Here is a 138,354-nt window from a genome sequence, read left to right on the forward strand (position 1 = left end):
CTTAGTTATAGGACTTCCGTGCAGCTAGTCTGCAGATAGTTCTCTAGATTGGCTGCTCTATAATTTAATTGTAATTTTTATGTGTTCATGACAGGAGGTGAATACAGTATCCATGGACTCAGCCATCTTCACCAGAACTCCCTGAAATAACTTTTTTTGTCTGTAAGAAAAAAAGCCTTCTCAATATAGATGCTGAATTTTCATGTAATTTTAATTATTATTCTGTTTTTAAATTTATTGAGTCTATATTTTTTTCTCATTATTTAACAAATTCTCACCTATTAAAGTCACATTGCATAGAATAGAGAGATGTATAGAAGCACTCCTCCCACATAATATATATTAATATAATGTACAACATATAGACTTATATTTTCAAAGTATGTATTTTATATCTGTGTATATATATGTCTATATTTATTTATTTTAAAATATTTTTTATTGATTTCAGAGAGGGAGAGAGAGATATATATAAAAACATCAATGATGAGAGAGAATCATTGATTGGCTGCCTCTTACATGCCTCACACTGCGGATCAAGCCCACAAACCAGGCATGTGCCCTGACTGGGAATCGAACCGAGAACTCCTGGTTCATAGGTAGACACTCAACGACTGAGCCACGCCAGCCGGGATATGTCTATATTTATATCGATATGTAGAAAACACAAACCCAACACCCACTGGCAGGACTAATCCCAAGCCTCAATGTTTCCTTCATGTAATGGACCTGGTTGGATTTAATTACAGAGCCACCGGCTCAGAGTGCCCGATGGTCATTACCATTGTGGCTACTAAATGCATCACTTACATCTCCTTCTGGTTTTCAATATGGTAAGGTGTTCTTCCCACCTTTTTTTCTTACAGCACTGAGCAGTGCCCCTTCATAACTGTAATTTTGCTACTGTTATGAATCGTAATGTAAATATCTGTGTTTTCCGATGGTCTTAGGAGACCCTGCTAGCGGCCCACAGGTTGAGAACCGCTGCTGTAGAGCCTGAGACCATCAGAAAACACAGATATTTACATTACGATTCATTAACAGTAGCAAAATGACAGTTATGAAGTAGCAACGAAAATAATTTTATGGTTGGGGGTCACCACAACATGAGGAACTGTATTAAAGGGCCGCGGCATTAGGAAGGTTGAGAACCACTGTTCTAGACATTGTAACAGGAATTTTTAAACTGACTTATAACATGTACACACTGCCCTTGGGATAGGCCCCACGCTCCCACCATTTTTCAAACATTAGTTCTTTTACACTCTCCAGGACCTCAGAGAGGGCATGTCTTTATTATTGCCATGTGTCAAACGGGCACACTAAGGCAAAACAACATGCTCTCACACCTGTAAAGTACAATACTAACACCTCACAACTTCTGTGGACCGGGCATCTGGGCACGGTTGGGCTGTGTGTCTCTGCCCCCAAGGTCTCTGTGAAGCAGGAAGTATGTTTTCACTGAGGCCGGACTAGGAACAGATTTCCCCCCAAGGTCACTCCCCTGGTTTGTGTCAGGATGCAGGTTGGACGGAGGAGAGCTCTAGCTCCTGCCTGTTGGCCTGGGCACTCCCTCTCTTCTCTCCAATGAAGTCTCTACATAGGGCAGCTTAAAACATGGGTGCTTGCTCTCCTACTTCCACGGATAAGACAGACAGACAGACAGACAGAGAGACAGACAGGCAGACAAACACAGATATATGTAGAGAAAATGAAGTAGAGGCTTAGAGGAAGGAAGGAAACTCAAGAATGACAGAGGAGTGACAGGACATGACACCCCATCACCTGGGCTGTATTCTCAGCTGTTCAGAAGCCAGTTCCTAAGCACTCAGCGGACACACAGGATGTTCCCACCAGGAGGCAGGAATCACTAGAAGCCACTGTGAAGGCTCCCGCCACATGGACTGACATGAGGTACGGGGTCTGATTCTAAGTTTAACAAGAGACCACTGCGAGGTTTTAGATCAGTAAATGACAATATCTGAATTTCCTATCATTTTAACCCCTTCTAGGTGCAGACATGAGGCCAAGATAGGCAGTGACTTCCCCAAGATCACACACTAGCCCCTCCCCCCCGCCCCCGCCCCGCCTGGCATGTTTAGGTTGATGTTCCATGCTACAACCCACCCCTTCTGGTAATGCTTCCACTTCTATGTTTGTGTACCAGATTCATGGGACACCAGCCCACAGGCTGTGATAGAGGCATTATCTCATCCACACCTGATGAGGCCCTTAGGAAATGGTGTCTAGCATCACTCTCACTGTGCAGGTAGGGAGATTGGGGCGGGCCTGGGAGGCACAAAGGCTTCCCCAGGGCACAGAACTCATAAGAAAAAGGAGGTGTGAACTCAGCTTTCTCCTCCAAGCTGGGGACCTGGGACATGCCCAGGGAACTGTGGGAAGGGCTGTGTTAGGTATTGGTGTACATGTGTGGAGATGACATGGGCCAGGAGGGGTAACAGTCAACAGCCCAGAGGGGGCTTTCGGTCACTCTGATTGGAGGAAGGGTCCCAGGTCATGGAACCTTGAAAGGGTGACCTCACTTCCTCGGTGACAGAATCCCAACAGAAAAGAGAAGTCTAGTTCACTTGACTGCAGGCAGGCAGGAGCGGAGGATGTTTCTCTGTTGCTTCCCGACTTTGTGCCGAGGTTCTGGGCAGAAGAAAGCCCAGAATAAGAGATATTTCTGTTGCTGTAGAATCTGGCGCAAGTGCCACCATGGACACCTCTCGTCCTCTGGCAGGAGGCGACCTCAGGTAACCAAGGGCTGGCCTGTCCAGGCCAGACCCCAACTGGGATCCCACCAGGCCAGCCCCAGCCCCTGACCCCTCATCCTACATACCTGTGTTGGGGCTGGGGAGGGAAAGTGGGGGATGAAGGGCACTCATCCTGGGCAGGAGCTGGTTGTTGGCAGTTGGAAGCCTGGGGGGTCTGTCATGTTCATACCCAACTCATGGCTGGTGGGATGGAAATGTGAGCGCTGTGTACCAAACTCCTCACACACTTGTTAATCTTGAGCCCACAAGGTGTCATATCGTGCCTTCCCTGGCTGGAGGTTTTGCAGATGCCCCTCTGTGCCTGATCTGGGGAACAGAATTTGTGGTGGGCATCTCCCTGAGCTGGCAACGCCCAGGCAGGCCACTGATACCCCCTTGGCCCGGCACTGGGCTCTGTCTTTGTAGAGCTCCAATGAGGATGTCGTAGAGGAGCTGGTTGAGGCATTCACTTATGCCGTCAACCAGTGCAAAGGACAAGAATGCCAGGCCAGGAACACCATCCAGTGCCAGGCTGAGGTGAGAGCTGTCCCACATACAGGACCGGAGATGACTGGGGTGGGACCAAAACCCAGACTCAAATATGGGGCCCACTCCCAAAGACATCTATCCCTCCAATACTCCCATCCAGGTTCCTGGTAGGGTAGGAATAGTCTTCCCGTATTTGTTGAAATGGTAGAGAAAAAAATTCTTGCTGTCTTTGCATTTGGCTCATTATGATTGTCTAACTACCTGCCCCAGGTATCCTGTGGAGCAGTCAGCTCGACTGTCCTTGAACAACTTTTCCAACCCTTACATATCATCACACTTGATAGGGTGGTTTGTACAAAAACACAAGAAAGGAAAAAGAAAAAAGCATGGGGAGGAACGAAGGTATTGGACACATTTCTCTGCAACCTGTCATCTCACAGAGCATGGCAAACCATTGTAGGCCGGCCAGGTCAGGAGCTGTGGCCTTATCCACCAGCATTTTGGTGGTGTTGGACCTTGACATGATTCAATCCTTCTGTCAGTTCAGCAGGGCCGCCGGGAATATCCTCACTGTGTCCTAACAGAATGTACCAGTTTGCTAGGTCTGCCATAACAGGGGACCACAGATGGAAGGTTTTGGATGCCTACTGGCTCAGTACCCAGCTCTGTTTTTGCAGAACTCCAATGAGGACGTCATTGAGGAGGTGGCCCACGGGCCCCACTATACCATCTGCCGGGTCAGGGTGCAGGTGCACCAGGCCAACAACAGCAGCCAGTGCTGGTCTGAGGTGAGAATTGGCCTGGGGGGGGGGGGGTCTCCACACCCAGGAACCCAAGATGACCAGGGAGGGTCAAGAACCCAGACTCAAATCTGGGGACTCCCCCGGGGCCCTCCCAAGGTGTTCCCACTAGTGTCCACAGGTTCATGCATAAAGGATTCTGGACCTCCACTTCTCCTTCCAACTACATGGTAGGCGAGAGAGACTCTCCTCACATAGTTTAGGAATATTAGAGAAGAAAAGTATGTTGTTTCACTTCACGGTAGGACACGAGCACATTTACATGTTGCTCTTTTGGTGGTTTGAATTACCTGACCCTGCTATCCTGGGAGCAGTCAGCATAACTGTCTTTAGAGACCTTCTCAGAGCCTTACACATCACACTTGATTGGGTGGTGTGAACAAAAACTAGACACACTTCTGTGCAATTTGTCATCTCTCAGAGCACAGCAAACCATTGTAGGCTGGCCACGTCAGGAGTCGTGACCTTCTGCATCTTCATATCACCTCAGAAAGGACATAGTTTTCCTCAGTGATTCAACCCTTCAGTGCTGCTGGAACTTACGAACAATTCTGCTGCTAGTTCAGCAGGGCTGCCGGGAACATCCTCATCGAGTCCTAACAGACTGTCTGAGTTGCCAGGGCTGCCGTAAGATAGAAGCGCAGATTGGGTGGAGGGTTCCTAATGCCTACTGGCCCGGGCCGGGCTCTGTCTCTGTAGAAGTCCAAAGAGGACACTGTGGAAGAGCTCATCGGTGGGTTCAACTCTTCTACCTCCCTAGACAAGGGGAAGGTGTGTGAGGCCACGGACACCATCCAGTGCCAGACTGAGGTAAGAGCTGGCCCAGGGGTGGTTGAGGGAAAGGAGTGTGTGTCCTCACCCACCACCCTGAGATGACCTGGCAGGGCTCAGAACCCAGACTCAAATCAGAGGACTCCCCAGGGATCCTCCTAGGGCTTCCCCTAGAGCAGTGGTTCTCAACCTTCCTAATGCCATGACCCTTTAATACAGTTCCTCATGTTGTGGTGACCCCCAACCATAAGATTATTTTTGTTGCTACTTCATAACTGTAATTTTGCTACTGTTATGAATCGTAAATATCTGTGTTTTCCGATGGTCTTAGGTGACCCTGCTAGCGGTTCTCAAGGTTGAGAACCGCTGCTGTAGAGCCTAAAACCATCAGAAAAGACCATCCTGTATTAAAGGGTCGCGGCATTAGGAAGGTTGAGAACCACTGCCCTAGAGTGTCCCACAGTCCCATGCACAAAGGAATCTAGAGCTCCACTTCTCCCTCCAGCTACATGGGAGGACACGTATTTGCAGGAATATTAAAGAGAGAGAAAAATATGTTGTTTCATTTCACAGTAGGCCACGAGCACATTTACATTTTCCTTTTTATGTTGTTTAAACTACCTGCCCCAGGTACCCTGTCCTTGCAGACCTCCAATGAGAGGTCCTCTGCCACTGCCATGCAGACTTTCAGTGCTGTGGGACAGTGGCAAAATTCAATTCAGGCACCACACCAGCAGTGCTGAGAGAAACACTTAAGTTTGTCCAAATGTACTGTATGAGTTTCCTCCTGCTGCTATAACATCAAACCAGACTGGTTGGTATAAACAGCAGACGTTCATTTTCTCACAATTCCAGAGGCTACAGGTTAGAGATGAGGGTGTCACCAGGGCCGGTTCCTCCTGAGGGGGCCTCTTCTGGGCTTGTAGATGGATGTCTTCTATCTCTGTGCCACAAGGAGTCCCCTCTTTGCTTCCGTATATCCTCCCCTTCTCTTCTAAGTGCACTAGTCATATTGGATTAAGACCAAGACCACTGAATTCCCTTTTACCTGAATGGATTGCTTAGAGACTAGAACTCAAGGACAAGCACATTCTCAAGTTCTAGTGGTTCCAAAGTCATGGAATTTGGGTGACACAATTCACACCACAATGGATATACTATTCCCAGCTGGAGACAGATGTCCAGTCCTGATGGGAGGATGTGCACGTGTAACATTTTAAGAGCTGCAGCCTGATTACAAATGGAAAAGACTGGAGCAGGGATGTTGCCAACATCAGTTTTGTGATGATGGCCGCTGACTAGCACCCAATATGGCCCAGGGATCTCTCAATCATTTAAATTTTGACCAATCCAAGACCAGGTTGTTCAGGGCAATCACAGTGTTCCTTGACTAGCAACTGCCTCATGGGTACTTTGACTCACCCGTCAGCTTTCCACTAGCCACATGGATTAGCTACTTCCTGAGTCATGTGCTTGCACTCCAACTTTCTCCAGTCTGGATTCATCAAGCCTTTGCCCCTTCCCTGAATCTGGGATCTCCATAATGAGGGTCCAAAAATGTCCTTTAATGTAAAAGGAAGAAACATAAGTGTCATTTTGGGAGACAATGGTTTTCATAGGCGGGGTCTATCCTGTAACCTGTCCTCCAACTTGGAGGGGATGAGGTTCCCAAGGCCCTTTCCATCCAGGTCAGGAGCAGAGAAGTCTCAGGCAGCTAAGAGGGAATGTCATGCAGTCCTAGCTTGGGACAGTTCTCAGTTCTGACCAGCATGCCCTGGAGCTGCCACTTGACATCCCTAAGCCTCTGGGTTCTCATCTCTACATAATGGAGATGTTTCTAGAGAACTCATTGGAACAATGGTCTTCATTCATAAAGACTATTTATACAAGGAGGTCTGTTGCTCCTTAGCTAAAGCAACATGCCTAGAAGGTAATAATTGTATAAATATCCCCCGTCCACCAAACTTAAGTGGTACCTTTAAAACCTAGAACCTGGTTCAGTGTGGCCACTCCTGTCCTTCCTCTTGCACACGCCCCTAAGGGTCTGAGAGTTCCTGCCTGAGCTCCAGACCTCATCCTCCTCATGATTCACAGGGATGCCACTGACGGATCCCTCCTTGTCCCACCCAGTGTGCAGCTGAATTAGCACGTAACCTGCGTGAGGCTAACAGGATGCGGGCCCTACAGGAAGGCACACTGAGGAAGGTGGCAGCATCGATGGTACCAGCTCTCCCGGGTGGAAACATCTCCCGCACTGCCACATTTATATCCATCCACCCGGCCTTATCCAGAGCCCAAGAATTCCTGGACCTGCTGTTTACTAGGTGAGCACAGTCCCCCTTCTTGGGCATAGTGGTGATTCTGAGCACTGCTAGCTATGTGTCTTGAAAAGGTCACCACATCTCTGTGAGCCTCAGTTTGCTCTTCTGAAAAGTGAGGTAAAGGGTAGAGGATAAACATCATAAGGTTCTTACAGAGACTACTGTAGGGATGAGCCATAGCAGGTGCTAACCTGCTGCCTGGCTCTGCGGAAAGGGCTGCTGGACGGGCTATGGTTGTCCATGCCTATTATTTCTCTGTCCCCCATGAAAAGTCATCTGCCTGACCCATCAGTGGCCTGTGGCATTTCTGTTTTTTCATTTTATTTTATTGTTAGTTTTTATGTTTTCCTTGGCCTGTGGCATTTCTGAGTTTGCAAAAGCACATGGAAAACAACCAGTCAAGGAGTTCAGGACTCCACTTAGCTGATCCCGGTCCTCATCGTTGGTGTTGGCAGACTAGGGAGAGCAGGGGATGGTTTTCGTTGGAGTTCATGTATTCAACAATGTGTACTAAGCACCTACCACAAGTAGGTACTTTCGGAGACACTTAGCATAACTCGGAGAATGAAGGAGACACAATCCCTGGGCCCCAGTTCCACTTAGTGAATCAGACAGTGACACTGTCCATCATGCACAGGTCCTGTCCCCCACCCATCAGATCTGATGCCATCAAGGTCTTCTCCACATCTGGAGGCATACCTCCTCATAATGACCAGGGTGACACAGCACAGGACCAAGTCAAAAAGCGAGTGGTCTTTGGGTCCAGAAGGAGGGCCTCCTGAGTCCACAGGATGAAGGCAATGGGTGGGGAGGGCCTAGCAGAACCACGATCTTACACATCTTCTCCTTCCCAAGGGAGGCCTGAGCCCTGATGGCTTCTATTCTGGGAGGACAGGGGTCAAAGAGGACTGTGCATGGGGCCCCTGGCCTCATGGGACCTAAGAAGAAGGGTGGGCCGAGTTGTCCCCCAGAACCCCAAGCCCACCACAGTCCCATCCTGCTCTGCCTACTCCTCTCCACAGTCCTCTCTCCTAATCACCATCGCCAGGCTCAAAACGGCCTGCTCACACATCTGTCTCAACCCTCAGTGCAGGTGCCCAGGTGTATGGAGGGCTGGGCTGGGCAGGGGACTGGACATTCAGGAGAACTGTCAGAGGGAAGAAAAGACTCACACAGATGCCGTGTGAAAGTTGCTTAATCACCAGGCCTGCTGCTCTCAGAACAGCCACTAAGGGATTGGGGCTGGCATGGGGCTGGCCCCTAGATGGGCGGGGGCAGGCACAAAGGTCTGGTCCCAAACAAGGGTGCCCTGGGAGGGCAGTGTGTAAGCAAAGACCAGGATTCTGACTCCGCTGCCTACCTGCCTCTCCCTAGAGCCATTGCTTCTACGGTGGGAAGCTGGCCCGACCAGGTGCAGGGTTTTGGCCGGGCTCTCCGCTTCCCCTGGTTCCAGCTGAAGCAGGCCTCAGTGCAGGCCAACTTCCCTGCCCCACACCACGCGGACCACAACCATCTCCTTTGGATGGAGCTGGAGCATCTAGAGCCCACCCAGGCCATGCTGGAAGGTGAGGGGAACGCAGTCTGAGAAGATGATCTGGGGAGGGGAGATTCATGGGCCGCAGGGCCCTTATAGGCAGTGCATCTTTCCTGTCTTTGGCAAGGCACGGGAACATCAGGTCTGTGTCTGAATCTGTCCATTTCTCCTGCTCCAGGTCCACCTCCAGGGCTCCAGAGCACTCCAGAGCCGGAGGAAGGGCCTGCTCAAGTGCCAGCGGCTGGTCCAGCCAGAGGCCCCTCCCTGGCCTGGCCAGGCATGAAGCTGCACCCGAAGTCATCATGGAGGCGTCTTTTTGAACCTTATTTTTTTCTGTCTTAAAAATTCTAAGCAATTATCCTAAATATATAGACAAATAAGAGGAATATACCCCAACAGTATATGTATAATAGCCAAAAACAAGTTTCCATTAAGTGAACTATATATCATTAAATGAAATACTTTGGAAACAATAGAAATAAAGTTGTTGATTAAAAATATCTGTAGACGATACCTGCTCATATACATATGCATACTATAATTGTGCACTTATTATGTGTAACCATTATAAATATGGAAGTATACATTTTTAAATCACTTCTAAAACAGATTTAAATTTTGTGATAAGTAAACAAATATAAACTGATAAAATGGAGAAATAAAATTTGGAAATGTATCCAACACAATGTCAACACTTGTGAACTCTTGTAAGAGGGACTACTAGAAATGACTGTCTCTTCCCTTTTTGCTCAGTCTATTTCCTGGTTTTTGTACAAGGATCATATATTCATTACCAGACATTTCAAGACTATTTATATAGACGACACTTTAAGAGTCTTTGAATTATCTCACCAATATCAATAATATCTTTCTAAATTTTCCCAACTGCTGTTTGAGATCTTGAAATGATCTCATCAAAAGCAACACTAACTTGATGAGCTATGTTCTTTTTCCCTCAGTGTTTAGTTTGATTTGCTCTCTGAGCACTGAGAGCCACTAGGCTGGCTAATAATATTTAAAATCACTAGGGATAGAAAGAGCATTGCTTTGGTTGTAACTGAAATAATTCAAAAGAACTCTCTCCACTAAACACTTACTTAATCGTTTTATGTTTCCTTCTTGAGCCCAGAATTGAACATACCGGTCAAATTCAACTGAGGAATAGGCAATGGTTGCCCTGGGACAGGATGGTATGAAAACAAGGAAAACCTTCCCAGTCCTACTTGAAGGGCCACAGTTCACTGACACAACTGAAACAACCTATCATTAAAATTAAACCCAACATGTCAACAATTTTTAAGCCAAAATAAAAAAAATGGGAATGTGATCTGTAGCAATTATTTCACAAAGAAAGCTTGCTGTGTAAGATGAAGCCACATCATGTCAATTCATACAAACATGTGGCTGAATCACCCATAGGCGGTCATTCTCATGTTAATACTCTTGCTTCGAGGGGAGACACATTTTCTAGCTTTTGATTTCTATTTGGTTTGAATGAAAACCAGCTGGTCTGTAAACCAAGCCAACACTCCTCAGGTATGCACCAAGGGAAACCTAAAGGTCGACACTAACTGAATTTTAAGTTTTACTTCATTTTAGTTCATGTAAATTTAATTTTGAAAAGTTTTATGTAGCTAGTGGTAATCATATTGGAGAGAGTAGTTACAGATACTAGCAAATAGATTGAAAACAGGCATCCCTGAATGTCAGGATACCTTTCCTCCACAAGTCCACACAGAAGACATTTACAGGACCATTAGCGCCCATCTTATAAACAGGAAGACCACTTTCTCACGGCCATTCCCTGACTCGTCCGCGTCTTCATCCTCATCCTCGTGGGCAGAGGCAGCCTCCTTCAGCAGCAGTTTGATGCTCAGCTGCCCCATCAACTGCCCCACGTCCCTCACAGTTGGGACACCTGTGGTCACGGGCTCGTGAAAGAAAGTCTCAGAGATGATTTCCAAGACAATATTTTCCTCCCTGAGAAAAAGAATAATAATATAGAGAAGACTTTATTTAAAATCACTAGGGATTTTGATGCTAGGCGCTGTGCCACCTTCCTGTTGCTGGCAGCCATATTGTGAACATGAATGAAGAGTGAAGAGAATGAGCAGCTGAATTCAATCCTAGATCCACCCACCTGTGGGTTTGTTACTTTGGAAGAAAAACAAATCCCTCCTGTGTAAGACACTTTCATCAGGATTCCCTTGTTTAAAATCCTCAGCTTCCACAATGAATGAGATCCTTACAACTCCTGAATAGGGGCAAGGTTGTATCATTTCTTGGTATTGCAAGAAATGGGTAAATGTGGGAGCAGGGAGGACGACAGAGGAAAGATGGGAGATGTTTAAAAGAAGTAGCTACAGTCTTCCAACTATTCCAGAGGGCAACTCTGAGACACAGGCATGACACAGCTCTAAGCTGCGGTAGGAAAGTATGATGCCAATGAGGATCTCAAAGTGTGACCAGAAGAAAGGAGTGAAGGAGGAACGAGACTGGAAAAATAAGCAAAGGTCAGCATATGGAGGGCCTGGAGGGATATGCTAAGGATTTTGGACTTACTTCTACAGGCATAGAAAACCACTGTCAGTTTTAAATAAAACACATGATCATATTTACATTTTCAAATATCTTTGGGCTGCAGGTAGGGTAGAGAACAGTTTGGAAGAGGGCAATATTAGAGGTTGACAGACCAGACAGAACACATCCTATCAAGAGACCATGATGTCAACATGACTTAGGACTCTCAGTGCTAACTTGGACGTGGGGGAAAGAGTGAAATGCACTTTTCCTCAGCACAGAGACACCCTAATCAGAATCAAGTCCACACCTGCGGGAACCAGCCACCTCACATTCACTCCAGGGTCAAACCTGCACTGACCTTGATTTGTTTGCCTGAGAAACCAACAGGCTTCAGAGAGCTTGCCTCGGAGTGCCGGCCACAGTACACACACACACACACACACACACACACACACACACACACACAAATGAGGATTATAATTCTGTAGAGACCTCACTCTAAGTTGGCTCCTCCCTCCCAGATAAGCAGAGTGAAAAAAGCAAGGGTGGCTTAAGAGACTAAAAAATTCCTCTCAGGGAAGAGAAGGAACAAAGATGACCTCAGGCAAGCAGCCCCTCTTCCCAGTTCCATACTGGATGGAGACAAACCTGCCAAGTGCAAAACCTGTGCCCCACCCCCACCCCCTCTCCTACCTACCCACACCCCGTGTACCACACAGAACATCCCGGACACAGCTCAAGATCATACCTGTTCACTGCACAGCACGGACAACTGGAGAACGACTTCCGATTCCCAGCACTTGGTCATTCTGCCTGAAAAGGGGAGGAGACAGAAACAAATTTAATAATACCGTCTTTTATGCCCTCTTCAGCCAGCTTCCTAGAGCAATAGGATTATTATGAACATTAACGCACCAACCAGGGTGCAAGGCAAGTACTGTGCCCCTTTTACAGAAACATAACCACTGAACCTCACAGCTGGCCGTTACTATATCACGTTCTGTCCAGTTTCTGCCAATGGGTCCACATTTTCCATTCTCTGCCTCGGAGAATCTGAAAAAAGGGCGAAGGCTTCATTAGGAACATGAGAAAGTCTTCATCTGCAATAGGAAGGACTTGTAAAGATGTAGAACACTTCCTGAGTGCAAAGGACAAGAAATAGGCATCACACTTCCGAGCCTGCCTTCTTAACAAAGGGGAAGGTGCCTATAGGTAGACCAGGTGCAGAGCAGGGGCCAGCGGAGGTCAGTTAAACCACAAACAGCACAACAAGGTCAGGACACCAACACTCAGGGACTAATGCGGAGCTCGGTTCCTCAGCAATTTCCTGCCAGTCCAAGGCAAAATGGCAAAAAACCAAAGCAGCAGCTACCATTTATGAAGCATCTTCCAAGATTTATAAATGTTATTGTAAGTCACATCTCACAACAACCCCTTGTGATCTCAAGGCCCATTAAACCCATTTTAGAAATCAATTCAACACTCTAAGAAAAACTTAAGACTTAGAAATGAGCAAAAGAGATTAAGGGATGTCCATTCAACGTCATGCTGAAGCCTATAGGTACTGTATTATCTGATCCTCTAGGAGTGTGTGCCTTTGCCTTTGAGAAAGCATAGGGGACTGGGCCCAGGACTCCAAGAGTGCCAGATGACCAAAAGGAATGCTGGACCCCAAAATGTCACCACCCCTCCACTCCACTCCCTACTCAAAAACAGAGGTAGCTGATTTTATCTCCCCTCTGTCTGCTTGAACTACTGACCCACATGCACAATTAATAAAGGTTTGACCACTATTTGTCCTTCTCTTGGCGATAATGAACAGTGGGTCATGTTGCCCCTACAGCTCAGGATCAATGTACTTACCAGGCAACAAAGCTGGAAAAGGAAGTCACCCAAGACTGGAATGGAAAATTCCACAAGCCTGTCTCTTTCAAAAAGCCCACCTTTGCCCAAAAGACCCCCTTTTTAAGAAAGTCCAATTTGTTCCCAGCTTACAAAAGCAGCCAAACAGAATCAGCCCCAGAGGTGGTTCAGAGGAACATCCTTTCCTCTGTGCTGTCTCCTTTGTGCTCAAGCATAAGCTTAATAAAATCTGTCTGGAAATTTCTATGGGGTTTCCCATTGATTCCTATCTTGGGGAACCCAAGAAGTCCAACACAGATCACACCTTGACTAGGCCACTTTACAACTCTTTAGAGATAGACTTTAACTTGTATTAAACTGTTAACAATGCAAATAATCCTTGTCCATAGAAATGCAAATTAATTGTGTTTTGTGAGATCCATTTGATTATTCCCCTAGAGACATAGCTTGTAAGTTTTAACATTTTTGACTGCATATACTTATGGTTCTTTGGTATTTCCTGTGAACAATTATAACATCTTTTCCAGTCCCTAATTAATTTCATGACTTAAAATAAAATCTTTGGTAGAGGTTTATATATTTATAAGCATCATGATTTTCACCTATCAGAACATGTAAAGAACTTCACTAATGAGAAAATAAATACCTTGACTTATTAATGCCTAGGTAGACGCAAACTCACCTGAAGATAAGAGCTCTAGCTATACAGAAATTCAACTGCCAGATTCCTTATTGCAATGCTCAACCATATGCTCATGTTACCCAGCAGGCAGGTGACACAGGGATGAACTAGGGTGAGTCACACAGGCTCTGGGGGCAAGGAATTGCAGGGGCTGCCAGGCCAAAAGCTCTTCCACCATGTGATGTGGTCCTGGAATTAAATGACTGGCCCAGGAATCAGTGAGTAAAGGAATCCAAGTCACAAAGTGCTAGAGGACAACATGGCCTTAGATGGAGCAAGGGATACCCCCTGGAGAGAGCAATTAAGTACATGACAATTAAGTACATAGATATGTTCAATAAATGTGTGGATTTGAATTAGTTATCCCACTTGCAAAGTATCCGGGACCAGACTCTCTTCCTCCCTGCTCTAGCCACATTTCTGGTGACAACACCAACTGTCTGACACTGCTGGGCACTCAATAAATACCTGGCAAACGAATTAAATGAATAAATCAATGCTGAAGAACAGAAAATACAAAATTCAAGTAGTGTTGGCATCTGAGGAAAGAATGTTGGTAGGGAAAATGGGTGCCACTGAGATTGGTAACCCTAAAAAGCCAATGGAGATCTCCATAGGATCACCTGGTATCTTCTTGGAATAATGTAGCTGGAATCATATGTTTTGGGGCTTTAGCCTGAGTGGAGGACTTGCAGATTTTTACTTAAACAAATACATAATTATAAAACAAAGGTCGGGGAGACATGTGCCACCAAATATTAATGTAAACAGGTTAATACGAATACTAAGATATGGTCCTTTTCTAATTGTATCGATTTTATTTACTTGTCCATTAGCTATTCACTGTATCCAGGTATTTTGAAATCTCAGCTTATTGTCCCAATTTTTCAGATGAGGCACTGAATCCCAAAAGTAGAGCCAGATTACACATTTTACATTAACTCTGTGAATTCCCATAGAAAATCCTATTGCTAACCAGACTTGGAATAAGTGACACCAGGACAGGGTAGCCCTGGAACTGGTGGGAGGGTAGGAACAAGGGTCACTTGGCTTCGGTTCCGGAGGATCCTTGGCCGTTCCTTCTACAGGACATGCTGAGCCACTTTAACACACTGGCCCCTCCCACTTATCCAGTCCGTAGGGATCAACATCATCTCTCTATGCAAAATAACTTGGTAAGCTAATGCATTATCAAATACAAAGAACTATCATTAGAGGATACCATTTTTTTTTTTTAAGTAGAAAAGAAAGACAAAAAGCCAATAAAGCCAAAGAAACTCCACCTAAGGGCAGATACCCCACTTGGCTCCCAAAATACTATAATTAAGATAAGTAACTTGATTGGCAACAGCAAATCCACTCAGGTCAAAAGACTCCACTAACAGCATCACACTCTCCGTTTAACAAACAGGTGGGGCCACGATCTCCCCACTAGCAGCTGAACATCTCCGGGTGTCCACGGGGCCATTTAGGGCTCAGGTCTTCCCCGCTGACTCTCTCCCCGGGCCTCTGGCGAGTAGCACCCAGGAGCGGGCGCGCCCAGCTAAAACTACTGGGGGTGAAGTTTCAAAGCCGTTTTCAAGCCACCTCTCCACCGGCTTCACAGGAAAGCGAAGAGAAGACCTCTCTGCAGCCCAGGATTCATCAGTTTCCCTTTGCTGGTCAGGAGACCAGAGGGCACGTCCCTTCCAGCCCCACTCAACTTCAGACACACCACCTGGCTCCACCCACAGTGCAACTATTGTGGCGCACACAAGGGGTCTTTAGAAAGCTGGCCCCAAGGAGATCCCAAATCAAAACGGCCTTTACGGAGCAGAAAAGTAACCCGGGGAAAATGTTCGCCCTCTCCCCTCTCACGCAGCCCACGCCCCTCCAGGAACCAGGGCGCCCCGGCGGAGCCCACCACGAGCCCACCGCCCTGCCCGGAGTTGCGCACCCTCACGTGCATCTCCACCGCCGCGTGGCTGCAGCCTCCTTGGCCTCCTCACCTTGCACATCGCGGAGGGGCCGGGAAGACGCGGTTGGCTCCCACGCCGCTGGTCCTTGTTAGTCTCTCGCGCCGCGGGTCGCGGACTGAGAGCACCCAGAGGCGGCAGGTGAGAACCCAGGACATCCCAGCTGTCCCCGCCTCTTCCAGAGGCCGCGCCCCCACCGCCACGGTAGTGGGGCCAGGACTCGCCCATAGAGGGTGCAGAAAAGCACAGGGCGCTGCTCCCCGATGCTAAGTCCCAGCCTCCGGCGACGGTCCGCCCCCGGTACTTCGAAGAGTTTGGTCAAACACCCCGCTCGCCCCCGCCGCGGTCCTTCCTGGGAAATGTAGTTCTGTGGCTCCCGTAGCCTGACGCCAGCGCCCCGGCCTGGACTACCAGCCCCACCACGCTCCGCGACGGGCGTGCAAATCCCAGCTTTGCAGCCGGGTCCGGTTGTGTGGAGTAACTGCGGTTGGGTGAATCCTTCAGGTTTTTCTCCCTTCCCCTGCTTGGGACGAGAGGGTGTTCGACCTGACCTGTTGTTTTTCCCAGCAGTGACAGTGTGGCCGTGGACGAGACCTTAGGGCAGGGCAGTCGCTCTTCTGGAGACGTCCGCTCGGGAGTGACTTCTCTAGCCTCAGTCCCAAGAGAAACGCACGCGGGACCCCCGCGCCCCGTGGAGTCTCCCTAGACCTGCGGAGGCCCAGGACTAATAAGTTTAGACCCCCCTGCCCTAAACGTTGTCTTGCACTTTGCGGTGCTGGGTGGCCCGCTTCCTCCGGATGGAGCCTGGTCCCACACCTGCCAGTGTGCCCTGCAGAGACCCTACAATTCTTGTCGACTGCAAGAACTTTCACAGAACTTAAAAGCTTTCTCTCTTCTTCTCTATCTGTAAGGTGTCTTACTGTAGGGCAGTGGTTTTCAACGGTGTGCTGCAAGAATTTTAAAACATACAGTACCTGACTATTGAGTCAGGAGTACTGACTACTTACTTTCCCCTTAGATTGTCAAATAAATAAAAAATCACAACAGCTGCCTGGCCTGTGTTGGTCCATGGTTAGAGTGATCATCCTGTGCACCAAAGGGTCCTGGGTTCGATTCCTGCTCAGAGCCCATACAGGAGGCAACCAATTGATGTTCCTCCCTCTCCTTTCCTCTCTATGCCCTCTTCCACCTCTACCCCCCTACCCCATAATCACCACACTGCTGTCCATGTTCATGAGTTCTCTTTTTTTTTTTTAACCCTTTCCCCCCTCCCCGCCTCCACCAGAACTGTCTGCCTGCTTTCTATGAGTCTGTCTCTATTTCACTTGGTAGTTCAGTTTCCTCTCCATCACAACTTATCTCGCTCTATTCACTTGACTGTCTCATTCAAAAGACTACAGCCCTTGATGGCAGAGACCATCTTCTTCTTATAGAACTAGAGGCCTGGTGCATGAAAATCCGTGCACTGGAGAGGGGTCCCTCAGCCTGGCCTGCCCCCTCTCACAGTCCAGGAGCCCTCAGGGGATGTCCTCCTCTGTGGGAGGCAACCAGTCTGATCAGGGGAAGGTGCTGCCCCCATCACCCTGCTGCTGCTGCCACTGCCGGCTGCCACAGCTGCCGGCCCTCAGCCTTCACTTCTTAGTGATGGCCCCGCCCCCCGCCTACTGGTGGGTGGGGGGCAATCTGGGGCAAGGCCAGCTGGGGGAGGGGCTGTGGGAGGTTGAGGCACAGCAGGTTGCACCCCATCCAGCCTCTGTGGAGACATGGCGCCTGGACCGGGCTGTGCTGCTGCCTCTGTAGCTACCTCTGCGGAAGGAGCAGCACTGGGACTGGACCCACCATGGCCTGTCCTGAGCCGCCTCTGCAAAAGGGGCCTCAGCGCTGGACCGGTGGCGCCAGACCAGCCGGCCCCTCCCGCGTGAGCGCCAGACCTGCCCGCCCCTCCCACGTGGTGCCAGCCGTAGGCCTTCATAGCAGCTGTGGCTTTGTCTGGATGGATGTCCAATGGACGTCCAGAAGATGTCTGCCCTAATTAGCATATTACCCTTTTATTTGTGTAGATGCACTAGAGGCCCAGTGCACAAAATTCGTCCACAGGTAGGGTCCCTAGCAGCTGCCGGCTAGGGGCGCCTCACTTTCCCCCGCCACCTGCCGCCACCACCAGCCCTGCCCCCTGGTTGAACTCCTGGTTGAACTCCCAATGGAGGGGGCAATTTGCATATTAGGCTTTTATTATATAGGATAGTACCTGGCTCAATATTTTGGGAGTTAGCACTGTTCTACAGAATTCTACCTGTTTTCTTTTCATTCTACCCATCCTGCAATCATTTCTCATTCCAGCCCCCACTTAACCCTTCTCCTTAGGTCTGCCAATGATGCCCAGTGTCTCTCACGGATGTTCTGAAATCCCACTGGTAACTCTTGGGGCTGAGGACTATGTTGACCCTTGGAATGGTATGAGCATCATGTTCCTATGACACTTTTTATTTGCAAATTTTTTAATAATAGTGCCAAGCACCATGCTAAAGGCTTTGCAGATGCTGTCATACTTAATTCTAACAACTCCAAGAAGTGGATACTTTTATCCCCATTACATAGATGAGGCATGAAAGAAGTCCTCACTTAGCTAAGGTCCCACTGCTCATACATGAAGCTGGGATGCAAACTTTCAGTGACTCCAGGACCAAACTTGGATCTCATAGAATCACCCAGATGGAGATTTATTAACACACCCCACGCTACCACCAAGATAGTCCTAAACTTTGACTTGTATAAATCTTTCTCTTTCAAGTCACAATAGCAATGAACCTTGAGACAAAATGGATAACAAGGTGGGGAAAAAAACCTATAAATGAGGAAGTACTGAATAAAGGGAAATATAGTTTCTTTTAGGTTTTTTAAAAATACGTTTTTTAAATTGATTTTAGAGGGAGAGAGCCGGTTTCAGCCTGATTCCACTCAACGCAGGAACTGCGCCCTGGTGGTCAGTGCGCTCCCACCAGGGGGAGCACTGCTCAGCCAGAAGCCAGGCTCATGGCTGGCAAGCGCAGCAGCGGTGGCGGGAGCCTTTCCCACCTCCATGGCAGCGCTAAGGATGTCCAACTGCTGGCTTAGGCCTGCTCCCCATGCCATCAGTTGGACATCCCCCGGGAGCTCCAGGACTGCTAGAGGATGCAGGCCAGGCTGAGGGACACTCCCCCATCCCCCACCGAGTGCACAAATTTCATGCACCCAGCCTCTATTTTATTGATAATAGTGCCAGGCTCCATGCTAAATGCTCTGCAGATGTTATCACACTTAATCCTAACAAGTGCAAGAAGTGGGTACTATTATTCCCATTATACACCCTTAGAATGGTCTTTGGAGCCTTAACTTGTGGCCTGCATTGCTTCATCCCCTTTCCATGAGGGCAGGTTTATTGTCTACTAATAATTTTGACCGACTGGTAGGGCCTTGGAAGACCTTATTTCTGATACTCTATTAATTAAAGTGAGCCATGGTTAATACATCAGTATTACTAGCCTGCTATACATTTAACACTGGAAGGTGAACCAGCAATCTATTTACCAAAATCAAATCTTTCTGCTGGTTGATTACATGGTTCTGAAAAAAAAAAATGTTTAGAACAATTCCTTACTGCTGTATGAAACCATTTCTTCCATAAGGATCAAGCTGCCTTTTAAAATCAACTTGGAGTGATTTTGCCCCCAAGGGATATTTGGCAATGTCTAGAGACATTGTCATGACTGGGGGATGCTCCTGGCATCTAGTGGGTAGAGGCCAGGGATTCTGCTAAACATCCTATGTGCACAGACAGCCACACACAATTTCCCCACCCAAGGTATCAATAGTGCTAAGATTGAGAAACCAGTCTTAAAGAATCCTCAAGTTGGGATCTGTGGGTAGCTTGTTGGTTTGTTTTTTTTTTTTCCAAAGCTACACAAACCTCACCTTATGATCAATAATCACGCCTCTAATATGAGAAATTCTGAAAAGTCAGTATTAACCCCATGCATTTCTTAATTACTCTTGCACAATTATTAATAGCAGTTTTAGAGACCCTGACTAGAGTACTTTGAGGCAAGGGGCTAGTGAGGCTGAAGGGGATAAAGACTGATAAAAGATTGATAAAGTAACTCCTGTATCTAATAGAACCTTAGTCACCTCATTCCCTCTAGTTAAGTCAATTTTCCCCAAGGTATTCTTTTGGAGAAAAGGAAAGATCTCGATCCCCTTAAATTCTCTCAGCTGCCCCATTGTTAGGTTTGGCCAAAGGAAGCCTTTAGTTGAAATGTTTGGGGAAAAAATTGATTATTGCTGGTTTGGAGTGATTTTTGTAATTTTAGACATTCCTTTTTGAAATGGTCCAGATACTCACAATAGTAGCAGGCCTTTCTATGGGAGGCATGCATTGTTGGGCGGTTAACTGTTGGAGATGAAGTTTCATTATTTGGGTGGCTGGATGGGGTGCTGGGCTCCTGCTGGCTCATAGCTGCTACTCTGAGCCTAGCTCGCTGGCTTCTAGCCCCATCGCTTAGACATCCTGTGGGTAGGCGATGGGAACTAGATTCTCATCACTAGGCTAGGGTGATCATCCCTCTCTCACTGGCTGCTCTTCTTTAGGAAAATATATCATCCATTCATTGTTTCCTTTGCTCAAAATACATTTATTGTAAACATGCCCCAGTCAATAGGTGCTGGGGATTGAGTGAGGGTCTGAGACTGCTCTGGGTGATCTCGTAAAGAATGGATGCACTTTGTCTGGATGCATCAAGTTAATGAGCATGCCCTGACCCTTGTCCTAGTGGCGAATCAGATATCTTTTGGCCTAATTCAGGCAAGTGCTAGCCCTCCCTCCATTCTTTCACACAAAGCCATGTTTCTCCATGTCAGATTCCAGTGGTCTGTGTGGGGTATCAGTCAAAGCCACTGGCCTAAGGGGGATTCAGTCTCCACCAAGTGGGCCTGGGCTCTGGACCAGACAAGCAGTTTGGGGATCATCGCAAGATTTGGACCTTTTTTTTTCATTAGCATTTCAATATGGCTTTCATATGTTTAAAAGAACAATGGCTCTAGAATTGTTTTCTGTAATGTATACTGCAATTTATAAATATTTCAGTTGTATCATGGAGGTCATTGACTCCTAAGGGCTGTTCTGAAAACAAGACCATTATTAGTACCACTATATCTAAGACCAATTTCTTAGAGTTCCAGATATCTAGCTCACTGTTACATATAGACTATAACAAATATATATATATATATATATATATATATCAGGCAGTGTTTGAAGGGTATAGTACTTTGAGGAGCCACGAAGGTATGATTGGTTGCTTGAACAGTAAATTGTCATAGACTGTTCTGCCTTTTGAGTTCTTGTGCCAATGTTTAAAGCAGTTTTATGTCATTCTTCACTTTCAGCTGCCTCCTTCTTACCCCTAAATTCAGAGTTTCTATCTCTGGCAGCATTCTTTCTCTTTTAAATATCCATCCACTCATCCATCCATCCATCCATCCATCCATCCATCCATCCATCCCACAGTTTTTATTTCATACCAGGAAGTCTGCTTTTTGGTTGGAATACAGATGTGGTCCAGTCTCTATTGTCATGTAGTGAATCTTACATTCAGGTGGATAAATTGAACCAGAGAATATAACGTACTCAATAGATAAAGTGATGCCTGAAGACCTCACAGAGGAGTAAAACTGGTCTGACTCAAGCCCAGAAGCCCATGACCATAAGAAGCTAAATATATCTTAGTGTCCCCTGCCCTTGGGTTAGAGCACTTCCTACCCCAGAAGGAAGTCATAGGACCATTTCCTATAGTGAATTCACCAGTACCAGTCAACCTGAACAGCACTAAAGTTATCTTCTTTAAACAAACAGTAGAACTCCTCTGTGCTGCAATCTGGACCATACATGTTTGTAGGGTAGTTCTTTATCAACTTTATTTCTTCTATGAATATCTGCCTATTATTCCATGTATTCAGGAGTCTCTTTCATTAAATTATATTTTCCTGGAAAATTGTCCATTATTCCAGGTTCTCATCAAAACTTGGATTGCATAGGCATCTGAAAGTTAAAATGTTAACAAATTAACTCTAGTTTCTGCTCCACCCACACATTCCTCCCACCCCAAGTCTTCCCTATCTGTCTAACTGGCATCACCACCCATCCAATTGCTAAAAGACAGAAATCTAGGAGTCATCCTTATTTCTCCTTCCTTCACCAATTCCTTCCATCTATCAGTAATTTATTAATTCTAGCTCCAAAATGGATCTGGAATCTCCATTTTTGTCCACCTCCAACACCTTCCTCTTCTATTCTTCCTCTCGCCTTCTATTCTTTACTTCCCCAATCAATTCTCAACACAGTAGCTAGAATGTTTTTTCTTAAAATATAAATCAGATTATATTACCCTCACCCTCAATGCCTTTGCTCCAAACCCATCCAAATTTTCCTTCACCTTTAGTATAAAATTCAAATTCCTTAACAAGGGCAATGAGGCCTTACCTCATTGAGAGTTGACCATGTTCCCAACTTCATTTCAAATAACTGTCCCTTATACCACTGTGAGCCAAGAACTTGAGTTCCTCAAAGATGTCAAGTTCTCCCCCACCCAATTTGGTTGCTTTAAACTGTTCCCAAGTCTATTCACCTTAAATGTCACTTCCTTAGGGAAACCTTTGATATTGATATTTTACATTATTACTCTCTGCCAAAACACCTTGTTAATAACCCTCAAAGCATTTAGTAAACTTGCAATTATTTTTGTTTACTTGTCTTTTTTTCTGTATTCCTTCAGGGAATTTATTTTTAATGGAGTGGGAGCATGTCTGTGTGATAACCATTGTATTCCCACATTTTGCATAGTGCTTGAAGGCAGAGCAAGCACTCAATTGTAAATGTTTAGTGAATGAATGACCCAGATCCAAGAGGATAATAGCTAAGATGGGAGATATTGTGAAAGAGGAGAAAGCTCAGTGAAGAGCTGTAATATGGACAACATATCTTTTAGTGCTTGCTTCCCCCACGCCAGTACACATCATCTGCACAAAGCCAGTCTTGTACCTACCCCAGGAATGCGATAATAAAACTGGACGTTGGCTTTCTTCAGGAAGGCTGAATTGCATTAAGCCTGGAAGAAATTAGTCCATCTCATTATATTCACATTAGGCAATTAAAAATAGGAATATACATATTATGTATATACATAAACATAGAGTTATTTCATAGATTGTTATCTATGTTGGCTGAGAGAGTCAATGGCCAATCTAGGATACTGACATAAGAAATTAATATTTAACTTGATTCTATTTTATGCATCGTCTGCCAATACCACCAACCCACACATATGCAGAGGTATTTCATGACCACAACTCAAATCACTGAATCCAAATCTCTGTGTAGCCCTGTGCTAGGGGCTGAAATAATCTAGTCTGAGAAATGTCCTTATCTCCCTAGAAAATTATATAAGGCCAACACTAATGTGCCAACATGACAAAGGGATAGACACTGGATACTGACCAGATCCAGATACTGGATATCAACCAAGCTAATTGACTTCTCTAAATCTCATGGCACTTCAAGCGCTTAGCCCAGAGCCTGGCACCCAGTCAGCATTCAGTGTGAGCTAAGAGCATCACCATCCTCCCTCACATGCAAGCCATAGGGTGGTTTCCTTGGGTGTTTGGAAGAAAGCAGAGCAAATGCAAAACCCAGAGGGATGTATATTTAGAAGCAGTTTTGTTCTCTGAGGTATTCTAAATTCACACAGGGGCCTATTGGGGAGATGAATGTAAATAGTAATTAGCATCCTACAATGTAATCTGTATGAACTAGAGAGACAGTTATCTAAACCTGGCTTCAGTCAATATAAGTGACTTCTCCAGGTTTCAGAAGACTAGGGGGCATAATCTTCTCTAATGCTTATTATAGTGTTGCTTTATATTAGCATTTCTCAAAGTGTGAATCTTTGGAACTCTAAAGGGACCCACCTCCTTTCCTAAGGAAACTAAGCTTCCAAAGGTTCTGTGAGGTCAAAATGTATTTTGGCAAATGGTAATAATAATAAGACATTATTTGCTTTTCTATTCTTACTCGCTCATGAATATACAGTTGAATTTTCCAAAGGCTGCAGGACATGATATCACAACAGACTGAATTCAGAGCAGACACGAGAATGCAACTGTCTTCTATTAGGCCAGACATTAAAGAAATTTGCAAAAACATAAAAAAGTGCTACTTTTCTCACATTTCCTGCTTTCAAAAATCTGCTTATTTTTCATAAAAATCTGTTACTTATATAAATATGTACAGATTTGTTATTTTAACATGTTTTTTAAATCCCAGTCTCAATTTTTAAAAAATATATTTATTTGATTGATTTCAGAGAGAAAGGGAGAGGGAGAGAGAGAGAGAAATATCAATGATGAGGGAGAATCATTGATTGGCTGCCTCCTGCATGCCCCATGCTGGGGATCAAGCCTGCAACCCTGACATATGGCCCGACCACACCGGGAATCAAACCGTGACCTCCTGATTCATAGGTCAATGCTCAACCACTGAGCCATGCCGGCTGGGCCCAGTTTCAATTTTTAGTATGGAAATTTTTCACAGATATAACCCATAAATCAAAAGCTCTTTGGGGATCCTCCATAAGTTTTAAAAGTTTAAGCCTCTCTTGGGTCCTTGCTTCCAAGAAGACCAAGAAAAGAAGGAACAATGATCATGCCAAAAAAGGCCACGGCCACGTGCAGCCTATTCACTGCACCAACTGTGCCCGATGCGTGCCCAATGACAAGGCCATTAAGACATTCCTCATTCGAAGCCCAGCTAGTATGGCTCAGTGGTTGAACGTTGGCCTATGAACAAGAAGGTCCCAATTGGATTCCTGGTCAGGGACATGCCTGGGTTTCTGGCTTGATCTTCAGTGGGGGGCATGCAAGAGGCAGCTGATCAACGATTCTCTCTCATCATGGATGTTTCTCTCTCTCTCCCCCTCTTTTTCTGAAATCCATTTTTTAAAAAGTTTCCTCATTCAAAACACAGTTGAGGTCTCAGCCACAGCCACATTAAGGAAGCTATTTCCAAAGTGAATGTCCTCACCACCTAAGTGCTTCCCAAGCTGTATGTGGAACTCCATCGCCGTGTGAGCTGTGCCATTCACGGCAAGGTGGTCAGGAGTCCTTCTCCTAAAGCTGGAAAGGCCCGAACACCCTCACCCCAATTTAGACCTATAGGTGCTGCCCCATGACCTCCACCAAAGCCCATGTAAGGAGCTAAGTCCTTAAGGACTAAAGTAAAATTCTCTGGAAAAATAAATAAAATGGAAATTATACTTTAAAATTTTTTTTACGTTTAAGAGGTCCTAATTCCAAGAAGTTTGAGAACCATTCAAAACCTGGGCACTCAGTGAAGAGGTTCTAAAAGCACATGCCCTTTAATCACGTATGAGGATACATGGAGAGCGATGTGCGTGTGAAAGCATTTTGAAAACCCATGGTCTGTACTGTCATTATTATTGTGCTAATTGGAGTAACGGAGGAGGGATAACTCAAATTTCTAAAGTGTTGTTTGAAATGTATGGTGCAAGCAGAATACTGTCCATCCTAAAACCATCTGACTTAGATTTCTGTGACAGAGCTGGTTCTCAACTGGCAGACACAGCTTTAGCCACTGCAAGTTTACACAGGGATCCCTTCTGATCGTTCAAGCGGAAGAAAACACTAGACTTCCTCCCAGGCAGAAGCGCTGCCCTCCCCACCGCAGCTGGAGGGGACTGCAGAGGGACAAAAGCTGCAGCCGCAGAATGTGAGGAGGATACACCCACTTGTTGTCTTCTCTGTGTGTGCGCTTGACCGAATTGATTGTACCAAGAACACAATTCCGTATACAACTGAAAATCAACTGTTTACTCACATATCTAAATACTTTGCTCAAAATCTACTCACTTTAATTTTTTAAAATAAATCAACTTGGATCAAAAACACTGCAATTTGGATGACGCTGTTTCTGCTTTTCAAAATTTACACTTCTAGGTGGATGCCACACTCTGCTCAGAGCGCCACAGAAGTGGCTGGTTTAACAAGCAGCAGCTACGTGGCTCCTGTGTGAAGCTTTACCAACATCAACCCCCACGACCTCACACTTCAACTAAGATACTTCTAGAAAGAATATATTTTTTTAAAAAATACCTCAGCATTTGCAGATCGCAGAATGATTTCAGATCAGCAGCCTGTTTTCCCCAAAACTCCTAAAATTGAACAAAAGGTGTCTTTAAGCAGTAAGCTGTTATTCCACCCTGGAACAGATTCTCGTAAGTCACAGAGAATGTTGTAAACACAAAGAACTTACCAGAACATCCTTCTCAAGGCGTTTCAGAGCCTGCATATCCTTCTCAAGGCTGGTCAGCTCTCGAAGAACAAAATGGTTAAACTGCTCTAGTTTATTCAGCCTGACAAAGGTAAAAGCAGCAGATCTCACTGGACTGCTTGGCTGTGGCAAAGACCCTCTTAATCCTCTTCCTGCAAGAACACGTCATGGTCTTCTCCAGACAGTTCTTGTTTTAAGAATACATGTCTCTCTTCCCTCCCCTCATGCCTGCCCATCCTCACCCTGAAACGTACTATGCAAACTTTGATTTAGCCTTTCAACAGGAGCCGGAGGAAGCTGGTATTTCAAATCATACTTTGCAGAGCAAAGGAGAGAGGACGCAGGGAAAGGGGGCCGCCAGGCCTGGGCCAGCAGCAGCCGCTGTCCCACTGACCACTGACCACGTGCTTCCTACCTTCACTTGCTCCCCCTTTTCTTGCGTAAACTGGCTCTGAAAACTGGAATTGGCTAACTTACTTTTTTCCATTTTTACGTTTTCGTTTTGAAATTTCTAACAGTCACTATTCTGTGTCTAACCACCATCTAAACTGCTTATTTGTTCGCTCGCTTCTTGTGTGTCTTCTCCTCCATTAGGCGGGAGGCCCACGGAGGCAAGCCGCCCTACAGTTTGCTCTCCCTGCACTCCGGCATGGAGCACAGAACCCGGCACCCAGCGAGTGCTGCTGTGTGCATTTGCTGAACAAAACGATGAGTAAAGCCCTGGCCGTGTGGCTCAGTTGGTTGGGCATCATCCTATGCACCAACAAGGTCGCAGATTCTATTCCCACCCAGGGCACGTTCCCAGGTTGCGGGGCTCCATCCCCAGTAGGGGGCGTGTAGGAGGCAGCTGATCCATGTTCTGCTCTCACTTTGCTGTTTCCCTTTCTCCCTCTCCCTTCCTTTCTCTCTAAAAATCAATAAAACTATTTTTTTTAAATGAGTACATGTATGCCCCTTAAAAGATGATGGAAGTTCCACAAGTCCGAAGTCCCTCATGGGCTTGTTTTGAGACTCAAATGACAGTGCATGTATAAATGTTTGAAAAAAATTATAAATTTCTATTCTGCCCTAAGAAACTTTCTACTTCAGTTAAGCAAACCGGCCTGCCATCACTTTCTTCCCCACCTTCCCTTACCGGCCATTCTCTCCAACAGGAACCATCTCTGTACGCACCTTCCCTACACCATTCAAATCTCTGTTTCCAAAACCTCACTCCAGAAGCACTTCCACTGTAATCACTCTGGATCAACTCCCGTCACTACAGAAACCCATCTCTCCGCTCGCACTTCTGGTCCTTCACATCTGTCTGAAATCTCAGCTCCTTTTTACTTCTTGCTACATGGTGACAAGGGTCTGTGTGTGCATGAGTGTGTAGTATTTCTTTTATTGTGGCAAAATATACATAACATCAAATTGACCCTTTTGATCATTTTAAGTGTACCATTCAGTAGTGTTAGGACATTCACAATGTTGTGTAACCACCACCACTCTCCATTTCCAGAATCTTTCCATCATCCCAAATAGAAACTCTTTATTGATTAAACAATAACTACCCATTTCCCACTCCCCCAACTGCTGGTAACCTCTATTCCACTTTATGTCTCTATGAATTTGCCTATTCTAGGTACTTCATATAAGTGGAGTCATACAATAATTGTCCTTTTATATATTCCACTTAAAATAATGTCCTCAAGATTCATCTATGTTGTAGCTTATATTAGAATTCCATTCCTTTTTTAAGTTGAATATCCCACTGTATGTCTATACCACATATCATTTATCCAGCATTTTACATGCTTGCCCTGTCTTCACAGTTGGATTATGAACTTCTTAAGAATAGTATTTTAGAGCCATATAATGGTACCATAAAGAGGCTTAAGGAGGGCCTTCAGTTCAGCCCCTCATCTTATGAAGAACCAGCACCTGGAAGGGTTAAGTAATGTATCAAACCTCACATCTTTCCGAGCTCCAGCTCCTCACGACCCAACACAGTGGTCATGAGACAAACATTTGTGAGCAATCACACTTTTATAAACTTGTTTTGAAAGCTAATACTTACCTACAGTGATGTATCTGGTTTAAAAGTTTTATTAGGCAATTCGGTGCTTGCTTTGCATATTCTGAATAAAGTGCACTCCTTCTGTACCTAAGCTAAACCATAATAAAAATACAAGATCACATTTGGGTTAACCATAACTATAACAACTGAGTGCAGGCTTCGTATTAAAAAGGTTTTGACAGCACACAACATTCATAGCAAACATTACTGCTAACGAACAGTGATAAGGTGCAATGCTACACACCTCCCATGTTCTCCCTCAGGGCCGGCACCAATACAGAACAACAAGCTAAAATAGAAAAACTTGCATTCATACTATTGCAACACATATGGAATATCACATACAACTTTCCATTATAAATTAGCTTATAGAATATTGTAGAAAATAAGACTTTGGAGATCTGCCAACTTAGTTAAATGAATGTATGTTGGTGTAAGATAGTTCTCTCAAATGTGCTATTAAATAACTCTAGGGATATACAAAAATGGGACAAGAAAGAGGAGACTGAAGTGGTTCCAACGTTCATCTGGCAGGTAGTTTTGGGACAGCCTACAGGTGCAGGGTCAGGCAAGCCACCACTCTGCTGAGCACCCTCCCACAGCCGAACTCCATCTTTGTCCCAGACACCTCTCTTATCCACATGCCTTCTTCTCCCCCCTCCTCCTTGTCCCTCATTGTGACAAAATCATTGCTTCCTGGTAGTTTAGTTGTCTGAGAATGCCATCAATGACACCTAACCATGAGTCCAATTTCCACAGAGTCCTTCTGGTCCCATGGCAGCAAATGCACATGAAGTAGCTCTTATAAATACAGACCACAATTCACCAAGACTCTGAAGTCAGGGGCCACAGCTAAGACAGACTCAGGAATACTTGCACACATGAAAGCTAACAGTATTAATAAATAATATGAACCTGTTACTTTAAACTCATAACAAGCTAGCTTTTCATTGTCAGTGGACCATTACCTCACATTTTCTTTCCAGTTCTCTAGTGAAGTTCTCAAAGGTTGTGATAACAGCAGAGCTTTTCACGCTCTCTGGCACAACGGCCAGGGGTGGAGCAGAAATGTTTTCTGAACAATAAAAACAGAACATGAAGTAAAATTAACAGAGTGTGAAGTAGATGTGCTCAGCCCATCAGCTGCCCGGAGGATGGAGGGAGGCAGAAGCACACGTCCGATCCACGAAGCCCTTGGCTGCCTGGCTTGACTGCAGAGGGCCGACTCTGGCCGATGCCGGCCAGGCCAACTCAAGCCGAGTCCCCACGGCAGGCACTTCATGCTGCTTCTTACCGAACCTCCTTCTCCAGCAACTGCCTGCTTCACCCAAACTTTCCCAGCACTTTACATCAGTGCCGCTGATACGATGTCTGAGGAGCAGGCTGAGGTGCGGTGAGTTTTAAGGAGGACGTGATGGCATTTCTATGAGGGAAACGCTGGCATAACAACTCTGGATGCCAGAAGTTTCCTGAGAGCACATGAGGGCTCTGGCATCGTCCTAAGAGATTTGCATGTGTCAACTCCTTTAATTCCCATAAAAACAGAGAGGTCAGATACCTTGTGCAAGCTCACACCAGCTGCTTCAGGCCTGGAAGCCAGGCTGCCTGGCTCTTCACCACCCGCCAGTACCTCTGGCTTCCAAATCTGCCTTTTTGGAGCCTTGTGTTTCAAAATATAGTGGCGTCACTCGTCCAGAAGGCCATCCCCCAAAATGCAGACATTTCAGATCCTCCTCCTTCACTGGCACAGAGTGAATGTACCCACCACAGAAACTTAGTAACTATCAACTAAAGCAGAGACCTAGACGTTTAGGAATGCCTAGGCCCTGAAAACCGCCATAAAGACGAGTTAAGAGGCAGAAGTCTAAAGGCTCAAAGGAGATGTGCTGGCTTTTATCTGTAATTTGTGCAGCAATTTATGTGTCTCTGAAAGGACAGAACGCTTAGCTTTTAGGGCTCTGCAGCTGCTATGATCTTCAAACCGTAACTCCCTGGTCATTCGTGTTGGTACATTCAGTGCTTACACTTTCTCACATTCCTGCTTGACTGGCTGGCTGGATGCATAACGTTACCTGCCAAGTCTGCTTCTTCTGTCATGGAGGAAAGGGATCCTGGAGCATCATCTTCTTCCAATTTTGACTGTTTCCACTTAGCAAAACTACCATCCGACATGTCTAAAGGCAAGCACCGCACATTAATACCCACACGCACATTATTTTTATCCCAAGTTTATCTTGTCCTCTTTTCGACAGTTAATATCTAACCTTGACGAGCAGTAAGTGGAACTTCTTCCCTGTTACTAATTACTTACCATTTGGCACATTCAACAAGTATCAAAGCACTAAGCCTACTGATGCCTAAAAAGGACACATGGGAACAGGCCTCCCCTTGATGAGCTCTGTAACATTAGGAATAAGTTCATACTGACTCAAACAAAAAGCAGTAATTATTGGCATCAAAAATACTGCTCCCCTCCTTGTCCTGCAAAACAAACAAAAGAACAACAACAACAAACATTTCGCAGGCTCAAGGCTAAAGGGCAAGGTAGCAAGGTTTCCAGGCGAATGGGCTTTGGAAGCTCATCTAGCACCCTGCGGAATGCGCCACCTGCTGGTAACACTGGAGCTTCAGGGTTGTACTGAGGGCTACCTTATAAATGAGGTCATTTTGGCTCCTCACTAGCTTGAGACTTTGAGAGCCTCAGCTTATGAGCCTTAAATATATATTCTCTTTTTACTTAGGCATTTACTAAATATTTTCTATTCTAATATTCACTTGCACCCCATGCAGGCCTTCCTGATCTTATCAAAGGCACCACCATTGTCAAGAGTACACTAGCGTTCAGCCTGACTCCTGCTTCTCTTTACTGTCTACTTCTCTCCCATCATCAGGGTCTGAGGTCCTGCCTGTAGAATGAATCCATATCTCTTTCTACATTCCCACACTGTGACTCGGGAGGATTTCATCAATCCCATACCTTCAACTGTCATCTCCCAAATACCTTTCTCGACTGAGCTCTCTTAAGCAGCAAACTTGTGTTTCCAATTGCCTACTCAACAGCTCCACCTTGAACCCACTCCTTCCTAGCCTTCCTCACCCTAACCACTTTCTTCTCCACCCTATACTTAGCCCCTACACACACACTTCCCTGCAAAGTCATCTGCTTTCCCCCCTCTCCTCACATATCCAGCTTAATCACTATTGGTTTTCCCTCTGAAAGTTCTAGAATCTAATTTAATTAATTTGCTTAATAAATAATTGAATGTTACTATTGCAAAGAGTTTTACAGTATGGTAGGAAGACAGTAGAGAAGCAAAGAGGCAAGTTTCTCTTTCTCCACTCTGCTCCTCTACCCTGGTCTCCTTGCGGTTCCTCAGACACTCCAGACACATTCTCACCTAAAGACCTTTGCACTTGTTCCTCTAACTTGAGTCCTTCCCCCCACATATCTGCATTAAGGTTTCCTCTGGCCATTCAACCTAAAATTTCAATACCACCCCCAACTTCTAAACCTCTTTCCTAATTATTTTTTTCTTAGCCTTTATCAAAATATAACATTTTAATACCACTCCCAATATTAATCTCCTTCCTTAACTTTTTTTCTTAGCCTTTATCACAATATAATATACTACATGTTTTACTTTTCTTGTGTATTATGTCTCCCCCACTAGAAGGTAAGCTCCAATGAGGTCAGGCATTATTTCTGTTTTGTTCTCTAGAATATCTAACATGTAGAAAAGTGTCTCACACATAGCAGACATTCAGTAGACATTCATAGAGTAAAGGAATGATTGAATGCTGCAGAATATCCAAGCCACTATGAAATAAGATCTTGACTAAGAAATGACATCTTGACTTCTGGTCAAGATGGTGATGTAGGTTAACATGGTACGCACATCCTCCCACACCACATCAAAATTACAACTAAACTACAAAATCATCATTCAAAACACGCTGAAAATGGACTGAATGGAAGTCCTACAACTAGGGAATTAAAGAAAAAGCCACATAAAGGTTGGTAGGAGGGGCAAAGATGCAGAATGGGCTGGTCCTAAACCCACTTGTGTTGGATACCATAAAAATTGGGAGGGATATCTTGGCTGTGGATGACCACCCTGAGGAACAAGGGTCCCAACCCCACACAAGGCCTCCTAGGTCAGGGTTCCAGTAAGAGAAAGAGAAGTTCTCATAACTTCTGGCTGTAAAAAACAGCAGGGATTAAGGCTGAGTGATATGGAGGCTGCTGGAGTCCCAGGCAGTACCTCTTAAAGGGCCTACCCATGGACTTATTCACACTTACTCCCTCTGAGCTCCAATGCTGGGGTGGCAGCTTTCTCCCAGACAGAAGTGCTGGCAGAGGCCATTGTTCCTTCGGTGAGCCCTCCTCCCACAGAGCCACCAGGTGGGTGCTATAACTCAGACTCCATCGAACTGGCTATACTGTTTGCCCCACCCTGGTGATTCTCTGAGGTCACACACCACCCAACTTTCAGGCCCACCCAAGCTGTTTCCAGTGGCTTTTCCAACCTTGGTTCAAAGCTTGGCCTTGCCTGGGCACCTCCAAGCCCTGCACCAGTAGCAGCCATCTACAGATTTCTAGTTCATGCCAGGTGGCCCCAGGCAGAACAGAGGCAGTGGCTGAGCTTGGCTTGTACCTCCTGGAAAACCCATGAGCCAGTACACCTAGTAGATAGCCTCAGACCATGTTGAAGCATCACCACCCAAGCACCCTCACAAGTGACTCAGTCAAGGGGTGGACTCAGTGGCACCAGAGCCCCACTGAAGTAATGGTTCTACTATGTTGGGTGGGCCCCTGCATAGCTTATCCTCCATGGTAGTCCATGGTCACAGCCAGTCCTTGTGGCTGATTGGCCGGGAGGTAAAACCCTCCCATTGATGTGCCTCCCATTATGGTATCCAATACAAGTGGGTTTAGGACCATCACACTCAAGGCTCAATTACAAGAGAAGGGTGTACACAGCCTATACAGAGGGTACACCTCAGCTTGGGTAATCAAAGAGACTGTGCTACTGGACCCTACAGAATACCTACTACATTGGGCCACTTTACCAAGCCTGGGAGACATAGCAGCTCTACCTAGTACATACAAACAAACACAGGGAGGCTGCAAAAATGAGGAAACAAAGAAACATATCCCAAATGAAAGAACAGAATAAAAATCTAGAAAAATAACTAAACAAAATGGAGACAGGCAATCTACTACATGCAGAGTTTAAAACACTGGTTATGAGGATGCTCAATAAGCTTTAAGAGCATAAAGAAAAATCAGTCAGAAATGAAAAACACACTAACTGAAATAAAAATAATTTACAGGGAATCAATAATAGGGTAGATGAAGCCAAGAATCAAATTAGCAATTTGGAATATAAGGAAGCAAAGAATACCCAAAAGAAGAAGAAAAAATGAGGATAGTGTAAGGAACCTCTGAGACAACTTCAAGCATACTAATACTCACATCATGGGGGTGCCAGAAGCAAAAGAGAGGGAGCAAGAAATTGAAAACCTATTTGAAAAAGTGACAGGAACCTACCCTAACCTGATGAAGGGAAAAGACATAAAAGTTCAGGAAGCACAGAGAGTTCCAAACAAGATGAACTCAAAGAGGCCCACACCAAAACACATCATAATTAAAATACAAAAGGTCAAAGACAAAGAGAATCTTAAAAGCAACAAGAGAAAAACAGTTAGTTACTTATAAGGGAGATCCCATAAAACTGTCAGCTGACTAGCCAGTTTGGCTCAGTGAATAGAGCATCGGCCTGTGGATTGAAGGGTCCCAGGTTCGATTCCAATCAAGGGCACATGCCTGGGTTGTGGGCTCGATCCCCACTGGGAGGCATGCAGGAGGCAGCTGATCAATGATTTTCTCTCATCATTGATGTTTCTATCTCTCTCTCCCTCCCTTCTTCTCTGAAGTAAAAATACATATTTTTAAAAAAGTAATTGTAATACAGGATATTCTAAGTATTTGACTTAAAAAAAAAAAAGACTGTCAGCTGATTTCTCAACAGAAATTTTATAGGCCAGAAAGGAATGGCACAAAATATTCAAAGTGATGAAAAGCAAGAACCTACAACCAAGATTATTCTACTCAACAAAGCTGTCATTTAGAATTGAAGGACTGATGACGGGCTTCCCATATAAAAAAAGCTAAAAGAGTTCTTGACCACCAAACCAGTATTACAAGAAATGTTAAAGCGTCTAGGACAGTGGTCGGCAAACTCATTAGTCAACATAGCCAAATATCAACAGTACAACGATTGAAATTTCTTTTGAGAGCCAAATTTTTTAAAATTAAACTTCTTCTAATGCCACTTCTTCAAAATAGACTTGCCCAGGCCATGGTATTTTGTGGAAGAGCCACACTCAAGGGGCCAAAGAGCCACATGTGGCTCACGAGCCGCAGTTTGCCGACCACTGGTCTAGGAGAAGAAGGAGGAGGAGGAGGGAGAGGAGGAAGAAAAGGAGGAGAAAATTTTTGAACAATAAAGTGGAAATAAATGCATATCTATCACTGATTGAATCTAAAAAAAAAAAAAAACCCACAAAATAAATGAACAAACAGAACAGAAACTGACTCATAAAAACAGAGAACATTATTTGCCAGGTGGGAGGGGTATAGGGAGGTGGGTGAAAAAGGTGAAGGGATTAAGAAGTGCAAATTGGTTGTTAGAGAATAGTCACAGGAGGTAAAGTACAGCATAGAGAATATAGCCAATAATATTCTAATAACTTTATATGGTGTCAGATTGGTGTGAGATTTATCAGGATGATCACTTAGTAAGTTATGTAATGTCTAATCACTGAAGGTATACATCTGAAACTAATATAATAATGTATGTAAAATGTAATTAAAAAATAAAAATGATTTAATAAAAGGACATCTTATATCCTAGAACAGAATCTTGATAAAAGAGATAATTTATTCTAGTTATCTCATATTACCAATAAAGAAATCGAGGAATATCAAAAACTTTAGAGACCCAAATGCCTGCTACATAAATTATAAATAGAAATTAATCAAGTTTAGCATTTTAAGATCTACTAAAACTACCTTTTGGGAGGAATTGTAAATACACAAATTTTTAGAAATAGCACCACAGTAGGAAATACCAGTTATAGACTTCAAGATGACAAAAGGAAAATAATTTTGCTGTTAAAATAATGCTAAATAGAGAATAGTCAATGTTAAAATAATTGTATACCAGGTATACACTGATTGGCCAGATTATTATGATCTCTGAACGCATAATAATCTGGCCACTCGGTGTATATTCTATATAATAAAAGGCTAATATGCAAATTGTCCCCTTGACCAGCAGGCAGGCCGGCCAACCACCCATGTCCCCTCCCCCTGGCCCGGCTGGCCGGACCCCACCCATGCACGAATTCATGCACCGGGTCACTAATTATATATATATAAATAAAATTAGTGGCCAGATTATTATGTGTTCAGAGATCATAATAATCTGGCCACTCAGTGTATAAATAAAATGATCAATGAATGATGACATTCATGGTTTGCTATAATAAAATCTTCATAAACTGAAAACTTCATTAAAGATCACATTCCCTCTGCAGAACTTGGAAAAGAAAGAGCCCATATCCAGCTTCTCTGTAAAAAAAAAAAATTAAATCCTAAGAAATACTCTCAACTTTCAACTCTCAAATACTCTCAACTCCCATAGGAGCCACTATTTCTTCTCTTTGCTTTTAGATTTACAAGAAATGTTCCCTAAAAAAAAAACACAAAACAAACAAACAAACAAAAAAACTAAAAGAGTTCATCACCAGGCTGAGAGGTTGTCAGTTGCATGCTTACTTGGTGCCATTATGTGCCTGACAATGTGGTAAGCTGCAGAATGGTAAAGGTGAGAGAAACAAAAGCCCTGTGGTAAATATTCATTTCTTTGAATAATATAGATGGATATTTTCTAGATGGTTGCATTGTTTCAAGGGTAAATGATGTTTGAAAGAAAATAATTCAGCCCTGGCCAGGTGGCTCAGTTGGTTGGAGTATCTTCCTGGATACCAAAAGGTTCAATTCCCTGTCAGAGCACATACTTAGGTTGTGGGTTCAATCCCCAGTCAGGAGGCAATCAATCAATGTTTCTCTCTCACATCAATATTTATCTGATGCAATTTGAATAATATCACAGCCCCCCAAATCTGATTAATTTTGCTTTGTCTAATTCTGCAAAAAGAGTTTATTATTATCTCACCTTTGTCTTCCAGGTTTTCCAGTTTATGTTTGAGGTTAGCACTTTTCATCAATGAGTCTTCAGTTATAGTCTTGAAAAAAGGCAAGAAGACCACAAATACATGTACATATTTGTTTCCAAATAAAACACGAATGATGTTACATTATCCTTTAAGAAGGAATAAGCCAGTACACTATGCAAATATAACATTAATTCTGGAAACCCAACAATTAAATAGTACCTTAGATACATTCTGCTCAACTTCTGAGTGCTCCAGTGAAGAGACACTGCTCAGCGGGTGGGGGCTCTCAAGTTCTGAGTATCAGAGAGAACAGTTTCAAGGGAATGAACACACTATGAAGCAACTCAGGCGCTAACATTTCACTATCCCTCTATATAGTAAATCCATCAAAAACAATGGGACACAGTACTAACTGAAAGAAAGAAAAACCCCAAACTTTGTATCTTTCATGGCATGTATGGTCACTGGGTCAGCAGTTCACCTGAGAGGCCCTAAGATGCACTGTAGATAAAATGAATAGGCAGTTCCTTCAATTAGATCAGCACTTTTAATAGATGTTCTCTGGCCCCAAATTCATGGGCCAGGATTCTACTGCCTCAACCCTGTGATCCCTCTCCTTCTCTCTCTTAGTTCCACTCCCCTATTTCCTCTTGGTCTCTACTGCTAATTTTCCTCTCTCCTTGTTTCTTTCCCTTCCTTCTTTTCTGCCAGTGGCAGCCAAGCTGAAAGGTTCTCATTTGCCTTTCTTGGTGCCATTATGTGCCTGGCAATGTGGTAAGTAAGCTGCAGAATGATAAAGGTGAGAGAAGCAAAACCCCTACTCTTACAAGTTTAAAAGACGCAAATAGTTTCAATAAAATACAGTGGTGGTTAAGATAAACCCAATAGGTCAAGGGCTGGCAAACTCTGGCCCCTTATGCCGCTTCCGCTGCCTGGTTTTATAAATAAAGTTTTATGGAATCACAGCTATGCCCCTTGGCTTACATCTTACCTGTGGCTGATTTTGTGCTGCAACCGCAGAATTCAATAGTTGCAGCAGAAACTATAGGGGCCAAAAAGCAGAAAATATTCACTATCCAGTTCTTTACCAAAAAAGTTGACCATTCCCTGCTAGCAAGTCATTATTTGAGTTTCTTATTTCTTTAAAAGAGAACAAAGCATTCATTTATACACAAGCTGATCTCAACTGTTAAAGTAACATTACAACTTAATCATCCTCTTTCTTTTGCCAATGAGAATATTAAAGAGAAGAACAGCATATTTTCACACTTTAACAGACAGTAAAAGAAAAACATTTTATTTATTTCAAACTACCTTTCCCAGAATATAATTGTTTTCTATGTAACTCAACAGAAATCAGGTACCTGTTTTCTGGGAAGAGGTTTCAGGAATTAAATGGGCAGAACTACCCTGAAATTTTGTTTCAGAAATTTTTGGATCTATGGCGTCATTTTGCCTGGAGGCACCTTTCCATAATGGTGTTAAAAGTTTAACCTAAAATGTAATACATTTTAGAAGTGTTAACATTCATAACCACTCAAGACAAGTTATCAAAAAATTCTAAGACATTTCCAATATCCTTTTTAAAAGTTTAAGATTGGCTTTGCTCCATTTGAAACCCCAAGACTATAAGATCCCTGAGTTGGAGCACATTAGGTCATATATCAATTGATAATTCTAAATAAAAAAATAACTCAAAGTTCTCAAAATGTGGTCCCAGCCCACAGCATCAGCAACACCTGGGAACCTGATGGAAATGCAAATTCTCAAGCCCCATCTACTCAATCAGAAACTCTGGGAACGAAACCCAGCAACCTGCATGTTAACAAACCCTCCTGGTCATTCTGATGACTGCTCAAGTTAACCACTGCTCTAAATCAGGTTTTGGTAAATAACATTTTATTTGAACACAACACACCCATTTGTTTCAGTTTTGTCCAGGGCAGCCTTCATGTTACAATGGCAGAGTTGAATAGTTGCCACAGAAACCATATGGCCCACAGAGTTGGAAATATTTACTCGCTGGCTGTTTGCAGAAAAAGTTTGCTGGCTCCTGCTCTAAATTATTCTCTTATACTCCAACACAGAAAAGTGAATTTTGAATACCAATATTTGTACAAAGTCAGCAATGCCCTCACTGAAAGTCAGCATAGACTTCTCATCACTTGCACAGCTGCAATTTTTGGGTTCTCAGAGGTTTGACGTTTCTTTGGTGCTTATTTAAAACATAAGATGTATTTACTAAACACTGTTCTCTAGGTCTGTTTCTAACTGATAACTCATTATTTCAGGTTGAATAAATATGTGGGTACTTACTCTGGCTCCCAGGTTTAATCTGCAAACGTCCTCTGTCAGAGAGGACCGGACAGGCCCTGAGATGCACTGTGGGCAGCACTCCCCTGGCTGAAGGGGGAAGGCAGGTGGGGGGCAGATAACTCGCTACGACTGGAGCACTAACCACAAGGCTGAGGATGCCCTCAGAATCCCAGCAGCCAGACCGGATGTTTCTCGTTTAACAAGAAACAAAAGCCAGCTGCTGAGAGAGGTGATTCAGCTAAAATTAGGCTTTGCATTGGTCTGGAGGACACTGGTGTTCCTATTCTTAACTACGTTTCTATAAAACAAGGATAGTTGAAGGAAATTAAGAAAGTTTGAGGGTTTATTCAATATTTACATAACCCTGAAGGTATTTCAACCACTTGCAAAATAAAGGTTTAAATGTCTAAATCATTAAAAGCTTTGGAAGTATCAACAAACTGGATACTAAGGGGAAATTAAACCAAGAAGTTTATTTTTAAAAATAAACTCAAAAGAGCACACATTTGCAGTAAATCAGAACAGCCCAGATTTTAAGCACTATTATAATCTTTCAGCAACATCTGGGAACAATGTAAAAAGGTCCTAAGTTTTTACCCAAGGTCATACTAACTGTTTAGAAGTCCTTGTAGTTTCTACTGACAGTGGATTACAACCACTGCTTTTTTTTTTTTTTTTTTAAGAAATAAATACAGTTTAACCCTAAGCAGATCTACCTGTGCCATGATGATGCCACAGGGCACAAGGCAGCCAGGAAAAACTGACTTACTTGGTCTTTATAACGGTCACTGGCCGGACTGGGAGGGAAAAGCGGCAAGACTAAAACGAAAGGAAAAGGTGTACAAGTGGATAAATTTACTTATGAGAAATATAAAAACTCATGTATCCCTCTCCCAATTATCCACATCCAGGCGAGAAGCAGTTCCTGTTTTCGACAACTGGCTCAGATGTCTGTCTCTTAAGATCCCTTTCTGATGATTCAACATTGTTCCTCACCAGCCCGCACGAATTCTCGGCTCCAGATCATGTCCCTGAATGTGGCCCTGGGGTCCTCTGTCTGTCCTTGGAGAGTTACCTAACTTAGAATGCTCCCCCTTCTGCACACCTATCCTTTTTCAAGGATGAGCTCAGGCCCCACCCACCTCTGCCCTGAAGCTTTTCCTGAAGATTCCAGCTCTTATCAGATTCCTCTTATCTGAACTCCCACTTCACTTATCTATAGCTCAGATTTAACAGTTATGGCCCCTCCCATGTTTTTGTACTGTTCCACACACGTACATTTTGCCTTTTCAATGTAATTGTAGCAGGAAAGGAGAATCCCAGGATCGCACATCTCTTTGGCACCCTCTCTCATCACATACTGAGAAATAAACACCTGTTGATTTACTTGAAAAATGACTCAAAAGAAGATAGGCACCACACTTACTTTTTAAGCTACTTCTGGTTCTTGTCTTTTTCACACCAGCATATGGTTTTAGGGATTTCCTGTCTTGGTTAATGGCCCAAGAGAGTACAGTAGCACTAGAACTTGAATCTTGATTACTCTCCGAGAAGAGGTGTTTCCTGTAATTGAACTTCTACAAACACAGATAGTAAGTGAACTCTATTAAAGGGGTGTCAGTACCCATTATGTACAATTAAACATACCACTACAAAGTTAGACAAAAGAGGAGTAACAGCGGCTCTTACATAATAAAAAGGCAATGAAGTAAGGAGGGGAAGAAGAAACAGATGATTTCATTAGTCAATTCTCAACCAAGCGGCTGTTGTAAAGGATGACAAAATCCTCTCTAGTCAGATACTTGCAACTGAAGAGATGCGAGGTAGCTGTTTAAAAGCTGATGCACCTCAATATTGTGTCAACACTATAACTTCAAAATACTACCAAACAACAAAAGAAAGTATAACAATGGGAGAAACCAAGATGGCAGAATAGGTGAACACCTAAACTGCTGCCTTGCACAACAATTTCAAAACTACAACTAAAAGTCAAAACGGACATCATCCAGAACCACAGGAAGGCTGGCTGAGTGGAAATTCTACAACTAGAAGGAAAGAGAAAAGCACACTGAGACTTACAGGAGCTGTAGAAGGCAGAGGTATGCAGGCGCGCGCATGCGGTGAGAGGGCTGACAACTGAGTACGAGGCGGGCTTTCTCAATCGGGAGGGAGACAAAAGCTCCCGACTGCTCTGAATCCAGTTCCGGGAGAGACTCTGGGGACCCAGACTCATACGGGGAGAAAGTTAACTGTCTGGTAGCGGGTGAAACTCGAGGGTGGCTTTCTCTCAGAGGTGCTTCCGGCGATTACCAAGGGACACTGAAAACCAGGGGCCTCTTAGGGCAGAGCTGACGGGAAGCCATCGCTGTTTGCTCTGCCCTGAGATTCCACCCCACGAAGCCATTGGTGATTGCTCCGCCCTGAAACTCAGCCCCATCTAACCTGAGCACAGAGGCTTTTGAATATGAATGGCCTGGCCCTTTGAATTTTAAACTTACCTAACAAACTGCAGCTGAGTCAGTGAGACCCAGAACATCCAAAAGAAGGCCCAAGGCCCCACAGCAGCTTGCATTGCTTCACAGCTGGGCCTCATCTGGGCACCTCCAAACCCCAAACAAAGAAGAGGAATCTGCAGATCTCTCTGTAGCTCCTGCTGGGTGGCCTCAGGCAGAGGCTAAATTAGCACCTCCTTGGAGATCCAAGAGCCAGTGTACCCAGGGGTCAGAGTGGGACCATCCAGATTACAACTCCTCAGATCCATAAGGGACACACTCAGGGGGCAGACTCAGTGAGCACCAAAGCCCCACTGAAGCAAGTCTTGTCTTATAAGGGTGTCTCCAGCACAGAAGTTCTCCCATCGTAGACACAGCTGATCCTCACAGCCAATTGGCCTGGAGGTCAATTCCCCCCAGTGATAGCAACAACAATCAAGGCTTAACTACAACAAGGCTGTACACACAGACCACAAAGGGGTGCACCAAGAGAGTCCACTTCAGGTAACTGGGGAGGCTGAGCCACTGGGCCCTATAGGACACCTAGAACACAAAGCCACTCTATCAACTCAGGGAAGCAGCCAAAATGCAGAGACAAAGAAACATGTCGCAAATTAAATAAATGGAGAACAGCAAATGACCAGATATAGAGTTCAAAACCACAGTTATAAGGTTTTTCAAGAATTTTCTAGAAAAGGCTGATAAATTTAGCGAGACCCTCGAGGATATGAAAAAGGACCAACTAGAAATTAAGCATACAATGACTGAAATAAAAAATAATATACAGAGATCCAATACAGACTAGAGGATCGCAAGAATCAAGTCAAAGATTTGAAATACAAAGAAGCAAAAAACACCCAACCAGAAAAGCAAAAAGCAAAAAGAATCCAAGAAGTTGAAGATAGTGTAAGGAGCCTCTGGGACAACTTCAAGCGTACCAACATCCGAATTATGGGGGTGCCAGAAGAAGAGAGAGAGCAAGATACTGAAAACCTATTTGAAGAAATAATGACTGAAAACTTCCCCCACCTGGTGAAAGAAATAGACTTACAAGTCCTGGAAGTGCACAGAACCCCAAACAAAAGGAATCCAAAGAGGACCACACCAAGACACATCATAATTAAAATGTCAAGAGCAAAAGACAAAGAGAGAATATTAAAAGCAGCAAGAGAAAAACAGTTATCTACAAAGGAACACCCATATGATAGCTGATTTCTCAACAGAAACTATGCAGGCCAGATGGGAGTGGCAAGAAATATTCAAAGTGATGAATAGCAAGAACCTACAACCAAGATTACTCTACCCAGCAAAACTATCATTTAGAATTGAAGGTCAGATAAAGAGCTTCACAGATAAGAAAAAGCTAAAGCAGTTCATCACCACCAAACCAGTATTATATGAAATGCTGAAAGGTATTCTTTAAGAAGAGAAGAAGAAAAAGGTAAAGATAAAAATTATGAACAACAAATACATATCTATCAACAAGTGAATCTAAAAATCAAGTGAATAAAAAATCTGATGAACAGAATAAACTGGTGAATATAATAGAATCAGGGTCATAGAAAGGGAGTGGACTGACAATTCTCAGGGGGAAAGGAGTTTGGGGGCTGTGGGAAGAGACTGGACAAAAATCGTACACCTATGAATGAGGACAGTCGGGGGGGGAGGGTAAGGGCAGAGGGTGGGGTGGGAACTGGGTGGACGGGAGCTATGGGGGGGAAAAAAGAGGAACAACTGTAATAATCTGAACAATAAAGATTTATTTTAAAAAATAAAAAGAAAGTATAACAATGATTTTTTGCAAAGATATGCCTGTCTATATTTTAGAGGAACCAAAATAAAAATAAGAGGGTCATTTCTATTTAAACCTTAAAGCCTTTTGAAATTGAGCAGGCCCTGACTGGTGTGGCTCAGTAATTAAAATGTCATCCCATGCACTGAAGGGTCACAGGTTTGATTCCTTGGGGCAATCGATCGATGTTTCTCTCTCACATCAATGTTTCCCTCTCCCTCTCTCTCCAATCAATGAAAAACAAACCCTTGAGTGGGGATTTAAAAAAAGAAAGAAATTGAGCCTGAACTGTAAAGGTTAGAGATTTAAGGACAATTTAATCTGTTCTGGTGGATTACTCAACTCTACAATGACACTTAAATATTTTTTTTAATTTTCTATTTTTGGATTCATTTTTAGAAATGCGGAAACAAAGAAATTTTAACATGAAGTATGTTTTGACTTTAATAAAACACATCTCTATTTGAGCCCTGTCTCCTGTGCCCTCTGGAGACCCGGTCCTGGTGCTGCCATGCCTCTCTCAACAGGGGCTCCAGCACTCAGCTCTTAACAGCTCGTTCCCATTTCAGGCCGGGGAGCATTCTCCTGAATCCCAAAGTATTAAGTGGTGACAGTACCTCCCATGCTCTTCTCGACCTGACACATGTCAGATGGAGGACCCACCCTGTGCCTGAAATGGCAAAGCGTAGCAGCAGCTTAGGGTGGGAAGCAGTGTCACCCTTGTTTATGGTAACACACCCATAACCTTTAAGGTGGGTGATGGTGAACTATTTTCCAAATGAGTTTATTTTTGAAGGCCCAACTTAAAATGTTGAGCAGTTCACCGTTTTTGTAGAGAAGCTCATGTGTGAAAGGCACTCTGTGAGCCAGGCCTATCTGCATCTTCCTTTTGTGAGAAAAATAAAAAAGGTGGGCAGAACCCCCACATTCGTTCCAGAGTTGCTCAGCCAGTGTCTTGTAAAGGAGCAAGCATCACTTCACTGAATGCACCCAATTAAAAAAATCTTACAGCAAGGTTTTCCCACTTTCTTTAGTTTTATAAAAGGGGCTGAAGCCCTAGCCAGTTTTGCTCAGTGGACAGAGCATAGGCCTGCAGACTGAAGGGTCCAGGGTTCAATTCCAGTCAAGGGCACATGCCCGGGTTGTGGGCTCGATGACTAATAGGAGGCGTGCAGGAAGCAGCCAATCAATGATTCTCTCTCATCATTGATGTTTTTATTTCTTTCTCCCTCTCCCTTCCTCTCTGAAATCAATATTTTAAACGTGTGTGTGTGTGTGTGTGTGTGTGTGTGTGTGTGTATATGTGTATGTGTGTGTGTGTGTGTGTGTGTGTACACATACATATACTTAACTTTCAGGGGGCTGAAAGTTATTTTAAAAAGTGCAATACCCACAGCAGCAGATTTTCAGGTTGGCTCATATTAGAGTCACCAGGAGAGGGCTTTGAAACAAATCCTGATGCCTGAGCTCTACCCTGGACCAACTAAGTCAGAACCATCAGGCTGCGGTTTTTGTATCAGCTCCCTTGATGATTCCAACTAGAAGATGGGCAGTGGAAAGTGAGAGCCATTGCTAAAAGCAAGCCAGGAAGAGCCTTAACTCTTTGTTTGAAGCTCATGATCTCAAGTTTGTAAAAATTTCATTTAATATTCATTATATATATATTTTTTTTTTAATGCTGTGACTACAGATTTAGAGCGCTGACCATCCATCCCAAAGTGGGAGGCATGCTGGAGAGGTGTAAGTTGGTGCCCAGAGAAACAAAACCATGCCACTGACTCAGAGCAAAACATTCCTTTCACTTCATTACCACGTCTGCTTCCATTCAGGATAAATCTCAAGTGTCAGTAGGTCTTGAACCCTTCTCTTCTACTTATCTTTTCTTTAAAAGCAAGAACAGGCTTTAGCCTCAAAGCCCAATACAAGTAAAAGTACAGTTTGATATAACTGTTATTTCTATTGTATTTATTTGAAGCCTTATTATTTGTTACAACTCATGCTGATTTTCCATTTGGAAGTGAAATAATTCCCTTTAAAATAAGTTTAAGATCAATTTAATGGAGAAAAATAGAGATAAACAGCAGAGCCATAATGGATTTTGAAGATCATATGCAAATAACTAAAATTTGGGAAGTAATGCCTCCAAACAATAAAATTTACTTCATTACCGACATCCTTCTTTTTTGCTTTCTGGCACTCTTGAAAGTAGATTCTTTCCTAAAACAAAATATATCAAATCAGTGGAACTGTATAACCATCACCTTCTCCTTCCCTCCTTTCACAGCCCTTTTTCCCCCTTCATATACCCTTTGTCTGATGTGAGCCCCGTGCATGGGAAGCACCATAACCTGTAGAGAACTTATCTCACAATCCATTTCCATAGGTCCTCTGCCGACAACTAGTTATTTAAAACAAAACAAACCTTTGTGGATCCCTTCTCTGTCAGGCACGCAAAGAGGAAGGCAGGGTAGGACCCGCAGATAAGCAGCCAGCTTTGGCAAAGCTGCAGAGCAGTGCTTCCTGCCTGGGTCTGCCTTAGAATCCCCTGGGGTGCTAAAAAGATAGTTTTTGCCCTGGCTGGTGTGTGTTAGTGGTTAGAGCATTGTTTCATGGACCAAAGGGTCTTGGGTTCAATTCCCAGTCAAGGACATGTACCTGGGTTGGAGGTTTGATCCCTGGTCCTGGTTGGGGTGCATGTGAGAGGCAACCAAGCAATGTGTCTTTCCTATGTTTCTCTCTCTCTGTCTCTCTCTGTCTCTCTCTCTGTCTCTCTCTCTCTCTCTCTCTCTCTCTCTCTCTCCTCTCTCATTCTTTATCCTTCCCTCCCTCCTTGTCTCCCTCTCTCCCTCCCTCCCTCCATCCACCCATCCATCCATCCCTTCCTTCCTCCCTTACACTCTCTCTAAAAAAAAAATCAATGGAAAAAATATCCTTGGGTAAGGATTAACAACAATACAATCTAAGTGTTGTTGAAGATGTGGAAAAATTGGAACCCTTGCATAATTCATGGGAATGTAAACTGGTGTAGGTGCTATAGAAAACAGTATGGCATTTTTTAAAACAAATTAAAAATAGAACTATTATATGATCCAGCAATCCCATATATCCAATGGAATTGAAATCATGATCTTGAAGAAATATCTTCACTCCCATGTTTACTGCAGCATTATTTACAACTAGAGGCCCAGTGCATGATTGAATCATGCACGTGTACGGTCCCCTACACGCTTTCGCTTTTCGCGGTGGAGCTGGGTGCCTGTCCGCTGGGCGGAGGCTTCTGAAAGGCCTGGTGCCGGAGCAGACAGGCACCCAGCTCCCCCACTTTTGATGGTCCACGGCCACTGAGGGGGGCTACCCTGCTGTTGAGAGGCGCAGGGGGTGGGAGTCCCGCCCCCTGCGCCTCTCAACAGCAGGGTAGCCCCCCTCAGTGGCAGCGGATCCATGCCTCTCAATGGCCAGATAGGCCACCCCGAGTCCCGCACCCCAGCCTCCCGCCGCCCAATCGTGGGCGTAGCAGAGTGATGGTAATTTACATGTTACTCTATTATTAGATAGGATAGCCAAGATATGGAAACAATCTAAATATCCATAGATGAGTGATAAACAAAATTTGATATATACATACAATGGAATACGCATCAGCCTTAAAAAAGAAGGAAACTCTGCGATGTGCAACAACATGGATGAACTTGAATGACATTATGTTAAGTGAAATAAGCCAGTCACAGAAGGACAAATACTGCACAATTCCACTTACACAAGGTATCTAAAAGTCAAACTCAGCCCTGGATGGGTGGCTCAGTTGGTTGGAGCATCATCCCATACACCAAAAGGTTGTGAGTTCAATTTCTGGTCAGGGCACATCCTAGGTTGAGAGTTGGATGCCCAGGCAGGGCATGTACAGGAGGCAACTGATCTATGTTTCTCTCTCACATCAGTCTCTCTCTCTCTCTCTTTCTCTTTCTCTCTCTCTCTCTCTCTCTCCTCTCCCTCCCTCCCTCCCTCTTCTCTCCCTCTCTCTCTCTCCCTCTCCCCCCCCCCCTCCTTTCCCTCCCTCTCTAAAATCAATAAAACATATCCTTGGGTGAGAAAATAAATAAATAAATAAATAAATAAATAAATAAATAAATAAATAAGTCAACTCACAGAAAAGGTGAATAGGATAGTGAGTTACAGGGGCTGAGGGGAGAAGGAAATGCAAATTTGCTATTCAACAAGTATAAAGTTTCAATTACACAAGATAAATGAGTTCTAGAGATTTGCTGTATAATAATGTGCCTACAGTTAACAATGTTGTATTGGGCACATAAAATTTTGTTAAGGGGGCGAAGCTCATGTTAAGTGCTCTTATCACAATAAAAAAGGGGCCAATGAACCCATTTCCAGGCAATCATTGATCTACTTTCTGTTTCTAGAGATTAGTTTGCATTTTCTAGTATTTTATGTAAATGGAATCATACCATATTTACTCTTTTTTTTGTCTGGCTTCTTTGACTTGATATTATGTGGAGATTCATTCATGTTGCCTATATCAATAGTTAATTTCTTTTTATTTCTGAGTACTATTCCACTGTATGGATATAACAAAATGTGTTTATCCATTCATATATTGATGTACATTTGGGTTGTTTCTAGTTTGGATCTGTTACAAATAAAGGAAATGCAAATTAAAACCACATGAAATACACTTCCATTGCAATGGCAAGATAAGGAAGACATTACCAACTACTGGCAAGAATGTCTAGCATCTAGAACTCTCAGAAATTGTTGGTGGGAATGTAAAATGCTGCAATCACTTTGGAAAACAATTTGACAGTATTTTTTAAAAAATTAACATATACCAACAATGATCCAACCATTCCACTCCATCCCAAGAGAAAAGAAAGCATGCGTCCATGCAAAGACTTATTCATGAATCCTAAAGACTTTACTTGTAACAACAAAAAACTGGAAACAACTCAAATGTCAATCAACAGGTGAATGGATAAACAGCTTGCAGTGTATCCACCCATACAATGGAACACTACCGGGCAACATATGAACAGCTGACATATACAACATGGATCAATCTCAGAATAATTACACTTAAAAAAGGAAGCTAGAAAAACAGCTTCTGTTTGATTCCATTTCTACATGATTTTTAAAACGGCAAACTTATCTGTCACAGAAAATAGATCAGTGATTGCAGTGGGGGTGGGAGGGGTATAAAGAAGGGCAGGAGGGAGGGAGTTCAAAGGGGCAGGAAGAAATTCTTGGTGATGATTGGTCATTATCTGCTTGTAGTCATGGTCCCTGGGTATAGACATATGTCAAAAATCATTAAATTATACACTTAACATATGTACAGTTTAATTCATTTTAATTATGTCTCAAACCATAAAAAATCACTTGTCTTATGATCTATTCTTCAGAGGCCTATATGGAAAAGTGGCCAATTAATTAATGCCAATGATATATATTTTCTGATTGGGGATATTCAATGTTTTGCTGCAGAAAAATACATCATGAAAGAAAGCACTGGGGGTATAGTAGTAGAGACCTATAGTCAGGAGAACATTCCACCTCTGCTCAAATCATTCTACAGAGAACTGCACACAGTGCTCTCTCCTTTTGTGGGGTGGGGCCAGGTACAGGAAAGAGGGAGACTGTTGACTGGGGCATTAACTAGTCACATTAACAGCAATCTACATAATTTGTTAGTTTTGAAAATCATTTACCTGGATTTATCTTTCAATTTAGGAACCAGAATTTTTCCTGATTGCTCTTGTAAATCTGAAGAATACTCATGTTTTGAAGTAACTTCTAATGAAAATTAAAAACAAAAACAAAAATGTTTCTCAATTAAATATTTAAATATAAAATACCATTCAAGTCTTATTTATGATAGATTAAAAAAAAATCTGACCTTGTTGTGTATCACCCAGTTTCAATTTTTCAGCTGAATTATCAGCTATCTTTGTTTGCTGCAGAAAAAATATGTGTTTAATTATAGTCTTTGAAGCCCTCTTTTATCATTCTTTTGGAGCCACCTCCAAAGAAAGCATTTCCATTGAATACTAAGATACAGGCTCTTTATTTATTAGAGTTGGCTATTCCAATAAATTGATATTCATTCTCAGGCAAAAATGTGCCACTATCAAGGACAATCACAGTATTCCAAAGTTACTAAGGGAAACATCAAAGGAAAACTTACAAAAAAATGTCTTTAATAGCATCAAAATTGTTTGGGATAAATGCATAACCTGCCAAGGAGACTAATTGTCTAAAGGAGTAATGTTTGTTTTTTAAAAATCATTACAATGTCATCACACTTCTGTATGATGTGTCCAGATAATCCTATCTAATAAAGAGGGAATATGCTAACTGACCCTCATGCCGTCGCAAAGATGCAGCACCCACAGCCAATAAGGAGGGAATATGCTAATTGATTTCCTCACCTTCAAAAATGGCGGCACAACCTTAATAAAAAAAAATTGGGGGGAAAAATGGCAGCACCTACAGCCAATAAGGAGGGAATATGCTAACTGACTGTCACACCCTCAAAGATGGTGGCGCCCACAGCCACAGGATGGCGGCACCCAGTCCCCTCAGCCCCGCTGGGGTGGCAGGCATGCAGTAAGGCCAGGCCTGCCCCCAGGCAGGTACGGCCACTCCACATGCCTGCCTCCAGAGTCCCCCAGTCCCCTCAGGCCCCCAGCCGCCCAGGGCTGCCCAAGGCTCAGGTAACCAGGGCTGGCCGAGGCTTGCGCTGCCGGCGTGGCAGCAGCAGAGGTGTGATGGGGCATCACCTTCCCCTGATTGCCAGGTCACCTCCCGCCCCTGAGGGTTCCCGGACTGTGAGAGGGGGCCGGCTGGGCTGAGGGACCCCCCCTCCAGTGCATGAATTTTCATGCACCGGGCCTCTAGTCAAATATAAACAAAGGAGAAGGGGCAGAATACCTATCCATGCTAAGCAGTGTGTTAGGTGTTGTACACACATTCTGTTTTTAATCGCAGAGATCCACATTGAGAATCAGCTACCACCTCTGTTTTAGAGATGGGAATCTTCAGGCTCAGTGATGTTAGGAAATTTGCCCAAGTTCCCACAGGTATAAGTAAAAACCAGGTATATCCCCAAAGATTAGGCTCCTTTCCCTACATCTCAGTCACCAGATCCCAAATGAGGGAATGAGGCAGAGCCCGATAAGTCACTCATTCCATGAGAGAGTCAAGTTGAGAGAAAGGAGAGATCACATAATCATGACGGGCGAAAATAATCTAAAGGAGAGGATGGCCAAAACAGAGACAGAGGGTTAGCCTGGAGGAAATGGACTACAAGCCAGGAGAGTGCTTCCACCTGTTGGCATCCTAGTGGACACAGTTCAGAATCTTGTCCCCCACACCCCATACTCACAGAAAGCTCAGACTGGTTGTTTAAGGGGATAGTTATTAGGCAGTAGTCAGCTTCGGCAGGCGTTAATTCTGCCAGCTTGGTGGATTCTTCTGCCTGGTCTATCACATTAAGAAAGAGCATATAAAGGTGATCACAAAATCCACACATGATAGTGGGCACTCTCTCCAAGCGCTCTTCGTTCGTGGAAACCTCAGCATAGGGATCTCACCATATTTTGGTAAGAGCTGGTAACTCTATAGGGGCTATAGAAAGCAGCCTTGGGCTATAACTCATAAGGGGTACGTGATGTGTGCGGGGTCAGCTTTGTAGGTAGATGCTCCTGCACACCCTGTCTCCTGCTGCCTGCCACCCACATCATGTTTCCTCCTTTATTTCCAATTGACCCAGAAGAGAGACTGTATCAGGTGGGCAAAATGATTCAAGGCTCTTAGCAGTTTTCTTTCTCCAAAGGCACAATAATACATTTATTACTCTTATATGATCATAGGTTTTCAGTGACCTCTTCCAAGTAAGATTTTATCATTATTTTTATGGGTATTCAGAGTACAAAAATGTGTTATTTCCCAATATACCTGTCTCTCTTTTGTGGTTGATAGGACTCTCAGGTTCTTCCTTTTCAAACTTATCAAGAAGTTGTGAGGAGATTGTTATCTGGTCAAACAATATCTGAAATGCAAGCCAAAAGCCACATGACTTTTAAAACTAGGAATCTTTTTTTTTAATTTAAGGAAAATGTAAAGCTCAGAAATAGCATATGAAAAATTAGAAGTTGGTCTTCATTTTGAAGGAACATTTCACTGTTTCCAGCTTCTCTGCCTCCTCCTTTCAGAACCAGCTCTGGTTGACCACTTTCCCGCTCTCCGTCACTCCTACTCTGAAGTTGTAATAGCCTTTGCTTCCTCGGTCCCAAGTCTGACCCCTTGAGCTTTCCTCAGGGACTGAAGCTCTCAGGATGAGTCTGCTGAGTCCCCAGCTGCAGGCTCTCATCATTCCCACCCCTTCCTCACAGGGTCTCGTGATCAAGGAACTGTGGCTTAGTAGTGTGCAAAGCCCAATTTTCTCCCAAAACATTTTATTCATTTTGTGAAATGTGTACATACATATAATTCTGATGTTTTTCATGAATGAAGGCAAAACTACAGTGTTCGGCCAACTCATATGAAGTATGATGGAGGAGGTGTTTTGTTTTTTTTTTATTAATTAATTGATTCTACTTTTATTTCTCATCTTCACCCATGAAATGGTCTTCCCCTTCTCATAGGTAAGTCTTTGGAAACTATATTTGCAGAGCACTTTAGCATCTATAGAATGATTCTATATACAACTCAGAAGCCAAAAGGAAACCAGCCTGATACATACTCCCTCAGGTCTCTGACATTTTAATTCCACCCCTATTGACCATACCATAGTGTTTTGTCTTCTTGTCACAAATTTCTTTGCCCTGCCTACTGTCTATGGTGGAGAAAGGTTCCTTGTTCTTGTGGATAAATAGGAAATATTATACTCAGCAAGACAGAGACCATAGCAGTCTACACAAGGCTCATATCATTTCCACAACATAAGACCAGTAGATAGAACCGTTGAAAAACTTCCAAAGAGACCCCATTCCTAGTGATTCCCCTTATACTCAAGGAGCTCAGTGATAAGAAAGTGCCAAGAAGTCCACAGCAAGTATCCTCAGAATTTCTGGAAGATTATGGTTAAGGAGGTGTAATTATCCTAGAGAAATTTTCAACTGTTCAAAATAAATAAAATTAAAGCTTGTTGAGACACAAAGAGGCTTTGTGTCCTATGTAGTTAAGACAATGATAAATGAAAAGGAAGAGATGGGATTAGAACTCACAACTATTATGATTTGCAAAAGATCAATCCTTCTGCTTAATCAAATATTCACATCAAAACCCAACAAGGAGTTCTGGTTCAAGATGGCAATGTAGGAAGACCCTAAACTCACCCCCTCCCACAGACACACTGATCTTCAGCCACACATCGTACAATTTCCTCTGGGGAACAATATCTAGCTGAATGATTCCTACAGATTAGGTCTGTGGTCGGCAAACTGAGGCTCGCGAGCCACATGCAGCTCTTTGGCCCCTTGAGTGTGGCTCTTCCACAAAATACCATGGCCTGGGCGAGTCTATTTTGAAGGAAGTGGCGTTAGAAGAAGTTTAAGTTTAAAAAATTTGGCTCTCAAAAGAAATTTCAATCGTTGTACTGTTGATATTTGGCTGTGTTGACTAATGAGTTTGCCGACCACTGGATTAGGTGAACAAGAAAAACCCACATTGAAGCAGGCAGGAGATGTTGAGACACAATCTCACCATACACCCTACCACTTGGCAACCCACAATCAGGAAGGAACTCAAAATCCCAATTTCTCCTTGAAAAAGAAGAAATTCTGACACCCCAACTTTTAAGACCTGCATCTGAGAGACAAGCCCCTCCCCCCCCCACCCAAGTATCTAGCTTTGAAAGCCAACAGGACTAAAGTCCAAGAGACCTTTAGGCTGTAACAAACTGAGACATAGTTCTTAAAGTGCTTGCACATGCAGGCTCACCTTCCCCAGGGCCCAGCATGGAGGCAACCCTTAAAAAAAAACCCCACAAACTTTCTGTGAAAGAAACTTATTTACTTATATAGAAACATCAGACTGAGAGGCAGGCATCTAATTTAACATGCATCTAGGGGCCTATTGAAATATTCTCCAGGGAAAGAAGCCAGAAAGCACCCTCTTTACACTCTAGAGTCCCTTTCTCTAGCTTGCCAATGTCTCCTGGAAAGGACCTTGTACTTTCATCTAGTGCCCTGATTTTTGCAGCTGCCAAGCAGGGAACACCTCTAAATTGCCTGGCTCTTGTGGCCAGCAGGGCTTAATCTCATGGGTCCCTCCGGACTGCAGCCATTGAAGAGAGAGTTCTTAACCAGCTACCAACCCAGGATACACCAGAGACACAAAAGACTGAGATGTCCAGTCCTTCTCTGAAAGAGGCCTATTGCTTATCTTCATAGCTGCTGCCTGAGAGGCAGGTTTCTAATTAAACGCACACCTTAGGGCCAGCTGTAAACCTCTCCAAAGAACTTGGATGGCAGATGCTACCTTCATACTCTGCATCCACCTGCTCCAGAGCACCAGGATCTCCCAGAGGGCAGCTTGTATGCACATCTGGTGCCTCAGGTTTGGAGGTTGCCACTCAGGGTATGCTACTGGATTGCCTGGTTCTGATGGCCAGTAGGGCTTGCATTCCTGTAACCCACAGGACTATAACTGGGGAGACCATCCCTAGAGCACAGCACATTCAGCAGACTAAAGTATACTCCCAGTCTTTCTTTGAAAAAAGGCTATTTGCTTTCCTGAAGCTCTGACAAGAGAGGCATATTTTCTGGATAGGCACATGTATAGAGGCTACTGAGGTACTCTCTAAAACAGAGGCCCATAGATGCCACCTTTGCTCTCTTTCTCTGCTTCACTACAGCTCACCAGTATCTGCCAGAAAGGAGATTGTACCATCACTTAGCACCCCAATTTTTGTGGCTGCTACCCAGGGGACCCCTCTAGATCACCTGGCTCTAGTGGATAAAGGGGCTTACACTCATAGTCCTACAGGATCACCTGGCTCTAGTAGATAGAGGGGCTTACACCCACAGTCCCATATATATACAATACTAGAGGCCTGATGCATGAAATTCATGCATGGGGGTATCCCTCAGCCCAGCCTACACTCTCTTGCAATCCGGGACCCCTCGGGGGATGTCCAACTGCCGGTTTGGGCCCAATCAGGCCCAAACCGGCAGTCAGACATCCCTCTTGCAATCCAAGACTGCTGGCTCCTAACCACTCACCTGCCTGCCTGCCTGCCCCTAATCACTCTGCATGCCTGCCTCATCATTCCTAACCACTCGCTTGCCTGCCTGATTGCCCCTAACCACTCTGCATGCCTGTCTGATCACCCTTAACTGCTTGCCTGGCTGCCTGCCTGCCTGATCACCCCTAACCACTCTGCCTGCCTGCCTATTGCTCCTAACCCCTCTGCCTGCCTGCCTGATCATCCCAAACCACCTCTGCCTTGGCCCCCACCACCAGGGCTTCATCAGGAAGGATATATTTGCATACTTAAAAAGCTGCTGGTTGATGGTCTGTTTTCCAATCAGCCTGAATCTAGGTGTTGATTGAAATCTTCCCTTTGGGATATGGACAACTCTTGACACAACTTCAAATACTAGGAGCCATTGAAAATAAAAAAGGCTGCTTGGACAACCACAGGATTGAGAGACAACTAAAAGCTAGCTAGGGCAAGGTTGAACAACAAGGCTCATCTCCTCATGAGGCTATTCCTTCAGATTGGGAGAGGTGGCTGTTTGATCTAATGCATAGAAACCAACACAGAGAGTTAAGGAAAATGAAGAAACAAAGGAATATGTTCCAAATAAAAACAAAATACAACTTAGAAGAAGACCTTAATGAAAAGAAGGTATGTGATTTACCTGATAAGCAGTTCAAAATAATGGTCATAAAAATGCTCACCAAATGTGGGAGAATAATGGAGGAACATAGTGAGACCTTAAAAAAAAAAAAAGACATAAAAAAATATGAGGAAGTACCAAATAGAAGTCACAAACCTTAATACAGTAACTAAACTGAAAAATACACTATAGAGGTCCAACAGCAGACTAGATGAAACAGAAGGAAGGATCAGTGAACTTGAAGACAGGGCAGGGCAGTAGAACTCACCCAACCAGAGCAGCAAAAAGAAAAAGAATGAAAACCGTGAGGATAGTGTAAGGAAATTATGGAGCAATATCAAGCAGACATTCATAAGGGGTTCCAGAAGGAGAAGAAAGAGAGAAAGGGATAGAAACTTTATCTGAAGAAATCATGGCTGAAAACTTCTTTAACCTGGAGTAGGAAATAGACATTCAGATTCAGAAAACCAAAGAGGTTAAAAAAAGAGAAAAAGAAACCCAAAGAGACACACACCATGACACATTATAAGTAAAGTGTCAAAAATTAAAGACAAAAAGAGAATCCTAAAAGCAGCAAGAGAAAAATAATTTGTTACATACAAGGGAACCTCTCCAAGACTATCAGTTTTCTCAATTAAAATGCAAGCCAAGGGTGTGTGGCACAAGATATTAAAAGTGCTGAAAGACAAAAATTTCCAACCAAGAATACCCTACTGATGATGCTGTCATTCAGAATTGGAGATAAAGTGTTCCAGACAAGCTAAAGGAGTTCATCATTATTAAACCATCTTTACAAGAAAGGACTCTTGTAGAGTCAAAAGGACTCTCTAAGCTTAAAAGAAAGGGTGCTAATTAATAACAGGAAAATATATAGCCTGGCTGGCATGGCTCAGTGGTTAAGCATCAACCTATGAACCAGGAGATCACGGTTCAATCCCTGGGTCAGGGCATATGTTCGGGTTGCAGACTCAATTCCCAGTGTGGGGCATGCAGGACACAGCCGATCAATGATTCTCTCATCACTGATGTTTCTAACTCTCTCTCTCTCCCTCTCCCTTTCTCTCTGAAGTCAATAAAATATATATTTTTTAAAAAAAGTGGTAGGTTCAATTCCCGGCCAGGGCACATACCCTCGTTGCAAGTTTGATCCCCAGTAGGGTGTGTGGGGGAGGCAACTGATCGAAGTTTCTCTCTCTCTCTCTCTCTCTCTCTGCCTTCTTCTCTCTAAAATCAATTGTAAAAAATATATAAAACTATAAATTATTGATAGAAGTAAATATATAGTAAAATTCAGAATACTCTAATATAACTATTTATAAAGCTAATATGAAAGCTAAAAGACAAAAGTAGTAAAAATAATAATAACTATAATACTTTAAGGGAACACAAAATAAAAAGATGTAAATTTTAACATCAAAAAATAAAATGTGGGGAAAAGAGTAAAAATGCAGAGCATTAGAATATAATCAAACTTAAATTGTTATCAACTTAAAAATAGGCTGTTATAAGTTGTTTTATATAAGCCTCATGGTAACAAAGCAAAAACCTATAGTAGACACAAAGAGGATAAAGGAAAAGGAAACTAAGCATAACACGACAGAAAACCATGAAATCACACAGGAATAGAGCAGGAAAAGAAAGGAACAGAGGATGTACAAAACAGCCAGAAAGCAATTTACAAAATGGCAATCAGTATGTACCTATCGATAACTTTAAATATAAATGAATTCAATTCTACAATAGAAAGACAGAGTGGCTGAATAAATTAAGAAAGAGAGAGAGAGATCCATCTATATGGGCACACATAGACTGACAGTGAAGGAATGGAAAAAATACCCCATGCAAATGGAAACCAAACAAAAGCTGGGGTAGCTATACTTATATCAGACAAAATAGATTTTAAAACAAAGACTATCATAAGAGACAAAGAAGGTCGTTATATAATGATAAGGGGGTCAATCCTACAACACAATATAATATCTATAAATATTTATGCACCTAACATAGGAACACCTACCTATATAAAGCAAATATTAACAAACCTAAAGGAGAAATAGACAAAAACTATATATTTGAAAATTACTAAGAAAGTAAATTAAAAGTTCTCATCACAAGAAAAACAATCTTTTTGGCAATGGCTGTTAATAGACTTGTTGTGGTCATTTTGCTATATATTCAAATGTTGAATCATTATGTTGTACACGTGAAACTAATACAGTCATGCACCACTAATGATGGGATATGTTCTGAGAAATACATCATTAGGTGATGTCTTTGTTAGTGAACATCATCGAGTACACTTACACAAATCTAGATGGTATAGCCTAATACACACCTATGCTATATTATATAGCCTATTGCTCTTGGGCTACAATCCTGTACAGCATGTTACTGTATTAAACAACATGAGATTAAAACAAACACAACATAAAATGATTCAATCAAAAGACACAGTAAGCCTCAGATGTATGAGGCTGTTGCCAATGTAACACAGCATACTGTTTTACAGCAAACTTTTTTCTTTTTAAAAAAAAATATATTTTATTGATTTTTTTACAGAGAGGAAGGGAGAGGGATAGAGAGCCAGAAACATCGATGAGAAAGAGACATTGCTCATCTGATTCATGCACACCCCCTACTGGGTATGTGCCCGCAACCAAGGTACATGCCCTTGACCAAAATCGAACCTGGGACTCTTGAGTCCGCAGGCCGATGCTCTATCCACTGAGCCAAACCAGTTAGGGCGGCAAACATTTTTATTAATAAAGAGAAAGCATACTCTAAAGAAATGACAAAAAATATAGTAAATTTATAAATCAATGATATTGTTGTTTATCATTATTAAGGATTATGTGCTACACTTTTATGCAACTGTCTGTGGGTTTGTTTATACCCGCTTCATTACAAATGCATTGCACTATGATGATGTTATGAGTGCTATGCTGTCACCAGGTGATAGGAGTATTTCAACTCCATTATAATCTTATGGGACCACCCTCATCTATGTAGTCTGTCACTGACTGAAAAATTGTTATGTGACACATGATTGTATAATATTATGTCGATTATATTTCAATTTTAAAAAACCCAACATGGAAATTTAAGAGACATGAAAACATACTAAAACACAGTCAAATAATTAAAGAGAATTAAACCTGCCACCTGTTTGTCTTCTCCTAAAGCTTTAATGGAAGCTTGTGATATGTTGAATTGCAAATCAAAATGAATTTCTACTTTCCTCACTTCCTTGTTTCCAATATTAATAGGCTTCAAGTAAATGATGAACATCTTTTTCTTTTCAGTTTCTAGCAAAAAATAAAATATACCAATGTATATCAACACATTGAAAGTTTGTATTTTATAATTTTAAATAAGTACACTGAGATATTTGTCAACAGTCCAGATTTTTCTGCAATGAGTTGAAAAGAAATCATATTTTTAAAAGTTAAAGCCAAAACTCAGTCCCATATATCATCTCTGGTATTCTTTCTTAATATGAACAATGATTTTGTTTGGTACAACCACCTTAGAAAGATTAAAAGTACTGATTTTGTTTCTCCCCCTCCCCCATGTTTTTCTTCTCCTTAAGGATTCCAATTCCAGGATCCATTTTCTTTACTCAAAATTTCACAATTAAAAACAAACAAACAAACAAACCTGAGAAACTAACCTGGAGGCAAAAGAGTTGTTCACTTTTTTGAAATTCATTAAACTATAGAACTTTTATTCACAGATGCATTTAAATATAGGTTGAACAGGTAATATTTTCTTCCTGCTCCCCCCAAATCACACTCAACATTAAAGCTGTTTAGGCTGGCCACCAGCATTATTCTGGTAGGCTTGTCGGTGTTAAATCTGTCTGTGGTTTGTTTTATTTTTGTTGTGTGTTTTTTATTTAAAGTCTAATTTTAGAATAGATTGATTCAGATGTGTACCAGTGTGTATTTTGCAAAATGTTCATTAAAAATTGTTTGTAAATTATCCATTGTTTTTGAGTATGCCCAATTGATGTGATAAAATGTTCATTGTCTATAAAGCCTTGATGATCAAACACTGATACTGTGAAGCTTTGTGGATTTTAGAAGTGCAAATAAAGCAACCAAGTTTAAATAACTTTTAAAAAGTTACTTTGAAGTTATTTTTATTAGATTCACATGTGTGTTTATAGACACACAAATGATAAAGTGGTTAATCTGACAGAAATAGAATGTAATCTTAGCAGCATAGAAATGGAGATATCCTTATTTATTGAAACAAATTTTCAAAGAGCATTTTGTGAATACAAAGCTATTATATGCAACAGGTATTTAACTTCCCAATATATTAAGCACAACATTCATTCTCATTCTATCTCTCTCCCAGACCCCACTTATTTCTAAAATTCAAATTCAATGTCACTTTTTGCAATATGCAAAGTGGAATAATCTACCTTCCTTTCAATAGCCTCCACTTAAAAAGGAGAAATGGAAACATAGATGAGATACAGGCCTGTTTTTTAGACCACAGTCTCCTTGAGGGCCCCCTTCCAGGACACCAGCCCTTTACTGACAAATAGTAATCGGTTTAGAACAGAAAATAGCTTAGACCAGCGATTTTCAAAGGGTGTGCTGCAAGAATTTTTAAAACATGCAACACCTGACTATTTAGGCAGAGATACTGATTTCTTTTCCCTTAGATCATCAAATTAAAAAATGACAACAGCCAACACAATAGCTGTCCAGTGTGAATGCCCTGTCTTTTATATAGGTCATATAAAAGAGTTGCATCTTATTGGTCACCTTAAATAATAAGGTTGCATGTAATTGGTTAATTCTTGGTACCAGAAATCCTTATATACAAGTATAGGCACCTGATTTTTAAAAAAAATCACTTTGGAACAAAAATTGTAGGTAATTACTATGAGATTTTTAGTTAATCAGTCAAAATTATACCTATTTTTTATTGAATCAACCAACAAAAATATAATGTATTTTTGGGTATGCTGCAGAATTTTAGTAATTAGTTTAGTTCATTTCCATGAAATAATAAAAGGGTTGAAAATTACTAGCTAATAATTCAAGGGAAGTCCAAGAATAAGCCACAGTAAGTACATACTGAGTTAGAAGCAGCAGGAGAGAAAAGAGGAAAGTCTATGAAAGAGTAGGCAAAGCTAACAGTCACAAATTGATGAGGACAGAAAGAGGGAAAAAGAATGAGACACACCTAGGTCTAGATTTATGGCTACTGAGTACTTGTAATATGGCTAGCACAAATCGAAGTACACCATAAACATAAAATACACATCGGTTTGTGAAGACTTAGTACAAAAAAAAAAAGAAAGTAAAATGTCTCATCAATTTTTCATATTAATTACATTTAAATGTTAATATTTTGGGTTAAGTGTATATTATTAAAAGAACTTAATGTGGCTATGTAAAAATTTAATATTGGATTAAATATGTGGCTCATACTATGTTTCTATAGGACAATGTTGGCACAACCTCAGCAATCCCCCCAAACACCAATCTTACTGGACATCTAGTCCCTACAGGATAAGACTATGAAACACTGCAACAAAAGTAATTCAAGCTATATCTACAAATATAAACAGCTATTTGGGCTGTAGAGCTCAATGCAAACATACAAGGGTATGCAAGAGTCAGAAGAAATTATCTCAGGGCTGCACCAAGCACTCAATGTACTACTAAAACATTGCCTACTGCTTAGCAAGAAGTTGCATACAAAACTAAGGTGTTGCTTGGAGAGTTTGCTAAGCAATCTTTAGTTTCCTTGGCTATAAAAATAGAAAATAGCCCTAGCTGGTTCGGCTCAGTGGATAGAGTGTCAGCCTGTGGACTGAAGGGTCCCGAGTTCGATTCTGGTCAAGAGCACATGCCCAGGTTGTGGGCTCAATCCCGGGGGGGGGGGGGGGGGGGAGGGCGGGGGGGGGGGGGAGGCGGCTGAGGGGCTCGTGCAGGAGGCAGCCCATCAATGATTCTCTCTCATCATTGATGTTTATATGAAACACACTTTCTCTCTCTCCCTTCTTCTTTGAAATCAATAAAACATATTTTTAAAAAATTAAAATAGAAAATAATACCTACCTCCTTCAGATACTGTGAGGCACTTCGTAAATTATGGAGTCTCACAGAAATGTGATATATTAGTGAAGTATAGAATATGAACTTGGCAAGTTAGTTCCTGAAAACCATTACAGTAGCAAGGTTTGGAGTTCAGGAACTTAAACTAAGAAAAATAATGTTAGGGGTACCACAGTCAAAAAATCCATGGAAGTCCTTCCAAAATAATGACTTAAGAGTAAATATCAATAATATTTTATATATCTGAAATTAATAGTAACAGGTAATGACAACATAAATTAATTTATTCTTAATTTATGATTATAATTAATTCATATTTCTAGTAAGTTATTTATAAACCCCTTCTGTCTACTACAGGTAAGTGATACTCCCAACTAATGTATCCTAACATTTCCAATTCTGTGATTGTGCAATTCTAGCTCCTCTCATCTGTGACACAATAAGAACTATATATTTGGCCTCTGCCCAGATTTCTGACATAGGGCTCCTAAAAATCTTTGTAATTCCCTGAGTGCTAGGAGTTCTAGAAGCATCTTTTCTTCTAATATTTGGTCTTTGACCCCTATTCCTAACACAAGAGCTAAGACCCTTAGAATCCCTAGAGTAAAGAGTGTCTTTTTGTATGCTAATGAGGTGACTGGTGGCTCCTAGAGAGCATCAGATGGTTGCTAGTCCCAGAAAGACTAAGTCACCATTTGAGGGTTGGAACTTTCAGACCCACTCCTCAATCTCCAGGGAGGGGAAAGGGGCCAGAGATTGAGTTAATAATCTATCGTGCCTACGTGATAAAACCTCCATAAAAGTCCCTAAAGTAGGGGTTCATAGAGCTTTCAGGTTGATTAACACATCCTTGGATCAGGAGGGTAGAGCAACCCAATTTCTCAGGGACAGGAGCTCCTATGCTCAGGACACTTCTGGATCTCACCCTGCGTACCTCTTTACCTGGCTCTTCAGCTGTATCCTTGATTGTATTATTTATAACAAACTGGTAATTTAAATAAGTGTTTCCCTGAGTTCTGTGAGCCAATATAGCAAATTATCAAACCTGAGGTTGTGAGAACCCACGATTTGTAGCAAATTGGTCAGAAGTTGACAGGTGGCCATCTGGTGTGCCAGCATAGTAAGAAGCTAGGGAAATTCCTGGGCAAGTGGAACGGGGAAACTGAGACAACAAAATTAAACAAGACCAAACACTTTGGGCAGCCTGCAGCCAGCTTCTGAACTGCAAGATCTTATCTTCCCCAACTAAGGACACTTGAGAGCAAATGCTTTATACCTCTCTTCCTTAACCAGAGAATACATAGCTTAAATCACTCTAGCCTGGGAAAACAGAGAACACAGACCCAATTAATGCCATTTGTGCTAGCTAAACCCAAGGACAGATGAAGTCTTGGAGACAATTAACAAAAATCCAAAAGCATTTGGATGGTATTACTTGTGGGGGGAATGTTAGGCAGGATAAATAGCTGCTAGGGCAGGAGGAGGGGAAGGGGTGAAAAGGGGGAGTTCATCTCACCCACTGAACAAAGAAGTCAGCCCTCTTGGGACTTGAGAAGACAACATGGCCAGATGTTCTCATAAATTCTGGGGAAAGCTGCAACAATGTAAAAGGGGAACCTTGAAATCTAGTCTATCTGACAGGAGAACCTTGAAACCTATGGGGGGGAAAGTATAAAACCCTTGAATCCTCACCAAGTGGGGCACTCAGACTAGCTGAGTTGCCTGCTTATGCTTTATGCCATGTGTATTCTTTTTGTTGTTGCTGCTAATCCTCACCCAAGGATATTTTTCCATTGATTTTTAGAGAGAGTAGAAGAGAGAGGGAAAAACAGAGAGAAACATCGATGTGAAAGCAACACATCGATTGGTTGCCTCCTGCACACACCCAGACCAGGGCCCAGGCCACGGAGGAGCTTGCAACCAAGGTACATGCCCTTGACCGGAATTGAACACCGGACCCTTTGGTCTGCAGGCTGAAGCTCTATCCACTGAGCCAAACCAGCTAGGGCTGCCAGGTGTATTCTTAATAAATCCCCTTGCTTTATTTTAACACTGCTTTCCGTCACTCATCTGAATTCTTTCTTGTGAGTGTGATAAAAACTGAGGAGGAGAGAGCCACCTTTGGCTCAGGTGGCTCTCTGGTAATACTGGGACTTATGATTAGTAGGGGCAGTCTTATGGGACTGAGCCCTCAATGTGTAAGGTCTGTACTAACTCAGGTAGTTAGCATCAGAATTGCTTAATGTGAGGGAAAAAAAACTATATATTTGGTGTCAGAAGTGTTATGAGTGTGCAGTTTTCTATACTCTCTCTGTTATTCCAACTCCAGGCTCCTCAGATGTCAACTAATATACCTGTAATTCCAAACTCTAGGTTCTTCATCTTTCCCTTATTTCTCTCAGAGCTTCACTGAGAGAGTCTCTTCTCCTCTCTGCCATTTGCTTTACTGCCTCGTCTATCCCTGTCCTAAAATTTCCCTTTTTTCCTAATAGTATCCAACAGGAGGAAGTAAAAATCCCTGCACATTAGAAGGAATTCTCACAAGCACTGAAAAGAACTAATACAGAAAACTGTGAAACATTTTGAAATGGGCCAAAGGATTTCTGGGTGCCTCTCTAAAATCCCATTTGGGTTAGCTGAGCTTTTCATTGTCTTTGAGCTATTCTACAAATCTGTGAGTTGTGGAAAACTGATAATGATAATGATAATGATTCTTGTCTCTATAAATTCAAATTAATTTTATCTGTGGAATAAATTGTCTAGTCTTAAATCTATTTGTAAGTTCATTTCAGCATTGCTTATGTATGTATGGTTTTAAATTCTCCTTTGAACTGGCTATTACATCTCATTGATTTACTCATTAATTCATGAACTAAATAAAACATTCATATAATATTTGTATGAGTATCATGATTTCATCTTTTCAAAAATTATTGTTTAAAGGAACAATGAAGTTAGCTGACATTGGTTCATAAAATTATACAGGCCCAGCCAGTGTGGCTCAGTGGTTGACCTATAAACCAGGAGATCACAGTTGGATTCCTGGTCAGTGCTCCTTCCACCACACTTCCACCCCAAGGCACTAAATCTGCTCTGTAATTAACTAAGCATATACTGCAACTATAAGTAGAAATACTACTCTGATAGCTTATCATCTTACCTATTATGCTGAAATTAATCACTGCTTCCTTCAAAAGTCTTACTGAGTCCCACAGAGCACTCTTGGGGGAAAAAATAAGTAAAATTCATGAGCATATAATACATACTTGCACATGAACAATCTCTAAGCGCTTAAGTTTAAACAGAAATAAAACGTGATTACCTCGGTATTATCTATATAAAAAGTTACACTCTGACTTCCTAGGTTGAAATCAATCCAAAATTTCTCTAATTTTTCATCTGCTGGTTTTCTCATCTGTAAGATATAATTTCAGCATAAATTATACACATAAGTACCATGTCAAAAGGTCAAATGAAAAAATTTCCATTAAAAACAGAAGTGCGTGAGCCTGTCCAGCGGTTGAGTTCGGCGGGGGGTTGGGGCGTCCGTGGGGAGGGGTGTGGGATGGGAATGGGGGGATGGGGACGGGTATGTGACACCTTGATCAATAAAGAAATTAAAAAATAATAATAAAAATAAATAAATAAAAACAGAAGTGCTTTCCTTAAACACCACCCTAATATTACAGGGTATCTCTGTGGAGAGCGGCTAGTGTTTGGACAGGTTCAAGCCTCGGACTAATGAGAGGGCACAGTCCTCTCATTGCCACGTGCAAGTCCCAGCTTGGAGGGCAGAGCCCTCCCAGCACAATTATAGCCAACAGCTATAGTTGTAAGTTTGAACCTACGGTCCGACCATGTGGCCCCATGTGCCTGAGTGATGTGGGCTTGATAGAGTTCAGGTGCATGTAATTGAGTAGGACCGAAACCCACGAGAATGTTGTAAACATCTTGACCACGCCCTTCCTTTGCCTCGTGGAATCTGGCTATAAAATAAAGACACAGCTTGTAGTCTGTGGCACTGTCACAGGCTCTCCATCAGAGAGGACAGTGTCCCACCGAGACCCAGCTTTCATTCTCTTGTCTGTCTTTTCTGAATCCTTCACCGCCCCCTCTCAGGCTCACTGAACCTGGCTGAGCTGGCGCGGCACATAAGGAGCCCTGGGGCTGAGTATGCCATGGCCGTGCCTGCTCGCCACATATCTCTTTATTGCCTTACTCATTTCTGCAAACAAAAGGAAGGTCACAATTTTATACAACTAAACTATTTCTGGAAAAAAACACTATCCTTAACTATTTAATATATGTTCAAATGTGTCAGAGCAGAGGATTCTGTCCACACAAACGTTTTTTCCTGGTGAAATAACAGAGACAACCGTTCTATGTCTAAACAGTAACAATTCACACTGCATATGGATGGAAACTTCTATCAAAGGAAGTACTGTGATCAAATATAAGTGGTTATTTGCCCTCTAACTTATCATCTATTAGAATAGAGCTAAGACCTAACGATTTCAAATTATCTTCATTTTAGTTATTATAAAATAAATATATGCTTATAGTAAAAAGAGTCAAACAGGAGAACCAAGATGGTGGCATAGGTAACCGCCTGTACTTGCTGCCTCCCACAACCACGTCAAAATTACAACTAAAATACAGAACAAAATTACAACTATCATCCAGAACCACAGGAAAGCTGGCTGAGTGGAAGTACTACAATAAGAAAGCACACGGAGACTTGTAGGAGGTGTGGAGGCGCAGAACGGGCTGGCCTGGCACCCACGTGCGCCGCTTTTTTAATCAGGAGGGAGAGCGCCTCTGCAGAGGCTGCATGGAGGAGCGAGGGGTCCCAGCCCCACACCAGACCCCCAGCCAGGGTCCCAGAGCTGGGGAAAGAAGTCCCTACGGGCAATAAGACCTACGAACTGTAAAAACCAGTGCGGATTGGGGCTGAGTGACACACAGGCTGCTAGAGACCCAGCTGCTCCTCTTAAAGGCCGGCACCATGAACTGAATTTACAAGCTCCCACTCCCTGAGCTCCAGTGCACACACGGGGAGAAACTGGACTGTCTGCAGGAACTTGGGGGGCAGCTTTCTTCCAGACAGAGGTGCTCGCTGTGGTCATTGTTCCCGTGCTGGGACCTCCCTTGTGCAGGGCTGACTGGCAGCCACTTCTGTTTGCTCCGACCTGGTGATTCCGAGACCCCACCCACCCAATTTACAACCCCACCCAAGCTGCTCTAAGCAGCTTTTGCATATGAATGGTCTGTCCTTTCTGAGGCTAAAACTCTGTCAAACAAGCTGCAGCTGAGTCAGGGAGCTCCAAAACAATCAATAAAAGGCCCAAGACCCAGCACCAGCACCAGCCTGCCTTGCTTCACAGCTGGGCCTCATCTGGGCACTTCCAAACCTGATACAAAGAGGAGGAATCTGCAGATCTCTCTACAGCTCCTGTTGGATGGCCCCAGGCAGTGGCTGGCTTTGCACCTCCCTGGAGACTCAAGAGCCAGTGTACAAGTGGTCAGTGTGAGATCATACCAGATTACAACTCTTCACATCCATAAGAGACACACTCAAGGGGCAGACTCAGTGAGCACCAAAGCACCACTGAAGCAAGTCCTGCTCCATAAGGGTGTCTCCTGCACAGCAACTCTCCCACTGTAGTTGCAGCTGGTCCCCACAGCCAATAGGCCTGGAGGTCAGTTCCTCCCAGTGTCACCAACAGCAATCAAGGCTCAACTACAACAAGACTGTGCACACAGCCCACAAAGGGGTGCACCAAGAGTGTCCACCCCAGGTGATTGGGGAGGCTGAGCCACTGGGCCCTATAGGACACCTACCACACAAGGCCACTCTATAAACTCAAGGAGACTTAGCAGCTACCCAATACATAGAAACAAACACAGGGAAGCAGCCAAAATGCGGAGGCAAAGAAACATGTCACAAATGAAAGAAATAGAGGAAAGCAAACTACTGGATATAGAGTTCAAAACCATGCTTATACGGTTACTCAAGAATCTTCTAGAAATCTCCGAGGAACTTAGTGAGACTTTCAAGGATCTTAATAAGAATGCCAAAAAAAAAAAAAAAAAAAGGAAAAGGACCAGTCAGAAATTAAGCATACACTGACTGAAATAAATAATAATAAATAGGGATTCAATGGTAGCTTAGAGGATCCTGAGAATCAAATCAATGACTTGAAATACAGGGGAGCAAAAAACACCCAACCCGAAGAGCAAAAAGAAAAAAGCATCAAAAGATATGAAGATAGTGTAAGGAGCCTCTGGGACAACTTCAAGCATACCAACATCCAAATTATGGGGGTGCCAGAAGAAGAGAGAGAGCAAGATACTGAGAACCTATTTGAAGAAATAATAACAGAAAACTTCCCCTACCTGGTGAAAGAAATAGACTTACAAGTCCAAGAAGCACAGAGAACCCCAAACAAAAGGAATCCAAAGAAGACCACACCAAGACACATCATAATTAAAATGCCAAGGGCAAAAGACAAAGAGAGAATCTTAAAAGCAGCAAGAGAAAAACAGTTAGTTACCTACAAGGGAGTGCCCATATAATTATCAGCTGATTTATCAACAGAAACTATGCAGGCCAGAAGGGAGTGGCAAGAAATATTCGAAATGATGAATAGCAAGAACCTACAACCAAGATTACTCTACCCAGCAAAGCTATCATTTAGAATTGAAGGTCAGATAAAGAGCTTCACAGACAAGAAAAAGCTGAAGGAGTTCATCACCACCAAACCAGTATTATATGAAACTAGGGGCCCGGTGCACGAAATTCGTGCACTGGGGGTGGGGGTCCCTCAGCCCAACCTGCCCTCTCTCACATACTGGGAGCCCTCAGGGGGTGTCCTACTCACGGCTTAGGCCCGCTCCCCCCGGGGAGCGGGCCTAAGCCGCAGTCTGGCCTCTCTTTGTGGGAGGCAACTGGGCTGATCAGGGGAAGGCAGCAGCCCCATCACCCCGCTGCTGCAGCCACTGCCAGTCACCGCAGCCACCAAGGTGTTTTCATCAACATGGACTCCAGTCCCTTCACCAAGAAAAAATGACAACTTTCTTTAGGCATTTTCAAGATGTGTCTTTCATAGGATATGCATTTCTTTCTTTCTTTTTTTTTTTTTTTATCCTCACCTGAGGATATGTTTCCATTGACTTTTAGAGAATGTGGAAGAGAAAGGGAAAGACAGAGAGAAACATCCAAGTGAGAGGAACACTTTGATTGGTTGCCTCCTGCATGAGCCCTGATCTGGGCCCCGGCCAGGGAGGAGCCTGCAACCTAGGTACATGCCCTTGATCAGAATCGAAACCAGACCCTGCGGTCGGCAGGCCAAGGCATTATCCACTGAGTCAAACCGGCTAGGGCAGGATATGACATTTCTTAGCCCTCCAGCAGCAGACCTTCGTTTTTTTCTCCAGAAGTGTGGTGGAAAAACCCTAGATCACCCTTTTGGATTCTTATTACCCAAGTTACTAAGAATATTCCCAGTGGCATACAGGAAGCTTAGCCAATGTGCAGTCAGAAAAGATGTTTCCTCTATAGTTCACACCAATCGCGGGCTGGGCCCTGCCCAGGCCTAAAGCCTCTGGCCAAAGCTTTAGGGCTGGGCAGGGCCCTCCAGCTCCCTCTGATCACCGGCTCCACCCCTGCCCAGGCCTGCCCAGGCTTTCGTCCTTGGGCAGGAGTGGACCCCCAGCTCCCTGCGATTGATTGCAGGCTCCGCTCCTGCCCAAGGCCGAAAGCCTGCGCCCAAGGCTTTCAGCCTGGGCAGGAGCGGACCCCCAGCCCCCTGTGATCGATCGCAGGAGTGGACCCCCCAGCTCCCTGCGATTGATTGCAGGCTCCGCTCCTGCTCAAGGATGAAAGCCTCCGCCAGAGGCTTTCGCCTTTGGGCAGGAGCGGACCCCCAGCTCCCTGCAATCGATGGCAGGAGCGGACCCCCAGCTCCCTGTGATCCATCGCAGGCTCTGCTCCTGCCCCCACGTTCTGATTGCAGTCTTGGCCCTGCCCAGGAGCCCCCTGGCTCAGGCCCTTCCCAGGCTGCTCTGGGCCCACGCAGCCTTACCTCACAGTGACCTGGGTGCCAGGATGTTCCTGGGACACAGGCGCTGGGTGCCTATGTATGCAAATTAACCACCATCTTTTTTGGGTTAATTTGCATACTCACTCTGATTGGCTATGGGCATAGTGAAGGTATGGTCAATAATGTTTGTCTATTATTAGGTAAGATGCTGAAGGGTATTCTTTAAGAATAGGAAGAAGAAGAAAAAGATAAAAAATATGAACAAAGTGACAACAAATACATATCCATCAACAACTGAGTCTAAAAATCAAATGAATAAAAAATCTGGTGAATAGAATAAAGTGGTGAATGGAATAGAATCAGGGGCATGGAAATGGAACAGACTGACGATTCTCAGAGGGGAGAAGGCGTGGGGGGGTGCGGGAAGAGATTAGACAAAGATCTTATATGCATGTATGCATTAAATATGGACATAGACAATAGGGTGGCGATAGCCTGGTTTGGGGTGGGAACCGGGTGGAGGAAAGCTATGTGGGGAAAAAGATGGAGATCTGTAATAATATCAACAATAAAGATTAAAAAAAAGAAAAGCTATGAAGACCAAAAGGAAACAACACAAAAGAAAAAAAAAAGAGTCAAACAGTATGGTGTTTATATAGAAACAGCAAATATCTCCTTCTCTGCCGCCCCCGGCTTCCCAGAGGTACCTTCACATTGGCACCATTAATAATGCCTTTGTTTTCTCCCAGACGTGTTGTAGACATATATCAGGAAATATAGTTTTTATTCCACAACAATGAAGCACACACTAGACTTACTATTCTACCACCTGGTTTTCCAATAAACAGTATATCTTGGACACCTTTTCATCACATATACCTACTTTCTGATAGCTATAGAGTTAAATAAAGGTTTTAACCCACAATGTATGTTACTGGAAGCCAGTGTAAGAGCCCTGATTGTAGCTGATGGAAAGTCTGAAGTCCAAGAAAGAAGAACCAGAGATTAGACTCCCCAGACAATTAGAAGGAAAAATAGAATTTAGATACAGAAGTCAGGCTACCAAAACCAGTTCCAGAGAGAAATTTGTTGTGTAGTCATGTGTTACAGATGCAGTTCACAGAGGCCAAGAAGGGGGTTCTGAACCCAAAACAAAGAAATGGTTAATTAGGACATTCTGAAGACTTGGTCCAGGAAACCCCCAATAGAGTCAAGGTTCAGATATCTTTAAAGATTTTATGCCAAAATTGAGATGTTGCAGGGTGGGACACCTTTATATGAAGGACCTTGGAAATCAAAGAAAGGAGGTAAAAAGAAGCTGCTCAATTTTGGACTATAAAGTACAAAGTAGAATTATTTAGGAGAAAAGGAAAGTGTCCCCAATTTGCTGGGGATAGAGTAGGAAGCATCAACTGTGTGGAAAGAAGCAAAATAGTTGCTCTTTTCTCTTTTATCCAGACTAATGGATAAAATGAATAATGTTAACTACTAACAGAGTAAAATAAGGCTAGGCTCCTGTAATTGAGCTCATGAACACATATACACCCTAAAATGTCTTGATCTAATAATAACAGCAGGGCACTTAAACTTACCGGTAATGCACCGTAGTTAGAATATGAGAGAAGACAGGGGAAAGGGGCAATAAGCTTCAGAGTTGAAACCTCTCTACAAGAAGTAAGCTTCCTTTTTAAAGAGCCCTTCTGAGAAGAGCAGCGTGACTAAGTAAACCTAACCGTGGGTTTCATTACACACCACCCTCACAGCCCGCAAGAAATACAAACATACCTCATGCCAATCAGCAAAAGCGGCAATACATGGAAATGTATAGACCCTGTAAAACACTTCACAATTAAAAAAGTATTATGGATGGAACCCATGCACCACATATAGATGTTCTACAAACAAGCATTTATAACTAGGGGATGACATCAAGTCTCTTGGTACAAAGTATTGAAGAGGACCTTAAACCTGCCAGTGGAGATCCATTGTGGCTAGATTTCAAGTCTCCATCTGTTAGCCTACAAGCCAGGTTTACCAATACTATATCTCTGCTCAGTCAGTTGGCAAAATCCCCAATGAAAGAAGTGAATTTAGCAAATATCTTCCCATCAACTACTTTACTGTCCATAATACACCTATCCCTAGTGGCCTCAAGTCTGTAGGGGACCACTCTTCATAAAATCTTCCCAGAGGACGTAATGTTAAAAATACTCCAAATCATAAATATGCAAAAAGACTGATAGAGTTCATTTTTCAAAACACAAATGAATCAATAGGGAGAATGAGTCTAATCTTCTGAGGTTTCTACTCAATAACTCAGTAGTACTCAATAAATTATGTGTTCTATATTCTTTCCTAAAATAAAATAATAAAATAAAATAAATCCTAGATTTTTTTGAAATTAGACATTTTCAAATACAACTAGCCAATAAAATAATGCTCAGAGAAACATCTTACCTTCTTTGGTCACCAAGTCTGTTGTTTAGGTAATTGAGAAACAGCCTACTGTCCTTCAAAGTAAATAATGCAAGTTTTTTAATAGAACACCAAGATGTCTTAAATAGTACTACCCTCACCAGCATGTAAGGGCCAGTGTTTGCCTCTAAATTTCCAGGATCTAGTAATATGACAAGGCTTCACAAGGATTCATTATTATGTGCTAACTAAAATAATACTTTGTGTCACAAAGAGGAGGCTCCAGACATATGTTCTAGAAGGAGTCTCCCAGCCAGGAGATTTTCAGCTGAGGAATGTGTAGGTCTCCAAAAGTTATATGCGAGGTTACATACTCTCCTCTCCTGGTGAAAAGAGTAACAATAGAAATACATCTTACTGATGAGCTGGATTACAATATTTGACTAACCCACTGGGCATCCATTTCCCTAACATCTGCCCAGCATAAGCCAACCACAAACCCATAAAACTTCCTGACTTTGGGTTTACCTGGGTATATTATCACCTGCCAATTTTCCTTATCCAGAATACTCTTTCCTGCAATTTCTGAGTTTTCTCTCCCAGTATATGTTCTAAGAATAAAGAATATTTTTAGAGTTCTCCTATCCAACAGCTATTAGGAAGGTAAATGTGTTGCCTCCAAAATTCAAAAGCCAAAGAGACTCTGATCCAGGCATTTTTGTCCCTTTCGTCAAAGCAATGACTGGCTGTTGCCTTCAGTCCTTACCCTCTGTCTATATTCAGCACGAAATAGACAACAGTAATATAAGTCTTCATATAAAAACAGTTCAATTAAGAAGTTGATGGTTCTGGAGTGGGGGGGTATGACTTGAAAACCAAGATAATTACTTTTGTCCTATTTTCATCTAATTTCCATGCAGATGAGGGAATGACACGGGAGAAAAGAAACTAATATCTGAGTGTCCACAACATGCTTAGCACTTGCATTTTCTCTCATTTAATTCACTAAATATTGAGGTCAGTTTCATTTTTATTTTACAGATAAAGCCACTCAGGTTTCTCCTAAATCAACTTGACAAAATGCAAATATCAAAATACTAGTACATATAAATCAGGGAGATGGGACTCCCAGGGCTCGTGGTGTTTCTATATAGATCAAACTGAATCCTGACTATTGCAGATCTGGCAATAGGCTCAAAGTCAAGTATAATATATTTAATTATTTATTTAAAGGTTTGGATTTAACAAAATCCTAATTGCATAGCCATTTACCAAAAAGCTTTTGTTCAACATGAATACAGCTATAAAGAATTTTACCTTTTCTGCACTGGGCAGTGTGGTCAGTGGTTGGAGTGCCAGCCCAAGAAACGAAAGGTCTCTGTTTCGATTCCAGGTCAAGGGCACATACCTGGGTTGCCATTAGCTCTCCGCATCCCAGTCAGGGCACATGAGGGAGGGAGGCAACTAATCAATTTGTCTCTCTCACATTTCTCTCTCTCTCTCTCTCTCCCTCTCTCTCTCCCCTCACCCTCCCTCTCTTCCACTCTCTCTAAAAATTAATGGATAAAATATCTTCAGGTGAGAATTAACAACAACAAAAAATATATAGATTAAACAGAATTTTGAGGGCCAGGAATCGCACCGTTTCAAATTCTTGATCCTTAATTTTTTTGAAAGCTTCAGCAATGATGTCATCCTCAAACCACTGATGGACAAGGTCATCCCTTGATTTTTTAGTTGTCAGTCTACACAATGCTTCAGAAAGAGCAACCTGCTGACCATAATCTAGAGATTAAAAACATGGCAGACATGGGTAATTCTGGGCTCAAAGCAAAAGAATAAATGAGTTCCAAAGATTAGCACTTGCTCTAAGAAATTCCATCTTAGAAGCCTAGCATTGTCTTATAAGCAGCAAGATGTATCCTGGAGTAATTACAATCATATAAATTCAATATTTAAGAAATAGTAGGAGAAAATCTAAATAACTGGTCAGCATATAACAATTTTAAATAAATATCTTTGCATTTTATATTACATATATTAAACATTCATCAGAAGCCATTCATCAAATAGCCTTTAAAAATACTTCTACTACAAAGATTAAATTTCAAGACTGATTGTGGAATTTCACAGCAGATTAATAAAAACTACATATTTCAACATGTTTAAATCTCAAATAATTCTAAGGATAAAAAGAAAGTTGCAGCTGTATATGTACATCAGGATAAGATTTAGAAAATGCTTTTAAAATCGCAAAATAATAATGTATGTTGCTTTTGAATACATAGTGAAAAAGTAAAACAATATACTTAGGAATGAAAAACAAATCCAAGTCAAGGATTACCTCCACCAATGAAGAGGGGATTGGGAACATCCACATGGACACAGATTTAGTTTTTAAATATTTGAAACAAATGTGGCAAAAATGATAATATTTAATAAAGTTGGTTGGTGAGTAAATGAGCATTCTTTAATTATTCTTTATGGTTTTTAGCATGCTGAAATTTCTCATAGTAAATGAAAAACAAAATCCTAATTCTTATTTTCAATTTGGCCATAATTTATTCCCCATAGTTTCAAGATGCTTAAAAAAAAACAAAAACAATGTTCAATATTTTATATTCTTATATTTAAAATTCTAAACATTTCTTACCACCCACAGTCAAGATTGTTCTTGCAAAATCTTTCCTGAAAAACATTTAGAAAGACTGCATTTTACAGAAATGAACCTAAGTAGACAAAACTTCACTCTATTGACATTAGAATTTAAAACCAAGATTTATATTTTTGAAATTATTTATTTCAATTCAGCATCAGCATTTTCTCAAAGTCAAAAATAAATTTTTATGGCAATTTTTCTCATTTGTAAATTAATGAGTTAAATGTACATTTTTTAAGACACACACACACACACACACACACACACACACACACCGCTGCAGTTCTGTTTCTCCTTCTGATCTCTGAGGATTCATCAAATGTTAAGATTCTGGATTTTATAATCATCTCACCAACCTTGTGAGGATGTGTGCCCTTTTTTAACATAGATTAATATCTGGAAAAAATATTAACAACAGGTACTGCGAGTCTTCCCAGTGAGTTTTTTGAACTTATTTTTAAAACTGATTATATTACAGGTATAATGGGATTAAGTTATTGTAACTAACACAGACTCCCATGTTGTACACAGAGTGCCCCCAACTTATAATGGTTTGACTTATATATTTTCGATCCACAATGGTGCAAAAACCATATGCATAATATGGTTTACATAATATAGTCAACATTTATTATAAATCTATTTTTGACATTGAGAAAATGCTGATGCTGAATTGAAATAAAAAATTACATAGTATAGTCAACATTTTATTATAAAATAGGCTTTGTGTTAGATAATTGTTCCCAACTTTAGACTACCATAGTGTTCTAAGCACATCTAAGGTAGGCTAGGCTAAGCTATGATGATCAGTAGGTTAAGTATAGTCAATTCATTTTCAACTAATAATATTTCCAACTTATGATATGCTTATTGGGACATAACCCCATCCAAAGTAGAGGAGCATCTATATTTAATAATTTTAATTAAATGTTAACAAGGGTGATGTAGACTTTTTTAATGTTTGAAATAACTCTCATTTTAAAGAACAGATTAGTTAAGAAATCTTGGAGTACTTTGGTTTCTCATAATAAATGATTGATTTGTTACTATTAAAAAGAAGCCTTAAAACAGCACCACTGAGAGTTCTGCTTAATTTTATACTTGCATATTTTACTTAAAATCTAGAATATTCCAAACTTTCTGGAACACACAAACAATAAGGTAGGATCATCGGATTAGACTGAAAGCTTAGGAGAAATTTTCAGTCAGCTCCAAACCCAGAACCTCCTGATCAGTTTGAAGGACATTAATAAACTGTGATTTTACAATAACATCGTCATCTGCAGTTACTGTTTACAAAACTGCTTTTACCTTAAACTTTGTAGATGCTTACATTTTTTGTTTGTTTGTTTTAAGATGATGTGGGTAATTTGTGCATTTAAGTCTGTTCAGAACAGAGCTAAAAGTATCATTGTCTTCTTTCGGATTACACTCAGGGGTCTAACAGGCAGTTTGATTTTTTTTTTAACACACTTGAAAAAAGGTTGGAGTAGCCAGACTTTCATATATAACTTGGTGATTATCGAAGTCTAAATACACCACTAAGAATAATGATTGTGTCCTAGCCAGGGGGCTCAGTTGGTTGGAGCACTGTTCCCTGCACCTGAAGGTTTCAGGTTCCATCCTCGATCAGCACGCTTACGGGAGGCAACCATCAATATTTCTGTCTTGCGTCAAAGTTTCTCTCTCTCTTTCTCCCCCTTCCTCTCTCTCTAAATATATTTTTTATTGATTTTAGAGAGGAAGAGAGAGATAGAAACATCAATGATGAGAGAGAATCGCCCTAACCGATTTGGCTCAGTGGATAGAGCATCGGCCTGTGGACTGAAAGGTCCCAGGTTCAATTCCGGTCAAGGACATGTACCTTGGTTGTGGGCACATCCCCAGTTGGAGGTGTGCAGGAGGCAACTGATCGATGTTTCTCTCTCATCGATGTTTCTGACTTTCTATCCCTCTCCCTTCCTCTCTGTAAAAAAATCAATAAAATAAAAAAAAAAAAAATGATGAGAGAGAATCATTGACTGGCTGCCTCCTGCACGCCCCTGCACGCCCCCTCTTCTGAGGATCAAGCCTGCAACCCGGGCATGTGCCGTTGGTCGGCATTCAACCCAGGACCCTTCAGACTCCAGGCCGATGCTCTATCCATTGAGCCAAACTGGATAGGGGTCTCTCTAAAAAATCAATTAGAACATATCCTTGGGTGAGGATTTTTTAAAGAGAAGAATGATTTCCCTAATGTATTCAATAAATATTTTTTTAGGAAAACCTTAGTGGAAAAACTGCATCCTGCAAAGACTAGCTAAATGGACAAACATGATAGCAATGAGTTCATGCTGACCAGTCACCTCTCCCAGGCCTGCACTATAGTAAACCTCGTCGCCCTTCCTCACGCAGTCATGGCTGCTTGTCACATGAAGAACTGTGTGCCACTCTGACATCAGCAATGCTAGTTAGTGGTTAGCTCACAGTCATAGGTTTAAGTTCAGTTTCAAAACAGGGGCTGGTTTTGCTCTTTCCATGGTCACACATTAGAACCTTCACTCCAAATTTTAATGTCCCCAGACTACGTAATTGTGAGTGAGGCACCAAAATGCAATATAAATCCCATGCCCTATTGGTATGTTAATAGTTGGTAACCTTTGTATATTTTCTCTCTACTAGGTAATGTGCTCATCACTTTCAATGGATTGCCTGATTCAATCAGTACTTAACTATCAATCAGGTATTAATGTTGGCTCCATTTTATAGGCAAGCAAACCCATGTACAGTGAGGTTAAGACTGTGCTCTAGATAATGCAATGAGCATAAATGGCAAAATCAGGATCTGAAGCCAAGCAGTTTATCAGCAGGATCTGTATTCAACAGTGTCCCATGAGTAACTAGCAATTTAGTTTACAGTGACAGTGAAAAAATTATCTATAGCCCGAGAAAGCATTTTACCTCACAAACTTGATGGGGGGAAAATTATAAACCCATACTACTAAAAACAAACAAAAACAAAACATACTATAAAAAAAAAAATCCATACTTCTAAAAACAAACAAATACAAACAAAACATCCCTAGCTGGTTTGGCTCAGTGAATAGAGCGTCAGCCTGGGGACTGACGGGTATTGGGTTGGATTCCTATCAAGGGCACATGCCTGGGTTGTGGGCTTGATGCCCAGTGGGGGGTGTGCAGAAGGCAGCTGATCAATAATCCTCTCTCACCATTAATGTTTCTATCTCTCTTTCCCTCTCCCTTCTTCTCTGAAATCAATAAAAATATATTTTTAAAACACCTGAGGTAATAAAAATAAAAAATAAAAACACAACACACACACACGCACACACACAACCCATACTACTAAAAGAAGAAAAGCTTAACAAACGCTAGCTTTTTTCCTCAGTCTTTCTTCACTGCTTACCATAGTGCCAGACTCGTTGTAAGTGCAAAGCATTTGCTGAAGGAAGGAATGAAGTGATCAGGCCTGAGGAAAACAAAGAGAGATTCTGCCTGACATCATCACATAGTTGAGTACAAGTTCACTTACATGAGACGACACCGGTCTTCTGATGAGGGGAGTTTTCTCTCTTCCCAAGGTACAGCCTGCAAAATGCTGTTCAAAGTCATCAAAGCCTGTTCAGAGTTGGAGAAAAGCATCCATAGGGAAGAAACAAAACAGGGACCAATGCACAAGCTTCTCCCAGGTTTCTACTTTGTTATCTGTTTTGTTACTTGCAACTTACCTCTTGTTGAATCAAATGATTTACTGTCTTTTCTGTCACCAGAAATCCTAAGGTAAACATGAAGGAATCCAACATCTGAATTTTTCCTGAAAATGTAATTTTAAAACAATCAAATGGATGCTGGAAAGAATAAGGCAAGAAAAGGCAACAGTCTAAGATGAACATAGAGAACACAGAAGTAAATGAGAAAGAAACATGTAATATGAAAATTGAAGTTATTCTAGATATTTCAATCTGAGGGAACTTAATACAGGAAATTAATTACAAAAACAATGAAAAAAACTAAGAAGTCAAATTGGAAACAATGAGGTGGCCCAGAAATTAACATCATTAACATAATTACTAGCCCCCTCCCAGCTGCACCCTCCCCCAAAGTCACCTAGAGGAAGAGGTATTACCAGATCCCAGGAGTCAAGGTCACCTAGCAAAAGCTCTAGTAACATGAATGGGCCAGAGCCACAGAGACTCTGCAGACACTCCTGGAGGTGGCACCTCTGCAGAAGGGAGGGGAGAAATGCCTTCTCTGCTCCTTCCTGCTTCTAATTTCTTTCCTTTGGCTAAACCTAGCAGGCAGCCAGTTGATAAGAAAACCTAGGGAAAATAGTTCTCTGTAATAGAAAGTGTACTACAAAGGTGGGAGGGGAGGAGAGGGAGAGGGAGAGAGAGAGGGAGAGGGAGAGAGAGAGGGAGAGGGAGAGGGAGAGGGAGAGGGAGAGGGAGAGGGAGAGGGAGAGGGAGAGGGAGAGGGAGAGGGAGAGGGAGAGGGAGAGGGAGAGGGAGAGGGAGAGGGAGAGGGAGAGGGAGAGGGAGAGAAAAGAAAATCTAGGAAAAATAGTTCTCTGTAATACAAAGTGTACTACAAAGGGGGTGGGGGGGGAGAGAGAGAGAGAGAGAGAGAGAGAGAGAGAGAGAGAGAGAGAGAGAAAGAAAGAGAGAGAAAGAAAGAAAAAAAGAAAGAAAGAAAGAAAGAAAGAAAGAAAGAAAGAAAGAAAGAAAGAAAGAAAGAAAGAGAGGGAGAGAGAGAGAGAAAAGCAGAGGCAGCCCTAACTGGTTTGGCTCAGTGGATAGAGCCTGCGGACCCAAGGGTCCCAGGTTCGATCCCGATCAAGGGCATATACCTTGGTTGTGGGCACATCCCCAGTAGGAGGTGTGCAGGAGGCAGCTGATTGATGTTTCTCTCTCATTGATGTTTCTGACTCTCTCTCCCTCTCCCTTCCTCTCTGTAAAAAGTCAATAAAAAAAAATTTTTTTTTTTTAAGCAGAGGCAGATCACACCCACACACAGGAAGCAAAGATGTGATAGCAGAATTCAAGTCTTCACTGGAAGCAATGAGCAGAATTAGTTAAAGCGATGGCTTCCAAGAAAAACTTAAGAACTGCTTTCAAAATACATGGGGAGGAAATGACAAAAAATGATGCATATGAAGACAAATAAGATGTCATGGATGAATAACAGATAATCTTACAAAGAGACTAGAATAGAAGGAGTAACTGTAATGGACTTTTTGGTGCCTTCCCATCATCCTTTCCCTTCCTCTGTTATGTAGCCGTCTTTCTATGGGACTGGACTTGCTTCAGGGGTGGATCCTGATTGGCTTAAGCTATGCTGGGACATCCCATTCATCTTTTCATAGTGATTGGTTCATTAAGGAGGGCATGCGTTAGAGCAAAGCTAGGGCTTTCTTTTGATGGTTGAAGAAAGAGGAAGTTTCTTTCCCTGGACATGAACCTAGAAGCACAAAGTGCTGGTTACTGGCCACCATCTAAAAACCATCAAGGGAGACCCACTTAAAAGCAAACTCGAGACTCTGAGGAAGGCAGAATTGAAAGAACGGCAGTGAATGGCACATAGCCACAATCAAACTTCTCCTGAAACTCCTGTCTCTGGACTTTTTAGCTCCTGTGCCTGTAATTCATCTTTATCATCCAAGCCTACTTAAACTAGATATTGTGACATATACCAAAAAACACGTTTACTCAGTGGTTTTCAACTAGAGATGATTTTTACCACCACCCTCACCCAGGGGGGCACTTAGCAATTTTTGGAGATTTTTTTTAGCTTGTTACAACTGGGGAAGTAGGAGCGGCTGCTATTGGCATCTAGTGGATCAAGGCTATGGAGACTGCCAAACATCCTAGATGTACAGGACAGCAATCACCCCCAAACAAAGAATTATCTGGCCCCAAATGCCAATACTGTCAGAGTTGAGAAACGCTGCTCTAACTGATAAAGTTATCAAAGAATAAAATGTCCCAAAAGGGACAAGTAAGATTTGATTCAATATAACTCATCAAGAACCACCTAAAACAAACTTGTTGTGTGTGCAATGCTCTCAACACATAATATTAGAAGACAATGAGAATCTGCAAAGCAAGAGTGTATAAAAGCCACAAAGGCATTCTTAAACAATAAGAAGCTCTGACTATGTCCAACCCACACACACCAATAACACTCTTCCAAATATATTATAGCAGATGGAGATAACACAGAACAATGAGGACATCACAGTATAAACAGGTTGGTAGTGACCCTAAATAATTATTGTAAATAGGACTGCAGCACAAGGCAAAGAGCAAATACTGTTTACAAAGATATACCCATTATCCAAGCCTAAAACCAAGATTAAACTAAATAAGTCTGGGTAAAAGATGGAGGAGGAATAAAAACATGTTGAATTCCTTGCTATATAGTAGAAAGAAACAATACGGTGCTATAATTTTGATGTTGATAATTAGATTAAGAGTAACTACCAGTACAATAAAACTCGAACATAAGCCATTCAAATCACTAGAGAGAAGCAAATTGTGAAAGAAAATATAGCCCATATAGTAAAGCACAAAACAAAGGAATTATAAAATAGAACAATCCAGTAAGATGACATAAATCTTGGAACAAAATGGAAGGAATAATTCTACCAATGGCAGGAGGATGTGGGAATGTCAGTGAAAACATCTTTGTACTTCAAAGATAGAGATTAGTTCCCAATTCTGTACAGCCTGGACAATACCCATGGCAAAATGACTGTCAGAGGTCACATGTGAAAATCTGACACTTGCAGATTTTCACATGTGGCCAGAATGGGCTCTAAGCACAAACTGTCATTGCCATGGATTTACATGTTTCCCCCCAAAATTAATAGGTTGAAGCCCTAACCTGAATGTGATGGCATTTGAAATGGGCTCCTTAAAAAAGGTAATTAGCCCTAGCTGGTTTGGCTCAGTGGATAGAGCGTTGGCCTGCAGACCAAAGGGTCCCAGGTTTGATTCCGGTCAAGGGCGCATGCCTGGGGTTGCGGGCTCGATCCCCAGTAGGGGGCGTGCAGAGGCAGCCAATCAATGATTCTCATCCTTGATGTTTCTATCTCTCTCTCCCTTCCTCTCTGAAATCAATAAAAATATCTATTTTTTTAAAAAAAAGGTAATTAGAATTAAATGCAGTCATGAGGGTGGGGTCCTCATCATGAGATTAGTGCCTTTATAAGACGAGACACCAGAGAGTTGACTTGCTCTCTGCCATGTGAGGACACAGCAAGCAGGTAGCCATCTACAAGCCTGGAATAGAGTTCTAACCAGAACCCAACATCCTGGCACTCTGATCTCAAACTTCCAGCTTCCAGAACTGTGAGAAAATAAACTTCTGTTGTTGTAAGCCACTAAGCCTATGGTATTTTGTGATGACAGCTGGGGCTGATTAAAACAGTTAGTACATCTAGAGCAGTGTACTAACTAGATCTCTCTCATATTTTTTTTCCAAATATGCAGTGATATCCACTGCTGTAATAAAAGACAAATTTATTTTTAAATGTTAGAAAATTCAAAGTAGTTTTACCATTGTGTATTTCATTAATCAATTTTAGAGACAGCAACTATTACTTATGTAGTTCATAAAAAATTGGCTTGAAAGTATTTGGATCCACTGACTTAGAATAGGGGGGACTTTTTTTAAAATCAAGTAAACACCATATACCTAATCTTCTAGCATTGAATTTCCTCTCTTATGAAATACCATCCATTGTAGAATACAATCTCAATTTAATAACAGCTTTTCAAAAGAAAAATAAGAAGTTAGACAATAGGAAGAGGACATATCCATTTTAAGATGGCCTCAATTTCTGAAATGTTCAAATATTTTAAGTGTGTTTGAATCCATAGTATCAAAATTCAAGAGATCCAATTACCTTTAACTTGAGTAAATGAAACAGAATTATCAGTATAACTTACAAAATATTCTAAAAATTTACCTTTTACACTCTTAAAGACAGAGAAGGCATCTGAATTAGCTCTAAGTCAAATCAGTAAGAGCTAAACTTTGCTGGTTTCTCATGACAAAAGTGGCTCTCTGAATCTGAATAGAGCAGGTAGCCAGTGGAATAGGAGCAGCTAAATTAAGGTGGACCTCAGGCTGAGACATACTTTACAACAACAACATCACATATCATGGGCAATAAATGCAAATATAACAGTTAAACCCACTTTGCTTTTATATATCATTTCAATAAATATTCTCCCTATAACAGAATATTCTATTAATAAAAAGTAAATAGGCAATTAATGGTAAATAATTCACTTACCTTTACTACTCCTCCTGGAAATAATCTAATAAAACAAGAAAAAGTAAAGATTGTATTAAAAAAACATTATAAACTATAATGTTAATACATTAATGCTGATATTTCTCTAACAGGCAGAATTGACTTTAAATTCAGTAGAAAAAAAATTTAAAGAAATCCTATTTGATCTTCACTTTATTAAAATCAGCATATCACTCTCAATCAGGTGAATAATATACGAGTATGTATGAAACTAAACCCCTCATCTTTTTATAACAGTGATTATCTATATTAATGCTTGTTTCTATTTAACATAATATTCTAATAATAACATTTTTAGTAAAACCCACGTTAGAAAAATGTAAGTTTTAGAAATAACTCAAAGATTCCTGCAAATTACCAATGTTATCTGTTCAGTGAAGCATCCACCCCCATCCTTACCAGCACTGTGTCAAAGAAGTCTTCTGTGACATTAGTCAGGGATGTGTCTGAAGCTAGATCTTCTTCCATGGTCAGAAATTCTACTGTTCTTTTAAACCAGGTAGCCATGTACACAACAAGAAGAAACACAGATGGAACTCCCATGACTGCATAACTACTCCCTACTCGATAAAATTTCATAAGGTAATTCTTTCACTAGAGCAAATAATTTGAAAGACCTTTTCCCATCCATCAGTTCCATCGGGCCTGGCTCTGAGGCCTCCATTTAGAACACTACAGGATGATATCACACTGCTACTGAGTTGCAATGAGTTCTCAGATACCAGCAAGAATGGTTAGACTTGGCCTGGCCAGTAGCAATGCCAGAAAGGCACATGAAGGGACTAGCGAGGAAGGGTGACGCGATAAATGAGCCTCCCAGCACAGGAGGAGTCCCTGTCCTCCGGGAAGCTGTAGAAGACAAGCTATCCAAAGAGATGCAGAATTTGGTACGTGCTCCAGAAGTACAATAGTACAGTAACTAAGCCTACATCTGGCTACATTTCTTTTGCCTTTCTTTTCCAGCTACTTGGAGATTCTTCTTTTCTACAGGCATACATATATATAATCTATTCATATTAGATTGCTAGGATTGGTATGATTTAAAATAAACTTCTACAAACCCTCCTACAACATGTTTATTCAATTAAGCAAAGGCCATTTTCACTCTTACAAAAAAAGGAAAAGAAAAAGCCCTGTACGCATAGCTAGAAGTTATCAGTTGAGCACAAAGTTGGTGGCATGAGCTCATGATGAACAATTCTTACAGGAGTGGGGCTTGGAAGCTGTCTAATTTGGAGCCAAGGGCACAAAGCACACCAGCTGAAAACCATGAACAAATCAATCAGCTCTCACCGTCGGCTGCACATGAGGGGAACCCCGGGAGCCCTGAAACACCCGCAGGCCTGGGACCCATCACAGACCCAGTAAACCCGAATCCCTGGTGATGGGACCCAGGCAGTGCCTGCTAAAGTTCTCCAGCATTTTTTTTTTTTTATTGCTTTCAGAGAGGAAGGGAGAGGGAGAGAGAGAGAGAGAAATATCAATAATGAGAGAGGATCATTGATTGGCTGCCTCCTGTACGCCCCCTACTGGGGATCTAGCCCACAACCCGGCACGTGCCCTTGACTGGAATCGAACCTGGAACACTTCAGTCCACAGGCCGACGCTCCATCCACTGAGCCAAACCAGCTAGGGCTCCAGCATTTCTAATGCACAGCAGGTTAAGAGCCACTACTGTGTTTCAACTAATGTCTCTTTTATCTCAAATCAGACAAATGTTTGCATTAGATTAGATCATCCACCTCCTGAAGCACTTTTCTCCAGCAGAGGAAAGAAATATGTCTCCATACAGAACTCACTGCTAAGGCGTAGTTTCTCCCTCCCTATATCCATACTCAAAAGTACATGCTTTTAAATACATTTTGCTCATCGTTCTATTTATTCCCCAAATCCTAACCTCCCTCCCAGTGCATCAAAATATATCGGTTGGGTAGAGATACAGAGAAGTAGGGGAAATGCCACATTATTTGGTCAAGACTTAGGGCCAGGAAGTCGCTCCTGAACCCATTTATATGCCATGATCATACATAGTCTAACAAGTAGCACTAACTGCCTCCACAGCGGTGTCATTCCCAGAAGTCCAGACGAAAGAGTTATTTCCAGATGCAATAGCTACTACTCATTATGTACATGGTATAGGACAAGTTGCTTAATCCTCCTGGATCTTAGGGTACAGGACTAAGTACATTCCTTTCTGTAGGAAATTCTTATTCTGTGTAGAGTAACATCCCAGCACATTTTTTATTGACCTGCAAACACAACTAGCTTTATCAGTACAGAGTCTAATATCCCATCTACTTTGATAATATCAGTCCATTCTTCTTGGGCAAAACTTACATGAACAACAGCACATGCTTTAAAAAATCACCAATCAGGATTCCAACAGAATAAGAAATTTCTATTTTATTTCAAAATGCCAGTGTAATTCGGTTCTTATAAGTATATTTCTAGTAACACATGATCTCACTCATCTAGTGGAAATGATGAACAACATAGACTGATGAACAAGAACAGACCCAGAAACAAGGAGGCATTGATCGGACTGTCGGGCCTCAGAGGGAGGGTAGGAGAAGGTGGGGGTAGGGGGGAGAGATCAACCAAAGGACTTGTGTGCATGCATACAAGCCTAACCAATGGTTAAGGACAACAGGGGGGTGCGGTGGGGGATGGGAATGGGGGGATGAGGACTAATATGTGTCACCTTAATCAATAAAGAAATAAAAAAAATGAATATAACAGAATTGTGAGAGAACAAATGGAAAAGAAAAAAAAATGCCAGTGTAGATTTCCTCTGACACTTTAAACCTTTGGGAGGGTATCTTAAATCAAAATAGAAAATTCAAGTTGGGGCAGATGGCAACACATCCCCCCAACAACCAGCTTAAGGTTCCAAGGTACCCCTGGGAAAGTCCTGCTCCATTTCCTTTGAAGTTTTAACTTCTCTTCCCTACTTCTTGTTTCTGCATGAGTGTGTATCAGGGAGGTAGGTGAGGCTAAATGCAAAATGAGCCCTGGCTGGTTTGGCTCAGTGGATAGAGCAGTAGGCCCATGGACTGAAGGGTCTTGGGTTTGGTTCTGGTCAGGGGCAGGTAGCTGGGTTGCAAGTTCTTGCAGGAGGCAACCAATCCATGTGTCTCTCACACATTGATGTTTTTCTCTCTGTCTCTCCCCCTCCCTTTCATTCTCTCTAAAATATCAATGGGAGAATGTCCTCAGGTGAGGATTAACAACAAAATAAATAAATGCAAAATGAAATACATACAGTTTGTATAAGAACAATCCTTAGTCCTTCACCACCGCCCCCATCCCCATCCCCCCAGAGGGCTTAGGAAAAGCCTGGTGTTTACTCTTTCTCCCCTGGACAGGTGGCCACGGGGAGGCAGAGACAGATCTCCTTGACCCAACCAGATCTTAACAAATTTCAGGCAGTCCAGTCCAGGGGGTAAACCAAAGGTATTATTACCAGCCAGATCACCCTTCTGCACCTTTATCTCCCGCCATCTCCTCACCAATAAATAAATTGTCCAGGGCTGCAAAATCTCACCATGAAAAGGGAACTCTGCTTTGCTTCCAGATGCCATTATAAGGCACCCATAATGTTACCTTCTAGTTAATTAAAAAGCAGAATAGAATTTCATAATTGGGATGACTTAGAATAAGCAAAAAATGTTTTTGCCATTTTTTTTTTCTGCTTTAACTGGGATTTTTAGAAAGTTGGAAAAGTGGGCTGTGGCAAGGGGAAGTATTTGATAACTTATCTAGGTCCAGTCTTGTTACGAACATCTATTAAAACACTTCTAGAGCCTTTGGTGGGGAAGAAGTATGGAATAGTCTACTCCTCTCATCCTATATTCCTGAGTCAAATTCACTAAAATAATAAAAACATGGGATCACTGCATTGGTTTGTCAAGGGGAGAAGGAGGTGGTGTCTGACTCCTGGATGTAGGCTCCCAAAGTGCCCTGCCAGCACCTCCATCAGGAAACATATGTTAAATTCACGTTTTGATTGGATATCTGTAATAATAAAAGGGTAATATGCTAATTAGACCAGACATCCTTCCTGACGACCTTCTGGATGAAGCTGGGGCTGCAAGGGAAGCTGGTGCCAGCAGCTGGGGGAAGGAAGGCCTACTCTTGCACAAATTTTGTGCATTGGGCCTCTCGTGGGCAATAAACTTTGTTACCAATTTCTTTTCATATTTGATTTTAAAGGAACAGAAAATACCAAACTTAATGAGATAACTGAATCCACTCTAGTTCTTTCAGTAACCCAAAACAAAATTAAAACAGGACACTTATCTTTGGGATCAGTCCCTGCTGAATTAGCAAAGGCTCATCTTCTTTGAGGCCATCAATGAAGAACCGCTGAATACATTTCAGCAACAGTGAAACATACTGAAATTCATTTTTATCCAGTTCCTAGGTATGAGACCACACTAAGTTAGAAGTCTTACAGTGAAAGTTAAGAGGGTAGAATCTAAGTGTTCTCATCACAAGGAAAAACATATTTTTTAAATTTTCTCTTATTTTGTATTATGAGATGACAGATTGTCACTTATTGTGGCAATCATTTCACATCCATATGTAAGTCAAATCATTATACCATATCCCTTAAAATTATACAGTGCTGTATGTTAATTACATTTAAATAAAACTAGAGGGAAAGCCTGACAAAGTATCATTACACACTGGTATTCTGGTCAGATAACAAAACAAAACAACTTACTTGCCTTATTTATAGATTTGTCAAGATGGTATAATTTAAGATGATTATATTTTTGAGGAATGTGGCTCCCTCTCTGTTGAAAATATTCTTTTATTTTCTGAAATCCTTTACCATGGAATGCATCAATAATAAGTGATTGAAGCTGGAAAGTTGATAGTTTGCAAATTACTTTTCCCCAAAAAACATTAATTTTGTAGTAACATTTGTAACTAGTATTCTCAACAATAATTCAGTGTGGAAATAATACAAGGTAAATGTAAGACAGAGAGTTATATCTTGAGCAGTAGTCATGTAGCCAGTGAGCAAGTTCGTTGGCTTAAGATAGTACAGGCCCGTCTCGGAGATATTGCAGGCTCCGTTCCAGACCACCCCAATGAAGCAAGTATCGCAACAAAGCCAGTCATAACCTTTCTGCTGGCAGAAGGTCTTCCCTTCAGTTGGTAAAAAATGCAACACCTGTGAAGTGCAATAAAGCAAAGCACAATAAAATGCGGTATGCCTGCAGTTTCCAAATGCGGTTCCTGGACCACCAGTAGCATGGGCATCACCTGAGACTTATTAGGAATCAGGACGCTGAGGGTGCTGTTCAGGTGATTATCATTAGGCTAAAGTTTGAGAACCACTGACTTAAGAGAAATTGCACTTGAGTTACAGATATCTGAGGGTGAAGAGTGTTAATTATCACTAATGTTAGAAATTCTAAAACACTAAAAAATTCAAACCTAATATCACCCAAGAGACATGAAAGATCATAAAAGGAAGAAAATTACTTCAACACTAATAATGACAGATAATGAAAGCTGATACATATGTGAATTGCCAGGATGAAACTGATTTTTTCTGAACATTAGCCAAGACATACTTCTAAGTATATACTTGAATAATGCACTTCCTTAATATCTGTGCTACAGATATGTGATTTTTTTATTTTTAAAAATCCAATCCAATCTTACAGACTAAATTATAACATGTAATGTTATTTTAATAAGGAGACATTTTACCATATACTGCCCAAAATTGCACTTATCCTCAGTACAGATTTAAATGGGGGGACAGCATTTGAAATTAAATATTTAAACATTACTTTCTTTAAGTTACCACATAGTGAACCTTTTTGTGCCAAGTGTGTTAAGGGTTCTGCAGATGTTCCCATTTAATCCTCTCCACCACTCTGAGAGGTTTCTTTATCTGGGGATAATAATAGCAAGGCTGGGGGAGGCTGGGGAAGGTTAAGAACTTGCACGAGATCACCCAGCTGAGATTCACACTCAGGTTCTTTGACTCAGAACCTCAGCCTTCCACCTGCTTAACACTCTGCCTGGCTTCTCTGCGCTCGGAAATAACCCCAACCCTTTGCCTTGCTCTGCAGGGCTCTGCCTGGTTTGTTCTCTGTCAGCTTCCTCTGCTTGCCCTCCCCAGCAATGAGTCCTCAAATGAGTCAAACTCTGCCTTGCCTCAGGGCCTCTGCACTGGCTATTGGGGGCCTGGAACTCTTCTCCCCAAAACTTTCCACCCTCCTGGCTCCTTGTCACCCCCCAAATCTCAGCTTCAGTATCCCATTTTCAGGTCTGCCTTCCAGGACCTTATCTAAAGTAAGCCAAGTACCTTCCTCCGCCCTTAATTAGTCTCCATCACATACCCTGTTCCTTTTCCTCCTCCTACCTTCCTTTAGCTGGTAACCCTGGTAACCTGTTTCTTTGGCTCTCTGCCAGGCTGTAAGCTCCATGAGGACACACTATGTTTGCTTTGTTCAATACTGTCTACCTACATCTAGAATAGTGCCTGGCACAAGATGGCTTGACTACCTTAGACTTATCACAAGACCCCATGATAATTGGTTGTCAGAGATTAGGGAAGGAGAAGCAACACACACACACACACACACACACACACACACACACACACACACACACACACACACCACAAAATTAACTTGATCTTTACGTAGAAAGCATCCTGGGCCATTCCGCTGCCGTCGTCTTCCTTAATAGACTGCAAAGGGCCTTCCTTTTCCTGTGCACAATGAAAGTGTTTGTTTTAATTTTTATTTTTAAAAATTCAGTTCAAGTTTTTAAAATAAAACAAAAGAAATAAAGGTTCATATTATTTTATTGAACAAAAATTTTTGTTTGCTCATGCCCCTGATTTTAAGTCTAAGTAAGATACTACTTAAAAACAACCAGCCAACCTCTTTAGCACTATGTATGAGAAATTCAGCTATCACACTAAGCAAAGCAAACATCATTGTAATAAACACACACAAAATAGGTAAATTTAAACTCTATACTGAGAACTATCAAATAGAAGAAAGGCTGTCAAGAATTTGTAAAATAAGGTTTTAAAAGATGTATTTCAACAACTATAGCAGGAATTTACAAAACAGCAGCACACTGTTACATATTTTCTTCAAAAAGTGGTCCCTGGGTCTGCCCTCTTGGTTTTCACAACACACTGTACTATTGTAAGTGACAGCATCGCATCTCATCTGCTCGCTTCTTCCTAATTAATTAAATTTAAAAGTATAACACAAAAAGAAATCTTTTTTAAAATCTCTCCTAAAGTTTTTTAAAAATCTAGCTTGGGCGGACAACCCTACTTCTCTATGTACTTGCCCCATATCCTTAAACGTCAGTATATTTTACAATATTGTCATTATTTATAAATATGAAAAATAGGGTGAATTTTAAAACCCAAACCTAAACTTTTTTTTTTCTCACCATCCGTGCATTCCGTTCAATAAATGCTGGAAAGTATTGGCTCTGGTAGTGCCCATCCACACCCCACCCCTGGTTGCGTTTTCAGGATTATCACTTCCCCGGGCTGGCTGAAGTCCCGGCGCTCGGAACCACACACCCGGGCCGGCGGGTTAACATCACCGCACTGCGTGCGCAGCCAGGTGGGGAACGCGCTAGGCAAACATCCGAAGCAACTTGCAAAGAAACATCTCATTGCCTTCCAAGCATTAATGATCCACTTTCTCCTTCCCCAGCGCTCTATTAGCAAGGGACCAGAGGTTTCTTTTCGCACTGAAAGCTGCCAATAAACTCCACGCAAATCTAAAGAGGAGAAAGCGCTCAAAGGTTCCCCGAAGGGCTCCTCCCCGGCGGCTGGGGCACGGCGTCCCGCGCCGCTGGCTGGGCGTGCACCCGGGGCTCTGCGCCCCGAGCCGGGCGGACCGCGCGCCCTCGCGCCCCGCTGAGCCGCGGAGAGGAGGCCGGGGCTGAAAGGGCGCCGGGGTTCTCCCCGCGCCACTCACCGCCTGCATCCCGAGGCTCCGGCCGGCGCCGCGCTCAAGTTCACGCGATTCGGCCTCCTGAGACCCGCGCGGGCTGGGCGGCTGCCGGGAGAGCCCGGATAGACCGCGGCTCTAGGATTCCAGTCTTGGCCAGGAAGTCTAATTGCTGAACCCGCCCGTGAAGCCCACTGGAATCCAGTGTTTGAGGTGCAAGGCACGCTTGCAAAGAACAACAATCCTGGCCAGGCCACCTGGGCGCACGCACACACACCTTAAGAGATTCCTCAAAGAATGTGAACAACGTCATTTAAACATTCTATATTTGCAAAATTCTACACTGATAGGTGCCCCTTTGCCTCAGCGAGCAGTTTCTCTCCATCTTTAACAGCTTTTGAGCTGTTTGGGTCCATTAATATTGATATAAATTAAGGCTGAACTTTCACCATAGGAACCAAATTTGAGTATATTCCTGATATCACACAAAAAAAAGGTTATTAATTTTTTAAAATTTTATTGATTTTTTTACAGAGAGGAAGAGAGAGGGATAGAGAGTTAGAAACATCAATGAGAGAGAAACAGTGATCAGCTGCCTCTTGCACACCCGCTGCTGGGGATGTGCCCGAAACCAAGGTACATGCCCTTGACCGGAATCAAACCTGGGACCCTTCAGTCCACAGGCCGACGCTCTATCCACTGAGCCAAACCGGTTAGGGAGTTATTATTTAAAAAAAAAAAATACCTCGGTGTATTCAGTCAAAATAAAACAAAACCAAAAAAGCAAGCAAATATTTTCATCCAGTTTGTTTTCTACCGACTTCTTCTAGCCGGACAAGTATGTGTACTAATGGCCAGGTTTAGGCCAGTAGGTGGCCTGGTATGTGAACACGGTGGCAAAAATAAATTGGTCTGGTGTTTTCTTTATTAAAACAAAAAACAAAAAAAACCTCAATTCCAAACATTCTTTAGGTGTAAATCAACTTGAATTATAACTAGATGTTAAGGGTATTTCGTGTTATGACATTTACAGAAGGTATTTGTTTATTTCCAAGCAAAACATACTAGAACCAGAATCTCAGCTGTCAGCCCAGGACTGTGCGTCCCACCTCCAGTTCATGTGAAATGACACTTATCTCAAAGCTCATTATATCCCTTTCCGGGGAAAGATGATGTAAATGCACTTATGTTAATTTATTCATTTTAATACCAACCTAGCAAATTCAAAGCCTTCTTCCTTGCTCTTGAATTAATGGGCTTTTAAAATATCAAAATAGTAATTAAGGAAGAGCCAGCTTTAAAAAGAAAGTGTTCTGAATCAGGGCAAATATTAACTGCAGGAAAGAATTGAAGAAGAATAAACAATAATCAAAATACAGTTTACATTTTACTGTGGGAAATAAAACAATATGGTAATATAACAATATAACATAATATAATGAAACTGTTAATATTAGACTTTAAAACATCATAATCCATTATCTTCAGACTTTTCAGGAAAAATACGCCTTTCCAAACCATATGGTTGTTAATGCATTCAGTCTTTCAGGGGAAATGAAAGATAATAAAATAGAGAACACATCGATTGGTTTATTTTTATTTTGTTATATCTTCACTCTGATTCGTTTTACTAACATGTTTTACCCAGACACATTTTTAGGGAGATTTGGAATATGTGCATTTTAATTCTGTAAATGGAATTCTGTAAATGGAATATGGTGCAGACTCTATGACATTTATTTGGATACCAGAATCCATTTAGAAAATAAGTACATGATTAATTGATTTGCTTTAACATTAAAACTTGTGTTTATGTTTTTGAAAGATATGGGCTCTCTAGGAACATCCCAAAATTATAGAGACAATAAATATTCTAACAATGTTTACAGGAAGACCAGAAATTAATTCCTGTGCATTCTCAGAGGTAATTATAAATTATTTTTGAAGTTATATTAAAAACATTTTAAAGTATACATTAGGTTAAACTATCAAATTAACGAAATACCGATTTGTAAAAAAATAAAGTGTCAATTGTTGTAACTTCTGAAAGACAAAGCAACGTAAAAAGCAACCGGATGACAGGATTGCAATGACTTTCGGTGGTCAGTTAACACGATGAAAGTCTGAGGATAAAACAGGGGGTGACGAGTGGGCCCTCTCTACCTTTCCTCCGGACCTTCCTGACGATGATCTGAGAGTGATTTTAATCGCAAACCCAGACCGACGCGACCTTTCAGGAGACAACTTTGGGGCAAGGGAGGCTGGGGAGATGAAAATGTCACTTTCTCCTGCGTGGATATTTCGCCTCTGATTGGGAGGAGTATCCGAACTTGAATCTAGAGAAAGATAGAGCTGCCCAGAGATGGCATTTCCAGTCACGGGAGTTCTCCGCTGATCAACTGCCAATTGGACTGACTTGGCTAACACGCCTGACGGTGCCCTTGACTGGAGAGGTAGGAGGATCGCGAGTGCAGACGGTTGTTCAGGTGATGGGTTTAAGTTTCATCAAAGGAAAAGACTAATCCTGCAAGCGGCGCTGGCGCGGGCGCCTACCAGCCGGGTCCCACGCGGCCTTAGTCCGTGCGCCCGGAGATACCAAGGTCTAGGGCGCGCCAGCTTCGTGATTCAGAGTCCAGAGGGATGTAGGTTCCGAACATCCTCCTCTAACAGTGACCCCCTGCAGGGGGGCTCTTCTCTGGCTAGGGCTGGGAACCCTCCGGCAAAACAAAACAAATTCCAGAAATCCATCTTCTCTCCCCGCCCAGCATGGATAATGAGCGACTTGGGTCATTTCAATCGTTTTCTCTTCTTGGGTGCTACCGGGTACTGGAATCACGGAAACCAGGCACATAAACAGATAATGACTTGGTCTCAACCTCGGGGAGCCCGCAGGGTCCCATGCCCCCTCACCTAGCTGTTGGAGTCTCCAGAAAAGCCTCCCCAGATGAACTGGGGGGTAAATACAATTTTGCCGTGGTATTTCCACAACAATATCAATAAAGATTATTTTTAAGTAAAGTATTACATATGCCCCCTCTTCCCTCCCCCCATTGACTCCCTCCAGCCTGCCCCCCCCCCCAGGCCTTCAGCACCCCATTGTCTGTTTCCTGGGCTATGCAAATATGCATACAAGGTAATAAAGGTGATTCTTTTAAAGGGTTGTGTCAGGTGGATGGCGACTGAGCACTCACCGGAGCCCCGATCCCTCCAGTAAGGAGATGGGGAAACTGGCTCAGACAGAACCCCGGCGGGCGACAGAGAAAGCTCCGGCTTCTGCGGGAGCTCCTGCACCCGAGGGGCGCAGAGCTCCCCCCTCTCTCTCCACCCGCCCCTAGCTGACCTTCCCCACTTTCTCCGGGTTCCCTTTCCGGGACTCTTCCCACTGGGCAGGGTCCCCCCGCAGCCCCGGGGTGGGCGCACCCAGGCCCCGGAGCACACAGGGACCTTTGGCAGGCCCTTGGACATCAGCTTCGGCGCCCCCTCCTGCCCACCTCCCCCCGGCCCCCCCCCCGCACCCCACACACACACACACAAAAGAGCACGCATTCCAGGACACGTACAACAGCAGCTACAACAAACGCCCGGGGGAAAGGCCCAGAGAAGGCCGACCCGACCCTGCGGCTCGGGCGCAGTTACTCAGACTGCGGCGCACAGCGACCTGTGGTCCCCGGCGGCCTGGGAACTGAGCACTGGCTCTCGGGGGATGGCTCCAAAGCCACTGTCTCAAAAGCTTCCGGAAACCCCGGAGGCCGGGCGGGGTTAGAAAGAAAAGAAGGACAAAAAAAAAAAAAGAATTTCAATATAAATGAGGCGTTCCAACCTCCACACCTCCACCCTCGCCCCTTAACATCCTGGCCTCAGTTTCCTGTCACCTAAGGGCTCAGCCTTCCCCTCCTGTTCCTATTCTGTCCGGGAGGGGTGACCGGCCCTGCTGGTGCGGGACCTGAGAGCTGGAGGGAGAGTAAAGGCGGAGCAGGGGAGGGGAATCGTTATAAGTGTGCGGGCAGCTGCCTGGCGCCTTCAGGACCGAGGCCCACACCTGGGCTCCACCCGGGTCCTCAACCCCCGTGGATTTCCTCTCTCTCTCTCTCTCTCTCTCTCTCTCTCTCTCTCTCTCTCTCTCTCTCTCTCTCTCTCTCTTTCCCTCTCCCTCTCCTTCCCACTCCCTCTCTCCCAATCTCCACTTTTTTTTTTTTTTTTTAAGAGGGGGAAAATTCACCTGGAGCGCCTCTAGATTTGTTTTCCTCTGGTATCTTTCAGGATCCTTGCGGGAGACGGGCCGGCCGGCAAGGTGGGCAGATGCCAACGGAAGCGGGGCAGAAGGCGGACTGTGTGCGCTCCCACGGGATGAAGCTCAGTTGGGACATCAACGACCCGCAGATGCCTCAGGTGTGTGACACCCGGCGTGAGCGCACAGGCAGTGCTGTCCATCCAAAGAAGGAGGGTGGCTTTCAAGTCCTTGCAGAGACTGTGGACAGAGCATACACAAACACACATGCCAAGAAACACGTGAGAGTCCTCAAATGTAGATGGACTCTACAAAGGGCAGAGCTGGGTTTCTAGATGTAGCTTTGCCTAGCTCTTCCTTATGGCCTGTCCCAAAACATGGAAAGCAGTGGAAACTGTCCATCAGGCTCCACCTTTCCAGTCCTCTGGGGGGGAGAGGGGGGCGGGGATGCCTTGTTCCTCACTTTCCTTTAACCAAGGTCGAAATCAAGTGATTCTCTCCTTTTCCATTCTTTGAAATCCGTGAGAAAGCTAGGGGAGAATCTCATAGCACTGCTTCACATGCAGCAAACATGTGAGACGGGACTGTAATCCCTGTGAGGGGAATGGTGAACAAATAGCATGCCTTAGACGATTTATTCAGATTCCCGGGGGTGCTGTCTGGATGAAGCATGGCTCCTGGGAAACTCCAGTCATGCCCACAAGGCCCCTGGAATCCAGATTTTGGACATAACTTCTGGGTTTACTTTAATGACAAGAAAATCTCTGTCCTCTTAGGATGGATTTGTTTTAATGGAACAAAGTGGTTTGGAGCCACGTCCAGGGAATTTATGCTTTGTCATACTGGTTTGGGGCAAAAACTGAGGAGTAACTTTATTTTTTTTTTAATATTTTTATTGAGGTATTATATGTGTACATATCTTACTATTACCCCCCCACCCCACACCCACACATGCCCTCCCCCCCCAGAGTTTTGCGTCCATTGTTTATGCTTATATGCATGCATACAAGTCCTTCGTTTGATGTAACTTTAAATTAAAGTCCCGGGTGTAGGTGGAGGGAGAGTGTGAGTAGCCTCCCAAGCATTTACAAAAGTGGGCTTCCCTCACTGTTGTGGCATGGGAGTGAGAGACTTCTTTCTACTAAGCATCTAACATGTGCCATATAGTTGTTCAGATGGATAGCAATTCATTAGCAAAGTTGTGTAGCCTCTCAAAGAGATCAGCTCTTTTTTGGATGTGTTTTTTGTAGAAAGTTTGTTCTTATTGGTTTTAAAGTCTGCCTACTTTACCGTCAAACTGTATCATTTTTGTGAGAGTAGACCACAGGACAGCAAGCACATCTCATTCTCGCTGACTTCAGTCCACATAAATTTTCATAGGAAAAAAGCTAATCTTGCATTTTAGAGCCACAGCCAAATAATGAAAATATGGCTCCCCTCACGAGCATTTTCTAGACTTCCATAAATGTAATTTTTCCTTTGGAGACTGGTTCTTAAGCAAGGGAGTGCGTGTTACATCTCAAAGGGGGCAGTTGCACTGGGCTATATAAAGAGCACTGGAAAAATTTAGGCTTCTAGCCCTGTTTTGGCTAATTGAAGGAGCAAGAGCTAAACTGGCTTGTATGACCTTGAGGTAGTTATTGAATTTGCCTGAGTCTCAGGCTACTCACCTGTCATCAAGGGGCAAAACTAGATAACAATCTTAAGCTCTCTGCCAGGCCAGCTGTGGCGTTCAGCGTGTGCATGTTTGTCTGTGTCTGAGTGCATGCACTCGCACGTGCCAACACATTAGAGCAAATGAAACCCAATCCTGGAGTCCTCCATTCTTGTTTTGACTTAAAAATACCGTCTCTGTGGCTTCATTTTCAGTGTCACTACTTTAGTAGCTGGTGTGAGGCATGGGAGTCTAGGTAGTCTGTATACAGGGCAGCACTAAAAAAATAATCTGTTCTGGAAAACTTTCAATTTGTTATTAAGGTCCTTAAATTGAAATGTTCACTTTAACAAGCTATTAGCATTTAGTATGAACTTAGAGTTGATAGCACATCATTGTATATTTCATTTGTCACTGACCTTAAGTCAATCTATTAATTTATTTCAATTATAATATTTCTAGACAAGATAATAATGCCTATTAGTAATAATAATGATTTCAACAATATCTCTGTGCTTTGGAAACAAAATTGCCCATTTACTTATTACTGTTAAAATGTACAAAACTAACAATGTGTGCAAGTCTGAATTGTCCAACTGAGAATACTTTTGCTCTGCAAATGCTGGATCCCATTCTCTGGGGTGGTGGGAGGGAGAGACGTTGAATGTCTTATTGCTGTGGTAATACTCTTCTGAGCCTCTGTCACACCAGTAAAGCCAGCGGGGGCTGGCTGCACAGCCTTCTGTTTAAATCCCAGCTGTGCCACTGTAGAAGGTCCCTCTCTCACTTCCACGTCCTTATCTAATACATCAGAGTAACACTGCACCTCATGCAACATTGCTGTGCGGATTACAGATACTGCATTAATGTGGCTTTGTGGGCCATACTGTCTCCGTCCTAAATCCTCAATTCTGCATCGTAGTGTGAAAATAGCCATAGACGATACATAGACTAATGGACATGGCCATACCCAATACAGCTTTACTTATGGATACTGAAATTTGATTTTCATATAACTTTCATGTATCAAATAATATAATTTTTAAAAAAATTTCCCCCAACCATTAAAAAATATAAAAACCATCCTTAGCTTGTAGACTGTACTGAAACCTGTGGCAGGCTGGACTTGGCCCACAGTCCCTTGTCTACTGAGCTCTGTCTGTACCAGGTACTTTTAGGGCAGGGGTCAGTAAGTGCTAATTGAAGGGTAATTTTATATTAAACTCATATGTAAGAAAGACATTGCAGTTTAATAATGCGTAATATGATACAACATTATTGCAGCCATGTGGCTCTCTGTTGAGAATGACATTCCCGGTTGCTCTGGGGAGAGGTCCAGTTCTCAGCAGGCTTCCTCCCAGTGCCGGGGTTTACCTTGATGGTCAGGCCCTTCATCACAACGTCCTTGAACACCTGGAGAGCTAAACTGGGAGGAACGTCGGAAGTTGTTCCTGCCTCTCTGATGTTGCTCTGGGTGTCACTGCTGATGTGACTGACAGGTTTGGAACAGAGCCAGGAGTTTTGAAGAAAAAGTGCTGGATTGAAGTAAAGCTATTTACAGTCTCAATTGCAGGCCAGTAAGAGAGCATCCCAATCACTTTTTGCCCTGGTTCTTTGATACTTAATCTGGAAATGTTTTCAGCATGTAAACACACAAAACGTGGTATAACATGGTGACGAGGAGAAGAGGCCCTGGAGTCAGGCTGCGAGGGCTCACATCCTAGAGCCAGGTCTTACTAGCTGTGTGACTTTGGGCAAGTCAGTTCACCTCTCTGGCCCCATTTATTAATAGGTAACATGGGGAGAATAATACTACCTATTGCTTGTATGTTATGAAGTGTAGATGAATTGATACATGTACAGCATTTAGAAGATAAGCACTATATTAACATCAATTAGCCAAGTGTCAGTAAACTATTACAGACAGGATGAGTAGCATTTGTGATGGCACCGTTTCTGAGTTTTACATTTCCGAATCCAAAAGGGACCAGTTTTTACTCTGATATGCTCGGAGAAAATTAAAAGCGCAGTGTGCTGGGTTTGGTCTCGGTAGACTTGACCGCCCTGCCTTTTGTGCGCCTGTCCAGGAGCCAGCCCACTTCGACCACTTCTGCGAGTGGCCTGATGGCTACGTGCGCTTCATCTATCGCAGCGATGAGAAGAAGGCGCAGCGCCACCTGAGCGGCTGGGCCATGCGCAACACCAACAACCACAACGGCCACATCCTCAAGAAGTCCTGCCTGGGCGTGGTGGTGTGTGCGCAGGCCTGCGCCCTGCCCGACGGCTCCCGCCTGCAGCTGCGGCCTGCCATCTGCGACAAGGCGCGGCTGAAGCAGCAGAGTGAGGCCCCGAGGCCTGGGGCGGGGGCGGCCTTGCAGTCCTGAGTTCCCTCCATCCAATAATCTCCCTTCTGTTCTTTCGAAAGGGTCTGGAGTTGAGCCGTTGTTAATATTCTCCCCTCTGGCTTTGCAGAGAAGGCATGCCCCAACTGTCATTCCGCTTTGGAGTTGGTTCCCTGTCGAGGGCACAGCGGATACCCAGTAACCAACTTCTGGAGGCTTGATGGCAACGCCATATTTTTCCAGGTGGTTGGGGGGACACCACCGTTTCCGATGCATATTTTCACCATACAGTAGAGACCAAACCACCTGCCCTGTGCCTTAGGAACTCGACCAAACCAAATACAGCTCCGTGGCCAGAAGTAGGAGCTGGGTCTCCCAGGGCCTTTTCAGGCTCCTGGGATAATTAGTGTGCTCCTTCCTACTGTGTGCTCTGCAAGGGCAACAGGTGGTGAGCATGTTGTAGTCAGTTTATTTAATATGGTGAAAGGACTGTGGGTAATCTTTGAAGGTGTCTATCCTTATTTTTTTAAATACATTTTTATTGACTTCAGAGAGGAAGGGAGAGGGAGAGAGAGATAGAAACATCAATGATGGGAGAGTATCATTGACTGGCTGCCTCCTGCACGCCCCCTACTGGAGACTGAGCCCACAACCCAGATATGTGCCCTGACCCGGAATGGAAACTGACCTCCTGGTTCATAGGTTGACACTCAACCACTGAGCCAAGCCAGCTGGCAGATGTCTATTATTGATGCTGTTTTTTATTTTATTTTATTTTTAATTTTATTTTGTTGTTTAGAGTACTACAAATAGTAGTACATATATCTCTTTTTTTCCCCATTGACCTTCGCCCTGGCCTCCCCTAACCCCCCCCCCCCCCCGGCACATGACCTCACCCGACCACCCTCCAACACCCCCACCCCAGTGTCTTGCGTCCATTGGTTATGCTTATATGCATGCATACAAGTCCTTCTGTTGATCTCTAACCTCCCCCCTCAACCCTCCCCAGCCTTCCCGCTGTAATTTGACAGTCTGTTTGATGCTTCTCTGCCTCTGTATCTATCTTCTTGTTCATCAGGTTATAATGTTCTTTATTATCCATAAATGAGTGAGATCATGTGGTATTTTTCTTTCACTGACTGGCTTATTTCACTTAGCATAATGCTCTCCAGCTCCATCCATGCTGCTGCAAATGGTAAGAATTCCTTCTTTTTTGTAGCAGGGTAGTATTCCATTGTGTAGATGTACCACAGTTTTCTAATTCACTCATCTGCTGATGGGCACTTAGGCTGTTTCCAAATCTTAGCTATTGTAAATTGTGCTGCTATGAACATAGGGCTGCATATATCCTTTCTGATTGGTGTTTCTGTTTTCTTGGGCTATATTCATAGAAGTGGTATTCCTGGGTCAAATGGCAGTTCCATTTTTAATTTTTTGAGGAAACGCCATACTGTTCTCCACAGTGGCTGCACCAGTCTGCATTCCCACCAGCAGTGCAGGAGGGTTCCTTTTCCTCCACATCCTCTCCAGCACTTGTCGTTTATTGATTTGTTGATGATAGCCATTCTGACAGGTGTGAGATGGTACCTCATTGTTGTTTTGATTTGCATCTCTCAGATAATTAGTGACTTTGAGCATGTTTTCATATGTCTCTTGGCTTTCTGAATGTCCTCTTTCGAAAAGTGTCTATTTAGGTCCTTTGCCTATTTTTTGATTGGATTGTTTATCTTCCTTTTGTTAAGTTGTGTGAGTTCCTTGTAAATGTTAGAGATTAAACCCTTATCGGAGATAACATTGGCAAATATTAGAGGCCCGGTGCATGAATTCGTGCATGGGTGGGGTCCGGCCAGCCTGGCCAGGTGGAGGGGATATGGGTGCTTGGCCAGCCTGCCTGCTGGTCAAACTCCTGGTCGAGGGACAATTTGCATATTAGCCTTTTATTATATAGGATATATACACTGAGTAGCCAGATTATTATGCATTCAGAGATCATAATAATCTGGCCACTCAGTGTATGTTCTTCCATGAAGTGGGCTTTCTTAGTGTTTTGTTGATAGTTTCTTTTGCTGTGCAGAAACTTTTTATTTCGATGTAGTCACATTTGTTTATTTTCTCCTTAGTCTCTCTTGCCCTAGGATCTGTGTCTGTAAAGATATTGCTACGACATATGTCTGCAATTTTGCTGCCTATGGAGTCTTGTAGGATTTTTATGGTTTCCCATCTTACATTCAAGTCCTTTAGCCATTTTGAGTTTGTTTTTGTGTATGGTGTAAGTTGGTGGTCTAGTTTCATTTTTTTACATGTATCTGACCAAATCTCCTAGCACCATTTATTAAAGAGACTGTTTTGACTCCATTGTATGCTCTTGCCTCCTTTGTCAAATATTAATTGAGTATAATGGCTTGGGTCAATTTCTGGGTTCTCCATTTTGTTCCATTGGTCCATATGTCTGTTCTTATGCCAGTACCAGGCAGTTTTGAGAACCGTGGCTTGCTAATATAGCTTGATGTCTGGTATTGTGATCCCTCCAACTTTGTTCTTCTTTCTCAGGATTGCTGTGGCTATTTGGGATCTTTTTTTTTTATTCCAGATGAATTTTTGGAGAGTTTGTTCTAGATCTTTGAAATATGCCATTGGTATTTTAATAGGTATTGCATTGAATCTATAGATTGCTTTAGGTAGTATAGACATTTTAATGATGTTGATTTGACCAATCCATGAACATGGTATGTTCTTCCATTTGTTTATGTCTCTCTCTTTCTCTTTATTCAATGTCCTGTAGTTTTCCAAGTACAGGTCTTTTACGTCCTTAGTTAAGTTTATTCCTAGGTATCTTAATTTTTTTGGTGCAATGGTAAATGGGATTGTTTTTCCATTTCTCTTTCTGTGAGTTAATTATTGGTGTATAAAAAGGCCATAGATTTCTGATTGTTAATTTTGTATCCTGCTACATTGCCAAATTCATTTATTAGGTCTAGTAGTTTTTTGATGAAGTCTTTGGGGTTTTCTATGTATAGTATCATGTCATCTGCGAATAAGGACAGTTTTACTTCTTCTTTTCCTATTTGGATGCCTTTTATTTCTTCTTCTTGTCTAATCGCTATGGCTAGTACTTCTAGTACTATGTCAAACAGGAGTGGTGAAAGTGGGCATCCTAGTCTTGTTCCTTTTCTTAGGGAAAATCGGTTTAGTTTTTGCCCATTGAGTATGATGTTGGCTATGGCTTTGTCATATATGGCTTTTATTATGTTGAGGTATGATCCCTCTATTCTCACTTTGCTGAGAGTTTTTATCAAGAAAGGGTGTTGGATTTTGTCAAATGCTTTTTCTGCATCAATTGATATGATTATGTGATTTTTGTCTCCCAGTTTCTGTGATGTATCACATTTATTGATTTGTAGGTATTGTACGATCCTTGCATCCCCAAAATAAATCCCACTTGGTCATGATGTATGATCTTTCTAATGTATTGCTGAATCCAGTTTGCTAGAATTTTGTTGAGGATTTTAGCATCTATGTTCATCAAAGATATTGGCCTGTAGTTCTCTTTTTTTGTGTTGTCTTTATCTGGTTTTGGGATTAGGGTGATGCTGGCTTCATAGAAAGAGCTTGGAAGTGTTCCTTCCTCTTGAATTTTTTGGGATAGTCTGAGAAGCATAGGTTTTAGTTCTTCTTTGAATGCTTGGTAGAACTCCCCTGTAAAGCCGTCCAGACCAGGGCTTTTGTTTGCTGGAAGATTTTTGATTGCTGTTTCAATTTCTTCGGTAGTTATTGGCCTATTAAGGTTTTTTTATTCTTCTTGATTGAGTTTTGGGAGCTTGTATTTTTCTAAGAATATGTCTGTTTCATCTAGGTTGTCCATTTTGTTGGAATAGAGTTGTTCATAGTATTTTTTCATAATCATTTGTATTTCTGTGGGATCGGTTGTTACTTCACCTCTTTCATTTCTGATTTTGTTTATTTGGGTCCTCCCTCTTTGCTTCTTGATGAGCCTGGCTAGAGGTTCATCAATCTTATTTATCCTTTCAAAGAACCAGCTCTTGGTTTTGTTGATCTTTTGTATTGGTGGGGGGTTTTATTGTGTGTGTGTGTGTTTGTGTGTGGTTTTTTTGTTTTTTTTGTTTGTTTGTTTTGGTCTCTATGTCGTTTATCTCCACTCTGATCTTTATTATTTCTTTCCTTCTGCTTATGCTGGGCTTTTCTTGTTGCTCTCTTTCTAACTCTTTGAGTTGTAGGGTTAGATAATTTATTACCATTGTTTCTTGTTTTTTGAGGTAGGCCTGTAGAGCTATCAACTTCCCTCTCAAAACTGCTTTCACTGTGTCCCATAGATTTTGGATTGTTGCCACGATGCTTTTTATTTCTTCTTTGATCTCTCTGGTAACCCAGTCATTGTTTAATAGCATGCTATTTAGCCTCCAGGTGTTTGATTTTTTTCTAGTTTTATGCCATTGTGATCTGAGAAGATGCTTGATATGATTTCTATCTTCTTGAATTTGAAGAGACTTTTCCTATGTCCCAACATATGGTTTATCTTTGAAAATGACCCATGTGCACTTGAGAAGAATGTATATTCTGTTGCTTTGGGGTGGAATGTTCTGAAGATGTCAATTAATTCTACCTGATCTAGTGTGTCATTTAGAATTGATATTTCTTTGCTGATTTTTTGTTTAGAGGATTTGTCCAGTGGTGTGAATGGGGTATTAAAGTCCCCTACTATGACTGTATTGTTGTCAATCTCTTCCTTGATATCCTCCAGAAGTTTTTTTATGTATTTGGGTGCTCCTGTATTGGGTGCATATATGTTTACCAGAGTTATATCTTCTTGCTGGATTGCTCTCTTTAGTATTATGAAGTGGCCTTCCTTATTTCTTGTTATGTCCTTCACTAATTTGTCAGATATAAGTATTGCTACCCAGCTTTTTTTTTCATTTCCATTCACCTGAAATACCTTTTCCCACCCCTTCACCATCAGTCTGTGTGAGGTCTTTGTTCTGAGGTGGGTTTCCTGTAGACAGCAGATATATGGTTCATGTTTTCTTATCCACTCAGCTACCCTATGTCTTTTGATTGGGGCATTTAATCCATTTACATTTGAAGTTATTATTGATAGATACTTGTTTGTCGCCATTTTTATTTTTTATGCCTGTATTCCTTCTTCGCTTCCTATTTCTTCTTTTTACAGCTGACCCTTTAGCATTTCTTGCATTGCTGGTTTGGTGGTGACAAACTCCCTTAGTCCTTTTTTGTCTGTGAAGCTCCTGATTTCACCCTCAATTTTGATTGATAGCCTTGCTGGGTACAGTATTATTGGATTCAGACCCTTCCTTTGCATGACTTTTTATATTTAATTCCATTCCCTTCTGGCCTGATGTGTTTCTGTTGAGAAATCAGTCGCTAGTCTGATGAGGGATCCTTTGTAGGTAACTTTCTGTCTTTCTCTGGCCACTTTTAAGATTCTTACTTTGTCGTTGGTGTTTGCCAATTTAATTATAATGTGCCTTGGTGTCAGTCTTTTGGGGTTTATTTTGTTTGGGACTCTGTGAGCTTCTTGGACTTGTGTGAGTTTTTTCTTCCCTATATCAGGGAAGTTTTCTGTCATTATTTCTTCAAACAGGTTTTCTATTCCTTGCTCAGTTTCCTCTCCTTCTGGCACCCCTATTATGCAGATGTTGTTTCGTTTCGTGTTGTCCCAAAGTTCCCTTAGGCTCTCCTCCTGTTTTTTAAGTTTTTTTTCTAGATGCTGCTCTGCTTGAGTATTTTTTCCTACCTTGTCTTCTTGCTCACTGATGTGGTCCTCCACTTCTTCTAGTCTACTGTTGATGCTTTCTATTGAATTCTTTATTGCAGTGATGTCATTTTTCATTTCTTCTTGGTTCTTCTTCATTTCCTCTTGGTTCTTACATATATTGTTGAATTTGTCTTCCAACCTTTTCAGCGACCTTGTGACCATTTCTCTGAATTCTTTCTATGACAAATTGCTTGCCTCCATTTTGTTTACTTCCTTTTCTGGTAATGCCTCCTTTTCTTGTGTATGCAGGCTGTTTCTTTGTCTCCCCATGATCTCTCCTCTTGGGTGTCTGGTTATGTAGCTCTCTCTCTCTCTCCTGCGTTGACTTTCTCTGGGCGAAATCTGACCTTTCTATGAGAAGTTGCATAGCTCGTCCAAATCCATATATTCGTGCTGCTTGAGGCCCGGTTTTTGTGGGTTCGTAGCTGGTCTCTAGGTGTTGTGGTTGTAGAGTCCCAGTAGTTATCCGATTCTTCCCGGTTGAAGGTAAGGCTATGCTTCCGATCACAGCCCCTCTCCCCTTCAAGATGGCTTGGTCTCTGCGGCAGAGCCAGTCACACCAGGAGAGATTTCAGCAGCAGTGACGGCTTCCTAGTCAGGGGAGCCTGGTCTGGCAGTCGCCAACAGTCCCTTGGAATATAGCTGTCCCTCACTCACAAATAGATACTCCCCGTACATCCACACACTCTCCTTTCGTTCTCTCACTCACACACTATCTTGCAGCCGGCCTTCCTGTCAGCAGCCATCTTCAATCTTGATGCTGTTTTATTAGTTCAAGACATTTTTTCCTGTCAGTTTGAAAAAACAGACATGAACTTGGGATCTTGGGAAAGACATAATTTTTACTAATATCTCCAGTTTCCTTCCCTATTAATGCAGGCCAAGGGGGTTCATGATCACCCAAGACCAGAGAGTAAATCAGAGACAGAAGCTAGAAGAAGTGCCATCAAGAGACAAATGGCCTGTTCTTATCAAACCCAGAAAAAGAGAATTCGAGGACTGGAGGTAATGGGAAGCTGACATTACTTTGTGGTCTGTATTTATTTTCATCACAACATATACTCGTAATTATGTAAAATGTTAAGGTCAGACATTAATTTAAAAGGTTTGATTATCTGTGAAAGTTGTGTATCTCCAACAAAATGTCATGGAATTAACATTTTGGATAGTGTTTCCAATTTCATATCTTCTCTTTAAAAAAAAAAAAGCAAACTATCTACACAGTCAATACTACAGTGAGTATGCTGACTTCCTGATACAAGGACAGCTATATGTTGGTACTAAAGAAAGATATATGTGCATGCCAACAGTGAGTTCACATGCATCCTTGAGAGAGCCCTTTACATTATTTACATAGAACAGATAGCATTTGTTTGGCCAGCTAGACCCAGTTTGGCTTTTCAACCAAAGCATGCCAAGCAGGCAGACTGTTAGTCTGAGGATAAGAGAAACAGGCATTGTTTGAGCTCTTTCTATGTGCTAGGCACATAAGTTCTAAAGTTTCACACATGAGACGTTCACAAAAGCCTGAAGAGAAGGTTACTATTATTGAGCCCCATTTTTAAAATTAGGAATCTGAGATTCACAGAGATTAAGTAACTTGTTCAATTAATGAGGAACAGAATCAGGATTTGAACCCTGATCTGTGTCAGGTTCTGAAATCTCCACTCCTACAAACATAGTATAGGGGAGAACAGGACCATCTGCCACTCAGACCCACGCTTGCCTGGCTACTGTGGACCCCCGTGCAGCCATGTGTTATTCACACCTGAGCAAGCTCCAGCTATGCAACCCCTGGACCAGGAGCCCAATTCATGTCCTAAGCTGTGTAGTGCTCACAACACAGAACCCACCAATTGGAAGTTTTTTTAAATATATATATATATATTATTTTAGAGAGAAATATATATATATTAATCTATATATATTATATATATATTAATGCTATATATATAATATAATAATGCTATATATATATATATATATATATATAAAAACATATATATTATTTTAGAGAGAAAGGGAGAAGGAGAGCGATAGGAATATCAATCATGAAAGAGAATCATTGATTGGCTGCCTCCTGCATGCCCCTTACTGGGGATTGAGCCCGCAACCCAGGCATGTGCCCTGATCAGGAATCGAACCATGACCTCCTGGTTCATAGGTCGATGCTCCACCACTGAGCAGCACAGGCTGGGTGGAAGTTGATTTTTGGTTGGTTGGTTGGTTGGCTACTATTACAGGTGAGAGTTGCATTTTATTTACAAATAAAAATGTATATCTTTTTAGGCAGGAGAGGATCAAGACAACAGTGGACATTTCAACAATATACCTCCCCTGGAAAATCCAGAAGAATTTGATATAATCTCTGACACTGGCTTTCCTATTCTAGGGCAGTCTTGCTTTTCCTTCCAAAACTCTGACGCTTATAAAGCTACCTGTGACCTAGCCACCTTTCAAGGAGACATAATGCCACCCTTTCAGAAATATCCAAACCCAAGAATCTATTTGCCTAGGTCTCCTTGCAGCTATGAATTGGCAGGTCCTGGTTATATAAATTCGAATGCATATTCCACCCTGTATAAAGATTCCAGCAGCAACGCTAATGACACAGACTGGATCCACCTGAATGCACTACAGTATAACGTCAAGTCATACAGCAGCTTCCAGAGCAGCTGTGATTTCACCAGTAAACAATATGGCTGGAAACCAGCTCTTGGAAAACCTGGCCTTGGGGAGAGGACTGACCCTGGCCAGTTCCAGGCCATGGCCACTCGCCCCTCTTATAACGCAGAGCTTCCCGGTAGGTACCTCACCACACCCCCACCAGGTGCTCCAGCCCTACAGACGGTGATCACTACCACCACCAAAGTGTCCTACCAGGCTTACCAGCCGCCAGCTCTGAAATACTGTGACAACGTGCGGGAAGCTAGGAGTCTTTCGGGCTGTAACTATGCTTCTGAAAACACCCCGATGCCCATCTATCCAGGAGCCTTGGACCTTCCAGCTACGGTCACCAGGGCAGCCTCTCCATCAGTGTCACTTCCCTTGAAAATTCCAGGAGATTGCAGGGCCATCAGACCCACTGTGGCTTTTCCTCAGGAGTCAGCTCCTTCCAGGACAGACCGAGCAGAGATCTGGGATGTGTGTGCATCCGGACTGGGGTCTAGAATCAGTTATTCAGACAGAGTTAGTCCATTCTTTAGCTATGACAATGAGGACTTTTAAACAGCAAACCTGTTCACAACATAATCTTGGTGGCCAGGCTGGCAATGGAACAGGAAATGGCAGCTCTCTCATGTTGAGTTGGGAAATTTATGTCGTACAACATTTTTAAACCCACTATACTACACAGAATAAGGTCTGGAATGTGACTTGGTTAAATGAACAAATGAGCAAACTGGAGACCACAAAGATTGACTACAAGTTAAACCTGGTTCTCATTCTAAGACTTTTCCCATTAGACCGTATTAGAGAATCTTCATTTGGCACTTTGAGGTTGTCAAACAGCTTCAGGAAGAAATCTTTACAATCTTATCTCTGGAGTCACTTCTCAGGATTTTTATTTAGCATTTAAGACCTGTTAAAATAGTTTCAGGTAGTAATTTTGATAACTTTACCTCCAAATTTTTTGTCTACAGCTTTTTAAAATATTTACACTATTGCAATGATAAAATGCAGTTATTTTTAAGATAATTTGTTTTCCTTTGTCAGCTGAATAGCTTTTATTAGCATTGACAAATGTCTTCATAACAGAGACAGCCTAATTATGATGTGTACTTAATGGATTATTATTATACTATTACTCTAATATACTAATTACTAGAGGCCCGGTGCATGAAAATTCATGCACTGGATGGGGGTCCCTCAGCCCAACTTGCTCCCTCTCACAGTCCGGGAGCCCTCAGGAGTGGAGGCGACCTGGCAATCAGGGGAAGGTGATGCCCCCATCACACCTCTGCTGCTGCCACTGCCGGCAGCGCAAGCCTCGGCTGGCCCTGGTTATCTGAGCCTCGGGTGGCCCTGGGCGGCTGGGCAGCCGCCATCTGAGGCTTGCCTGCACCTCAGGCCAGTCCTTGGTGGCTGGGGGGCTGAGGGCAGGTCTGGCCGCACTATGTGCCTGCCACACCCACCCACCCCCCTCCCACCCCCAGCTGGGCTGAAAGGACTGTGGGACTCTGGTAGCAGCAGGCGCAAGGAGCAGCCGGACCTGCCCTCAGTCTGCTCTGTGCGCCTGCCACCCCCTCTCCAAGTGGGGCTGAAAGGACTGGGGGACTCTGGCGGGGCTAAGGGGACTGGGCACTGCCATCTTGTGGCTATGGGTGCCACCATCTTTGTGATGGTGTGATAGTCAATTTGAATATTCCCTCTTTATTAGATAGAATTATTATACTAATTATAGTCTTTCTGATTAGGTTTTAAAATTAGAATTGAGATATTTTAGTCAAAAATAGCTTACCATTCCTTTGTTACTTCTCATAAATGTAATTGATAATGTTGTTCAATTAAATGTAATAAAGAAGCTTTAGAGTAATGTAGCTGATGCTTAAGTTATTTCAAAACAAATAGAAAAAAATATTGTTCATATTATGACCTGAGAAACAGTTGTTATAATAGATGAGAACATATTACCTTCTTTAACAGTGTTGTTTCACCTCCCTCATTTACATATTGGAACTAACCAATCCCTGTTAACCTAGCCTACAATACTTTATTTGCATGAAAGAATTACATTTTCTGGGTTTTGCTTTTATAAACCCTGCCTTTGTTCTCTCTGGAGCACAGTTTAGGTTGTTACCTGACTCTGTGTCTCTGGAGCTACAGCTCCTTTCACTCAAATATTCTTTATTACAATCTAAATTTAATTTTGGTTTACACCCCCTTCATCCATTTTACCCACCACCACTACCTACCTCTGAGAACTACCAATCTGTTCTCTGTATATATGAGCTCAATTCTATTGTTTGTTTTGTTTTTTAAATTGCATATATAGGTGAAATCATATGGTATTTGTCTTTTCCTGTCTGAATTCACTTAGCATAATGCCTCCAAGGTTCATCAGTATTGTCACATATAGCAAAATTTCATTCTTTTATATAGCTGAATAATATTCCATTATATTATATAAAAAGGTATATATACTTTATATATGTATATATATGTGTGTATGTATATATGTGTATGTATGTGTGTGTGTGTGTGTGTGTGTGTATAGATAGATGATAGATAGATAGATAGATAGATAGATAGATATGCCACATTTTCTTTATCCATTCATCTGCTGTCTTGGCTATTGTAAATAATGCTATAATGAACATGGGGTGCATATATACTTTCAAATTAGTGTTTTCATTTTCTTTAAATAAATAGCCAGAAGTAGAATTGCTGTATCATGTGGTACTTCTATTTTAAATTTTTTGAAGAACGTGCATACTGTTTCCATAGTGGTTTTACCAATTTTCATTCCCACCAATGCACAAGTGTTCTCTTTTCTCCACATCCTCACCCACAATTGCTTTCTTGTTGTTGTTGTTACTCTGATAACCCAAGGATATTTTTCCGTTGATTTTAGAGAGAGTAGAAGAAAAGGGGGAGAGGGAGAGAGAGATACATCAATTGGTAGCCTCCTGAAGGCTCCCTGACTGAGGCAGGATTGAACCTGCAGTGACCTTTTGGTGCTCAGGCTGACACTCTAACCACTTAGCCACACCAGCCAGGGACGTTATATTGTTTTTATTTTTAATTGAATCTTTATTGTTGAAAGTATTACATATGTCCCCCTTCCTCCCCCATTGACCCCTTCTAGCCTGCCCCCACCCCCAAACCCAGGCCTTCACCACCCTATTGTCTGTGTCCATGGGTTATGCATATATGCATACAAGTTCTTCGGTTGATCCGTTCCCACCCACCCACCCTCCCCTGCCTTCCCTCTGAGATTCCACAGTCTGTTCTGTATATTGCTTTTTTATAATAGCCATTCTAACAGGTGGGAGGTGATACCTGCCTTGGTGATACAGTTGCCAGAGTTAGCAAATAAATATACAGGATGTCCTGTTAAATTAGAATTAAGATAAATAATTTTTGAGTGTAAGTAGATCCCAAATATTGCATGAACATACAAAAACTATTCATTGTTTATCTGAAATTCAAATTTAATTGGATGTCCTGTATTTTACCTGGCACTTTTACTTGGTAAAAATATAATTCAATTTCATTCTTGTTCAAAATATGGTGAATGACATTTGATGAACTAAGACTAAAAATGTCTTTACATAAAACAATTGGGTTGTTGAACTTTTCCAAGGAAATAGTATTTATTTTAACTGTATAGTCTACTTAACGAGAGAGAGTTTTTATTTTATCACTCTTTAAAGTATAAACATCATAAACTTAATAAAGATTTTTAACAGCCAAAAATCACCCTTTAATATTTCTACTTACAAACCACATTGAACAGTCAACCATATTCTTCAGCTAATAGTCACTCTATTTATTCATATTTCTATACCACTTGGTTAAAGCAAAAGAGAGTTCTTCATATCATATATCAGTAATGGATCATCCATTAATTAGCCCATTAGAGCTTGGTCTTCTGATCCTCTCATAGCTAAGCTACCCACATAACATTGCGTTTTACAGTTTGATAAATCTTTTTAAAGATGAGTTATCCTGGGGCTGGGGCATGGAGAGAAGAGATTTAAGAAGCTACTCTCAGACCTCAGCCACCCGTGGCTGTCCTGACTCATATACCAGAAAGACATTACTGAGTAAAAATGCCACTGGCTGCCTATGGAGGCTTCTGCCTATGGATGATAAACGTTCTCTTTTCTAATGCCATATATATGTATATACTGAGTGGCCAGATTATTATGATCTCTGAACAGATAATAATCTGGCCACTCAGTGTATATCCTATATAATAAAAGGCTAATATGCAAATTGTCCCCTCAACCAGGAGTTTGACCAGCAGGCAGGCCGGCCAACCGCCCATGTCCCCTCCCCCTGGCCAGGCTGGCCGGACCCCACCCATGCACAAATTCATGCACCGGGCCTCTGGTTACCTGAGCCCTGGGTGGCCCTGGGCAGCTGGGCAGCTGCCATCCAAGGCTTGCCTGTGCCTTGGGCTGGCCCTGGGTGGCTGGGGGGCTGAGGGGACTGGGCGCCACCATCTTGTGGCTGTGGGTGCCGCCATCTTTGAGGGCGGGGCAGTCAATTAGCATATTCCCTCTTTATTAGATAGGATTTCAAAGGGAGAGAGGCAGAGATAGAGAAACATCAATGATGAGAGAGAATCATTGATCGGCTGCCTCCTGCACACCCCACACTGGGGATTGAATCCACAACCCAGGCATGTGCCCTAACTGGGAACTGAAATGTGACCTCTTGGTTCATAGGTTGATGTTCAACCCACTGAGCCACACTGGCTGTGCTCTAAAGCTTCTTAAGGGCTAGGTTTAAAAAAAAACAAACAATAATTGAATAAGCCTTCTGCCTGGAGATGGCTTATTTAATAGACCCTATTATTTATTCAGGTTTCCATAAACTACCTGAATTCTTTCTTTTAACCACTCTAAGCACTATGCCCTTAAAGACGTTTTCTGGCTTTGGCCAATATGTACCAAAAAAAACCCACAAAAAAACACATTAATTCAAGTGCACCCTGAACAGGGACACCAGAAAGGAGCATGCAGAAATCATTCATTCCAGTCTCTGCCTTCAGGCTCGGGTGCTCCTGCAAGCCCAACCATTTCCGCTTTGGGTGTTATTATCCTTATTACACAAATATCACAGTCATCATAGAACTCTAACAAGGGCCCATAAAACTATTTTGGTTTTATGAATGAAAAAGAAAAATCCAAGTTTACCTCAAACAATATCTGCAAAAATGACTGAAAAAGTGTGACCTATTCAACAGAGTATGTTCAATCACCAGCCGTATGCAAAGTGCTCACTCTAGGAATTACAGAGAAGCATCATATGGGGTCTCTGCCTTCAAGAAATTTCTAGTAAGCAAGAGAAATGATACATGCCAAATAGCATGTTAAATAGCAGGTAAGGCTACATTATCATGTGCACTGTAATATTTTTTAATTATTACTAAGAATCTTTCCTTTCTAATTTAGAGTTGTTGAAAACATTAAGCTGTGAATGTGGAATTTGACAGCAGCTGGAGGAGCTAGGCAAAGCAACCTTCTGCCAAAGAAACGATGAAGGGAAGGGAGATTCCGGAGTCCAACCCAAGAGGAAGGGAAGGGGAAGATAAGCAACATTTTCTTTCTTTCTTTTTTTTTTTAACATTTTCTTATCTTCACACTAGAGGACCAGTGCACAAGATTCATGCACTAGGGGAGGGGGAGTCCCTCAGCCAGTCCTGTGCCCTCTCACAGTCCGGGACCCCTCGGGGGATGGGTTTGACTCAGTGGATAGAGCATCAGCCTGCTGACTGAAGGGTCCCAGGTTTGATTCTGGTCAAGGGCATGTACCTTTGTTGCGGTCACATCCCCAGTGGGGAGTGTGCAGGATGCAGATGATCAATGTTTCTCTCTCATCGATGTTTCTAACTCTCTATCCCTCTCTCTTCCTCTCTGTAAAAAATCAATAAAATATATATTTTTTTAAAAAGAATATCTATACTAATAGAAGGGTAATATGCTAATTAGGGCAGACGTCTTCCAGACGACCTTCTGGACAAAGCCGCAGCAGCTGTAAGGACCGAGGTGTGGCTGCGAAGGGCCCAGGCTCAGGCTGGCAGTGGCAGCAGCAGTGGGGTAATGGGGGCAGCACCTTCCCCTGATCTGCCAGGTCACCTCCTACAGAGGGAAACCAGACTGCAGCTTAGGCCGGGGGCCAAGGCAGAGACGGTTAGGGACAATCAAGCCAGCAGAGGAGCAAGTTAGGGTCGATCAGGCCGACAGGGAGGCAAGGTAGGGTCAATCAGGCCAGCAGGGGGGCAAGGTAGGGGTGATCAGGCTGGCAGGCAGAGGGGTTAGGGGCAATCAGGCAGGCAGGCAGGCCAGCAATTAGGAGCCAGCAGTCCCAGATTGCAAGAGGGATGTCCAACTGCTGGTTTAGGCCCGATCCCACAGGCCTAAACCGGCAGCCAGACATCCCCCGAAGGGTCCCAGATTGGAGAGGGTACAGGACAGGCTGAGGGACCCCCCACACCCCCGTGCACGAATTTCATGCAGCAGGCCTCTAGTCCTATATAGTAAAACCCTAATATGCAAATTGACTGAAAGGTGGAACGACCAGTTGTTATGACGTGCACTGACCACCAGGGGGCAGATGTGTTGAGTGTCTGCCCCTGAGAGGGAGGTGACTTGTGGTGGCAACCAGGGGGTGGGGCCAGCCAGCAGGCGGCGCCAGGTCACCAGCCAAAGTGGGTGCCCGTTAGTTGCCCCACAGATGGCCCTGATTGCTGGCCAGGCATAGGGACCCTACCCTATATATTGGGAACAGTCTCTTAGATTTAAAAGTTAAAACCTGGCAAGGCTACTCTAACACTGAAAAACCAGGATGATGCAGCGATGATATGCAAGGACTCTGGCTTGCACATTTTGTGGTCAGCCCTGATTCTGGCACTTATAACTGTGTGACAAAGCCAATTACCTAACTTCTCTCTGCTTCAGTTTTTCCACCCATAAGATGAAAATGGTACTACTGCCTCAGAAGGATCATGTTATGTATTACTTTTTATAATCAGGGCAAAAATAATGTAGCTGCCCATACAACAGCAAGATGCCTTTCACCTGTATGAAAAGTATGGTCACTGGTGCATGCAGCGTTCTGGATTGTGAGAGGGATGTCCGACTGCCAGTTTAGGCCCGACATCCCCAGAAGGGTCCCGGATTGCGAGAGGACACAGGCTGGGCTGAGGGACACCCATGCACTGGGCCTCTAGTGTTCTCAATAAAGAGAAAAATGTTATGTATATTATTTTTTCATTGTTGTTAATCCTCACCTGAGGACATTTTTAAAAAAATATTTTTTATCGATTTCAGAGAGGAAGGGAGATGGAGAGCAATAGAAACATCAGTAATGAGAGAGAATCATTAATTGGCTGCCTCCTGCATGCCCCACACTGGGGATTGAGCCCACAACCCAGGCATGTGCCCTGATTGGGAATCAAACCATGACCTGGTCGATGCTCAACTAATGAGTCACACCAGCCAGGCCCGAGGACATTTTTTCCATTGATTTTTAGAGAGAGTGGGAGTGTGGGTGGGAGGGGAGAAAAAGAGAGACGGGGGGAGAGAGAGAGAAATATCATTGTGAGAGAGATACATTGATTGATTGGTTGCCTCCTGCACAAGTCCCGACAGGGGTCAGGGATCAAACCTGCAACCCAAGTACATGCCCTTGACTGGGAATCAAACCTGAGACCTTTCAGTGCGCAGGCCGATCCTCTAACCTCTGAGCCACACCAGCCAGGACATTATGTATATTCTTATAACTAGGAAATATTAGTGAGAAAGGTAATTTAATGTCCTAATTTTCTCCAGCTCTGCTCCCTGTCTTTCCCCCAGCAAAAAAAAATCTTTCTGCCTAATTCCCTCTAACACAGCAGTAGATATTTGAGGCAGAAACAAATTAAATATTCTTCAAGATGCTGTTAGGAACCCAAAATTTTGCAGAAGTCCTTGAAACTTTAAAAAAAAAAATCCCACCCAATAGTAATTACTATAAACCTTATAAGTTGTTTGTTTGTTTGTTTTTGTTTTGTTTTGTCTTTTTGTTTTTGTTTTTTTTAAAGTCAGATAAATGGCTGCTTGGAAAATTGGCTTCCAATAAATGTCTTTCATCAAGAAATTCACTCCTATCATCCTGCTGTCTTCCACTGGCTATCCACTGGGCACCCCCTGCCAGATGGTTCACACCATCCTCTGGCTATCCACTGGGCACCCCCTGCCAGATGGTTTACACCATCCTCTGGCTATCCACTGGGCACCCCCTGCCAGATGGTTCACACCATCCTCTGGCTATCCACTGGGCACCCCCTGCCAGATGGTTCACACCATCCTCTGGCTATCCACTGGGCACCCCCTGCCAGATGGTTCACACCATCCTCTGGCTATCCACTGGGCACCCCCTGCCAGATGGTTCACACCATCCTCTGCTGAAGCTGAGAGACTTGAGACCTTGTGTTGAAACAGAGAAGGGGAGAACCCTGAAGGCTGCCTGGGTTTAGTCTGGAAGTAGAGGAGAGCCTCCCGTGTGGGACTTGGTAAGGTAGGCATCACCAAGCCTGCTTCTGAGTGTCAGTGCCTTAGCTGGCTTCATCCTCTACTTCCAGGTGAACAGGATGTGTCCGGAGCATCTTGTAGTGCTGGAAAGGAAGGGAGTGCTAAACACACAAACAAACAAACCCCAACAACAACAAACCCCCACAGTGACAGAGGTCATGTCAAAAGGACACAGAAGTTATATGAAAGAGCCCCCAATGGCCAAAGCTGGAACAAGTTAAGAAAAAAATTGTATTGGATTATAAACCAAGATATAAAAAAAATCCATGAGTCCATCCTGATATAAATACACTAGAGGCCCAGCGCGCACAAAATTGTGCACGGTTAGGGTCCCTAGGCCTAGCATGGCCTCCATCGCTGGCCTCTGCCACCCTGCAATACTACGTGAAGCTCCCTACCCCGGGGTGCTTTGCGATGCTCGCAGCCCCACCACTGCTCTGCGAGGCTCCCACCACCCCTCGACTGCTCTGTGAAACTCCCCCGACCCTGCCACTGCTCTGCGAGGCTCCCCCCACCTCGCCACTGCTCCGTGAAACTCCCTGCCCCACGACTGCTCCCCAAAACTCGCTGCCACCTGGTGACTGCTCCACTAAGCTCGCTGCTGCCCCGTGAAGCAGCCCACCGCTGCTGCCGCCGCTTAACAGTCCCCAATCCTGCCCGCTGCCACCCCCCATCATGGCGAGTGGCTCGGGGGGCCAGAGGGAGGGGGGGGGACCGAGAGGTGCTCCATGCACTTCATGGTGACCACTCGTCCATTCGGTCGTGACGGCACCTGGCTCTTTATATATTAGGATGATTAAACAAATGAGGGAGAATAGGAAAATATTCTGTACAGAATAATTCCAAATAATTGATGTGGAATACCCCACCTTCAAGGGATGGAGCATAATTCCCCACTCCTTATGTTGGGCTGTGCATAGCGACTTCCTTCCAGAGTACTGTATGGAAAGGGAAAAAAGAGTAACTTTATAGTAGAAATTCTGACAAACACTACCTCAGCCAGGTGATCAAGGTCAATATCAACAGTGATAAGTCATACTGATAGTATGTACCCTTGATATCATGTGATGAAAATGGCACTTCACCTCTGTGCTTTTCCTCCCCCCAAAACCAGAATCCCAACCTACGCAAGAGTAAAACAACAGATGAATCCCAGTTGAGGACCATTCTACAGAAGAGTGCCCCTCAAAACTGTCAAGGTCATCAAACAAGGAAAGCCCGAGAGGCTCACAGTGTAGAGGACCCTAAAGAGGCTTACCTGAAAACCACATGTAATGTGGTATCCGGGGTGGAATCCTGGAAAAGAAAAAGGGCAGTAGGTAAAAACTGTGGAAGTCAAGATAAAATAAGAACTTTAATAATAATGTATCAATTAATTATAACAAATGTACCACACTTCACATTATTAAGACGTTAATAACAGGAACCTGGGTGCAGAACATAGGTGAACTCTGTACTATTTTCTCAATTATTTTGTAAATCTAAAACTTCTAAAAAATAAAGTCTATTTAAAGTACAAAATAAATATTCTATCTTCCTGGGTCCCATCTTTGTCAGCAGGATCCCATACACAAAAGAATAATAGAGCAGAGCCTTTCACTAAAAAGGGCAAACATGTCTTTGTCTATGTGTCTAAAACCTTGTTATATCCTGCATCCACATATGTTTGAAGGCATTTTATTATATTGGATTTTAATCATATTAATGCATTGAACCAAATTTAGCAAGATAAAATTTAATGGGATAAGTGTCCCATCCTGCTAGTTTGGGGTCTAACAAACACACAAATGCAGCTTGGGACTAATGGGTCATCAGCAGCCCCGATGGAAAGAACTCTGGGATTTAGCTGACGCTGGGATTCAACAGTGTAATAGGATTACTCTCAGACAGCAGCTCAGGAAGCAGACAGGAGCATGGCTAGACAAGATGTGGCCATGGTCACAGGCCTTCCCAGTGAACTGCTATTGTCTTGATCATCCTCCCTGATCGGCCATTCCTTGGTCTAGTCACCTCTAGGTCCAATGTGATGTTGGCTTCATGCCCATTTTGTGTGTGGGTGTTTACCTCAACCTCGTTCCCAGGCTGACAGCCTTTGCTAGCAAAAAAGCCAAAGTAACTTTAGAGGACAGCAACAGGATTATATGTTAAGAGAGTAGCTAACATGTATTGAGTGATTATTCTATGCCAGGCATTATGCTAAATATTTTTCATATATGATTCTATTTTATTCTCTGTCAAAAGATGTGGCCACCACTGAATGCCTGAAACAAGAAGCTGGAAGCATTGCTAAATGAGGGAGAGCTGTGCTTATAAGCAGCAGCGTCTGAGCAGAGCAAAGAGCTGCCCTTACATAGGGTTTAGGCAAGCATGGAGTGCAGGCACCGGTGCTTTTCAGATGTAGTAGAGGTACTGGGGATGCACTGGTTGGTATTTAGCTCTGGAAACATAGTGATTTGAGTAAGACAGCTGTTGATAGGCTGCCCTTTAGAAGTATAGTGAGGCTACTGCTAATCAACTGTTTTAAATGTGAGCTGCCACTGGTTGGCTTACTGGTTACTGTGGCAGGGTGTCATTGATCAATCCAGATGGGATTGAACCTGATTCTGATGATTACTTGTTGCTAAAGCCAAAGAACTGGTTCTTTCCTTGGAGTGGAGTATCTTTTTATTATCACGTCCTGAAACCCTATAATGTAGTTACTATTATTTTCCTCAGGTAGAGATTTGAAGAAACTGAGATTGAAGTAACTGGTTTAAGTCACAAATTAGTAACATGGGGACTTAAATGTGGCTCTCTCTCTATACAAGCCTTTTTTCTTAAGCCATAAATTATATGGGGCTAGGATGAGATGGAAATACCGTAATATTGGCCCACCTTGTACTTATCATACCTTATGTATAGGTGAGGTATTAGTAACCTAGAACATATTCAGAAAACAATAAGGAGGTTGAAAAAAATGAAAAAAAAAATTGTTGCTTTATGTTTTAGTTAGGGCTTGCCAGAGGAATGTGAGAGCCCCTTTCACATCCCGCGTGGTTCAAGGTTCCTGTTCAGGGTTCGGGTTCTGGAGAAGGCCGCGCACAAAATGAAGAGAGGCTAGAAAAGAATTAATTTGGGAAATGGGGGGGGGGGGGGGCCAGGCAGGAGTCCACCTCTAGGGGGAGGACTACCACTGCTCTGGCTTTGGTATCCCTTTTATTAAGGTTCTGAGATACACCCATATCCTTTAGGCAGGAAATTCCAATAATAGACAATCAGCAAGAATTTACATATGATTAACAGGTGGAGGTTGCTTTAACTACCAATGTCTCAACTAAACAATGAGTGATTAGCTCCGACCATTCAGAGCAATTAAGGTTGACCAGCCTTCCGGATTCCCTTTTCACATTTCTCTATTACTGACAATGATCGGTTTCCGGCAGAGGAAGAGATACATAGGTATAGGTAAGTATCTAGATGAAGAGATGAAGATATATAGAGATAGAGATAGAGAGAGAGAGAGAGATAGAGAGAGAGAGAGAGAGAGAGAGAGAGAGAGAAAGAGAGAGAGAGAGACTTAAGGAATTGGCTCATACAATTGTGGGGACCTATCAAGTTAGAAATCTGTAGGGAAGGCCTATAGGCTGGAAATTCTGGTGAAAGTTGATTTGCAGTCTTGAGTCCAAATTCTGCAGGGGAGCAGGCTGAAAACTCAGGCAGAATTTCTTTGTTGCAGTCTTGAGGTAAAATTGTTTTTTCTTTGGACAACCTGTCTTTCCTCTTAAGGCCTTCAACTGATTGAATGAGGCCCATCCACTTAATGGAAGGATAGAGGGTAATCTGCTCTACTCATCGTCTACTGATTTAAATGTTTATTCCTGTCTTTAAATACCTTCACAAACTTCTAAAATAATGCTTGACCAAACAACTATAATGCTTGACTTAGCCATGTGACCTTATAAAATTAACCATTATACTTAATAAAGGTAAATGAAAGGGATCGGGGATATTTAGCTAGAAGGAGAGACACAGATGGTTCATGATAAAGTCTAGAAATATTTGCAGTAACCTTGTACAGAGATGGGGTTAAGTAGTATAGTGTAGAGTTTAGGGACATGCTCTTCAGACAAAACTAAAAATAGTGAGCATGAGAATAGATTTTGCAGAACTCACACAGCTATTTAGTGAGAGTGGGGATTTGAACTCAGAGATTTTGTGCTCTGTGAAGATCAGGTAAGCAGTTCCTTTTGGGGATGGTTTAAAGGCTGTATTTCTTCCCCTCAGAGTACCTGAAATGTCTCCTTATTTGAAAGACTTGCATGGGAAATATGTGCTTTACAATCTGAGATAATTAAGGATGAAGGTGAACCAGAAAACAGGATGTTAAGAAGTTTCCTTAAAATCAACCCATTTAAGGTGCAAAGGAGAAGACTGGGAAAAATAATGCATCCAGTTAAGCAAAAGCATTTTGTTATCATAGTGTTAGGTCGAGGCATGGGGGAAAGACCACAGCCATGCAAGCACCCGAAAGGTAGATGGTGACGAAGATAACTGGCAGATAACTGGCCTCTTCCCAGAACCTTGCTAGCCTTCCCAAACCCCTGCCCGAGGCAGGAATTCCACATCTCTCATGCCCTCCACCCTCCCCTCACCAAACGGCTGTATAAAGGAAGTACCTAAGCCCCTGTTTTGGCGCGAACTCCCCTGGCCCACTCTCGGACCAGTGAGTTTCGCCCGGGAGCGCAAGATTAAAACCTCCCCCCCCTTTCCATGGCCTGGACTCTGTGTCTTGTTTCCTGCGTCGCAAACCTTTCATCTGGTGCCGAAACCCGGGTGGGGATTGAGTGTGTATCCCATTTGGGGTACCCCTCCCCACTTGTCTCCCCGGAACCCTCAGGCTTCTTTCCAGCTCGGCAGCGTCAGTTGGTGAGTCCCAGTCCCTATTGATTCCTAGGGTCCTCCGTCGGCGTCTCTGTCCGTAAATCGCGGTCCTTGTCAGAGATTGCTTTCCGGGCATAGCCCTCCGGACCTTTCCAGGAAAGGTTCTGACCCTGGGGTGTAGTGAAGACGTTCCTACTCCACCTTGGTCTCCGGCCTTTTGGCCTCACTCTGATCCCAGGGGGTCGGCGAGAGACGTCTCCCACCATCCCTCGGATTCCGTCCGTAGCCTTGGCTCAAAGATTGGGACGCTGATCCTTGGGCCTCGCTACTGACCCTAGGTTTCAAAATGGGCAACCAGAAATCCAAAACTGACCCGCAGGCGCCGCTGGGTGCCTACTCAACAATCTGGCTAAGCTGGGCCTGTCCCGGGATCTGCGTCCTAAACGCCTCTTTACTTCTGTACCGTGGCATGGCCTCAGTATGAATTGGACAACAGGTCACAGTGGCCTGAAAATGGGACTTTCGATTTTAACATCCTGACCGACCTTAACAACTTCTGCCAACGAGCTGGGAAGGGGCTGGAGGTTCCATGTGTCCAGGCCTTTTTCAATCTGCGCTCCCGTCCCTCCCTCTGCTCCTTCTGTTCTCTCTGACTCTGTCCTCTGCTCCTTCTATTCTCTGACTCTTTGGATCCAGCTGCTCTCTCGCTTCCACCCCTCTTCCTCCCACCGAACACTTTCGGCCCCCTCCTCTTCCTCCTTCTTCGCCACGGCTCCCTTTCTTCCCCGTGGCAGGTGCTTTCTCAGCAGCACCTCACCTGCCCACCCGCGGCTTCCGCGGCCGTGGGTCACACCACCGACCGCGCCGCTCCCTCCCGCGGCCGCCGCTGCGCTTTCTTCCCCGCGGCTGCAACCATCGCCGCAACCATCGCCGCCGCACAGCGCGAGAGCCACCCGCCCGCCATCCCGCAAGCCGCTCCAAACAGCTGGCTCCTGCGCTCCGGGGTGGGGGAGCGGAGGCGGCCAGGGAGCAGGCATGGGGAGGGCGGGCAGTGCCGCTGGCTCAGGCACAGGACCCCCGAGCCCCCGGGGTCCGCGGCCCCGCCTCCTCCTCCTCCCCTCCAACTCACCGGCCTCCCTGCAACAGGGCTCCTTCCGCCCTGCCTCCTTCTGCCCTGCCGTCTGCTCCCTCCCTTCCCCCATCCTCACTCCCTGACCTCCCCAGGCCGTTCCTCGTCAGGAACCAGGCTGGGTGTACCAACTAGATACCCCGGAAGGGCGAGAGGGGCGCCGACATCGCGACCAGATGCTCCAATGCCTAATAGCCGGCCTACAGGCCGTCTCCCACAAGGTAGTTAACTTTGACAAGCTGAGGGAAGTTACTCAGGGACCAGATGAGAACCCCGCAGTCTTCCTTAACAGGCTGACTGAGGCTCTGACCTTATATACTCGCCTAGACCCTGGGGGTCCCCGGCCGGAGCAACAGTTCTAGCCACTCACTTCATTTCGCAGTCAGCCCCAGATATCCGAAAAAAAGTTAAAAAAGGCAGATGGCCCTCAGACCCCTGTCCGGGATCTGGTGAATATGGCATTTAAGGTTTTCAATGCCCGTGAGGAGCAGGCAGAGTACGCCCGCCTTCGACAGGAGATGAGTCTGCAAACCCAAACCTTGCTACCTTTGGGGCCGGCGGCAGCCACACATGGTCCAAGAGGGACTGTGCGTGGTGGGGGTGCAACGAGAGGATGCTTCCAGTGCAGAAACGAAGGCCACAGTGCCCCCAACCCCGGGCTCCAGCCCAGCCTTGCCCGGCGTGCGGTCAAAGCGGCCACTGGAAAAGTGACTGCCCCTGGAAAAGTGACGGGCCCTCTGCGTCTCAACGTAGAGGGGCCGTCCTTCCAGGTCATGACCTGCCGCTGGCCAGGCTGGAACTGGCTGAAGGCTGAAGATGCCAGGACTCGACGACCCATCACCCTCGCCGGGCCCCCAGGTAAACGCTCAAGGTAGTGGGTAAGCAGATCTCCTTCCTGATCATACAGGGGCTACGTCTCTGTCCTTGCCCTCCTTCTCCAGGCCATTGCCCCTTCCACGATCTCGGTCATGGGTATTGATGGCAAACATGCTCTGGCCTCAGCGCCTTCTCACCCCGCCCTCTCCCCCGCTCCTCCCTCCCTAGAGAACAACTTTCTTGCTAGCACAGGCTTATCAGAAACTCAGTTCTGAACTCAAGCAGTTAGAGGCCTGTTCCAAGAAGTTTTAAAGTTTAACTGTTGACAAGGATTTTAAAAGGACCCACTCACCTGGACGGTCCTGCCCCAGGGGTTCAGAGACAGCCCTCATCTGTTTGGCCAGGCCTAACAGAGACCTCCGACAATGCTCGTTAGAACCCAGCACTCTCCTCCAGTATGGAGATGATCTCCTTCTCTGCAGCCCCTCCCTGGACATGTCTCAGAGGCATACAGCTGGCTTCCACTGGTAGGATTCTTCCAGCCTTCACCCCGCAGCCTACCTGACCATACAGCTTGATCCCACGGCCCTGCCTCCGGGCTCTGGCTGCAGCTGCTGCTCTCACCAAGGAGGCCCAGAAGATTTGCCTCCAGCAACCCTTACAGGTCTTCTCCAGGATCTTCTGTCACACCGGTCCTTATCTCTCCTTGCCCCCTCTCCCATGCAGGAACTCCATCCCCTGCTCCTGGAGAGTCCTGACATCTCCCTAACTCAGTCCCCAGCCCTGAACCCAGCCACACTCCTTCCTGCTGCCTCCACCCAACCTGCAGCAAAGTACTCCTGCCCCGAGGTCGTCAGAGGCCCTCACTCAACCTCCGGCAGGACTCTCAGATCTTCCTCTCTCTAATCCTGACTTAACTCTGTTTGTGGATGGAAGCTCTTGTCTAGACCCCCAGGGACGTCAGAAAGCCTCCTATGCGATAGTAACTCAAGCGGACCCTGGATACGGCCTTCATCCCTCTTCACCTCGCCCACACTGCGAGAGGCAGTCACAAGTGCCTGCTCCTCCTGCTCACCCCAGGGAGGAATGCGCCCCAACTTTCCTACCCATCAAATGAGGGGACACCTCCCAGGGCAGGACTGGCAGGTAGACTTCACCCATATGCCTCCCCACAAGAAGACCAAATATCTGCTTACCATGGTAGACACCCTGACAGGGTGGGTAGAGGCCTTCCCTACTCGCAAGGAAACTGCTGAGGTTGTGGCTGAGACCCTAATAACACACATAATCCCTAGGTTCGGCCTCCCCACCTCCATACAATCAGACAACGGCCCGGCTTATATATCAAGGGTCGTTCAGCAGGTTAGCACCTCACTTGGCATCTCCTGGAAACTGCACATACCCTACCGCCCACAATCATCGGGTAAGGTCGAGAGGGCCAATGGCCTCCTTAAAGACCATCTAACAAAACTCTCTCTAGAAATTCGCAGCTCCTGGCCGGATCTCCTGCCCATGGCCCTGACCAGAATCCGGGCTACACCAAGGAGCCCCACCTTCTTAAGCCCTTTTGAACTCCTATATGGGAGACCCTTCTTGCTCAACCATCGTCTCCCTACTGATCCTCCTCTCTTGGCTACTTATCTTCCATACCTGTCTCTACTCAGGCAGCTGCTCCGGGAACACGCTGACAGGTTTCTGCCCAGGCCAGAACCAGCTAACCAAGGCTCGCGAGGACCACCCCTCCAGCCCGGGGACTCAGTTCTCCTTAAGAATCTACATCCCAAGGCCTTGGAACCCAGGTGGACGGGACCTCACACAGTTATCCTCACAACCCCCACTGCGGCCAAACTACTTGGAGATCCATCGTGGCACCACCTCTCCAGACTCAAGAGGACCCCGGAGCAGCATGACTTCTATAAATGTGAGGTGTTGGGCCCCACTAAGGTCCGCCTTAGCCGCCCTCCCCCTCCTTCTTCTCCTCCCAGCCCTGGGCAACCTACACCCTCCTACACCTGCTTATGTGTGGAGGTTCAAGGTCCGTGAAACCTGTGACCAGGACAGCACACAAATCACCCGCAGGTAGGATCTCAGGACTGCCCTCTGGCCGGATGCCAGGCGGAGATCCTGATTGCTGTCAACCTCCGGTCAGTGTCCAATGGTGGCCGACCATACGCCTGCTTTGCTTACGACCAGCGGAACCCAGACAGGTGTAATCGAGACGTCAACACCTATGGGGGTTGCCGCTGGTCAGGCTGTGTCATCCATGATGCCTACAATGAGGTCAGGTCTGGTCCCTTCTTCTGGAAGGACGGGACCTTCAACATCAGGGTCCGGGACCCCTGGGACCAGCGATGGGTTGCAGGCGTTATGGGAAAACTATATGGGGGTGGTTGGAGCTCAACCCCTTCAGGGACCATCTACATCTCCCGGGAATATGTCATGGCCCAGGAGGCCCAAATCCAGGTCTCCAAAAGCATCCTACAGGCCGAACATTCCCTTAAAGGGAAGCTGCCTGATTCCCCCCGGGTAGAAGTCCTGTCTTCTTGGCTCCAACTTATCCAACACACTCTACTATTCCTTAACGAGACCCATACCCTGCCCAATGTCTCGCACTGCTTTTTATGTGTCTCTCTCCAAAGACCTTTGCTGGCTGCCGTCCCACTCATGACTCCTTCAGGAACCCAAGGACATGGTGAATGTCAGCCTCCTCTGACTGGCATTCCTCTCTGGGAACCCAAAACTCCAGAACCCACCTTACCCCCACGGATATGCTACCAGACCAGCAACCCGGTAACTGTGGGACGGGTCACTTGGAACTGTACCCAAAACCACACTGCAGCCAGTCCCACCAAGGCCAGCCCGGGTACCTTCTTTTGGTGCTACGGCACCTTAAGCAACTGCATAAACTCCTCTGACCCCGGGCCTTGCTTTGGGGTCACAGTAGTTCCCCAGCTAACCTTGTATGGAGAGTCGGAGCTTGCCTGGTTGCTCCCTTCATCCCACCCCCGGGCCCGCCGGGCCGCCTTCCTCCCTGTCATGTTGGGGGTAAGTATCGCTGCCTCGATAGGCCTCGCTGGGGGGGCCCTCGGGAACAGCATAATCTCTGCTCAGGATTTCAATGACAAACTCCAGATAGCCCTGGAGTCTACTACTACCTTCTCAGCCTCCCTGCAGCGGCAAGTAACATCAGTAGCCCAAATAGCCCTGCAGAACCGAAGGGCCTTAGACCTCCTTACTGCGGAAAGAGGAGGAACCTGCATGTTCCTTCAAGAAGAATGCTGCTACTACATCAATGAGTCCGGAGTGGTGGAACAGAACGTGCAGACCCTGACTAAGCTGAGTGAAGAATTACGTGCAAGACACTCCCAGGACAACTCTCTCTTCGGCTGGCTCCAGAGCCCTTTAGCCACCTGGATCTTACCCCTGGTAGGGCCCCTAATTCTCATCTGTGTCTTTTTTTCCCCTAGCTCCCTGTCTCCTCAAATTCATCCGCTCCGGATCGCAGAAATGTCTCGGGTGACTGTAAACCAGCTCCTGCTCCATCCCTACACTCGGCTGCCCCTCAACCCGCCTCTGCCTGACCCTGGCCTTTAACCTCCCCCACCCTCTTCGCCCCTGGTCAGCAGGAAGTAGCCAGGACGATTTCGGCGCCCCCTATCACCAAAAAGGCTGGGATGTTAGGTCGAGGCATGGGAGAAAGACCACAGCCATGCAAGCACCCGCAAGGTAGATGGTGATGAAGATAACTGGCAGATAACTGGCCTCTTCCCAGAACCTTGCTAGCCTTCCCAAACCCCTGCCCGAGGCAGGAATTCCACATCTCTCATGCTCTCCACCCTCCCCTCACCAAACGGCTGTATAAAGGAAGTACCTAAGCCCCTGTTTTGGCGCGAACTCCCCTGGCCCACTCTCGGACCAGTGAGTTTCGCCCGGGAGCGCAAGATTAAAACCTCCCCCCTTTCCATGGCCTGGACTCTGTGTCTTGTTTCCTGCGTCGCAAACCTTTCACATAGAACCTTTCCCCTGGACCTTGGAATTCTTGAATCAAGCTAAGCCCTCTCAAAATGGGACTAGTACATCCTTAGGAGGAAGATAAAAGGTGACACTCCAACACTTCATGTGGGGCGCGGCTACAGTGTTTGGACAGGTTCAAGCCTTGGACTGACGAGAGGGCACAGTCCTCTCGTGGCCACATGCAAGTCCCAGCCTGGAGGGCAGAGCCCTCCCAGCACCATTATAGCCAACAGCTGTAGTTGTGAGCGTGAACCTGTGGTCAGAACACGTGGCCCCACGTGCCTAAGTGATAAAGGCTGCAAGTAAACAAAGCTTGATCAGGTGCATGTAATTGAGTGGGACCGAAACCCACGAGAATGTTGTAAACATCTTGACCACGCCCTTCCTTTGCCTCGTGGCATCGGCTATAAAATAAAGACACGGCTTGTAGTCCGTGGTGCTGCTGGCTCCCCATCAGGAAAGCAGCTCCCACCGAATCCCAGCTTTCATTCTCTTGTCTGTCTTTTCTAATCCTTTCAGCCGCCCCCACTCAGGGTCACTGAACCTGGCTGAGCTGGCGCAGCACATAAGGCGCCCTGAGGCTGAGTATGCCATGGCTGTGCCAGCTTCCCACAACTTCAAATACCGACTTCCATCACACATCTCTTGTTTTGTATTCTTTTAGAATTTGTTCAGGACAAAAGTTAAAAGTCAGGCTTACAAACTGCCTATCCAGAAACACACAGCTTAGAATACTGACTTAATTTATTTTGACAAATTTTAACTAGCACAATTTAATATTAGACAAGATTATTCATTAAAAAATAAAATGTATTTTGTATGGAGAAGAAAAGAGGACTAATAATATGCTAAGCTAATATATGTAAGATATTTTGTTTACCATAGTAATCTGTAATTTTTACTCTGCTACCAGCTATTTGGTAGCTAATGACATTCTTCTACATTTTGCACTGTTGGTGGAAAATATTGAAGATATACCCATGATTGTCAGCTATGGCCAGGAGACCCTGGAGATTCAGTTCTCTGATGAGGACAAGTTGCCTTGAGTCTGTGAAATGTTATACATTTGCTAAATTTGAAGGGAGTAGCAAGTGGTGACAGAATAACAAATGTTATCAGTGACCTGTAGCAGTTGTACAAATGCCAGGAAAATAATTTCCAGGTGATTTCACAGGTATTTGTAATAGATCATAAATCAAAATGGTTGCTGGCTTCTATCATCATGTATTCCACCTTGAATTTCTAGAATATCCCCTGGACTGTAAATATAAAAATTGTTCTCAAAAATATAAGTATGTCTACTTTAAATGATCCAGCAAAGAAAAGACAGATCTAATTTGAACTCCCACAATTACCTCTTACTCTCTGAATGTTCTCTGAGGGAAATTCTTAAGTAGGAATCAATTTTAAATTGTAGAAATGGAGCCCTAGCTGGTTTGGCTCAGTGGATAGAACATTGGCCTACAGAATGAAGGGTCCCAGTTCGAGTCTGATCAAGGGCACATGCCTAGATTGCAGGCTTAATCCCCAGTAGGGGACGTGCAGGAGGCAGCTGATCAATGATTCTCTCTCATCATTGATGTTTCTATCTCTCTCTCTCTCCCTCTCCCTCCTCTCTGAAATCAAGAATATATATATAGATATATATAGATATAGATATATTTAAATGCAGAAATGGAGTAAGAGATGAATTCTCCATTTTTTATTAAACACTAGAGGGCCAGCACATGAAATTATGCGAGACCCAGAGTCCCTCCCACCACTGCCACGGGACCCATCAATGCACCTCCTGGTGACTGGTTGTTTGGTCGTTATGGCGTTACGGTGTTATGGCCACTGGCTTTTTATAATATAGATTTGCTCTGGTAGGCTACCTCACTACACTGTAGGATTCAATAGACAGCAGAAATACTTGAGACGTAGGAATACTTTCTAAAAGTCTCACCCACAGCTTTTTTGGTCCCTAAATAATTCTGGCACCATAATCCATTAGTGTCTACTCTCCATACTCACTCAATTGGCTGTGGACTCATAGACACTTCATTCCAGGTAGTACAGAAACTCCCCAGAAGATATATGTATCAGTCAGAGTTCTTCAGAGACACAGACCAAATAGGACACACACACACACACACACACACACACACACACACACACACACAAATACTATAACGTGTATGTGTATGTGCATATATGTATGTATTTGTGTTTATATATGTATAGTGTATCCTACCTAATAAAAGAGTAATATGCAAATTGACCCTAACTTCGCTACACCCACAAGCCACGCCACGCCCACCAGCCAATCAGGAGCAAATATGCAAATAAACCCAACCAAGATGGCTACAGCCACAGAGAGCAGGAGGGAGGCTTGGGTTTCCCCGGTAACAAAGGAAGCCAAGCTTTCCGCCTGCCATTGCAGGCCTAAGACTCCACTCAAGGCTACAAAGTTTCGATTATAGAAGGTAAACAAATCCAAACAGAAATGTTGGCAGCCACTGAGCTGGAAAGAGGGGGATGCTTGGGTTTCCCCCGGCAATGGAGGAAGCAAAGCTTCTGCAGCCCTGGCTGGCCTAAGCCTCTGCTCCAGGCTATAAAGTTTCAATTATAGAAGATACATATTCCAACAGAAATGGCTGCTGGCCACGGAGCGAGCAGCAGGCTTGGCTCCATTCCAGGCTACAAAGTTTCACTTGTAGAAGGTAAATAAATTCCAGATACCAGGGCCTCTGCTTGGGTCGCTGGGGGGCATGGCCAGCCTGCAAACTACCACAGGCCCTTCACCCAGGCTGCCCCACACCCCAAGGGAACCCCCACCCTGATCTGGGACACCCTTCAGGGCAAACCAGCTGGCCCCCACCCATGCACCAGGCCTCTATCCTATCTAATAAAAGACTAATATGCAGTTTGACCATCACTCCAATACACAAGATGGCTGCCCCCATGGGGTCAAAGATCCTGCCCCCATGTGGACACAAGATGGCCAGCAGGAGAGGGCAGTTGGAAGGGACCAGGCCTGCAAGGGAGGGCAGTTGGGGGCAATCAAGCCTGCAGGGGAGGGCAGTTAGGGGTGACCAGGCCTAAAGGGGAGGGCAGTTAGGGGCAAACACGCTGGCAGGGGAGCAGTTAGGCATCAATCAGGCTGGCAGGGGAGTGGTTAGGGGGTGATAAGGCTGGCAGGCAGAAGCGGTTAGGGGCAATCAGGAAGGCAGGCAGGCGAGCAGTTGGGAGCCAACAGTCCTGGATTGTGAGAGGGATGTCCGACTACCCGTTTAGGCCTGATCCTGGTGGGATCAGGCCTAAACGGGTAGTCGGACATCCCTCGAGGGGTCCCAGATTGGAGAGGGTGCAGGCTGGCCTGAGGGACACCCCCCCACCCCTCTCCCCTGTGCACTAATTTTGTGCACTGGGCCTCTAGTATATGTACAAACACAATATATAAGATTTATTTTAAGGAATTGCCTCTGATGGTTGTAGGGACTGGTAAGTCTGCAATCTGAGTTGCAGGCTGGCAGACTGGCAATTCAGCAGAATTTGATTCTGCAATCTTGAGGCAAAATTATTTTTTTCCCTAAGAAACCTCAATTTTTCCTCTTAAGGCCTTCAACTGATTAGAGGAGTCCCACCCATAGTATGGAGGGTAAGCTCCTTTACTTAAATCCAATGGGTTGTAAATGTTAATCACATCTATAAACTATCATCATAGCACATCTAGGTTAGTGTTTGACCAAACAACTGGGCATCAGATTTAAACCCTCAGGTTCATTGGCTGAGGGTCCTCCAACATCTACCCTTACTGCACCCGACTGCCTGGAATGCCTTTCCCTCAGTTATTACATGGCTAGTTCTTCTGGTCACTTAGGTATCAGCTCAAATGTCATCCTCACAGGCACTTTCCCTGGCCACTTATCTATTCTTGCCCAGCAACCCTTTCTGCCCCATTTTCTCTATCACAGTTCTCTGTTTTATTTTTGTCATAGAAATTTTATTTGCTTTGTGGAAAAAAAACATACATATTTATCTCTCCCACTAGAATGTAAGTTCTATTACAGCAGGTCCATGACTATCATTACTTGTTCACATCAAAAGCAGTGTCTGGCATATAGTAGGCATTTAATAAATATTTGTACAATTAATAGATCCAATGAGGCAGGTAGCTCATTCTACTTTTATTTTATTTTAACCCTTTGCACTCACTTGCTTTTTTCTCGATTCCTTTATTCTAATGCTAACCGTGTCGAGTCACACTCGACATCCGAGTGCAAAAGGTTAAATATATTTTTATTGATTTCAGAGAGGAAGGAAGAGCGAGAGAGAGATAGAAACATCAATGATGAGAGAGAATCTCCCCACACTGGGGATGGAGCCTGCAACCCGGGCATGTGCCCTGACTGGGAATCAAACTGTGACCTCCTGGTTCATAGGTCAATGCTCAACCCCTGGGCCACACCAGCTGAGCATGACTGACTCTATTTTTAAATAGCTCAAATTATGAGAAAGTTGTTACTATGCTAAACTGAAATCATCCCTGTATGAAAGACCATCCATTTGTCCTAGATTTATCTTCTAGACCTCCCGGAATAATTGTTTCCCGTTCTATATCTGTAAACATTTGAATACAGTGTTCTTGTCTCCTATTAATCATTTGTTATCCAGGCTAAATACCTTTAGTGGTTTCCAGAGCCTACCCAACTTGGTATCCAATTGAAAGATCTCTACCCTAACGTGGGCCTGCCAGAATGGAACACATCACCCTGTGTGTTATAACCAGCACAAGTAGCAAGACTGACACTTCCAAGACCCGAACACTATATGTCTGTTAATTTGATCTAACACATCATTATCATTTCTAGGAGTCAGATCACACTTCTACACACAGATAAATGTGCATGCTTATAGTGGCTAATCATTTACTAAACACCTGTCTATGCTGAACAGAGACCTTATGGGATTAAAAAAGTTTATGTATCTATCCTCATAGCACATCTAGGTTAGTATCTGTCTCAAGAAGTCTAGAATCCAAGAAGAAAAAACTATTACACATAATGAGAATTTTCAGCAAAGGAAAAAACTTTAAAGGGCATCTAGTTTCATCTTTTCAGTTTATGGAAAATGCAATGGGGCCCAGAGTAGCAAGTAATGAAATAATAATGAACAAGAAAGGAGACAATGTAATGGAGTGATTATCATGGGTGCAGACAATAAGAGCAGAAGAATAATTTCAGAGGGGGAAAGAAAACCAGTGAAACTTTGAGGTGCTGGTGAGAACCTCACAGAAGAAGCAGCCTGAGTCGTTGGGTGCGGAGAGAATTTGGTATGTAGAGAACAGAGATGGCATTTGGGAAAAGTGAACATGCTGAGAGGACTCAAAACAGGACAGAGCCTGGTATGTTCTTGAGACAAACTCACAAGAATAAATGGCATTTATATAAATTACCCATAAGTTATATAATATGTAGTTACTAAAATAATAGTAAATAGCCCTAGCTGGTTAGAAGATAGAGCAAAGGCCTGCGGAATGAAGGGTCCCGGGTTTGATTCCAGTCAAGGGCACATTGCCAGGGTTGTGGACTTGATCCCCAGCAGGGGGCATGCAGGAGGCAGCTGATCAATGATTCTCTCTCATCTTTGATGTTTCTCTCTCTCTCTCTCTCTCTCTCTCTCTCTCTCTCTCTCTCTCTTCCTCTCTGAAATCAATAAAAATATATTTAAAAATAAATAAATAAAATAATAATAAATAGACTTTGTAAATGTAAAACTACAGTTTTACAGAAAGCCTACAGACAAAGGTGAGCTCTTAACAGACACCAGATAATTTATGGATAATGCTCATGTAAGTATCAAGAACATGCTGTGACTAGTAATAACTAATCAGACATCAAAAAGATGCATATATCACCATGCTATTTATAAGCTATTTTTCTTCCAAAGCCCTCTGAGTACTTCCAAAGTACTAAAGCCTAGAAATAGTCCAATGGACATAGTAGAAAAAACATCACTGTTTAGAAAAGAAGGAACTGATTCATGAAAAGGAATATGAATTCTCTAAGTTTTCTTCAGACCTGCTCTCTATATTTGTCATAGCATGATTTGAAGAAAACAAAAAAGGAAGAGAGAGAAAGAAGGAAAGAAAGAAGGAAAAAAAGAGGGAAGGAAGAAAGGAAACCTATCATTAAAATTCTGTATTACTAGAGGTGGTGCTTGCACAACATTGTGAATGTATTAGAAGCCCCTGAATTGTTCACTTCCAAATAGTTAAATTTATATTATGTAAACCCCACCTCAATTTTAAAAATCGTATTAGTTTGGAGGAAGTATTATAATAATATAGAAATAGCAACACCTGAAAATCCTCTTCTTCTTGATTTATAAAAACATCTGCTTTTACTTGGTTTCAGATGATTCACAAGCTACACTGATCTCGACTTTAAGGTGGAGCAGTGTAACCCTGGCTGGTTGGCTCAGACAGTTGAAGCATCGTCTGTACACCAAAAACCAAAAAAGTTGAGGGTTTGATTCTCGGTCAGAACACATACCTAGGTTGTGGGTTTGATCTGATTAATGTTTGCACATGTGCTAAAAAAATCAATAAAAAACATATCCTCAGGTGAGGATTAAAAGGAGGAGGAGAAGGAGGAGAAGGAGGAGGAGGGGAGAAGGAGGAGAAGGGGAGGGGGGGAGGAGGGGGAGGAGGGGGAAGGAGAAGGAGGAGAAGAGGAGGGGAAGGAGAAGGAGGTGGAGGAAGATAAGGGGGGGAGGAGGAGGAGGAGGAGGAGGAGAGAGGAGGAAGGTGGAGTCATTCAACAAATGTGTTTGGAGCTTCTTATGTGTGCTAGACCCTGTCTAGGCACTGGAGATAGAGCAGAGAACAACCAACTCAAGTCCCTGCCCTCACTGAGTTTACATTCTAGTTATGGAGATTGACAGCACACAAGATCTCAATGAGGACATATATAGTATGGCATATAGTGATAAGTGATAAGAAAGAAAATAAAGCAGACAAAAGGAATTCGAAAGCATATGTTGCAAGGTAGTATTCAAATTTAGAGAGTTACTAAGAATGTGGCCTTTGGGTAACAATCTGAAGAAAATGCCAGAGCTGGCCATGTGGCTACGTGGTATCAGAGTATTCCAGGCAGAGGGTACATCAAACGTTCAGCATGTTTGGAAGTTCCAGTTTGCTGTAGCTGGGTAAGTGAGGGGAGACTAGTGGACTTGTAAGTCTTAATAAGCACTATGCCTTTTATTGGAGTGACACAGGAAAACATTGGAGGGTTTTGAGCAAAAGGTTTTGATCTGATGTGTGTGTGTGTGTGTGTGTGTGTGTGTGTGTGTGTGTGTGTGTGTGTTGTAACAAAATCACTCTGGTTTGTTGGAAATAGACTGAGGAAGGGTAAGTGTTGAAGTGGGGAGGCTAGTTAGAAAGTTATTGCAATAATGCACATGAGATATGATGGCAGCTAGAACCAGAGTTGTAAGCAACAGGGATGGTGAGACATGGTCAACTTCAGGATATTATAAAGGCAAATTTATGGGTTCTGCTAATGTGGAGAATAAGAGAGAGAAGATCTGACAGCTGAAATCATGGAGCTGCCATCAACTGAGATGGGGAAGGCTGAAGGAGAAGCACTTTGGGGAAGTAGAGGAAGAAGAGAGTATTAAGAGCTCAGTTTTTAACATGTCAAGTTCAAACTGTTAGATTTCTAAGTGAAGTGTTGAGTAGGCAGTTGGATTTATGAGTTTAGGTTAGAGACACAGACTTGAAGATACAAATTTGGAAATTATCATAGAACATTTGGCATTTGTAGATTGTAAAATGCTATTCAAATATAAAGTATCTTACCTAGTAATTATTCATGCATATAACACAGCAACAACCATTGGCTTACTAACAACTCTAGAATACCAAAGATACCTTAAAAAAATATCCTTAATAGTATACAATTGTTTTTGGAAAATAGGACATATGCAAGTGTTAACTTCTTATTCTACTTCTTAACTATTTTATTGCTGATCTTAAATACTAAGCAGTTCAGAGGTTCTTAACTGATTTTAGGCTTACAAAGTATTATCAAGTCGGAAGTTCTGAGAAGGCCCTGTAATGACATCTTTGAGAATGCTTATCTTCCTAGGAACAGAAAAGCTTGAATGTGAAATGCACAGTCTTAAAGAAGCATGAAGCTGCTAGGTCAGCCATCGTCTTGATAACAATCAAGTACTGAATGATATTTGGACAATCTTTGATAAGAAATATGCTGGTAGTTTAAAAATATACATACTTTTGAACACCCCATCCTGTTAGGAGAATGTAAAGTAGCCTCTACTAAGATTAACCATTGAAAATTTGATATTTTGAGGTTCGGAAACCAAGATGGCGGCATAGGTAAATGCCTGAACTTGCTGCCTCGCACAACCACTTCAAAACTACAACTAAAAGACAAAATGGACATCATCCAGAACCACACGAAGGCTGGCTGAGTGGAAATTCTATAACTAGAATGAAAGAGAAAAGCACACTGAGACACAGAGGAGGTGCGGAAATAAAGTGCAGAGGTATGGAGGCTCGCGCGTGGAAAGGGCTGGCAACTGAGTACACAGCTGTCTTTTTCAATCAGGAGGGAGACATAAGCTCCTGACTGCTCTGAACTCCAGTTCCGGGCAAGACTGTGGGGACTCAGACTCATATGGGGAGAAACTGGAATGTCTGGCTTCAGGCGGAACTCAAGGGCAGCTTTCTCTCAGAGGTGCTTGCAGCAATTACCGTGGGACACTGAGACCCGGGGGCCTCTTGGGGCAGGGCTGATGGTCAGCCATTGCTGTTTGCTCCACCCTGAGACCCGCCCAAGCTGTGCGCAGAGGCTTTTACATATGAATGGCCTGGTCCTTTGAAATCTAAAATTACCTAACAAACTGTAGCTGAGTCAGAGGGACCCAGAACATCCAAAAGAAGGCCCAAGCCCCCACAGCAGCTTGCATTGTTTCACAGCTGGGCCTCATCTGGGCACCTCCAAACCCCAAACAAAGAAGAAGAATCTGCAGATCTCTCTGTAGCTCCTGCTGGGTGGCCTCAGGCAGAGGCTAAATTAGCACCTCCTTGGAGATCCAAAAGCCAGTGTACCCAGTGGTCAGAGTGGGACCATCCAGATTACAACTCCTCAGATCCATAAGGGACACACTTAGGTGGCAGACTCAGTGAGCACCAAAGCCCCACTGTAGCAAGTCTTGCCTCATAAGGGTGTCTCCAGCACAGAAGTTCTCCCATCGCAGACACAGCTGATCCTCATAGCCAATTGGCCTGGAGGTCAATTCCTCCCAGTGATACCAACAACAATCAAGGCTTAACTACAAAAAGACTGTGCACACAGCCCACAAAGGAGTGCACCAAGAGTGTCCACCTCAGGTAACTGGGGAGGCTGAGTCGTTTGCTTTCCTCCATTTCTTTCATTTGTGACCTGTTTCTTTGTCTCCGCATTTTGGCTGCTTCCCTGAGTTGATAGAGTGGCTTTGTGTGCTAGGTGTCCTATGGCCCTGTGTATAAATTCACTTTAAATTCTTGCCTGACCCCTGAACTGTACTTTCATAGACAAGACTGCAAGGAGAACAGTGCCAAGCAACAGCTGGAAAGCTGAAAAAGCTGAGCAACAGTCTCCTCTGCTGCCCACTGTAAAGGAGACCAAATTTGGAGTTTGCATCTCACCCAGTTAGAAGGGTCTGGTAAAGGCCATAGGCTTTCCATCAAAACTCTAAAAATGGCCATAGAGAGTAAAGGTTATATCTTAGGTCTAAAAGAATTTACCCTAAAACTAATAGCAAAACTAAAACAAACCTATCTTTAAAAGTGTAATACCAAGCATCCATAAGTTCCAAGTGATGAGTTGGTAACTGACTACTGAAAATAAAGTCAACACTCTTAAATTCACAAAAATAGCTGAAAAATAGCAACAGACAGATCCAAAATGCTCAGTGCATTTCAAAAAGAGAAATACACAGAGAATCATACCTTGGCTCATCATTTTCAGACACCTGAAAAATAACGAGAAAAAGCTTAAAATCTTTAGATAAAATGAGGGAAAATAATATGAGTAACTCTGACTTCTCATTAGAAATAATGTAGGACAGAATAGCATCTTCAAAGTTCTGAAAAAAAAAATAAAACATGTCAACCCAGAATTCCATATCCAGCAGAAGTGTTTTGCAAAAATGAAGGCACAATGAAGACACATCCTACAGGCATCAAATAAGAAAATATTATGAATAACTGGAAGCCAGTGAATTAGACAACTGAGATGAAATAAGAAAATTCCTTGAAAAAAAAGACTTACCAAGACTGACATAAAATAAAAATTATGAATAAATCTATGATTATTAAATAAGATGAATTTGTAATTAAAAATTTTCTACAAAGAAAATACTTGGCTTAGATTATTTCACTGTTGAATACTACCAAACATTTAAAGGAGAAGTAATATCAATCTACCCAAATTCTTTCAGGAAGTAAAATAGTAGGGAACACTTTCTAGCTGTTTTCATGAGTCTAGCACAGTGCTAAAAGGAAAATTTGACAAAATATAGTAAGAAAAAAAAATTGAGATCAATGTCCCTCATGAACACAATTGAAAAATCCCTACCAAAATAATATTAAATTAAATTCAAACAACACATTTAAAAAGATACATCACTTTCACGTGGAGTTTATCCCAGGTTAAGTTTGACTTAACATTTAAGAAGTTAATATACTACACTAGCTATCTACCTGGGGGCGGGGTGGAGGGGAATGAACCTCAACCCCTACATCACACTACACACAAAAATTAGTTTGTGATAGATCATAGACCTAAATGTAAAAGCTAAAACTATAAAGCTTCAAGAAAACATAGGATAACATCTTTGCAATCTTATGGTAGGTAAATATTTCTTAGAGAGAACACAGAAGCACTAACTGTTAAAGATGATAAGTAGGACATTATCAAAATGTAAAACTGCTTAGCAAATGAGACCACTAAGAAAGAGAAAAAGCAAGCTACAAAAAGAAAATATTTGCAAAATATATATCTGACAAAAATATTGTATGCAGAATATATTAAAACTCAAGCTAATCAGTAACAAGAAAACAAAAAACCCCAATAAACAATTGTCAAAACACTTGAACAAGTTCTTCACAAAAGAAAATGTATGAATAGCTAATATATGCACACACAAAAAAATGCTCAATGTTGTTAGTCATCAGGGAAATGAAAATTAAAACTAAATGAGATCTTTATATATTTTGGAAATTAACCTCTTATCAGATATATCCTTGGCAAATATCTTCTCCCATACAGTGGGATCCCTTTTCATTTTGTTGATGGTTTGTTTTGCTGTGCAGATGCTTTTTATTTTGATGTAGCCTATTTGTTTATTTTTTCCTTTGTTTCCCTTGCTCTAGGAGATGTATCGGCAACCATATTGCTACCAGAGATGTCTGAGATTTTGCTGCTGCCTATGGTTTCTTCTAGGACTTTTATGGTTTCATGACTTACATCTAAGTCTTTTATCCATTTTGAGTTTATTTTTGTGTGTGGTGTAAGTTGGTGGTCTTGTTTCATTTTTTTTGCATGTACCTATCCAATTTTCACAACACCATTTTTTTTTTAAAGACTGTTGTTAATCCATTGTATGCTCTTGCCTCCTTGTCAATTATTAATTGAGTGTAATGGATTGGGTAGATTTCTGGGTTCTCTGTTCTATTCCATTGATCTATATGCCTGCTCTTGTGCCAGTACCAGGCTATTTTAATTACAATGGCTTTGTAGTATAATTTGATATTCAGTATTGTGAGTCCTTCTACTTTGTTCTTCTTTCTCAAGATTGCTGTGGCTATTCAAATCTTTTTTGATTCCATATAAATTTTTGGGATATTTGTTCTAGATCCATTAAATATGACATTGGTATTTTAAAAGGGATAACGTTGTATTTATAGATTGCTTTGGGTAGTATGGA

The 138,354-nt window shown here is 43.1% G+C and overlaps 3 protein-coding genes and 1 long non-coding RNA gene across 4 annotated transcripts; 2 read left to right on the top strand and 2 right to left on the bottom strand.

The window, feature by feature from the left end:
• Nucleotides 1–2,575: 2,575 nt before the first annotated feature.
• On the top strand, nucleotides 2,576–9,083 carry LOC114233194 (ral guanine nucleotide dissociation stimulator-like). The gene is made up of 7 exons (XM_028152430.2): nucleotides 2,576–2,756; nucleotides 3,183–3,293; nucleotides 3,923–4,033; nucleotides 4,745–4,855; nucleotides 6,947–7,140; nucleotides 8,512–8,702; nucleotides 8,850–9,083. Exons 1-7 carry the CDS (start codon nucleotides 2,616–2,618, stop codon nucleotides 9,011–9,013), a joined length of 1,023 nt encoding a protein of 340 aa, XP_028008231.2. The 5' UTR covers nucleotides 2,576–2,615; the 3' UTR covers nucleotides 9,014–9,083.
• Nucleotides 9,009–15,955, bottom strand: LOC129150370 (uncharacterized). Its single transcript, XR_008557104.1, has 3 exons — nucleotides 15,728–15,955; nucleotides 11,943–12,007; nucleotides 9,009–10,651 (listed from the first exon to the last, which is right to left on the bottom strand). It is a non-coding gene; the product is annotated as an uncharacterized LOC129150370 (long non-coding RNA).
• A 5,682-nt stretch (nucleotides 15,956–21,637) lies between these two features.
• On the bottom strand, nucleotides 21,638–90,334 carry SYCP2L (synaptonemal complex protein 2 like). The gene is made up of 32 exons (XM_028152457.2): nucleotides 90,326–90,334; nucleotides 89,014–89,082; nucleotides 87,074–87,211; nucleotides 86,643–86,762; nucleotides 82,743–82,850; nucleotides 82,323–82,347; nucleotides 77,752–77,837; nucleotides 77,556–77,641; nucleotides 74,018–74,052; nucleotides 73,007–73,149; nucleotides 71,407–71,459; nucleotides 70,735–70,780; nucleotides 64,230–64,322; nucleotides 64,068–64,128; nucleotides 57,990–58,132; nucleotides 50,938–51,031; nucleotides 50,366–50,463; nucleotides 48,878–48,935; nucleotides 48,690–48,774; nucleotides 45,141–45,189; nucleotides 40,115–40,265; nucleotides 39,458–39,507; nucleotides 37,737–37,866; nucleotides 36,592–36,665; nucleotides 36,372–36,441; nucleotides 30,201–30,302; nucleotides 29,097–29,203; nucleotides 28,129–28,220; nucleotides 26,052–26,151; nucleotides 25,892–25,950; nucleotides 22,771–22,833; nucleotides 21,638–21,767 (listed from the first exon to the last, which is right to left on the bottom strand). Exons 1-31 carry the CDS (start codon nucleotides 90,332–90,334, stop codon nucleotides 22,809–22,811), a joined length of 2,559 nt encoding a protein of 852 aa, XP_028008258.2. The 3' UTR covers nucleotides 21,638–21,767; nucleotides 22,771–22,808.
• A 4,263-nt stretch (nucleotides 90,335–94,597) lies between these two features.
• On the top strand, nucleotides 94,598–107,541 carry GCM2 (glial cells missing transcription factor 2). Its single transcript, XM_008146116.2, has 5 exons — nucleotides 94,598–94,687; nucleotides 98,268–98,520; nucleotides 98,653–98,765; nucleotides 105,193–105,318; nucleotides 106,603–107,541. Exons 1-5 carry the CDS (start codon nucleotides 94,598–94,600, stop codon nucleotides 107,539–107,541), a joined length of 1,521 nt encoding a protein of 506 aa, XP_008144338.2.
• Nucleotides 107,542–138,354: the final 30,813 nt, after the last annotated feature.

This window comes from Eptesicus fuscus, chromosome 9, assembly GCF_027574615.1.
Source record: "Eptesicus fuscus isolate TK198812 chromosome 9, DD_ASM_mEF_20220401, whole genome shotgun sequence".
NCBI classification, from domain to species: domain Eukaryota; kingdom Metazoa; phylum Chordata; class Mammalia; order Chiroptera; family Vespertilionidae; genus Eptesicus; species Eptesicus fuscus.

Bases quoted from the DNA above. Each gene is read 5' to 3' on its own strand.
- GCM2 (XM_008146116.2), top strand. From the start codon at position 94,598: ATGCCAACGGAAGCGGGGCAGAAGGCGGACTGTGTGCGCTCCCACGGG. The intron at 98,766-105,192 runs GTGGTTGGGGGG...CTATTAATGCAG, and splicing joins GCAACGCCATATTTTTCCAG to GCCAAGGGGGTTCATGATCA. The intron at 105,319-106,602 runs GTAATGGGAAGC...ATATCTTTTTAG, and splicing joins AGAGAATTCGAGGACTGGAG to GCAGGAGAGGATCAAGACAA.
- LOC114233194 (XM_028152430.2), top strand. From the start codon at position 2,616: ATGTTTCTCTGTTGCTTCCCGACTTTGTGCCGAGGTTCTGGGCAGAAG. The intron at 3,294-3,922 runs GTGAGAGCTGTC...CTGTTTTTGCAG, and splicing joins CCATCCAGTGCCAGGCTGAG to AACTCCAATGAGGACGTCAT. The intron at 8,703-8,849 runs GTGAGGGGAACG...CTCCTGCTCCAG, and splicing joins CACCCAGGCCATGCTGGAAG to GTCCACCTCCAGGGCTCCAG.
- SYCP2L (XM_028152457.2), bottom strand. The intron at 87,212-89,013 runs GTAAAGATCAAG...TCAACTTTCCAG, and splicing joins TGGCCCAGGATGCTTTCTAC to CTTCAATCACTTATTATTGA. The intron at 36,442-36,591 runs GTACTATTTAAT...CCTTTTTTCAAG, and splicing joins TTGAGCAGAATGTATCTAAG to ACTATAACTGAAGACTCATT.